Consider the following 139,992-nt stretch of genomic DNA (forward strand, 5'->3'; position numbering starts at 1 on the left):
GTCGCCTTTGGACAAAGGGCATGGGCCCCAGAGGACCTGCAGGCCTCCCTCACGGACGAAGACTAAGGCCCGGTTATCACACCATGCCCACGGGAGCAGGAGAGGGCCTGGCCTTCTCTGCAGGGTCCCCGTCCTGTCCTGCCCCATCCCTCTCTCAGTGTGACTCACCGGGGACACACCCACCCTCGGAGAGGGCTGGGCTTGAAGGCTCTAGAGTCCCAGGACTCAGAGTCCCTACAGTGAATTCCCTTCACAAAGTCAAGTCCTGAGGCAAGCCTATTGATGCCCTGCCAGGGAGGCAGCGTTCTGCATGGCACTCCCCTGCTCCAGGATGTGCAGGGCTCCCCACTGCCCACCACATCAGGTTGCCAAGCCCAGAGGAGCTTGAAGATTTCTAGACCTGAAATTTGGGGGGATGGGAAGGTGGTGGCTACGACGCAGGCCCCGCGCGTGAGCTGCGAGCCCCTCCATCTCCAGCGTCCCTGGCTTTCCCAACAGAGACCCTCCATTTCAGCCCACACCAGCCTGTTCACAGCCGGAGCTGCTCGCTGGGGGCGATGGCTGGAGCGCCACCGGGTCAGGAGGGAGCGCTGGAGTGACACAGATAAGGGGAGAGTCCTGCAACGGGCCCAGCCCCCCCCCACACACACACCTGTTTCTTTCTCCTTCCTCAGTGCGAGCAGTTTGTGGAGAGGCACACACCCCGCCTGCACACCCTCGTGGCTGGGGGCTGGGATGCCCACGCCACCTGCCAGGTACTCTCACCCTCCCGGCTGGTGCCAGGACTCTCCTCAGCTCCCAGAGCCCCCACCCTCTCCGGTCCATGATCGGCAGAGGCCCCGCTCCTCTGGGGCCAGGGCAACGCCAGGAGTGCAGGCCCAGGACGCTATTTTAACGTGGGTCAAGGAAAAGCCACAAAAGAATGGACAAGGAGACATAGGAAAGGAGGGGGCAGCCATAAGGAGTGTGGTCTGATGCACATTAGGGAATGGGGGTGTTCGCTGAGCGGTGTGTGCTCGGCAGGAGCTGCCAAGTGGGCGTTCTGGGGCAAGCATCCTACCTCCTCAGGCTCCAAACCCAGAAGGCCCGTGGCTCAGGCGGTCTACAAGGTCACACCACGAACACCCACCAGATGGCAGGCAAAGTGAAAGCTGCCCCTTCCTGTAGGAGCTTCCCATCCCCCTCAGAGCTGGGAAAGGGGAACAGGGTCCAAGGCCTCTGGCCCTAACTCTGTCCCTACGGCAGGCCCTGGGTGCGTGTAAGACCACGTTCAGTCCTCTCCAGTGTATGCACATTCCTCACTTCTGACGAGAACTCAGAGCCATGCCAGGTGAGTCTGGGCTCCCAGTTGAGGGGAAGAAGAGGTAGATGGGTCGTGTACCCATCTGGACAGGGGGCCCTGTGTTCCCCAAGCAGGAAGAGGTAGTCACTGCTGCTGGATGCCCCATCCTCCCCTTCATAGGCAACAACTCAAGGCTCCTGAGGGCCCCTCACAGCATCATCTCAAGAATGGCCTCTCTCAGTCCCTCTCCTCAGAATCCCGCCACCCCTGGGGCTAGGCCCAGCTCCCACCTCCCTCACCTTGTCCCAGGCCTCAGGGGGAGCTGCAGCTCACCCTCTGCACTCACTGATCTTCAGTATTTGACGTACCAAGGCCAACCTTTCCTGAAGTTCAGGGGAAATCACGCTGTGCTGCACAAAGATGTTGTCCCCTTAGAAGCCAGGAACTCTACCATCATCTGACTCCTCCTTCCTGAGACACATTTCTCTCTTCCTGACTGTCATTGTCTAAGTCAGAGGTAGCACCTTAGGATGGAGGGGTAAGTCAGATGCAGCCCCTATGACCAGGGCCCTCAGGGCAGGGAAATGACCCTGAGAGGGACAGACATAGCAACTATGGGCTAGAAGTGTCCCTGAGAGCAAACTTGGCCCACTTCACCATTCTGCTCGGAGCCAGACCCTAACACCCCATGTGTTAGGTGTGTTCACTCATTTTTTAAAAAAATGTAGTGGGTGCCTATGGCCAGAGTGCGCTTTAGGGGCAAGGTCTACAGCTGTGAAGAAAACGATGAACCCCATGCCCTCCTGGCGCTCAGGCCCCAGGGTCCGACTCTTGCATCTGAGTGGGGCAGCCCAGGCCTGCTTCCGAATCTCTCTAGAATTATAAGCCCCTGTGGGAGGCGGTGAGGAGGAAGTGTCCCCCAACTCAGACCTATCCCACAGGGACCAAATTCATGTTTTCCCCCCACCCTGATGACAGCTGGGGGAACCTGGGGGCTGGGGAGCTGCCCAGGAGACCAGGGCAGCCTCTTTTCCCCAGCTCCTAAGGCTTCCGGCACCAGAAAGAGCCAGGCCTTCCATCCCTGTTGGAACAGGAAAAGCAATGGATTGGCCCAGGGGACCTGGGCTCTGGTCCTGACTCTGCCGTCAACTGCCCCTGGGTTCTCCAGCCAAGATACATTGCCCCCTCTCTGGCTCTCATTCTCCTCAGCAGCAAAGGGGGATCGAAGGAGGTGGTTTCTCCTCCTCAGGCTCCCTGCCCTCTGCCCACACTGGGAAGCCTTCGCTCCCACAGTCGCCTTCCCCATCTCCTTTAAGCTGATGGACCATGAGCCCGCAGCTTGTGACCTCAGTCCTGTTGTCAGTCTTACCTCTCCTGTCTCTAACCACAGCCCAAAGCAGAGCCACTTTTTTCCTCTCCGGGTGTGAGAAGCAGCCAGGGCAGCATCTGCTGGAGGAGATCTGTAAGAGGCGGCTTCCGGCCCGGGGACTTCCGGCCAGACTTCACACACCCCACTGGAGCCAGCCCAGCTCCCACAACACCCCCAGGCTGGGTCCTGGGGAACTCGTCAGCCACACACTCCTTCCCTGGCTCCAAGAGGACAGCCTGCCTCACTTTCATCTCCATGTGCATAAGATACTGGCTTTTACAGTGGTTTTGCCAATACTTTCACAAAACTCAAATTCAGAAGAATAAAAAAAAATGGGAACATCAAGTACCATAAAAGATAGATATATGAAGTCAAACTTTAAAAAAAAAAATCAGGAAATCCCTGACTTGTCAAGAATGGACACGGCAGGGCTCAAGCAAGGTGGGAAGGTGATTGGACAAACTTTCATATTTGAGATGTTCTCCGGCTTAAGAGCTATCACTTTAAGACGTAAAAAGGGGTTTTCTTTTTATCTTTTTGTAAGGCAAGCTTCCTCCAAGTTTTGGTTAAAATTCCAGTGTGATTCCATTTCTGCTATGATTTATCTCCTCAAAGCTCAGTTGGGGCACGTGCTAAAAATCAGCTCCTATGTAATCCAATGCCTGTAACAATACCAATAAAGCCTACTGCTTCATATTAAAAGGAAAAAGACAGTCATTGAAAATGCCCCCAAAGCTGCAGCCTCATGCAGCTGGACTGGGCAGCAACATCACTCTCCTCCTTGAGGGAGAAGTAGGCACCCACGGGGCTACCCCCGCCCCGTAACTGCTTCCCGCCCCGCCCCCTCCCCTCTCCCGAAGAGCCCACTCATGGGGATGAGATGAGGTTGTTAGGGTACCCAAAAAATCAAAATATACAACAACAAAATTAAATAAACCTTTATCTTTAAAGACCTAAGTGCCTGGAAGTGTCCCTTTGTTTATAAAAGAACTTTTGTTACTATATGTCCTATTATGAAAGAAATACATGTTTATTATAGAAAATTCAGAAACTGCAGGTCACAAAGGAGTGGAAATCACCCACAATCCTACCAATCCCAGGAGAGGATTAGAGCAGGATGTATACTTTGGCACTGAGCTACAGACATTTCCAATCCATTTTCCCCACATCTCCACCATTCAAACTCCACGAAAAAGCTTTCTATACAACGTGCTCTTGGGGGTAAGGATGTTGGACACAAATCCTTGGCCTCTGAATTTGAACTTGTAAGTGAATTTTTGTAAATCTATAGCAGACTATTGTCTTGGAAACCATTATTTCGATTGTAAGGCCAAGATCCCCGAGAGAAGAGCGTTTTAAATTTTTTAAAAGCTTGGCTGGGAAGATGACGAGACAGAGCCTGGAGGTGAGGCAAGCATGGGGATGAGCTCGTGAGGATGGAAGAGAAGCTTTCACTCAACAGGAGGGCAGGAGTGGACCAGCTAGTGGGAGGAGAGAATTGCAGGAAGCGGCTACAGCTGAGACTCGGGGAGTCCCTGAGACATGCCCAGCAACCTGCCCCCCCAGAGCAGGGTGGGAAAGGAGAAGCCCCAGGAGGTGTGAGGGCCGAAGAGCAGAGAGGACTTGTTCTTCACTTTCCAGGGCATGAGAACACAAGTCCCTTAGAGAAGGCTGCCTCCAACATGACATTAGAAAGAGTGCAAAACACAGCCTTCAAGAGGGGCCTAGCAGACAGGCCTGAGGACAGCCTCAGAGGGTGCCCCCTGCATGATGCAGAAGAGCAAGCACACCCCTAGGGCCCAAGAGGCCGTCAGAATCAGCTCTGCACAAAATGGGGGGCCCAAAAGAGCCTATGACTGGGGACAAAGCACTGACAGATTTCATGCACCTTGAGAGGAGCGGAAGTCAGATCCGACAGCCCACCCCAGCACAAGGAGAGGGGAACCGAGAGGACCAGGGAGAGCACAGTCCCCAGTACCTCTCCTCATGACAGGGCACTTTGTCAATCATTCCCAGAAAAAATGAAAGTAGGGTCCAGTCGTTAGTAACCCAAGAGGGGCTGAGTATTAAAAGAAGGGGCTGGGTGCCTGGGTGGCTCAGTCAGTTAGGCAGCTGACTCTTGATTTCAGCTCAGGTCATGATCTCAGGGTCGTGAGATTGAGCCCTGCGTGGAGCTCCGTGCTGGGTGTGGGGTCTGCTTGGGATTCCCTCTTTCTCTCTCTCATAAATAAACAAACTGTTTTTTTTTAAATAAATAAAAAAAAAAAGAAGGGGCTCAATCACCTTCGAATGGAAATATTATATTCTGGGGGCTTAAGAGCCCAAATGAGTTCAATTATAAAACAATAAAGACAGTTACTTTCATGTCCTCCTGATTAATGAGTGAGATTTAAAATCCACAACACATCATTATAACATTTTATTACAGATCATTCCAAACTTTTCTCTGCACATACACAAAAATAGATGTAACAGATTTTTTTTCTTTAGATTTGATTTATTTGAGAAAGAGAGGGGCAGAGGGAGAGAGAGAAGCAGGCTCCCTGCTCAGCAGGGAGCCCGACGCAGGAGCCTGATTCCAGGACCCTGGGATCGTGACCTGAGCCAAAGGCAGCTGCTTAACTAACTGAGCCACCCAGGCGCCCCTATATATAACAGATTTACAAAAATGGAAACATCCTATATATGCTTTGTAAATTGAACAACTGCTTTGTTCATTTAAAAATAATCTTTCCAGGCGCCTGGGTGGCTCAGTTGGTTATGCAACTGCCTTCAGCTCAGGTCATGATCCTGGAGTCCCAGGATCGAGTCCCACGTTGGGCTCCCTGCTTAGCGGGGAGTCTACTTCTCCCTCTGACCCTCCCCCATCTTGTGCTCTCTCTCTCTCATTCTCTCTCTCAAATAAATAAATAAAATCTTTAAAAAAATAAAAATAAAAATAAAAATATAATCTTGCCAGGGGCGCGTGGTGGCTCAGTCGGTTGAGTGGCTGGCTCTTGGTTTCAGCTTAGGTGGTGATCTCAGGGTTCGGAGATCAAGCCTGGCCTTTCTGCGCTCAGCAGGGAGTCTGCTTAAGATTTCCTCTCTCTCTCTCCCTCTGCTCCCCACCCCCAGGCAAGCTCTCCCTCTCTCTCTCTGAAATGGATAAATAAATCTTTTTTTTAAATTAAAATAAATAAATGATAAATAATAAAAATAAAAATAATCTTTCCAGGGATTCCTGGCTGGCTGAGTTGGTGGAGCATGCACCTCTTGATCTCAGGGTTATGAGTTTGAGCCCCAGGTTGGGTGTAGAGATTATTTAAAAATAAAATCTTAAAAAATAAAAAATAAAAATAATCTTTCCAGGTCAATAAATATAGACGTCTGTCATTACTGGTAACTGCTGCATGGTATTTTTTTCTGGATACAAACTCTTCCCTTTATCAATAGTATCAACTATCGTTATTAACAATATTGTGAAAAATAAAAATCCTGGCACTTACATCTTTGTTTACCAGTCTATTTCCTTAAAGTCAATTCCAAGACATGAAATTTGGGGACAAAAACTATGCACATCTTTACTTTTACTATAGGCTGCATTACCACACTCTCCCCCTGTACCAGCCGTACCAGCTTCTATCCCAATAACAAACACGTGCCTCTTCTCTACTCTCACCAACTCTCGGTATTAGCAATCTTTCAAATCTTTGCTAATCTAAAATATAAAAACGACCTCTCTGGTTGTTCTATTTTGCATTTCTTCAGTTACTAAGTAAACATTTTTTCACATATTTATTGGCCATTTATATTTTACCTTTTGTGAAATGCCTATTGGAGTTTTTGCCCAATTTTCCATAGGAATATTCTTTTTAAGATTTTATTTATTTGTTTGAGAGAGAGAGCTTGCACAAGAGCAGGGGGGCAGGGGCAGAGGGAGAGGGGGAAGCAGATTCCCTGCTGAGCAGGGAGCCCCACCACGACCACGCAGGTTCCATCTCAGGGCCCTGGGATCATGACCTGAGCCGAAGGCAGAGGCTTAACTGACTGAGCCACCCACCCAGGCGCCCCGGGAGTATTCTTCTTCTTACCAGTAAAAATATATTAGGTATATTCATTTCCTTACTGTCCTGTATGTTGTAAAATTTACCCTGTCATGTCTTTTACCTTTAGGTTATGTTTTCCATATCTGTCTTTTCCTTTGTGATTTCTGGCTAAGAAAACATGAATTCCACTTCTTTTTCATGTGTGGGTCAGACCGTCCAGAGCCTGAGGGCTCCAAAAGCAGAAGCATCTGCTGAGATCATAACCATAGAAACATGTGACCCCAGTTCAGACAGCAGGGGTGGAAGCAAGCCACATGTCACCCACAAAGGCCCTTCAGCTTTTGTACACAGGACATGACAGTCAGCTCTGAGCAGTGGTTCTAAACCTTCCAGGCAATAGTGTCTATTGTCAACATCTTGGGTGGGTTTAAAGACACAAAATCAGGGCGCATGGATGGATCAGTCAATTAAGCGTCTGCCTTCAGCTCAGGTCATGATCTCAGGGTCCTGGGATGGAGCCCCATGTCAGGCTCCCTGCTCAGCGGGGAGTCTGCTTCTCCCTCTCCCTCTGCCCCTTCCCTCATTCGTGCTCTCTCTCTCTCAAATAAATAAAATCTTAAAAAAATAGACAAAATTTTTGTCAAAAGGATAGAGAACACAGACTTAGCACTATATAATTTCCTCAATGAACATCAGCAACTGACTCTTAAGTGCCAAGCATTTTCCTAGGGCTGGGCACAAAAAAAACCCAGTTCCTGTCTGTCCTTTTGGAACTTAAGAGTCTAGTTGGGAAGACAGACATTAATCATAGAATCACAGGGAAAAAAAAAAAAGGAACACTCAGGTGTGCTATGTGCTCTCACTCAGAGACACACATGTGCTGAGGAGGTGTGAGAGGTCAGAGAGGCGAGGGCAGAGCAAGTTAAAAGGGAGACAGCATCCCCAGCAGAAGAAGCAGATGGCACAAAGGCCTGCATCTTGTGGCCCATCTGAGAAATGGAAGGAAGGACAGGGATCCTGGGATTGATGACCGGGAGAAACTTCCCAAGACGTGAGGCTGAGAGGCTAAGGATTTCCATCTAAGAGCCAACAAAGTGTCCTCAGTGGGAGATCAGGGTGTGAGGGAGAAACAACTTGGTTAGGTGTGTGCTTTAAAGGACTGGTCTGGCCAAAGTGTGAATGAACTGGGGGAAGGGGACACGGGAAGGGGCGGAGACCTGTGAGGAGACCACTGTAAAAAGAAATTAGCAATAGCTTAGACTAGAATGACAGTGGCAGAGGGCCTGTGCAGAAGTCACACGGATGCTGGAGAATAACGTCAGACTATCATAAACGTAATCAGATGGTGACTCCAGCTGAAGCTGTCGTCCCAGATGTAGCATCTTTACAGCACAGCCCATGGTCCTTGGCATGCAGCTTTAGCTCCTTTTTCTCCATACCAATTTATAAAGATCACCAGAAATAGTTAGCTTTTACCTGGCAGGACACCTTCACAGTGTTGTCTCAGGGGAATGTCAATTCTCCCGCTCTACCATAATACCGTGCAGACATCTTGATCGTCTTGACGTCCCACAAAACATCACACTAGTCCACTACACTGATGATGCTATGATGATGCTATCCAATGAGCAGGAAGTGACAAGTACTTTATTTATTTTTAGATTTTATTTATTTGAAAGAGAAAGAGGAGAAGAGAAAGCATGAGCAAGGAGAGGAGCAGAGTGGGAGGGAGAGGGACAAGCAAACTCCTTGCTGAGTGTGGAGCTCTGTGGGGCTCAATCCCAGAACCCCGAGATCACAACCCAAGCCCAAACCAAGAGTCAGACAATCAACCAACTGAGCCACCCAGGTGCCCTGTGACAAGTACTTTAGATGTCTTGGTAAGATAAAAGCAAACAAGAGGGTGTGATTTAACCCTAAAACAATTCAGGGGCCTGCCACCTTAGAAGTCTCTGGGGGTCTACGTGTGGCCTAGAGTATGTCGAAGTATCCCCAGCTGCTGTACCCCCGATCACCTCCCTCCCGCCCCACCTGCTTGGGCAGGTCCCAAGAAAAAGGGCACAAGCGATGGTAGGCTTTCTGACTTTTGGAGACAACATATATCACATTTGAGGGTGCTACTTTAACCCACCTAGAGACAGCTGTAGAGCTACTAGTTTCAAAGGGAGGCCAGGACAAGAAAAGTTTCCACAGAAGTTTAAGCAGCAGGATAGACTGCTCTACTCCTTGCACCTTCTGATCCAGGATGGCCGCTATTTTGATGTGTCCTTGGCAAATAGCAATGCTGTATAGAGCCTCTGGCAAGAACCAACAGGAGAATCACAGTGCAGAATTTCAGGATTTTGGAACAAGTCTATGCCATCTTCCACAGATATCTATTCTCCTTCTGAGAAATAGCTTCTGGCTAGCTTTTGGGCCCTAACAGACTGAGCGTCTAAACACGGGCTAACAGGTGACCAGGCAAACTGAATCTCCGCTCATGAACCTGCTGTTGTCTGACTCAACCAGCCATAATGCTGGCCATGCATAGCTGCAAGCTATCATTAAATGGGTGGTATATTAAACCAACCTCAGGCAGATCCAAAAGGCACAAGTAAGTTACACGAGCAGGTGGCCTACATTCCTTTGACACCAACTCCTGTTGCGTTGCCTCCTGGGGCGTTACTTACGCCCAGTTGACAAAGGAAGACAAAACTCAAGCCTGGTTTAGAGATAGATTCGTACAAAACGCTGGTACAGAATGCAAGTGGACAGCTGTAGCTCTTCATCCCCACTCAGGGTGACACCGAAGGACAGTGGGGAAGGAAAAGCCTCTGCAAACAGTATATTGGGTTGCTTACTATATTTGGAGCGTGAGATGGCCAGAAGTATAGATCTCGACTAACTCATGGGCAGTTGCCGATGGTTTGGCTGGATAGCCAGGGATTCAGAATGACCAGGATTGTAAACCTGGTGAAAAGGAAGTCTGGGGAAGAGGTGTAAGGATAGACCCTGAATATACCATATACATATATATACACATACACACATACATATATTACACTACACTATATATACTATATACTATATATATACTACATATATTACTATAGTAACATAATATATATACTGTGAAAATATTTGTTTTGCATATGAATGCCCCCAAAAGGCATCTGCTGCAGAGGAGGATCTTAATAAGGCGGTTTACAAAGTGACATTACCTGTGGAATATCAGCCAGCAGCCTCTTTTCTCCAGTGCTCGCTCAGTGAGCTCCTGAGCCATGGTGGCAGCAATAGAGGTTATGCGTGGGCTCAACAACCTGGACTTCCCCATCCCCTGACCTGAGTAGTGCTTCTGCTGAATATCTAATTTGCCAACAGCAGGAATTAACAGTGAGTCCCCAGTACGGCACTATTCCTGTGGACATCAGCCAGCTACCTGGTGCAGGCTGATTACATCTTCTATTATGGAGGCAGAGATCTATCCTCAGAGGAATAGAAACACATTCCGGACACGCGTTTGCCGTCCCTGCCCATGTTTCTGGCAATACCACCATGCACGGATCCTCGGAATGCCTTATCAACCATCACGGCATCCCATGCAGCATTGCATCTGACAAAGGAAGTCTTTTCACAGCAAAGGAAGTACAGCAATGGGCTCCTGCCCATAGATCTCACTGGCCTTAACACATACACCATCATCTGGAAGGAGCTAGCCTCATTACAAGATAGAATGGCTTACTGAAAACTCGGCTACAGTACCAGTTGGTGCTCATTTTATAGGATGCAGTATGTTTTGAACCAGAGAACATTATATGGTGCTCTCTCCCCCATTACCAAAATACATGGGTCTAAAAAATAGGTGAACATTGGTGTGACTCCTCTATTACACTTAATAACTTAGCAGAATTTTTACTTCTGTTCCAGCAGCTTGAAGCTTTGCTAGTTTAGAGGTCTTGGTTCCCAAGGATGAAATGCTTCCACCCAGGAAACATGGTTTCACTCAATTAGAAGATGAGACTACCACGTGAACATTTTGGGCTCCTTATGCTACTAAACCAATGCGGGGGGGGGAAGGGGGGGAGTGTAATCCACTAGTCTACTGATCCCGATTATCACGGTGAAACTGGGTTGCTCTTACAAAATGCAGGCAAGATGGACTATATCCAGTAGTAAATGTTAATGGAAAACTAGAGCAACACAAAGGGGGTGGGGAGTCAGATGATTAAGGAGTCAGGTCTTTAGGGACTGAAGATTTGGGTCACCCTACCAGGTACAGAACCCCAACTAGCTGAGGCTCTGGCTAAGGGCAGACTAGACCCAGAAAGGGCAGTGGAAGTAAGAAGCATAGACATCAACTGCAGCCTTTTGCCCTATTACAGAAATATGGACTATAGCTTTCTTTTCTACTTGCTTATTGCCTTCAGGATATACATAATTATACATGATAATTTGCATATGTTAACCATTTTTTTCTCTCTTCTTCCCATTTTCATTTTATATACAACTCCTTGGAAGTTACCTTTACAACTTAGTCTTTAGATAACGGCATATTCAGTGGGACTAGGACTGGATTTGAGGAGTAACCCATACAGCCTTCAGAGGATACAGGACTCTGAGGACATCTCATTTTGGGAAAGGTTGAAAACTTGTTCACTTGTAAGAAGGGTAGCAGTTTTTTGTTAGGCAGAAATAGAGTTGTTTTCTTTGTTGTCGTCACTGTTGTTGTATGGAAGTTCAAATGTGTGTAAGAGTGTACACGGAAGCTGAGTCCTCAAGGGGCGGACTATGCCTCTCAACTCCACAACTTAGTGCCTTGCGACTCCACAAATTCACCCTTGTCGCCTGCTCTGTGAAAATGGATTGGGTCCTGTAGATTGTTCCTCGCCAGCTGCCATGGATGCTCCGAGGTGCTGGAGACACACCGCAGGCAGACAGGGCTCTGCGTCCCGGAGCCGGTGCGCTCACTCAAAGGCCACACGCGCAGCTGGCGCCGGCGTCAGGTTCCCGCAGTGCCCACAGACCCTCGGGGCCGCAGCTGCACCGGGCACTCCTCTCCTCCCCAGGCAGTTGGGAAGCAGAGTGAGACGCCTCCCCATAAGCAGCGTTTCCTGACGCCCTAGACAGACCACTGATGGGCACCGGCGGTCGGACTTTCAGCCTTAGACACTATGGCAACCCTAGGGATGGCAGATGCTCCTTACACCTGCTATTCCTGTGTTCTTTAGAGTTCTGACCCCAATCCCGTTATAGTCAATAATTCTTGAAATTGAGTTTTCCCTGATCAAATTACCATATGGTTTCTCTCTTTTAACTGGACCTAGACTAAGATGACTATAGTTTAGCCTGGACAGTGGAAGAGGATTAAAGTGGGGAAGATTCAAGAGACACTTACAACGTGAAATCGACAGCACTTGGTTACCGATTAGATGAGGGAAGTGGGGGGGAAGGAGAACTCCTGCATAAATTTCCAAATTATATAACTGGATGATGGAACCCTACAGCGCCATAGAAACCAGTGGAAAGGGACCAAGTTTGAGGCGAAAACTCACAAGCTCAGTTTTGAACAACGTTGGCTTTGAACTGACTTTAAGACACCTAAAATATATCAAGAGGCAGTTGGCTCTAAAGTTGAAGAACGGAGAGAAGTCTGGGATTAAGACTGGAGCCATCCCCCTTAGGGGACAGGTGAAGCCATGGACATACTTGAAATGGCCTAGGGAGAAAGCAAACTGAGGAGAGGACCCAGCACTGAGTCCTGAGGAATCTCAACTTTTAACGGCCGGAGAGAGGAAGAGGAGTCAGCAAGGGACATCCAGAAGCTGTCAAAGAGGTAAAGGCAAACAGGGACAGCGCTGACTCCCAGAAGTCAAGGTGGCAGCCACAGATGTGCAGGGCTCCTCCCTCCCTTTAAGAGACCTCGCGGTGGCTGGCTGACTGCCACCAGCGGCTGTACCTTTACATCGCCCCCATTCTCAGCTCCGTCACAGTGCCTGGGCCGATGCCACGCTTTCTCCAGGCTGGTCCTAATCAACAACTGAGCTTGAAGAAAGCCATTTCTGCTTGATTCTTTTGACTGGCAATCTTTGCTCTGGGACCCCCACCGGCCTGGCTGAGACTTTCTCAGAACTGCACTGCAGTCGAATGTCCCTCCTGCCTTCCTTCCCCCCCCTTCCCTCACACAGCCCTGCACCTCAGCCTGAAACCGCCCACCCCCACCCTTCTAGTTAAGCACAGGAATTGATTGCTTTAGTCAGATATTTTGTTACCTAGAGACAAAAATGCATCCCAAATGACACACCACCCACAAGCTGACAAGAGCCTAAGGGAAGGATATAAAACAAGAGGCTGGTTTAAAAACAGGAAAACATTTAATCCATTCCAAAATACACATCAGGAAATGAGTGAACCACAGGAAAAACACCTATGATGGAAGAAGGATATTACTGGCTTCATGCTCTTATTCCTAAAATCCTGAGGCTCTGATGTGTAAAAGACATCATCTTGCCCTTCAGATACTCCCAGATGCCCAGAAAGATATTACACACATCTGTTAAAGAGTTCTGGCCTGCTGAAACTAGAGGGGAGCTAGACAGGAAGGAGAAAGGAGCATCAATCTATAATCAACTGATCTCAGGACAGTTGGGTGACGGTGCAGACCCATCCCAGGCGGGTGGGCCCCTCTGATGCCCTGGTGTGAACCCGAACCCACAAAACGGGTTGGCTCAGGGAATGTGCCAGTCAGCCTATGGTCAGCTACAGCTTTGCTATTATTACATCTTCAGCCAAAGCCTTGGGGAGCAAAACCCTAAACTCCTCCTTCAAGCCCCCTGCTGGTTGGTTTCATCATTATCTCGCCTCTTCCAAATCTGTAAGAAATGAACACAACAGACATGTAGGAGCTGACATTCAATCCACACACATTTATCAAGTACCTGTTCTACCCTAGGCGAGGGACAGCCTGTCGCTCCACATCCTTATTTGTCTGTCCCCTGAAACTAACTCAATCCTTTCAGAAACTTCCCTTTGGCTTGATTTTTATCTTTCTACCCATCCCCCTCTCTCCTTCTTAACTTTCCATGCCAAACTCACTTTCTAAAAAGGAACTCCTAGTTAAGCCTATAACCACAAAGTCACTAAAGTGTTATCTCTAGAACGAGAAGTGTCTCCATTCTTTTTTACGAAGCTATAGCTTCTTGACACCAGGGAACAAGGTCGTGAAAAGAGCAGGATGTGGTGTGGCGCTGCCACTTCTACTGTCTAGGATCGCCGCGCCTTTTGCAGAAGTTCCAACAGCCCTCGGTCAGGATAGAGCGGCCCGAGGCTCGCAAGCTCTGGGCTCCGGAGGAGCCCCTACGAGGAGGGCCCAGGAAGGCATTTACCATTTTTGGTGGAGCACAAGCGGCAGTTACTAATTATGATGACTCTGTACTCTGGATCTGGATGTCCTGCACCTTTTTTTATAGTAAGATACCAACTGCTTAAGAAATAAGGATGTTTTATTTAACCCATTAAGCAGATGTGAAAAGGAGCACTTTAAGAGGTGCAGTCTCCTTGAAAAACAGATCAAATTTGAGTTCAACATACTCGGTGTTTGTCAATAAATGTATGGTATGACAAGACAAAACAGAACAAAGCTTGGTCTCTGTCTTCCTTCTTTGCTAGGTACCAGGGCAGTTATAAAGAGAAACAGAGATACTCCGCTCCACGAGCTCTCGATCCAATAGAGAAGACGTTAAAATAATAAGGTTGGTGCTCTGGCAAAGACATGAAGAAAGCGCTGTGGGGTCATGAAGAGCACTCACTTGGCCTGGGATGCTGGGGAAAGCTTCAGAGCCGACTCCTAGTTGGGGTCCTGATTATTCTAGGCTCTTCCTCCTTGAAACCAGACTACACACCTCCACAAAACTAACCTGGCCACACACATAATCTCCTTGCTCATCCACAAATCTTTCACACTTCCTTGCCCTTCTCTTTTCTAGCAATCACCCCTGGGCTCTCAGGGCCCTATAATCTGGGCCCACCTCACTCCTCTGTGCATTCCAACAGGTACCCAGCCTAACCGAGGCTTTGACTCAATCCCACTTCCTGCCTTCACCCACATCATTCCCCTCACTGGCCCCACACCCTATCTGTTCAGCGCGCACCAAGTCTGTGGCCAACCCACCTGAATGTAAGCCTCCGAGAGCGTGATCATCTGGGGAAGGATGTCAGTCACCTGCAGGTCTTGTAATTCATACCATTTGCCCGTCCCCTGCAAAAAGTATGAAGGGATGGGTTAGTCTGCTCCCTAAAACCAAAAGGTGTAGAAGGAAAGGATCGCAGCAAAAAGTGAGAAGAATCAGAAGAATAGCTGCTAGACCACCACTCAGCAAGAATCATAATTAAGAGGGTGCAGGACTTCTGCATGGCATCAATCAATTTAAAGAGCTTTTGGGGTGCTGATCTTGGCAAACGCGATCCCTGCCGAGGATTCCTTGAAGTACAATGGAGTCTCCCAACACTTTTAAGAAGAATTTAGGTGACAGACTAGACACACTCAGCAGGTGCAGTGTTAACCACTGGGAAAGCCTAAAAGTACACATCCCCACCCTCCATCCCAGAGAACACAGCAACAGCCAAGAGAAGTGTCCTTGGTGGACACTGTTCAAAATAGTAACCAGTTTCCTTTGGCCTATAAAACCAGTGCTGCAAATACAACAAATCTACCTTACTTCATGCTGCCATACACGAGGGGGCAAAGAGGCTTCTGGATTATGGAAGAGGCACTGCTGGAAGCTCACCTGCCTCAACCATCCAAACTTCAAAGAAATGCCAAAGGCAGATACTAAAGACTATAGATATTCAGATAATCCAACAGTTCAGAATACAGGAAACATAACAAAAGCTCAGGATCACATAATCAAGCACCCATTCCTGTTTTGAGGACTGGTTAAGAACATGGTGAAACCAGGGGAATCCGGGTGGCTCAATCAGATGAGCAGCCAGCTCGACTTTGGCTCAGGTCATGATCTCAGAGTCCTGGGATTGGGCCCTGCGTCAGGCTCCACACTCGGAGGGGAGCCTGCTTGAGATTCTGTCTCCCTCTCCCTCTGTCCCTTCCCCCACTCATGTGTTTTCTCTCCCTCTCTCTCTCTCAAATAATAAATAAAATCTAAAAAAAAAAAAAAAAAAGGTATTAACACCTGTCTTAGAGGTGTGTTTTAAGGATACAAATGCAGGGCGCCTGGTGGCTCAGTTGTTAGGCGTCTGCCTTCAGCTCAGATCATGATCCCAGGGTCCTGGGATGCAGCCCTATGTCGGGCTCCCTGCTCAGCAGGAAGCCTGCTTCTCTCTCCCTCTGCCTGCTGCTCCCCCTGCTTGTGTTTCCTCTCTCGCTGTCTCTCTGTCAAGTAAATAAAAATCTTTAAAAAAAAAATAATTCATTTAAAAAAATTTTTAAAAAATAATAAAGATACAAATGAGGGGCGCTTGGGTGGTACAGTTAGTTAAGTATCTGACTCTTGGTTTCCACTCAGGTCGTGAGATCAAGCCCTGTGCTGGATTCCCTGGGCACTCCTCCCCTTCTCTCAAATTAATAAATACTTTTTTTAAAAAAAGATACAAATGAGATGAACATACATTAAGCACTTGGCATATTTTCTAGCGCACAGTAAAATACTTGCTAAACAGAGTTAGTTATTACACCCACAGTCCCAGAAGACTAATCAAATTAAAACAACCTGTGCTAATAATCTGTGTGATACCAAATATATCTTAAGTACATGTTTCATCCATTTTCAGCTTGAGACAAATTCAAAACAGTTTAGCTGAAAGAAACCTTTAGACCAGTGCTTCATAAACTTTAATTACATACCAGAGGGTCCTGTTAAAACGCGGATTCTGATTCAGTAGGTTTGGGTGGGGCCTAGGATTCTGCATTTCTAGCGAGTTCTCATATGATATCAATGCTGCTAGTTCGAGGATTCCACTTCAGGTGGTAAGGCTCTAGTCTAAGACAGTGGTGCTCAACCTTGGCTGCACAATGGAATCTCCCAGATAATTTTAACACCACGCTGCCTGGTTCCCACCTCCACATAATCTAATGCAGTCTCTTAACTGACTGACATTCTGAGCCAGATAATTCTTTGTTATGGGGGCTGCCTGTGCACTACAGGATATTTAACAGCAGCCCTGGCCTCTATTCCAGGTAAAAACCAACAGGCACAAATTACACTGTTCTAATGTAACTGGCCTGGAGTGGCCCAGGCAACAGGATTTAAAAATCTCCCCAGGTGAGTGCAACGTGCAGCCAAAATTGAGAACCACTGCCCAAAACTAACCACTGACAGCTCTATTACTTGCAGAACACCAAAGTCAAGGTCAAGATAAGGCAAACTGAAGAGAGCTGCCCACTGAAATGCCAAAGGAACAACCCCCATTTATGCCACTCACGTGATGGAGCACATGGATCCGGTAGGAGCCCTCCGAGGGCTTGCCGTCATGGACAATGTTGGCAATGAGGTCGTAGGTGGTATTCTTATGCACTGCTTGTACTTCCTCAGACAAGTACTCTCTCAGATCCACATTTCTAAGGATGATGAAAATAAAGCCACAAGATCAGACAAAGACTACGGACGGGGAAACGGTCCGACATCAACGGACCACAGAGCTACTGAACCCTATTTTAGCAGCCTGGATCTAGGTAGGCTTGCAGAGCCATGGAAGCCCAGGTTGGTGGAAATTCACATAATTTGCCACAAACATGACGCAAACTAGAAAGACTGGCTCTAGGGGGAAAGCACACTGTAAAAGCATGTCTAGCCATAAAAGATGCAGGGCCTCGTGTCATTCAGATTAGAACTGGAATGAGGGCTTCTGTCGCTTCAGAGGTATGTGAGACTCTGAGCAGGTTACACCGCCGAAGGCTCTTCTAGGAAATGAAAAGGAGCGTCACCATCTCGAAGGAGATGGTGAGGATTAAGGGAGACAACAGCAGTAACACGTCACCCTTTGCCCTCTGTGGGAATCCCACAGCTGCAGTGTTCAGTCGATGCCTCGTCCCTAGCCTCTGGCTATGGAAGGCCTGACCGCATGATTCTGTGAGTGGCCACTGTAAACAGTCATTTTCACAATTTCAATATGGCAAAGCAGGCAGACCAGTAGCTTCAGCACAGAAGGGGAATTTACTCAAAATAAAGTAGAAATGTGGCTAGAACCAGGCCCTGGAGAAGAAGCAAGATCCAAGGGAGCTGCATGACCTCTTTTCTGCTCTGACATCGGCTTTGTCCTTCTCCCTCCTTTTGCAGCCCCTCTTTCTGTTCTTTAGGTGACCCACCCTGGCTACTCCACAGCTTCCCAATTTCTCAGTTCTGGTTGCCAAAAGAAACTACTGACTACGTTCCTTCAATTGGGACTGCAAAATATCTGTTTTATTTTGAATACCTGAACATTCACTTTCAAATATAGAGACACATTCTTGAATGTGGAATAACATCTCCTTTTGTGTTTTACGTGTTGGATTCTAACCATCAGTTGAAGCATAAATGTATATACCAGTTATTGCAAAGTCAAATGCTATGATAAATGTCAACTATGAAGATGGGACAAAGACAATTGTGAAGAACTTTCCTATAGTTAAACAGGGAAACAGAGTGACTGTTAGCAAGAATAAGAGAGACTGTATCATATTTCTAATATCTCTAGAACTGACATGCCATCTGATGTACTACCACTCAAAACATGAACTCCAATAACATCATCCGTGACGGATTCACAGGAAATGCTAACAGTGGTCATGTCCGTGGTCACTTCCAAATGTGTATCTCCCTATGAATTATAGACTGTGAATATATTACCTGTCCAAAAATATAAAAACTTTCTATGTAAACCATGTAGTAATAAACATGCAACTTTGTTCTAATTATATTATGTAGCTTTCATGTTAGTGATAGCTATTTACTTCTACAGACCAACAGTGTACCATATAGATTGCAACACTTATCGTTAAAGATAATTTAGATAGGAGTTAAAAGAAATCCACGTGAGCTCCAGAGAGCTGGAAGGCCTGCTGGCTGCTAAGAGCTGTCTTCTCAAGCTAGCTCTCCTCAGCTTTAACAACAGCTGTCCAAACTTGTTCGTCTGAACAAGTCCTAGAGAATCTTCAGGAGTATTAGTACTCAAGTTTTCAAGACTGAACCAAAACCATTTAGTGATAAAAGGGAATGAATACATGTTAAATCATTTTGTTTTAGAAAACAGCCAGAGGAGCCCACTATACTCCTCTCCCAATCAGAACAGTCCAATTCAGAGCACACCTAATTAGCTGGAAGTGCAGCTCTAATCCTGTGCTCCAAAAACCTACCTCCAAATGAGCAGAAGGCACCTAATCACTGCAAGTCTGATCAATCTCCAGTAAAAAGACGTGTTATGAATAAAACACAGGAGAAAAATTAGGTATAAAAAGGGTCCTTTTCAAAAAGTGGAGACTTTAGGGGCACCTGGGTGGCTCAGTCGGTTGAGTATCCAACTCCTGGTTTTGGCTCAGGTCATGATCTCATGGGTCATGAGATCGAGTCCCACATCAGACTCCTTGCTCAGCGTGGAGTCTGCTTGGGATTCTTTCCCTCTTCCTCTCCCTCCCCCTCTGCCCCTCCCCCCGCTCGCACATGTAATCACTCTCTCTCCTTTCTCGACCACACACTCTCTAAAATAAATAAATCTTAAAAAAAAAAAAAAAATGGAGGCTTTAGCTAATCTAGAACCATAATGCATAAAGCATTTAAAGTACAGGTTTCCAGAACTGGTCTCTAAAAGGCTGACTAGCTAAGAATTTATCTTTTTCTCAACTTCTCCAAAGCAAGCTTTCCAAAGGACAAACTACTGAAGTCAGTTACCAAAAACCTAAATGCAACTGGTAGCCAAATAAACACATTCCAGGTGCAATATAAAAGAAGCCAATGGAGTAAGGCCATTTCTGTGGTGACTGAGCCGGAACTATTACCGATACATAGTCCTCCTTCCTCCGGAACTGCCCTTGAGTCAAGAGCACTCCCTCCTCCCACGAACACACTGATGACTGTGGCAATTCACAAAAGTCCAGTTCAGAAAGAAAACCCCACTACATGGACTTTCAAAGAAAGTTTCTCTGTGGTCTCACTCAAGGTAGCAGAACACTGGCTTCCATGTCCCCCAATTTCACTCTGTCACACAGACAAGATGCTAGTGAAGAACAGGAAGAAGAGTGTGGGAAAAGCAAGTAAGAGATTCTCCTGTAATGCTAACCACACAAAGGTGTTCTCTCCTCACCCCTTCAACTGTTCTCAGATTCTTGGTGATCATGGAACCAGGAAAAATAAAATGTTATTCTTGGAAGGACCCAGAGGGTTCACCTAGCCCAAGCCTCTCATTTTATCCATGTCAGAGTAACTCCAGAAGATATGCCAATGACCTGCCCAAAGTCCCACAGCTAGGATGGCACAGCACTCAGGCCTCTTTACTTTCTGATACTACCCTCTTAAACACTACCAGAATTAAGAACTGGAACCACTTTCAAAGGAGAAAATTGGCAGTCTTGGTGTGGTTTGGGCAAGTGAGAAATGGAGAGGGATGGAGAGACAAAGAAAGGAAGGGATGAGCATTTACACATTACAGCTCCCAAACTACTCTGAGGGTTTGGGGGGAAATACACAAAAAACAAAAAACAACCCTGAGCTAAACATCAAGTTAATTCGGTCATATACCCACCCAAATCCTTCTCGACAAGAAGCTGCCTTAGGGCTCCACTCTGACCTAAACACCAGCAAAGAGACCCTCACTCCTCCTGCCAGTCCTGCCACCAGGTTTCTCAGTGTTCTCAGAGGTATCTTCTTCAGAGTATGAAAAACCATGTCTCCTGAGAACCGAAAACCAACTGTCTACCCCCAAAAGGATCTTGCAGGAACTGAGTTAGAAAGTAGTAAAATGAAAGCATCTGGTACAACTCCTCTCAATGTGCATTAAAATACTCATAGACGGGGCACCCGGGTGGCTCAGTCGTTAAGCGTCTGCCTTCGGCTCGGGTCATGGTCCCAGGGTCCTGGGATAGAGCCCCGCATCGGGCTCCCTGCTCTGTGGGAAGCCTGCTTCTCCCTCTCCCACTCCCCCTGCTTGTGTTCCCTCTCTTGCTGTGTCTCTCTCTGTCAAATAAATAAAATCTTTAAAATAAAATAAAATAAAATACTCATAGACGTTCATAAAAAAGATAACTGCAGGGCGCCTGGGTGGCTCAGTTGGTTAAGCGACTGCCTTCGGCTCAGGTCATGATCCTGGAGTCCCTGGATCGAGTCCCGCATCGGGCTCCCTGCTTGGCAGGGAGTCTGCTTCTCCCTCTGACCCTCCCCCCTCTCATGTGCTTTCTCTCTCATTCTCTCTTTCTCAAATAAAGAAATAAAATCTTAAAAAAAAAAAAAAAAGATAACTGCATGGTAAACTAAAAACAAGACCATACATCAAAATTTATCTTTCTCACCAATAAGGAAGGACCCCAAGATGGCAAGACAAATGTGGAACCATCCCCACTGTCTGTGCCTAACTACAGTATGCAAGAAGATGCAATGACCAGCAAACAGAAGGACAGACTCTAACTGCTTGGGATCATCTTCAAAGCCAGGCAGAATCCTACCGGTCCTGCCCTACTTTCATCAACAGTTTTTCCCTGCATGAAAGACTACACTGCCCAGCAAGCAACAGGAGAGAAGGTGAAAGGACTGCCTCGAGGTAAACATCTATCTTTGAAGTCCCTGAAATATTTGTATCCTTCCAACAACAACCCTTAACTTACATAGTGTAAGTAGGCTCTTGTCCCAGCAATCTCTAACACAGTCCAAAATGAATAACGGTACAAAAATATGAAAAGAGATTCAAGCTCATTCCCCCTAAGAGGAAGTGAAGCAGCGTAATACTCACGTAATAGGGAAGTTGACAATAGTTGGATTCTTCTCCACAAAGAAATTGTTTTTAGTGAATCTCTTAATACAAAAGATGAGATATGGAGGGAGCTTGGTGAGCTGGAAGCGTTTTAGAAAGTTCTCCTTGTAGGTCTTATATTCCTAGACAGAGTGAGAAGGAAATTAACAAATTAGTGCTGGAGTATTGGGGCAGGGGAGTGAGTTTTGTTTTGGTTTAGATTTTTAAATATAATTCTGCCTTGCGCTTAAAAATTCAGAAGACAGGGGTGCCTGGGTGGCTCAGTTGGTTAAGCATCTGCTTTCAGCTCAGGTCATGATCCCAGGGTCCTGGGACCAAGCCCCGCATCGGGCTCCCTGCTCAGCAGGGAGTCTGCTTCTCCCTCTGCCTCTGCCACTCAACCCTGCTCGTGCACTCTCTCTCTCTCTGTGTCTCAAACAAATAAATAAATAAATCTTAAAAAAAAAAAAGATTCAGAAGACGCCTGATCCCAGAAGCCACATAAAGGCTTAGGGACAGCAACATGGCTATGGCTGCCTAAAATACAGCTACGGGCCGTGTTTACACCAGCACATGAGCATACTGCTGAACTCCACCCACAGCAATGTGGGATCTGTTTCTACAAGGAAAACAAAAATGTCAGATGAAAAAGAGGTTTGTTAAAAACTGCAGAATTAAAACCATGAAAGTCTTGGGGTGCTTGGGTGGCTTAGTCGGTTAAGCATCTGCCTTCAGCTCAGGTCATGATCCCAGGGTCCTGGGACAGAGTCCCACATCGGGCTCCCTGCTCGGCGGGGAGTCTGCTTCTCCCTCCCCCTCTGCCCCTCTCCCTGACTCATGCTCTCTCTCACTCTCTCTCTCTCAAATACATAAATAAAATATTTTTAAAAAATAAAATTAAAAAATAAAATATAAAATATAAAACCACGAAAGTCTCACTGAATTCAAAATAAGGAAGAACATCCTGACCATGAGAGGCAGATATGCACAGAACAAGTACTTCTGAAGCAGTGAGGGACCCCTCATTATTGAGCGTATCCCAGCAGATGTAAGAGCTAAAACTACAAAAGTCTTAGAAGAAAACATAAGGGTAAATTTTCACGACCTGGGATTTGACAGCAGATTCTTACATATGAAAACAAAAGCACACACTTCACAAGAACACCTAAACAGCATTTCATCAAAACTTAAAACTTATGTGCTTCAAACGATACTATCAAGAGGGTGAAGATGCAATCTACAAGGAGAAGAAAATGTCTGCAAATTCAGACAGCTGATAAAGGACTGGAATCTAGATTATATAAAGCATTCCTACAACTCAATAATAAAAAGATAACCCAGTTAAAATATATACAAAATATCTGAATAGACAGTTCCCCAAAGATGATACACAAAGGTCCAATGAGCACATGAAAAGATACTTAACAGCATTAGTCTTCAGGGAAATACAACTCAAAACCGTAATGAGCTACCACGTCACACCTATTAGGATGCCTCTCACCCAGAAGACGAACAGTAACGAGTGTTGGTGAAGATGCAAACAAACTGGAACATGCATTCACTGCTGATGGGGATGCAACACGTTGCAGCCACCTCGGAAAACAGCCTGGCAGCTCCTCAAATGGCTGAACAGAAGAGTTACCATACAGCCCAGCAATTCTGCTTCTTAATTACCACCCAAGAGAAATGAAAACTGTTCACGGAACAACTTGTAGACTAATATTTATGGCAGCATTACTCACAGTAGCCAAAAGGTAGAAACAATCCCAAATGTCCATCAACTGATGGCCAGATAAATAAAATATGGTGTATTCACACAACGGGGTGTTATCTGGCCACAAAAAGGAAATGAAGTAGCGACACATGCTACAACATGGACGAACCTTGAAAACATTACACTAAGTGAAAGAAGCAAATCACAGAAGACCACATATTACAGGATTCCACTTATATGAAATGCCCAGAATAGCAAATCCAGAGAGACAGAAAGTAGATTAGAAGTTATGGCTAAGGGAGATGAGAAGGTTGAGAGGTAACAAAAGGGTGATAAAAACATGAATGATGAAAATGTTCTAAAACTAACTGGTGGTAGCACGTATCTGTGGATATAGTAAAAACCATTCAATTATAAACTTTAAATGGGTTCACTGTATGGTATATGAATTATACTCAATAAAGCTGTTATTTTTTTTTTTTTAATTTTGTCAGAGAGAGAGAGAGAGAGGAGAGCATAAGCAGGGGGAGTGGTAGGCAGAGGGAGAAGCAGACTCCTGCTGAGCAAGGAGCCCGACGCGGGACTCAATCCCAGGACTCCGGGATTGTGACCTGAGCCGAAGGCAGGTGCCTGACTGAGCCACCCAGGCATCCCCTGTTATGTTTTTTTTAAATCAAATTGCCCTGTCACATGATGAGTAACCTGAGAGCACTGGAGAAATAAGCTTTCCATCTCTACTACACACAGCATAGGCACACCTTTCTGGTAAATATTTGATCATCTATAGGTATAAGCACTACTGGAAAAAATATCTTTTTGTTGGTATCAAGTAACTTCTGTGTGGTTGAAATAACATACTGTGTTAAAAGCAAAAAAAAAAATTTTAAGGTTTTAATTTTTTTTATTAATTTTTTTAAATTTATTCATTTGAGAGAGTAAGCGAGAGCATGAGCAGGGGGAGGGGAGGGTAGTCAGTAAGGAGAAGCAGACTCCCCACTGAGCAGGGAGCCCGATTCAGGGCTGCGGGGCTCTATTCCAGGACCCTGAAATCATGACCTGAGCAAAAGGCAGACGCTCCTAACGGTTTTTATTTTTAAGTAAGCTCTACACCCACCATGGGGCTCGCACTCACAAAGCCAAGATCAAGAGTTGCATGCTCCCCTGAGCCAGCCAGGCGCCCTCCCCCTCCACCCCGCCCCCGCCCCCCCAAAATTTTTTTAATCAGGTAAATGCTAAGAGATTTCACTGTCCACATCTGAATCTATGAACTAGTGGTCACAAGAAGCATTCATTTTAATTATCTCAGACTAGGGAAGGATTTAACACATAAATGATATCACAGCCTAACATAAAAGTTTCCTCAGGAGTTCCAGAAAACGTGGAGGAAGAATTTCACCATGGACAGCAGTACCACATTCATACAGCAAGGAACAATTTGGCTGTAACTATGTATCACATTGTAATATCACTGTTAATCACTTTTATTGGTTTCAAAATTTTGTCTGCATAACTTATAAATGTGTTATAATTTCATACTTGCTTAAAAGCTGTAAGTATAATTAGCTTATACCAAAGTTTACATTTATACTAACTTAAGTATTATTATAGTAAAAATAAATGTAAATCAATACTGAGGGCTCAAGAGAATCTCAATATTACTTAAGTTTCAACAGTGATAATAGGGACCAAGAGTGGCATGGCTGAAAATGCCAGATGAAAAATCGGAGTTTAAATTCCCAGCTCTGTCACTTAAAACCATAAAATAAAGAAACTGAGCTACACAAACCCTAAGGTCTCTCTTTCACCTCCCTAAAATGAAATGAGTCTAAACAGCAGATTAGACATCTTAGGTTATCACTGTTACCAATCTCTGTGCATGTGTGTGTGTGTGTGAGAGAGAGAGAGAGAGAGACAGGCAGCTGCCAATGTCCATGGATACCCAGGGCTTGTTGTGCTTCCTAAGCATGCTAACAGTCAACGGACTTGGGCACTGGACGGAAATAGTGATGGAGGTCAGGGGAGGCGGGTTTTAGAGTGCTGGGATGGCTGCCTACCTCACAACTCAGCCTTTTCAAGGAAAGGCCCCTAGTCACGGGGTTTCTGAACAGAAAGGACACCTGATTCAAGCAGGCCTTTCCACTCCCCCTGGGGAACCCAGAGCAGCATGGCAGAGGCTGGGCCTTGGCGATAAGGTAGTAGCAGCCTGTACAAGGGACAATCAACAGACCGCCACTTCTGACAGCCCCTCACTCTCGTCTGTCCTTCCCAAGTCCTGCTCAGTTCAAGTCTCCCTAAGATCCTAAGGAGATGCCAATAAAGTTCCTCTTTTAGTGAACTTTTTGTTGGTATTTAATATCTGAAAACAAAAGAATCTTAACTAATGAAGAGAACGGGCAGAAAGGATTTGGAATGAAACATTAAGTTAAAAAAAATTCTCCTAGTAAATTCTCCCAGAACCAAAAGGATTAAATTTATCTAGCATGAAGAAGAGAATTAAACCAAGAAACTTTAATTCAGTAGATAAAAAGACACTTTTAACTTCATAAGAAGTAATATTACAGGGGCACCTTGGTAGTCAGTCGGTTAAGTGGCCAGCTTTTGATTTCGGCTCAGGTCATGATCTCAGGGTCCTAGGATTGAGCCCTACATCAGGCTCTGTGCTTAGGAGGTAGTCTGCTTTTCCCTCTCCCTCTGCCCCCCGCCCAGCTCGTGCTCTCTCTAATAAATAAAACCTTAAAAAAAAAAAAAATGAGTCAAGTACAGTTCTCAGCAGGACTTGGTGTCTCTAAGAATCACTGCTCCCTCTGCTCCTCCCCCCACCCACCTTGCAGGCCTGCATATACATGGTCTCTCTCTCAAATCAATCAATCATCTTAAAAAAAAAAGTAATGTGACAATGAGAACAAATGATTTCTTTCCATTTATTTATTTATATCTTAGCTCTGTTTTTTTCCACTTTAATGCTGACACTACATTTTTTATTTTTTAAAGATTTTATTTATTTATTTGACAGAGAGAGACATAGCAAGAGAGGAAACACAAGCAGGGGGAGTGAGAGAGGGAGAAGCAGGCTTCCCGCCGAACAGGGAGCCCGACGCGGGGCTCCATCCCAGGATCCTGGGATCATGACCTGAGCCGAAGGCAGATGCTTAACGACTGAGCCACCCAGGCGCCCCAACATTACATTTTTTAAAAGATGGGAGTTTTCAACACCAAAAGAACAAAGAATCCAATCAAGAAATGGGCAGAAGACATGAACAGACATTTTTCCAAAGAAGACATCCAAATGGCCAACAGACACATGAAAAAGTGCTCAATATCGCTCGGCATCAAGGAAATCCAAATCAAAACCTCAATGAGATACCACTCACACCAGTCAGAATGGCTAAAATTAACAAGTTAGGAAATGACAGATGTTGGCGGGGATGCGGAGAAAGCGGAACCCTCCTACACTGTTGGTGGAAATGCAAGCTGGTGCAGCCACTCTGGAAAACAGTATGGAGATTCCTCAAAAAGTTGAAAATAGAGCTACCATATGATCCAGCAATTGCACTACTGGGTATTTACCCCAAAGATACAAAAGTAGGGATCCGAAAGGGTACGTGCACCCCGATGTTTATAGCAGCAATGTCCACAATAGCCAAACTGTGGAAAGAGCCAAGATGTCCATCAACAGATGAATGGATAAAGAAAATGTGGTATATATATACAATGGAATATTATGCAGCCATCAAAAGGAATGAGATCTTGCCATGTGCAACGACGTGGATGGAACTGGAGGGTATTATGCTGAGCGAAATAAGTCAAACAGAGAAAGACATGTATCATATGACCTCACTGATATGAGGAATTCTTAATCTCAGGAAACAAACTGAGGGTTGCTGGAGTGGGGGGTGGGGTGGGAGGGATGGGGTGACTGGGTGATGGACACTGGGGAGGGTATGTGCTCTGGTAAGCGCTGTGAATTGTGCAAGACTGTTGAATCTCAGATCTGTACCTCTGAAACAAATAATGCAATATATGTTAAGAAAGAAAAAAAAAAAAGAAGAATGTAGCAGGAGGGGAAGAATGAGGGGGGGAAATCGGAGGGGTAGACGAACCATGAGAGACGATGGACTCTGAAAAACAAACTGAGGGTTCTAGAGGGGAGGGGGGTGGGAGGATGGGTTAGCCTGGTGATGGGTATTGAGGAGGACACCTTCTGCATGGAGCACTGGGTGTTATGCACAAACAATGAATCATGGAACACTATATCTAAAACTAATGATGTAGTGTATGGGGATTAACATAACAATAAAAAATTTAAAAAAAACAAAAAAATATATGTTAAAAAAAATAAATAAAAGATGGGAGTTTTTACTACTTTTCTGAGTTTCTACTGTCCTAAATACCCCCTCCTTTCTCCAACCTACCCAGAGGCAGATGGTTAGGGTTAAAAGAACATATGAAAAGTAGAAGAGAGGGCACAGCAAATCAAGTTAAGAGCTGGGGTGACCAGCTAGAAACAGCAATGGAGTCTGGGAGGCTCAATACAGATAATATGCTTTATGGTAAATGCATTCCACCTATGTGGCGACTTCGACATATAAAAAGAAACTGAAAAAGTCAAGAGAGAAAGAAGCATCAGCAGGGCAGCTGTGCAAATGGGATACCTTCTCTGTAATGCCGTTGAACTTGGCCAGGATATTGAAGAGCGGCACCTGAGGGATAATGAGCTGCTCTTTCTCGTCCTTGTAGAGGGGAGCAGTAGGGAGATCCAGAGTCAGGTACATGAAGGTGGACTCCACCATTGTCTCCTGGTACTCGTCATTATGCAGCAGCTGTTCTTTTTCTTCTGCTGGCTAGAGACAAGGGAGAAGAGAAAGGAGGGAAGGAGTGTGAGCAGTACAGAGACCACCACACACATGGAAAGAAACAATGTTTTTGTTACATTTACTTCATTTTGTTTTGAAGTGAATGAAGAGGGTGCCCAAGAGACTGGGCATTTCATGGGCAGCAGCATCACCTACCTCATTAGGTAATGCAAAAACTGATGGGCTTCCATCTTCAAAGAGATTTTATTTAAATACCAGAATATTTAAAACGCTTTCAGATGATCTAGAAAGCTCACCTGAGCTTTCTGAAAAATCACGCCAGCACCACCCAGTGGCCGGGCCACTTAACCAGCGGACTATACCCTCCCATAACTCCCACACTTCGGCACACTGGCATGACAGGAACCTGAGGAACTATCCCTTGGCCAGTGTTTTACAGAACCTCATCCTGGGGCAAGAGGACTTGACAGATCTCTAAGCCTCTCTTTGTCAACCCTAAATCCCCTCAGACAAGATAAATCAGGCCAAGAGTCAGGTTCAACCCACTCACCAGATCAGGATGAGGAAGCTTTTTAGTGAAGATCCTCATGGACCCCTGGAAAACATCAGTCACAATAGCTGTACAAATAGAAATCAAAATGCAAATTCTGTCAGGTTGGAAAGCGTTTCCAAATATAGTCCTAACTTCTAAATTTCTGAAATAAACCAGCATCTTCCAGCATGAGACCCAAAGCTCTCACTAAACACAGAAGTACCTGTATAACACATACCACCACCTTCATCATTATTTGTGTAAATAATTATTTTATGGCTGTCTTCTCCACAAGATGCCCTTTGATCCTCCAGCACAGGGCCTGGCCCATAAGAGAAAAATTAAGTGTGTCTGAAATGAATGAATGATTTATAAAACCTAGGGACTTACGAATCACAAAGAATTCACAAGCAAAACAAGACACGACCAAAGAATTTCCCATAACCATATGCTGTGTGCAAAGGAAGAGTCCACCTTGTGCTAGACATAAAAGAAAATCCAGACTAAGGGACGGAGCAGAAGAGACCCAAAGCAAAGAGGGAAAGCACAACAGGGTTCTAGAATCCGGACAGGACACGAGTAACAGAACTCAGAGGCACAGTTGAAGGCATCTGGTGGAAGAGGCAGGGCCACCTCGTAGAAAGAGCACCAGCCCACAATTCCACATCAATAAACATCAACACCAAAAAAAAATAAAAAATAAAAATAAACATCAATACCAGCAGAACCGAGGAAAAGGACAAGATAAAAAACTGCATTCAGTCTCCAAAATTATTAATCTAGCTTGGCAGTCTCTAAGCTGAGAGTTATTTCTGGCATTCATGGAAACTAACTACTGATATGCCACCATGGATGTTAAGGGACACAGGACTTGAAGTCTGAGAATCTGTATGGAGGCCAGCCTCATTTCTCCAAGTATAGGCCCAGAAGGAGGAACCAGCTTTCACTCTGCTTTACCAGTCAACTTAGAACCCAGGCAAACACTCAGTGAGCCCTCCTCACATCAACTCTTGCACTACCAGACTAGCAGCTGACAACATGCTGCCCAGCCCCTCAGTGTGGAACTGGGTCAGGGTTTCTAGAGTATAATTATATCCATTTCCATGTATTAAGCATGCCATTGGATTAACCATATCCTAATCTTTTTAAATGGAGAGGAGCCTATTCAGGAATAAAATTTAGCTCACGTGTACATAAACACTACCCTAAGACACCAAAAATCAACAGTTAAGAAAAGGATAGGAAGTTGCAAAGTGCCCGTAAAAGGAAGCAAACAAAAAAGAGCTCTCTTTTACAAAAGAACATGACTTACTCTTCTTTTTCTTCTTTGTGCCCCCCAGCGCTGAGTGTAGAGCATTCAGAAACCAGGACAGAAAGTCAACTCCATCCCCTGGAAAAGAAGGAAGGGGGGGCATGTCGAAGGTGGAAATTAGTACAACCCAAACCATGCCCTGGTTGGCAGGATGCCACATTCCTGGTTTTCCTCCTTCCCTTCAGGCCACACCATCCCGTCCCGTGGGCATCCTCCTCTATTTGGCCATTAAATGCTGGCACTCCTCAAGGTCAAGCTCTTAGTCTTCTGATCTCTACTCTCTCTCTGGGCTCTCTGACCCAACCAGGACCTTCAATTATCATCTCTACTTCAAACCTGTCTCTCACCACCCACCAAAAGCCAGTATTGAATTTCTCCTCTAAATCACTCCTCAGCCAGAATCATGTTTTTAAAACTAAGTTTGATGTCACATCTTGGCTTAAAAGCCTTCACTCGCTCCCCACTGGTGTCAGGATATAACCCAAGCTCCTTCCAGTGGCACCTAAACAAGATGATCCAGTCCCTCCCTCCCACCTCGGCTCTCACGCTGTCCGCTGGACTCCAAGCGCCCAGCTACTGGCAGCCTTCCATCTGTTCCGGGCACGTCCACACTGCTGGCAGCATCCTCTCTACCTGGAGTGCCCAGCCCCGACCTAGCTCCGCTGTGCCTGGAAATCAGCTAGCCCCTCCTCCGCTCCGACCCAGCCGGCCGCCCATGTGCTCAGCTGGGGCTCCTTGCTCCACGCCCCCTCCAAGAGCACACTTCACTTCCTCTAGCACAGCACTTACACCCTGGAGTCACTTTTTTACACAACTATCTTCCCCACCAGAATGGGAGCTCCTGGAAGAAAACAAACTGTGCTGCTTATCCCCGTAGCTCTAAAACCTATGACAGCAGCAGGAAGAGGTGGTGAATAAACGGACAGGAGGCAAGAGGACGCTGTATGAGATCCAGGCGCTAAGAGCTCCAGAATGTCCACTTTACTCACACGGCAATAATTAGCTGGACTTGGAGGGATGTAAAGAGTCAAAATAGGTCATCGGAATATCTAGTCTGCAACATGACAAAATGAGAAGCAAAGGTGGCAAGTGCTTCAAGCTTGGTGCCTTTCCCAGCCTCCTAGTTTTCCCTGAGCCATACAGTTTAGTTTACCAAATAAGACCGACTTTCTATCCAGCTCAAGTCTCAGGACTCTGAGCAGGGCAGGCTGATGAAAGAGGAGTGAGGAACCCAATCACGCTATCAACTAGACACCCAGTTACTACAAAGTTTGCTGCAAGCACAAGTAAATCTGCTCATCAAACTAGTTTTGTTGCCCCACCATCAGAAAAGATGAAAGACTTGTTCCTTACCTTGCTTGGTGATCTGAAAGGTCTTCTTGCTGCAAAGGACAACAGCCTGAAGCATCTCATGGGGAGAGACATGTGCCTTGAAATTTCGAGGGTTCCAGAGCTTTCTCATCAGCTCTCCAAAACGCTGGACCAACAAGAACATGATATCCCCTGGAGGACGCTTGATGTTCTTATAATTGTCTTCTTCCAAGAAGTAGTTCCGGAGAGGAGGAACATTAGACAAAGCCTGGAAGTTGAACACTCCAATTAATCCAGGGCCCCTGTGCACAGCCCTGGGGACAAGCTCTTCTACTAGAACTGGGCCTGTGATGGCCTTCAAGAGTCAGAAGGAAATGCTCAGGTTTCAAGTTCATGTTATACAAACATCCTCTGTACTAAGTCACATAAAGTCCAGTTCTGCAGACACTTTACTGACGTAGACATGATGAAGTTTTGTTAAGACTTTACTTTTTTTTTTAAATCTCACCTTTTTTTTTTTTTTAAAGATTTTATTATTTATTTGTCAGAAGTGGGGGGGAGCACACAAGCAGGGGGAGTGGCAGGCCTAGGGAGAAGCAGGCTCACCATTGAGCAAGGAGCCCGATACAGGACTCGATCCCAGGACCCTGGCATCATGCCCTGAGCCGAAGGCAGACACTCAACCGACTGAGTCACCCAGACATCTAATGATTTTACTTTTTTTTTTTTAAGCAATCTCTACCCCCAACATGGGGCTTGAACTCACAATCCCAAGATCAGGGTCACATGCTCCACCAACTAAGCCAGCCAGGCACCCCACGGAAGTTTAAAAAAAAAGTATTCAAGTCCCTAGCCACTGACCAACTTTTTTTTAGATTTTATTCACCACTGAACAACTTTTTTTTTTTTAAGGTTTTATTTATTTATTTGACAGAGAGAGACAGCGAGAGAGGGAATACAAGCAGGGAGAGTGGGAGAGGGAGAAGCAGGCTCCCCGCTGAGCAGGGAGCCTGACACGGGGCTCAATCCCAGGACCCAGGGATCATGACCTGAGCTGAAGGCAGATGCTTAACAACTAAGCCACCCAGGGGCCCCTGAACAACTTTTTTTTTAAATAATTTCCTTTATTTACTCTAATCAGGCCTGTGACTATGTTTAAAATCATCTTAAAATTTGGTGTTTTTCCCAAAGTGGTATTTACTAAGAGAACGGTAATATAAAATAAAATGAAAGAAAAATGAATTATATATAAAAATGACACAAAATGAACATATATGTAAAAATGATTAATTCTGTTAGGATCAAGGGGCACCTGGGTGGCTCAGTCAGTTAAGGGTCTGCCTTCAGCTCAGGTCATGATTCCAGGGTCCTGGGATCGAGCCCCACATGGGGCTCCGTGCTCAGCGGGGAGTCTGCTTCTACTTCTCCCTCTGCTCCTCCCCCCCTGCTCGGTGCTTGCTCTATCTCGCGCTCTCTCTCTCAAATAAATCAATCTTAGAAAAAAAAATCTGTCAGAATTGAAATGGTCAAAAGTTTAGGAAAACAAAAATACATTTTAGCTCATTAAGCAAAAAGATAAAGCCTAGCCATGTTGGTTCAGGAAGAAATACACGCTCATTAGTGTGAGCTACAAAACTGGGAGGAAGACCACAGAACAGACCCAAAATAAATAGTTTGCCCGCAGGCCCCTCCTGATGGGTTTGTGAATCCTTACCAACAATGCTTACTATGAGCACAACCTTCTATGGCGAGGTAATCCATTTAGAAAGGAGGACCAAGGTTTCTACTAAACACCATAAACCCAGGCATCTTCGAGGAAGACAACTCAGGACACAGGGAGCACCGTAACAACAGATGTGATTAGGAAAGCCCCTACAAGTTTAGCTCAGATAAACAAGGACTTCATGCATAGAGAATAATTATTTTAAAAAACTAGTTACTCTCTAAAGGAAAGGAGTACGGATAAAGTTCTTCCTAGTTCTCAGTCATCCAAGCTGTGGAGGGAGGTTGCTCTCCGGCTTCAGCAACCATTACAAAAAGTATCAGAGAGAAATTATTCAGCCTCCAGAGGGAGTAGCTTCATCCATTCAATCCCATTCTAGTGGCAATAATATCACAGAGGGTTTGTTCATCTACTTATTTTATAAATAAAAACTTCCTATAGGAACTAACTAGAAGGAAATATTTGCAACACATACAACAGAAAAAGGCTAATATATATCTCTTAGAGCCCAGTGAAATAAACCACCAATAGAAAAATGAGCACATATGGCCCAACACTGCATGAAAAAATCTAATCAACTTTAGAAATTAATAAAAAAAAGGTATGTTATACGTATCAAAATGGGGGAAAAAATAACAGTGTAACAGTGACAATGCAAAATGAAGAACCCTCTCTTGTGTTGTTGATGGGTTTGTGAGTTGCTATAAACACCCTACAGCCTAGAATCTAGGCCCTAGATACATTAATACAAGAGGTGATGATTAAGCTTTAATTCATCCACGAAATGGACTAACATGTAATCATTAAAGATGCTGCAAAAGCATAGGTACTGGCCTATTTCAGAGGTATTACAGATTTGGTTTCAAACCACCCACAATAAAGCTAATACTGCAATAAAGACCACCAAATGAATTTTTTTGGGTTTCCCAATGCATCATAAAGTTTATATTTACACTATACCATAATCTATTAAGTATGCAATAGCTTATATCTGAAACAACAATGTACATACCTTAATTTAAAAATACTTTATTGCTGGGCGCCTGGGTGGCTCAGTTGGTTAAGCAACTGCCTTCGGCTCAGGTCATGATCCTGGAGTCCCGGGATCGAGTCCCGCATCGGGCTCCCTGCTCAGCAGGGAGTCTGCTTCTCCCTCTCCCGCTCCCCCCTCTTGTGCTCTCTCTCTCTCTCAAATAAATAAATAAAATCTTTAAAAAAAAAAAAAAAAAAATACTTTATTGCTAAAAAATGCTAACCATCCGGCCACCTGGATGGCTCAGTGGGTTAAGCGCTCTCTCTCCTCCTCTCTAATAAAAAAAAATGCTAACCATCATCTGAGCTTTCAATGAGTCACTCTCTTTTTACTGGTGGAGGGTCTTGCCTCCATGCTGATGGCTACTGACTGATCAGGTTGCTGAAGGCTGCGATGACTGCGGCAGCTTATTCAAAGACAACAATGAAGTTTGCCTTCTCAATTGACTCTTCCTCTCATGAACAATTTCTCTGCAGCACATGATGCTGTTTGACAGCGTTTTACCCACAGCACAACTTTCAAAACTGGAGTCAATCCTCTACAACCTTGCTACTGCTTTATCAATTAAGTTTATGTAATATACCAAATCCTTTGTTGTCACTTCTACAATCCTCACAGCATCTTTTTTTTTTTAAGATTTTATTTATTTGACGGGGGGGGGGGGGCACAAGCCAGGGGAGCGGCAGGCAGAGGGAGAAGCAGGCTCCCCACTGAGCAAGGAGCCCAATGCGGGACTCGATCCCAGGATCCTGGGATCATGACCTGAGCCGAGGGCAGACGCTTAACCGACTGAGCCACCCAGGCATCCTGGATCCTCACAGCATCTTCACCAGTAGATTCCATCAAGAAACCACTTTCTTGGCCATCCATAAGAAGCAACTCCTCATTCACTAACATTTTATACGACTGCAGCAATTCAAATATAATAATAAATTGTGAGAATTATCAAAATGTGACAATCATGAAGTGATAAGTGGTGCTGAAAGACTTCTTCGACACAGGGTTGCCACAAACCTTCAATTTGTAAAAAGCGCAATGTCTGGGAGGTACAATAAAGCAGAGCGCAATAATGAAGTATGCCTGTGTTGATTTCATAATATACCTTTAAGATTTTATTTATTTTAGAGAGAGAAAAAGCGCGAGAGCACGTGAGCAGGGGGAGGAGTAGAGGGAGAGACAGAATCCCAAGCAGACTCCGCACTGAGCAGAGAGCCCGAAGCAGGGCTCAATCTCACAACCTTAAGATCATGACATGAGCCAAAATCAAGAGTTGTACATTCAACCAACCAAGCCACCCAGGCGCCCCTTTCATAGTATGCTTTTAAGCCAGCCCAGGACAGAGTACTAGAGAAAGGAAAGAATGAAGCCTTCACTTTATACTTTCTACATCTTCCACCCACCCTGTAAGTGTTTATGTCTATAAATTTTTTTAATTAATTTTCTTATCAATCAAGCAAGATTATTAATTTTCTTAATTGTGTTTACCAACATTTTCTTATTTTTCTACAATGTGTATATGTTACTCATATACTTTTTTAAAAAAACAAAATTTAATTGCAAATAGGACAACTCTGGCTTTCTGCATTCCCCACTTTGGGGCTTAAGCACAAGAGCAGGATCAAGACATCAGACAACCAGCACAAGGAACATCCACACTATCAAAAAAAGAAAAAAACATCGTCCCGCATCGGGCTCCCTGCTTGGCAGGGAGTCTGCTTCGCCCTCTGACCCTATCCCCTCTCATGTGTTCTTTCTCTCTTATTCTCTCTCTCAAATAAATAAAATCTTTAAAAAAAAAAAAAAAAAAAAAAACCATCATCTCATGCATGTGTTTCTTTTTTGGTACTACCAGGCCACACACACATTCTATCCTTTATTCCCTGAAAACCCCAGAGGCCCTGAGCCCAAAGGCTAGAAAAGGCCTCACCATTTGGCAGCAGCCCTTTAAGCAGACACAGGAATGTTGTTTGGTGCAGAATAGTCAAGTACAGGGGTGCCTGGGTGGCTCAGTCGGTTAAGCATCTGTCTTTGGCTCAGGTCAGGATCTCAGGGTCCTGGAATCAAGCCCCATGTCAGGCTCCCTGCTCAGCAGGGAGTCTGATTCTCCCTCTCCCTCTGCCCCACTCGTGCTCTCTCTCTCTAATAAATAAATAAAACCTTTAAAAAAAAAAAAAAAGAGTCAAGTACAGTTCTCCGCAAGACTTGGTGTCTCCAAGAACCACTGACTATACCAGAACAGAGTCATTTCTTGACTCACCTTCATAGTGTTCCCAGGTTACCTCCTCCCCCAGTTTCCATCCTGATCCTACCTGAAGGACAGCATTGGCATAGTCGTTGGCCTTTATGTTATTCAGGCCCACGATGCCTGGCAGGTAAGTGGTACCATCATATGCCCGGGACAATTTGGCTTGCTTGTCCAAGTTTGCAATCTGCTGCTTTGTGAAAGTGGGCTTCAACACATACTGCAAAGCAAAAGAAAATTCGAAGTTGTTGTAGGGCTGTCTACAGAGTTCATAAGATATATTTGAAATAGCAATTTCTCCCCAAAAACAAAAAACACTTTGGTCATGAATGTCTCACCACACACCTAAAGGGCTCCCAACAATAGGTATAAAGGCTGAGGTAACATAGAATAGGCCCTCACCACATTACTAATACAGAAGGGGATCTCTGTGTTTAACCCAAAATCACTGAATCTAGGTCTTTCCTCAGACCTCAGGTCTGGCCAACTCCATGACAAAGGACTGTCAGAAACTGGAGGACACTCAGGTCTCTGCAGGCAGCAGGAGTCTGAGTCTCAGGGGGGAACTAACAGAGCCAGCACGGACCAGCGCAGGCGCAGGAATGTCTCCCCGCCTCTGCAAACCTGAGATCTCATGAACTCCCTGTGGCTGGAGGGGCAGGAACCCAGTCCTAGAGCTACGGGGGTCATCACATAAAGGGCTGAACAGAGGTCTCTACTAACTCACTTTGAAACCTTGCATTTATTTCAGTTTCTCTCTCTCCAAATACTGTAACTACTTTAACCTCAACTATTAATAGGTCTATAAAACGTATAAAAGTAACAAACAATGTTTCAAACACTCTGAACACCAAGCTTTCCTTAAAAATGAACAGAGCATTCAGCATGAATATATAGACACTTGCTAAAAAGGAAAGTAGTAACAGTTCCAACATTAATCACACCCAAGAGTTTTAATGCTCTCCACTTAAGTACAATGACTCTTGGCACAGATCACGCACCAGAGACCGCAGATGGGATGCACTGGCCATTCTGGCCGCGTCATATCAAACTAGCCAGGAGCTGGTATGCAGCTTGGTATCCACTGTCCTACACCAGGCCCAATTCGTATCCCTACTCCAAAGTGTGAAAGGGAATATATTTCACAAAAATGCTTTCACCCCAATTAGAAGGTAGCCATATTCCTTTAATCCTCTCACATTAAAAGCAGAAATAACAGCTAGGCTGCAGACCACAGACCACAATAATGAATCCTGACCTTCTTACTCACATCTCCCTGGTTCCTCCAAAAGGAAAAGAAGCCTCTACAAGCCTAAAGGACTGAAATTCTTCCCTAACCTCGTGTGAGGCAGATCCCCAGGAGCCCTGGGATGGCTCCCAAGAGAACTAGTTCCAAACCAGCCTTTCTTGGACATACTGTGATGTCCTCCAGCGAGGAATCGATGATCTCATAGTTGTCTGGAAGGCAGTAGAACTTGAGGGTGTGGAGGTTGAGGAAGACATGGTGGCTAAACTGGACGCTGTGAATGTAGGCATGAGACTTCAAACCCCGGCCTGGAGGGAAGGATGAAAGGCTGTAAGTGTAGGGCAGATGCCAGAGAGGAACAAATCAAATTGGATTTTCCTTTCATAATTTTGTCCTGGAACATGTTAATATCAGCAAAAACAAAGTACTATGCCATCCGTGCAATGAATCTCTTACATGAACTCTTCTCATCAAAAAATTAGCAAGGAAGAATAGCGCATTAAGTGCTTTATTCCCTGGCTGGCATAAGACATTGTTAGGGAAACTAATTTCATACACATAAATGTGAAATTTGTGTGTGCGTGCAGCTGTGTATAACTTAGTTCCATATTACCTAAAATTAAGACTATCTGTGCATGTATCGTATATAACAAATGCACAGACATGCACAGATATGTACATATACACATATGAACATCCTATGACAGTCCACCACCATTCAGTCCTGAATTTCCAAATACCCACGTTCAGGACAATCCTGCACCTACGTACCTTTGTTCACGTTGCCATTCCTTTTAAGAATCTCTCTCCCTTAACCCATTCAAACCCCCTATGTCCTGCCAGTTCAAGTCCTACCTTGACCTCCTCTGCGAATTAAACATAAACACTCCAGCTAACACTGATCTTTGCCTATTTCAATACCCATAGTCCTTATTCATACTCAGTGCCAAACAGTCCAGCAGTAATCCTTATGATCTTATAGAGTTTGCTGATCGTTTTATCTGTTAACCTTGACTATTTATGAGCTCTTTATAAGTGCAAGGAACGTAGTTTACATTTCTTTTGAATCCTCCAGTATACTGTGTACATAGCATTTGCTTGGTCTGAATGAATTGAAATAATAAATTTCCAGAAAAAAACAGAGTGAAAAAGCCCTCAGAGCAAAAGGATTTTCAAAAAAAACACATGACTACAGAAAACATCAGAGATTCAAAAACTCACAGCCTTTGAGTTCTTCTACACAGCCTCAACTAGTTCCTTCTCCCTTTCATATGTATATAGGTTCCGACTGGAGACTCTCCTACTGATTTCCTAAGAGTATCCCAATTTCCTGAGAACAAAGATAGGGATTCTCAGATATGACTCCTGACAGCAGCTTACTTTCTTTAAAAGAAAAAAAAAACCTCTCTGGAGCAGACCAGTAGCTGGCACTGAAAACTTAGCAAGTTTGTAACACACAACATTACTTACCCTGGAAGTACTTGCCACACACGAGACAGGCATATGCATTGATATGTGAGAGGGAGATGGAACACAGTTTCTCAAAGTCAAAGTCCAGGACACTCCTAAAAGAACCACACAAAAGAAAAAATAATTAATAGGGAGAGGTGCCTAGGAAAGCACCCAAGTGCAGCAGCATTGGCTCCACATTCCACAACGTCACATAGCATCCTTCAGAGATGGTTCAACGACCATACATAAACTGTGCGGAACATTAACTATTCCTCCCTAAACATTTAATATAGCACCCCAACCCACCAAGCCCCAAAGCAGTGCCAAGGTATCTCTACTAGACACACAAAGCAATGACCCTCTCTTTTTAAAATTTACAACCAGTAGAGAACCTTCCACTGCAGTTGCTTTCTCTGGAGGAAATGCTGAATGCAGGACTAATGTAACAGGGCCCCAATGGCATTCCAAATTAAAAGACTGGGGATGGGGGCACCTGGTCGGCTCAGTCGGTTAAGTGCCCAACTCTTGATTTTGGCTCAGGTCATGATCTCAGGGTTGTGAGATCTAACCCCAAGTCAGGCTCTGTGCTGGGTATGGAGCCTGCTCAAGATTCTCTCTCTCCCTCTGCCCACCCGCTCTCTAGGAAAAAAAAAAAAAAAAAGACAGGTAGTGGAAGGACATCAAAAGAGTGAACAAACCCTTTCATAAGAGAAAAATCTATTTTTGTCCATAAAGATAAATGGGAAACCTGAATATTAGGAGAATACCTACAAATAGATCTACTTATTCAACTGCAAAGTAATGTTATATGAGTAGTGAACAGGTTAAGGGACAAAAAAACTTTACTTCCATTGAATCCACAAGTGACAAAGAGATTTCTCCTCAAATATTAACTCTAATTAATTGGTAATGATCCCAGTAAAGCTGCAATGTCCATTAAAGGAGGCAATAGCTACAAGTGGATATTTACATTTAAATTTAAAATAATTAAAATTTGAAACTGGGTTCCTCAAGCCATGTTTCAAGTCCTCTCTAGCCATAAATGGCTTGTACCTGTCACAATGGATAGCCCTTGTAAAGAGTAATTCCATTACTGAGAGAAGTTCTGTATCTAATCTATATATTAGACAGCACTATCTTAGAGCATAAGTTGAAAAGCATCCTAAGATGCCAACTGGGATCAGAGAAAAGAAACAAGGACAAGGTAACTACTTCTGCTTTAGGACATATTTTTATCTGTTTTTCCTTTCTCTGATGAATTCCGGCCACCTAAAGTAGTACCTAGCACATAGAGAGTGCTCAAAAGATATTTAAATTTGCTACTGTCATTTTAAGAATACCATGTACCCTGTTATTCCATCAAACAAATTCAAGATAAACTAAAAGTTCTTTATGCATGTTCCCACCCTAAAAAAAACACTCCGACACTTTATATTAAAAGGCAAAGACTAATAAATATGGCAAGAAGCACAATTTTCTGGGAAGAAAGCTTTAAAAGGGATAAAGTTTGTGAACGTGTTGTTCTATGTACAGCTCAAAGAATTTTCTGCATAGATTCCATTGTTTTTTGCTGCCCTCGGCATCCCTGTTCTACTAACCTGTTAATGGTATCCAGGTATGGGCAATGGCGGCTCCTCCGGTCCTCGGAATCCACGCGGCCATTCTTTGCTAAAAGGAAAATCATCACAGACTGTGAAAATGGGAAACCTGTACTCAGGGTCAACTACTAGTACAAACAAAAAAATGAGAAAAACCCAACAGGATGAGCTCCTACACAGGTGGCCCAGCAATACACCAAAAAGCCCACTAATGGAAAAAGCACCAAACTGGGAGAATATATTTGAAACACATATAACCAACAAATGATTCATTTGCAGATTACATAGAGAAATCTGGTGAAGCGATAAGAAAAAGACAACCCAACAGAAAATGAGGAATATAACCCTCATCAACAATCAAGAAAATGCCAATTTCCTTTACGATATACCACTTCACACCTACCAGAGAGGAAAAAATAAAACCAGAAAATTCCAGGTGTTGGCAAATACAGAGAGCAATGGAAATGCTCATGTACTGCTGGTGGGAGTGTAAACTGTTACAACTTCCTGGAAAATAGTACAGCAAGATCAAAGCTGAAAATATGCAGACCTTTGACCCAGCAATCTCTACTTATAAACGAGAGAGAAACTTTTGCACATGTACACTGGGAGTACTTTACTAAAAACATTTATAGCAGCGATATTTAAAAGGGCCCAAACTGGAAACGAACCAAATATCCACCACAAATAAAATGGATAAACATATTCTGGTATATCATCAATAGAACACTATATAGCCATAAACATCTATTTGGATGAACCTCAAAAATATGCCTAGCAAAAAAAAAAAAAAGGAAAATCAGAAGACCACATAGAGTATGATTCCATTTATATCAAACACAAAGTAAGACAGTACTACTTAGAGATACATATAGGAGGTAAAACTAAAAATAAAAATAGACATGATGAGAAAAATTTCAGAGTAATGAATTCTTAAGCAAGGAAGGCAGGCAGATACAACTGGGAAGGGGCCTATGGGAGCTTCTAAGGTACTGGTTAGGTGCCACTTCTAACTATGAATAGCATTAGGAGACAATTCTCCATGGGTCTCTCGTGTTTCTGCCCACACTGTGACCAGAGGCACTGTCCGCCTCCAGACTACCTTGTCAAGGATATTTGTATAGTAAACGCACTGGGGGGGGGGGGCGGTCTGTGGTCTCCCTACAGTGCAAAGGGGAGTCGAGTTCACAGACCATTATAAAAGATTCACCTTCTGTAAGCCCAGAGTTCCTCTCCTGGAAGGCCACCCACTATAAATATAAGTTCTTTTCAAACTGCACTGTGGGAAATGACACGACAGGAACTTGTCCCGTCTTCATTTACCTCCAGAAAACTGTGGCAGGCTAACTAGGTAATTTGCAAATAAAATCTCAAACCCTTCACAGTTCTTGACAAGTGGTAAATTTAAGGATGTATATTTTCACTCTTCTTTAAACTATACCTGTACATTATATTCAGTCCATCTTAGTACCTGTGATCTATTTCATCATAAAAGTGAAAGGGAAAAAACAAACAAAAAAAGACAAGCCAGAAGAGCAAGTGGGATCCTAGTGTGTCTCAGAGAAAACAATCTCCTTATCACAGTTATGCAAGATACCTAAGAAACAACTTCTCTTCCAAAGGGGAAACTTGAAGCTGACAAGGTACTTAAGAAAAATCAAAGAATACCCTGAAATTATTAATTATTCAAAGAATATTTATCAAATATTTTCTATGGGCAAGGTGCTATTCTGGACTCTGTGTAATACAAAAATATGTCAAACAGAGGACTCTAAGCAAGAAGTTTAAGATTTAATATTAAAGTATAATCATACACAGATAACCAGGGCCAGAAAGCAAAATTATAAAGCCTTAGAGAACTAGTACTGTCCTCACTACAATGCAGTCAACTCTGTTCGCGGACACTAGGAGTGTGAATCCCCTAACCCCACGCCCACGTCCATCCCCAGGGAAAGCTGGAAAGAGAAAAAGGAGAACGTTGAGAATGGAGCCCGCGCCTGGCACGGCCCGGCCCAGCCCAGCCCCGCGCACCTCGCACCTCCCGCTCAGGCTCAGAGTCCTCGTCGGCCTCGCGCTCCCGCTTCACCCGCACAGCCGGGACCACGGGCGTCGGGGCCTCCCGCGCGCTCACCGGCTCGACCTCCCGCTTCACACGCACGGGGCTGCCTCGGGAGCTCGGCGCCTCGGCTTCCCGCTCCCGATCTCGCTCCCGCTTGACGCGACCCGAGCTGCCCCGCGACTCGGACTCGCGCTTCCCGCGGGTAGAACCACGAGATTCACGCTTGGACCGACCAGACATCGCCACTACCGGCCGAGTCGTTCTGCGCAGGCTCCAGGCACGCTGGAGCGCGCGGCAGGTAGCCAATCAGGAGCCGAGCTATTATGGACCCCCTCCGCTCTCTACGAGTCGCCGTCGAGGACACGTCATGCCGCGAGAAACTTTTGGGAAGAACTGCGCCTCCAGTGGCCTCTTAGCCTCTGCGTGCGCCCCTGAGAAAAGCCTGCGGGCCTACTGCCACCTTACCCATAATTTTCTGGATTAAAAAAGGTTGTCATTGGGCTCCGGATTTCTTCGAGTTACTTTGTGCCCGGGAACCAGAATCGGGAGGTCGTCTCCACAGTCGCTGCGCACCAGAGAACTAGGCGACATCCCCAAACCATCCCCTTCATGCAGCAACCTGGCTACTCTAATTCCGCGTTTAGAGGCTTGTTCTCGGCCTCACAGGAAAACACAAACGTCAGGCAGAGAGACAACCTTGACCCTAATAGAGTTCAAACTTCAGGGCCTGTGACCCTCACGATCTTGTACAGTTCTACCGAGATGAAATTGACATGCAATCAAATGCATGTTTATTTAAAGTGTGCAATTTGCTAAATACTGATGGATGGGTGTATACACTCTGAAACCATCACCACGATCTAGATAAGGAACCTACCCACCAGCCTCAAGATTGTCCTTCTCCAAACATCTGCTTTCTGTCACTACAGAGCAGTTTTATATAAATGGAAGCCCACGGCGTGTCCTCTTTTTTGCCTGGTCCCTTTGGCTAGGAGAATTTATTTTGAGATTCATCCACGTGGTTGCGCGTATCAACGACTTGCTCCTTTTGATTGCCCGGCAGTATTCCATCGTGTGGATGTACCAGTATGTCGCTGTACTAATCACAAATTTCTAATTTTGTCATTTTTTAAAGAGGACTCCAAAACTACACACTCAGATCCTGAAAAGCGCTGGGTCCTTCCGCGAGGGCAGTTAAGATACGGGTCGGGTGGGCTCGCGCGCTGGGCGGGCTGGAAGGGGCGCCCCCGCCGCCGGCAGCCTCCGCGGGGCTGTGCGGCCAGGATGCCGCTGTGTGCCTTGCCCGAGCATTCGCCTCCTCACAACCTCTTTTGAGGTAGATGCGCTCAATGTCCTCGTTTACAAATGAGGACACTGAGGCTCCGCGGGGTTCAATAGTCAGCCGAGGTCACGCAACCGGTGATGGGAGTTTCACAGCATTTTATCACCACAAAAAGGAAAGGAAGACTCCACACCGATCGCTGAGTGGTATGATGAGTGCTTTGTGTTTTTCTGAATTTTCTGATGTATCAGCAGTAAGCCTAAGTCCTGTTTCCTATTGCTAATGTCACAAAGAAAAGCCCCGACGGGGAGTAGAAGCCGCGCATGCCCCATCCCAGCACCCGCGCCGGGAACTCCGCGCGCCGCGACGCTCGGCCCGACAGACTCTTTCCGGGCGGGACGTCAGGGCGCGGGGCCGGAAGTCAGGCGAGGGGCGGTGCGGAACTCGCCGGACGGGAGGGTGGCCGTTAGGGCCGTTGAGTTGGTGGCGGCTCCCAGCACAAGGCTCCAGATGGAAGCGGCACCAGATCCCGGGCCGGGGCTCTGCTGCAAGCCTGGCGGGCGGCTGGACATGAGCCACGGCTTTGTGCACCACATCCGACGGAACCAGCTCGCCCGGTACCGCCCCGCCCCGCCGCCGCCCCCAGCCTAGCTTGGCCCGGCGGTCCCTGACTCCCGCTCGGCTCCCCGCAGGGACGACTATGACAAGAAGGTGAAGCAGGCGGCCAAGGAGAAGGCGAGGAGGCGGCACACGCCCGCGCCGACGCGGCCCCGCAAGCCTGACCTGCAGGTGTACCTGCCGCGACGCCGAGGTGAGGCCGCCCACCCCGCCTGCCTCCTCCAGCCCGCGCGCTCTTTCGGCCCCCAGCCCTCTGTCTCTACACATTCTTTTCTCTACGTGGAAAAAAAAACCACTTCTTAACCCCCAGGGCTCAGTTCATGTCGTCCCTCCCCGGAACCCCTACCTCGACGCTCCCCATTCGCTCACTGATTCTCCCTAAGAACAGAGAAGGCTCGTGGCCCCCAGTTAAGCATCACTATTAACAGGAAATACCTGGGAGCTAGCAAGTAGTTGTTTGTCTGCTGGTTTGCCCACCATGCTATGCTTTAGGGTTCTCACTATCTGACAGAGCTTGGCACAGCTATAGTTGACTAGGACGTAGGTGTGGAATGAAACTCAAACTCACTACTAAAAATGGCCTTTTCTCCAGCTTCCCAGGGACCTAGAGATCACAATAGCTAACACGGCACTAAATTTGTTTAGCGTTACTTAAAAGTGTTTTACAGATCTTGGGTACGTTAACTCATTTAATTTTCACTGGATCCCATAAGATGGAAACTACTGTCATTTCTGTTTCACAGGAAACAGGCACAGAGAGATTAACTTGCCCAAGGTCCCATAGCTAATAAATGGCAGAGCCTGCATTTGAACCCAGGTAGGACTCTGGCCACCTCTCGACTACCTTCCAAACTTATTCACTAGGTGAAGGTGCATTGTGTATCTGCTACGTGATACGATTGTGCTGGCCCCAGAGCAGGGATACAAAGGTAAATGAAACTATTGATTGGCCATGCACTTAACACATAACACACATGCACAGAGTCCGTAAGAAGATCAGGGCTTTCTTTACGGTATGTTTTCATGTGTCATCCATATGGGCAGGGGCTCCAGCAGCCTTCCCCTCTTCCCTCTCACTGTGATTCATCCTTCCAGATGGCTCTACCCACCCAAGCAACCCAGACTGTGAGGAGTCCGGTGAAAGCAGCAGTAGTGGCAGCTCCGAGCCAGAACCTTCTGGCCATCAGCTCTTCTGTTTAGAGTATGAGGCAGACAGCGGAGAGGTCACCTCAGTTATCGTGTATCAGGTATGCCTCGTGGAAACAGCTGCAGCCTGAAGGTCCTTGGCCGTGCTAGAAATCACTGCCAGAGCCTGAGCCACTGTTTTCCTCAGGGCCAGTGGGAAGTGTCAGCTCCACATAGGAGTATAGACTGCTGGGCGAGGCTTTTGAGCACAACTCACGCCTGTCACACAGTGATTCTCAGCAGGCACTTGGGAGGGCATGCGGCCCCCAGCTGAAAATCACTATTACAGGGGACACCTGGGAAATGACAGGCACTGGCAAGAAGCCATGAGTCAAATGGAGTTCTGTGAGAGTGGTGTCTAGGGACAGGGCAGGTGGCCTTTCCAGAAGAGGCCGGGCCCTGAGCTTCCTGACTCTTCCTCCACGTAGGACGATGATCCAGCAAGGGTGAGTGAGGAAGTGTCAGCACACACGCCTCTGGATCCACCCATGCGAGAGGCCCTCAAGTTGCGCATCCAGGAGGAGATTGCAAAGCGCCAGAGGCGACACTGACCAGGCTGAAGGCATTCTCACCAGGCTGGATTCACTGCCCAGGGAGCTCACTCCTAGTTTGGGGGTGCCAGGACCAGTCTGAGCTGATCTTGAGAGTGACACACACACACACACACACACACCCAAGCTCAACATCCATAGGAACAGAGTGTTGCAGGGACAAGCCTGCTTTGCAGGCCATTCTTTCTTGCATGTTGGCCCATTTGACCAGCTTAGTATTCTGGAATTTGAGAATTTTGTTTGGCTAACTTGGTGTTCTAGAAGCATAGATTCCAGGGAGAGCTGAGCTTTATGAAACCTTTTGCCAACATGCTGCTTTCTTACTAAGGTCATAGGCCGTGGGACACCTAACCACTGCTGCTCCACCCAGCTCAGTGAACCCTATTTGTTGTTTTACAGTTCATTTGTTCCTTGCTTCTGCTCACTTCCATCCATGTTTTCCTAGACCTTTTTTTCAGCCGTTTCTTCGTTCTTTCCATTCGCTCATCTTTGTCTCAGAATCCATCAGTTCCACCGCACCTCCCAATGTGACTGTGCACCTCCCAACTGCTCAGGACTTTGGAGGTGGGGAGTCCTGGGGGTTCTACCTTTCTGACAAGCTCTCCCGGTAATTCTCATACCAATAAAGTGGGAGATCTTCATTTTTGAGACTGACTTGCAAGCATGTCCCTCCCATTCCATGGCTTTTGCAAGTTTCTCTCATACCGCACTGCTTTGCACTGTCTAGATAAAGAGACGTAGGAAGATGATGCCAGAACTCAACTGCAAGGATTTCTTGCAGCAAAACCTGCCTTGGTTAGGGCTATAGGATTCCAGTTTTCAACCTCATCCCTAGCTGTGAACAGACCATCCCCTGCTCAGGCTAAAGGGGAATTATCAAAACAAGCTTGAAACTGACTCTCCAAGTGTGATCTAACAGTCTTGAATGTGTGTACAAAGGGAAATTCAACATGAGCAATAATTGCCTATTTGGAGCCCTAGTTGTAAAAAAAAAAAAAAAAAAAAAAAAGGCCTGTACAATGGACGGCAAAATGAGTCTCTCTCATCTGCCCTGCCCCTGCCCCATTCTTTCTCCTTTCCTATCTCCCAAGAGTATATAAACTGAGATCCTTAGAATGAAAGATCCTAGGAATATCACTGTTTTCACTTCAGTGAACATTTTCCCTAATGCAGGGTTAGGCTAAGGTCTGAGAAGTCCACAAGACATCCTATGCACTGCAGTTCCAAGCCACTCAGATTTCCAGCAATTGACCTAACCTCAGTGACTTGAAGTATGGGATTTAAGTGAGCCCATGAACACTAAGACTTCTTGAAACCAAAGTCCCCCTGCCTCAGGGGTTTTCTCTACATCAGGGTCTCAAGATCAGTCTGGCTGTTCCATCTCAGCGGCTTTTCTCTTAAAGGACACCTGAGGGCACTGTTGGTTTGTGCCCTACACCCCTGAAAATCTACCACCTCAGAAATGGGGCAAGGCAGCTACTTAAACTACATCAGTAGAACCCAGTGAGCCACAGCTTGCAGTGCCCAGAGGAATTCTGGCAAAGTGAGTGAGGTAGATAAGTTAGATGGGCCTGGTTGTGAAGGGAGCCAGGGACCAGAGTGTTCCTGGCCCACAGAGCTGGCCCAAGGTTAAATGCCTTAAACTTGCCAGTCCTGGGCTTGTTTCTACTCTCAGAGGAGAAAGTCTGCCCTCCACTTACTCAGCCAGGCTAGAAGTGCCTTTTGACTTCCAATGTTAACTCTCCACCAGAGTCTCCGAGTCAAGGAGGCTGTGCCATACTCTCTCCCCAATCTTCCTGCAGCTCAGAGGACTGGGGATTTTAGTCTTCCAGCTCTTCAACTGATCTTCTGACTTGGACATAGGATTTCACTGGAACTCTTAGGCTTCCTGGTCTGGAAATACTTTTTGGGTCTGTCTTCTCACAACTGGATGGCCTTTTTCGTGGATTTATTACAGAATTTAGAAACAAGACCAGAAGAGGAGGTTGGGGGCATGGCACCTGAAATTTTAGCCTCCATTCCTGTTTGTGAGAAGGGAAGTGTGTACCTAATGTCCTTTTATGTCTGTCGTGTACTCCTCACACTCTCAGGTCAGAGACTGATGGGAACTCCTTGTTTGTGAACTTTTTTTCTTGAGACATTTTGCTTATCAAGTGCATATAAAATATTTTCCACCCAAGAAAGCAGCCTAATCCTTAGCTAATTTAAGCAGTAGGACTACAGGAAGCACTAAGCCTGGTACTTAAACGGGAGGTTGTCCTTTTGGGGAGGCCTGTTGGTGGTGATGCTGCCACTGCTCCGGATGTGCCTGAAATGCCTCTCTGCTTCTCAGCGAGCTGACAGCCTTTTAGCTCAGGCTCGTTGCTTATTGCCACCCCTCCTCTGGGGTCCAGGATGGTACTGCTACTATCCAGTTTATTCACCAGACTTGCCTCCAGACATCTTGCAGCTGTTTTCAGAAATCAGTGCTTTCCCATCGAGGAGCATGTTACAGAGCATTTCCCACAGGCTCTAGAGATGGCACAGAGGACTGCCCCATGCTGTTTGGTACAGGGGCAACAGTGTCGGACTGACTGGAGCTCTCCGGCAGGCTGCTTCAGAAAGAACACTCATTTGACTAGATGCATTCTTGGCTGTCTTAAAAAAAAAAAAAAAAGAAAGTCTGGTAGTCTCATAGACCTATCTCATGCCCATGAATGTTCTTCACTTACTGAGGGTAGGCCTTGGATTTTAAGGCTTTCTGTTTCCTGGGCCACCATGGGTGATACTATAAATAGAAGGAATCTGGGGTTTTTAGGGGCTTTGGGCTGTGTAAGAGTAAACACTAAAGTTTGAGTTTTAGCCAGTTGACAAGCCTAGAAATCTTTGAAGAATGTAATGCAAGAAGGAAAAGGAAGAATGTAAAGCTTTCTGTACTGAGAGTAGGAGTCTATGGCACTTGGCCAGCCAGTGGGACCAACATGGGCAATAACAAATGCTTCTCCCTGTGGATGAGCCTCTGAAAGGGGCATTTCACCTCCATGGTCCACTCTGAGGGGCACTGCCAACTAGAGATTAGCTCATGGGGCTGGAAGAAACCCTTTGAAGTGGTGAGTATCCCACCTGCTGTGCGTTTGCCAGGATGCATGGATAGTAGGGTAGTGGATCCCCATCTGGTTCACAAGCATAAATGAGACCTTTGCATATCAAAAGAGGAATGAGGACAGATTACTTTCCTACCTTTGAGCCTTTGGGGATAATCAGCACGGAATGTTAACAATTATTTGAAACATTTTCAGCTCCCTCGTTGAATTCCTATCCTATCCCTGAGGACTCAGATGGTCAAGAAGCCATAGGCACCCACCCCAAATTTCGCCAGTAGTTAGAGTGACACTAGAAGTAAAAACCTGAGTATATGGCTCCTTTGCCTTCTCAGAGGCTCCAGGCTGAGAGGTTGGTTGCACTGGTTGTGTTAAATGTATAACAAGCCATATATTCTTCTGTTTTCTCATTTCCAATGTTTCTGCTGTGTGAATGAATGAAGTGTGCAAATTATTTGAAAATCTTGGAAGGAGGTACTTTTCGAAAACAGTATTCTTTTTAAGCAATAAACTATTTTTACAGCACTGTTTTTGCCAAGAGTTTTGAAATCACTTGTGTACATAGGGAAGTGAAGATTAAATGCCTGCCCTCAAGTCATTCAGCAACACAGGATCAGCACTTGAAATCTCATCTCTTGCTTTGCCTTGACTATTTTAAGAACCGTCCTGGTTGGAGCATAACAACTAGACTCACGTAGCATTAGAGCTAGCAGGGACTATTAAAGACGTCTGCTCACACTTCTTATCTGGTAAGTAACTCCACCCTGCCAACTACCCATGAAGAGCCCTTCTGTCATAGGGAGTTCTGTCTTGGGGTAATTCTACTTTAGGGACTGCTGAGGTTATCCTATTAAGGCAAAATTTGCCTCTCTGTCACAGTTCTGTAGTGCCCGTCTTACCCCCACTTTATGTTAGAATAGCCAGTTTAGGTCCTAAGTACCTTCTCAGGTCTGCCCCATGATAACAGTTGGATAGGAACTCAAACCCAGCTCAGCAGGATATAGTAAGTGTTGACTAAGACTTGCAAAGCTTCCAGTGAGGTAGGAAATGCTGAGGGTTCACAGCACCATTGGGCAGATGAGAAAAAGGTGGCTGCTCCAGATGGGAACACACCTGGGCAGAAAGATGGTGCTTCTCTGTGATTTAGAAAGCAACACCTCTGTGTCCTGGGGCACAGAGCATGGCAGGCAAAACCCCACTGATCCATTCAGCCAGGTATTGTACAGTGATCATTCTGCACAGCCATACTTTTTTTTTTTTTTTTAAGATTTTATTTATTTGACAGTACAAGCAGGGGAAAGGGCAGGGAGAGGGCGAAGCAAGCTCCCAGTTGAGCAAGGAGCCCTATGCGGGGATCAATCCCAGGACCCTGGGATCATGACCTGAGCCGAAGGCAGACGCTTCACGGACTGAGCCACCACCCAGGCGCCCCTGCTCAGCCAAACTTCTTGGCCCTGCTTAAACTATTTGTCCTGATTCAGAAAAGCGCTCTCTAATAGATTTCCGGTTTCCATTTTTACCTTCCATTTGGTCCAAAAAAGGTTGCTCCTTCAAGCCCTTGAGCAGTTTATCTGCTCCATTTTTTCCTCATGATACGGGGCCCCGTTTCTGCACATTACCTTTGATGCACCAATGCTGCCAGACCTAAGGTTCCCCTGCTCCTGGCAGCCTGGGCCCATGTTCCGTTCCGGTAGCCAGCTGACAGCCCTGGTGCTCTCTCACGGGGTGCCAGCCTCTGACGGGCTTTTTTTTTTTTTTTTTTTTTTTTTTAAGATTTTTATTTATTTATTTGAGAGAGAATGAGAGAGAGAGAGAGAGAGTATGAGAGGGGGAAGGGTCAGGGGGAGAAGCAGACTCCCCGCTGAGCAGGGAGCCCGATGCGGGACTCGATCCCAGAACTCCAGGATCATGACCTGAGCCGAAGGCAGTTGCCCAACCAACTGAGCCACCCAGGCGCCCCTGACGGGCTTCTTAAGAGTGCCACATACACTTCGGGTATGTAAAAAGTGTTCCCACCCTTTTTATCATGAAAAGAATGTCCAAGAAGGCACCATTGGCCTGTACATTTTGGTGAAGCCGATGGTAATTTATTCCCACACTATCCTGTTTCCTCTTCCCAAATTGCTCTGGGTCTCCAGTCTGCCTTTTCTTTACCATTACCTGGCCATGTGTGACCATGGATATCCATTGGTCTCCGTGGCCTTGTTTCAAGTAAGTGTTCATCAGCCAGGAAACAGGTTTTGGACACTGACTTCTGGACAGTATTCTGTGTACCTGGAGCCTTGAAAATAAAAAGTATCTCATGAAAGTAGCCCTCCTCCAGAGTTTGCTGAGCCGAAGGAAGCATAAACCCAATCGCGGGCGCTTGAACTTAACAGCCAAGGCTTTGTGCTCCCTTCTTCGCGGACCCGCCTCGCCTAAGACAGAGGCAGGCAAGGGGCGCCGCGCTGAGGGAGGTTCCCCCAAGTCTTACTGTCGGCCGGTCCGGGCTGCAAAAATGTGCCCAGCGGCGGAGGGAGGCTTCCTCCAGCCTTGTGCGCGATGCCAATCACAGCGGCGCGGCTCCGGAGCTTCCCGCTCCCCCGAAGCTTCCACCGCAGAAACAAGGTACGCGGGACGACGGGCTTCTCGGAGTCGGAGCCTCAGCCCGAGTCCCACGCCACAGCCCTCGGCTCTCAGGGCCCCAAAGTCGGGGCACCGCCCACGCTTCCACCGCCACTCGGGCGCGGGGGCTCGGGAGTTGTAGTCTCCGGCCGAGCGCGGGCGCGGGGACCGGGGCGGCGCGGACTCCACGTCCCGGCGGGCGGCGCGGCGCGGCTGGGGCGCCAGGGGCGGGGCCGCTCGGCCCTTTAAACCTTCCAGGGCTGCTCCGAGGGCCGCAGCCAGAGACGGCGCCACGCGGGGCCGAGCAGGGCGCGGCGGCGGCGGCGGCGGGGCGCTCCGGGGAGGTGCGTACTGGGCCCCTTCGTGTCCCCGGCCCTCGGGGCGGGGGGGATCCGCTGGGGAGGCTCGCGTTCCCGGCTCCCGGGGGGGCTCCGTACGCCCACGCGGGCGGGGGCCGGGCTGGGCTTCCTGCGCGAACCCGCCTCTCTCCCGGGGCGCCGGCGGTCAGGTGTTGCCTGCGCGCGGCCGCCGCTCCGCCGGGCCCCGCACCCGCCCGCAGGCTCTCCTTGGCGCGGCCCCTTGGACGGTCCTGACTGCAGCCCCTCCCCCAACCCGGTCCCTCCGGCGTGGGAGCGGGACTCCCCCCCCCCCCCAGATGTTTCGGCCCCGCCTGAGCGTCTGGGGCGCACCGGTGGCATTCGGGTGGAACGCGGAGGCCCACGGTGGAGGCCAGAAGGTGTCCACGTTCTGGCGTGGGCTCAGCCCCAAATGTGGGTGCTGTGAATCAGGTGTTGACCACCTTCTCCCCCCACCGGCTGCGGCCAGTCACTGGACCCTGGACTTTGACCTGTCTCTCTCCACCAGGCCTGGGCCGCTGATGGTTTTGGCGAAGTATCTTAAGGTAGCTGGGCCGGCCCCCTCTTTCCCACCTACCTCTTGTCCTTCCCCCTACACCACCACCACCCTGGCTCCCCTCCCTCATGACCGCCTGGATCCTCCTTCCTGTCAGCTTGTCAGCATTCTCCATCACGGGCCTATGGACTGTGTGAGTAAAGAGGGGGAGGGGGAGGGCGACTAAGGGACAAAATGGGCTGAGGCTGAGGAGGACTAGGGCCCAGCCAGGACCCAACAGGAGCTCGATGGCACACACAGAGTCCCTTGTCCTGCTGGGGGCTCCAGGGTGGTACCCAGGATCACTCTAGCTGTCTCCCAAGCCTGGCCTGGTGCCTGGGCACACAGCCCCTTCGGACAAGCTGGCACCACTGCTGTCCAGTAGGGTGACCCTGACAGACCTTCCATCCAGGGCCACTTCCAGAGGTCCTCGAGTGTGGGGCCATGCTGTGGGTTCTCGTGTGGTATCAAGCTTCAGGGCCACCTCATCTTGAGTCCCCAGCATGAACAAAGGCTGAATGGGGCCAGAATCAAGAGAAAAGAGTCCATGGGGGCAAGCTGGGCTGGGAGGGCCATGGGTGTGGGGTGACCGTTCTGCTCCCACAGGTATGCCATGGCCGTGATGAACCGCCACGCATGCCCTGTGGAGAACTGGTATGGCGCACTCTGCAGACAGCCTCCCTCTAAAGCTCCCTTCATCTCTGTTCCCTCTTGGGTCGGGGCAGCTGCGAGCCAGACGGAGACCCTGGGCCTCACAGCTCTTATCTGACATTGGCAACGCCTGCCCCTCCCCAGGCATGGCTCCATGCCCATCTACCTGTTTCCCACCATCCCTTCACCCCTTTGGCTTCTGTCTCAGGCGGGTTCTGGGAAGTGGGCTCTTCTGTCCCTGCCAAGGGAAGTCTGGAAGGGTGGTCTCTGAGGGCCTGAGGCTCCAGGCCCAGAAGCTGGGAGAACCCCCTTTTCCCCAGGCTACTCTCTGTCCTGCCTACCAGGTCCTACAACGAATCCTGCTCTCCTGACCCCGCTGAACAAGGGGGCCCGAAGACCTGCTGCACCCTGGACGATGTCCCCCTCATCAGGTAAAGTCTGGAAACTGGGCAGGTCAGGGAGACCCAAGCCCCGCAGGCAAAGACCTGTCCCCCAGTCTCAGGAATAATGAGTGTATTAAGATCACTTAAGAACGATTCTCCGTGCCAGTCACTATGTGCCAGGCACCGTGCTGAGTGCTCGATGTGCATAGCGCCATTTAATCCTGCCATCACCAGGCAGCTCCTGTTTTCACCGTCTTGTAGGCAAGAAAACAGACTGAGGTGTGTCATCGGTCCAGGTCACACAGCTAGTAAGTGGAGGCACCTGGACTGAAGCTCAAGCCCTCTGCCCAGCCCCGGTTCTGGCTCAAGGGAAGCCAGACTGGCTGCAGGCCTTGACAATCTCAGGGAGTCCAAGGAGTCTCAGGCTCTGCCAAGCAATCCTGGGCACTCCCTTACCCATCATACACATGAGCTCTGCTCTGGGGGAGGGCCCAGCCTGGGGCCCGTTGTTTGTGTACACAACTGGCCCTTCTCATAAATCAGTGGCTTGCCTGCTAAGAAACAGGCACAGATAAAGCAAGAGACAGATGGGCCAGAATGGGGGTGCTAGTACTCCTGCCCCTCTCTCACTCTGTCCTTGCCCCCCACCCCCAGCAAGTGTGGCACATATCCCCCAGAGAGCTGCCTCTTCAGCCTCATTGGCAACATGGGTGCTTTCATGGGTGAGTTGTGCCCTCAGCCCCCTTAGCCAGCCCAGTCCAACCCACTCCCCACCCCCCCCTCCCAGAAAGGCCCAGGAAACCCTTGTTCAGTGTAGCCCACCCCATCAAGGGCTAAAGCAAGAGGGGCCACTTCTCTCCTGTTCCTTTAACAAGAGCCAAAGGCTCCCACACAGCCACCCTGCTGGCCAGAGCCTGAGGAAACCCAGTTTACTTGCCCTTCTATTCCCTTCCAGCCCTCAGGAGTGTCTGGCGGGGGTGGGGGTGGGGGAGTCGGTGGGAGGAGGGCCCCAGTGCCGGCCCCACCTGTGCTCTCTCCCCCCAGTGGTCCTGATCTGCCTGCTGCTCTACGGGCAGCTCCTGGAGCAGAGCCGTCACTCCTGGGTCAACACCACAACGCTCATCACGGGCTGCACCAACGCTGCGGGCCTCGTGGTGGTCGGCAACTTCCAGGTGGGCCCGCCTGCCTGCCTCTGGAACTTTTACTAACGGGGCCTGGCTTCTGCCGGTGCCCTCAGTCCCCTGAAGGCTGACCCCATTTGCAGAGACAGCCCTTCAAGGCTGAGGGTGGGGAGAGAGGGGCTGGGAGGGAAGGAGGCGGGGGGAAGAGGGGTGGGGGGGGCTGCCTCACAGATCAGCCCCTGTCTCCGGGCCCAGGTGGATCATGCGAAGTCTCTGCACTACATCGGAACTGGTGTGGCCTTCCCCGCCGGGCTGCTCTTCATCTGCCTGCACTGTGCCCTCTCCTACCATGGGGCCACTGCCCCCCAGGACCTGGCTATGGCCTACCTGCGGATTGTACTGGCAGCCATCGCCTTTGTCACCCTAGTCCTCAGTATCCTTCCAGGACAGGGCAGCCAGGAACTCCTCCTCTAGCCCAGCCTTTCCCCACCCAAGACCCGGGGGGTGGGGGTGAGGGGCGGGGGGTGGGCGAGAGCCTGGCACATATATATCCAGAAAATACTGCCCAGTGCGGTTTCTTTCCTCCCCTCCCAGGTGGGGAGACCTGGCTCTTTGCCCCAGCTTAGCTATCTACGTGGGGAGACAGGGCTGTCACCAGCTGCCGCGTGTCCCACTGAACACTTCCTTAGCCCCATGCCAGGTGGTGTTTTCTTTATGCATGAGAGCTCTCAGCTGCAGCACGGGGCAGCCCTGTGCGAGTGGGTGTTCGTGATCGACATCCTCATCTTCTACGGCACCTTCAGCTACGAGTTCGGGGCAGTCTCCTCAGAGACGCTGGTGGCCGCGCTGCAGCCTGCCCCCGGCCGGGCCTGCAAGTCCTCCGGGAGCTGTAGCACCTCCACGCACCTCAACTGTGCTCCCGAAAGCATCGCCATGATCTGAGATCTGGGGAGGGGGCTGGCCCAGCCTCAGCAGCTCCCCACCTCTTAACTTCGCATTTATTTTGTACCAAAAACGATTTTGAGAAAGTATTCTGCTGGGATACAGGCTTCCTTGCTGCTGGAGGAATGGCCGTCCCACCCCCACCTGTGCCATAGCGGAGCGGGCCTGCCAGCGGCCTGGGCCACACACAAGCTTCTCCCCGACTCTGCAGTGTTGTTTTTATGTTTAAAGGTTACATATCCTCACTCACCCAGCCGGCCCTTCAGGTGCCTTCTACTCCCCAGTGCCAAGGCCACACCACTGGGGTTTCCTGCTGCAGGAATTGGGGGCTGGGAACAGCAAGAGGGACAGAAGTCTGTGGGAAGGCCCACTTTTGGGCCCACTGAGGTGCACTGGGATTCTTCACTCTGCCCCTTACTTTCTTTTGGGCAAGTAATACAGCAGAACCACATGGGTATTTTAGTACTTTTTTTTTTTAATCTATTAAAAGAATTCTAATTTGCATGTTTGTAGTATGTTCTAAAGAATCAAGGGAGGGCCTAAGCCAGGACGGCTTTCCCTAGGCAAAAGATGGGAGGAAACCCCTGCCCTCAGGGAGAGTCTGAGTGCCCAAAGCTCTTCGAGAGCAGGGCTGCCAAGAATAAAGGATGCCTGGTGCCATCCAAATACTCCTCAAGGGCTTGAAACCCTTTCTAGGCCTTTAAACTGTCTGAAGAATTGACATGATCCTTCCCCCACTCAGAGTGTGGTTTGAAGTTGGCTTCCTTAGTAAGGGATATTGGGGGGTGGGGGGGGTCATCCATAGAACAACTTTAAAATGCTAGAAGCAATTTTCACAATGAAGCTAAAGAAAGCCTGTGGGATTCCAGGGTTGACTAAAAATTGCAGGGGAGAGAGATGTAGGCTAATTTTTCTTTACCATCTGTAAGTAGCCATTGGATGCCAGACCCTGACCCATTTTGCTTTCCAACGATGAGCACATAGGCCCAAGCACTGGCTGGTCTAGTGGCCAGGTTCTTGACCTGGGTTCCACTGCTCTTGGGTCAGTAGGCTTGGCAGGAAGGGACACACAGCCTGGTGCTTTCTGTGGCTCAGGCCTCTTCCCCAGTAGCAGTAGGGACCTTATGGAGGGTGCAGAGGCCCTGCCCAGGCCTGTGAGCAATGCAGTGCAGGGTGGGTAAAGAAATCTTTAATGAGGATTCAGGTGCAAGAGGAAGATGCCGTGGCAGACAGGTGCTCCGCCCCAGGCACCTCATGTGTACATGGCTCCATGGAGGTTCTCAAGTCGGTGCTTTTGCTGCTGCTTGCGAGCCTGAAGGAAAGAGGGCACACTGGGCATGGGCCATACCTGAAGGCCTGTGGGTGGAGCGATGGGACAGCTATCATGGGGCTGCCTATCACTGTGTTCAGGCCCCTAGCATATACATTGCCGAGGCTCTTGTCCCTTGCCAAAGTCACCAGGAAGACGACCAGAGCCAGGGACCCTGAGGCCGACCCAGGGCTACTAAGGTAGGGAATGAGAACACTGAGGACAGGGACTGGAGGTCCCCATTACCACCCGACCTCTCCACTTACCACCAGTCCCTACCTTATCTCGTCTGTGCTCCTCATAAGTGTCATCATCAGTGGGCAGCTCATGGCGGCACAGGGGACAGGAATTTGTCTGAGAAAAGGAGGGCAGTGTTCCAGCCCAGGTCTGGTCTTCATCAGCTAATATCCATCCCCTGCTCCCAGTTCCCACCCCTACCCCTCTCCCTTCTCTGATCCCCTAAAAGTCCATAAACAGAAAGAGGCTTGAAAACTGGGCCCAGGGCAGGGTGAGGGCTGAGAGAAAGGAAGCAGTACCTTACTTAGCCAGGGTAGAATGCAGTTGGAATGGAAGAGGTGATGGCAAGGCATCTCAATGGCAGTCTCCTCCTCCTCAAATTCCAAAAGACACACGGGGCACTTGAGCTCTTTGGGAGGGAGTGCTGATCAGGAGAGCTGCTACGGGCCCTACCTCCCGGCTCCCACTCCTGAAGGACATTCTTGCCCCAACCTGACCTGGAAAACTGAAGGGCTAGACCAGTCTAGCTTGGGAGGGGGTGGGTCTGGCACGCCGGCGCCAGACAGCAGTAAGAATTAGTGTTCTTACCAGCCTGAGAGCCCCTGATGACTGTCCTGGGAAGGTTCTCAACCACAGTCTTGGCAGCAGGGGGAGGCAGGTGGTGATCCCAATCTACTACCAACCCCAAGTCTTCAAAGTCCATCCTATTGAAAAGTGACCTGGGAAGAACGACGCATGTTCAGAACCAAAGAAAACCATCCTTTCTCTTTGCCCCCACAATCCACTAGGCATTAACAGATAAATACCCTGAACAGCTAGTACTAACAGCTACCCCACAAAAGTGCTCAGTAGATCAAAAGCACAGTGGGAAATGGTTTGGAGTTGCTATAAGACAACCCCAAGCATGCAAGCTGTTTAGTCCCATTTTACACATGAGGCAACAGGCTCAGAAAAGTTACTCAGGCCAAGTGGAAATGACCCGGTAAAGCCAGATTCCAAGTGGCAGTGTGGACTTCCGTGCTTGTTCCTAACGAATGTACCTACTCACACCCACAAGGCCCCTCCCCTGACCCCATGACCCGTCTTCTCCCGTAGCTGCTAGAACCGGCTACCGTCCCGCTCCCGACTCCCCCCTATTCGCCAGCTCCAGTCTTTCCCACAATCCCCTTGCCCGGCCCAACCACGGATGATCCAAATTATCGACCTTCCCCGAATCTCGTCTCCGGACTAACTCTCCAGATTATTCATCCGTCCTCCCCAGAATCTCTGCCCCATATAATCCGCCTTCTCCAGCCAGCCCCAGCCCAGAAACCTGATACCTGGGCCCCCACCTCCCAGCACCGCGCACCCACCTTGCGAGCTCCAACAGCATGTTGGTTCGGGCCTCCTGCTCGGAATCCAACGGTTCGCAATCGTGCTCATCGAAATAGGACGCCATGGCAGCCGGGCTGTCTGACACAGCCTTCGCACCCACTGGACTGCGGCCCCGCGGAGCTGGCCAATAAGCTGCGGGCCTGAGAGAGGAAGACCAATCAGAGCATCCAAAAGGCGGGCACAGAGGCTCGTTAGGGGCACTGAAAGCGGAAGTATTCATTCTGCGGCCTCTCGTGGCTCGAATAGATCAGGTGACCAAAGGCTAAAGCCAATGGCAGGGGCTAGGGCCGGTCAGAAAACATCTGTTTTGGACTCCGAACCTAGGGTAGGCGGTCTGAGAGTGACGTGTGCTTCGCGTCCGCAGCGCCCTGGAAAGCCAGATGTCGGGGCTGTAGGGGTCGTGTCAGTCCGTTCTGCGGCTCAGAGGGCCTAGGACGTGCAGATGCTAGAGGCCCTCCAGAGAGCGAGGCGCTGGCGCAGGGGCTCAGGGTACTGCCAACCTGGAATCACGGCGTTTCCCGCTGCTCTGCCCGGTCCCCGCCGGGTACTTCTGCACCTGCTGCTCTCTAAGTGGTTCAGGAGTTGGCTCTTGATTCCCCTCTGACCCGCAAAACAAAAATTTCCTACTTATCTCTTCTGTGTTAGGCACAATAAAGGGTGGGGCAAAACTCTCCCACCGAGGGAGGGAAGAGCCCTGCTGGGGAATCTGGGGCCTTACCCTCACATGGGACTATGTGTGTGACCTTCAGCCCCTTGCGCAGCCTCTCCCCGAGCTTCTGTGAAATCAGTGGCCTGAATTCAATACGCGGTTTGCCTCCCTGGCTACCCATGACTATCCTGGAGAGAGAACGAGGGGTTGCAGCTTTAGGGGGAAATAACCCTGCGTCAGATACTTACCCTCAAAGAGTCTGATTTAACTGATTTAGGCCCCATAAGGAAGTTGTGTAGGCCAGTGGCTAATGGATGGTGCCCAGGCATCCCGTAGACTTGGATTTAAATCTTAGCTCTGGTACTCACTGATCTAGGCCTAGGGGTAGTATTTTTAGAAGTTCTGCAGGTGATTCTAATGTGAGGCAGGGTTGAGAACTGCACTAAATGATTTGGATGATAGCTATCATTTATTTGGCATCTAGAACCATTACATTGACGGATGTTTTACACACAACATAAGTAATCCTCACAATTGTTCTGGGAGTTAAGTATGTCCCTTTTTACATATATAAAACCCAAGCCTCAGAAGTGGCTTGCCCAAATTCACATGGCCTTTAAGTGGTGTTGCTGACCAACTACAGGGCCAAGTGTTTTCCCCCATCTTTCCAAAAAGAAGATGGTAATGAGCCCCGTGGAAGTAACAAGTTCTGTGAGAGGTAAAGCTCCACACAGCTCTCAGCTTTGTTCTTGTTTCTCTGTCAGAAGCCCTCACTTTACCTAACAAGGAAGTGCTTCTGTTGTTACACACTTGACTCTGAATTCCCCTTCCACCCACACTTGACTTTGAGGTGCAGTCAAATAGCCCAGGCAGAGACTGCCCAGATCCCGCAGTCTTTCTTTCTTCCATGGCCTTTACCCAGTCATCTTTCCTGTGACCCTGAGGCCCTGCCAGCTTAGCCCTGTGTGGCCCTGGAGCTTTGAAAAGGCCAAGTTCTTGCCTACAGGGCAAACTCTAGGCTATCCTTTGTGATGGTGCGTTACAGCGCGGGAGAAGCCCTTCCCATGTTCACTGCTATCGGCCTCATCTGTAATCAGGTGTAAAGCTTGAGGAAGAATGTAGGAGAGAAATTGAGGACGGAGTGTTCAGAGAGGGAAAAGTCTATTAAAAAATGAGAGGCTTAGCGGGGGGGGGGGGGGGGGGGGAGGGGGCGGGCCTGGGTGGCTCAGTTGGTTAGTCAACTGCCTTCGGCTCAGGTCATGATCCCAGGATCCTGGGATCGAGTCTCGATGCGGAACTCGATCCCGGGACTCCGGGACCATGACCTGAGCCGAAGGCAGTTGCCCAACCAACTGAGCCACCCAGGCGCCCCTAAAATCTTTTTTTTTTTTTTAAGTGAGAGCCTTGTGAGATAAAAAACCTTTGAGGTGCTTTCCTCTTCTGGAGTCCTATTCTGAGCATCCTCAAGACATCAGAAAAAGAATAGAGTTCATTCTGAAGGAAACAGGCTCAGAGGGCCCTGGTTGTGAAGGGTCTGGTTTGGGAGCCGCTCTGTCTTTGCACCTGCACTCCAGAAGGATCTGTCTGGATAGGGTTGGATCAAGTACAGAAGGAAAAGGTAGGGGCCACCTCCCAGGGGTGAAGTCCTTCTACCGACTTTTTAAGCAACCCCAAGAGTGGAGGCAGAGCAGGATGAACCAACATGGAGAGCTTCACACTCACACACACACACACACACACACACACACACACCGGCTTTTAACCAAGCAGCAGCTTTTAACCAAACAGCAGCTTTTACTGAGCTCCAAGTGGGGCCGGCCTGGCAGTGGCCAGTGCAGCAGGCTGCCCGCAAGGGCCAGTCTGTGGCGTGGTAGGCGATGCAAAGGTGCACATATCAGGGTTGCTCTTCAGTGCTCAGTTGGGTGGCTCAGATGGGAGCAAACGCCAGGGTTCTCTGGAGACCAGGACCAGCCAGTGCGGCCACTCGGCCTCTCCTCCAGGCCCGGCTGGGTCAGTCCCCAGGCCCTGAGGCAACACCTGCGTCCTGGGCCTGTGGGGCACTGCTGCCCCCACTGCCCTGTGGGAGAAAGATGACCAGCAGCACAATCAGGAGGACGAGCAGGCCACCGCCCACCACCAGCCCCAAGTAGATCCGGCAACGCATGTTCTCCCAGCGCTTCTTCTGGGCCAGGGTCTTGGTTGTCTTGCTGAAGGCTGAGCTCTGTGAACATCCCCAGACACAGGGTGGGAGTTAGTGGTTTCCCCGGAAGCCCAGGGCCAGGTTCTCCCAACCCCCCACCGCCCCCCCACCCCAGCAAGGCCTAATCTGTATCTTGCCAGCCTCTCTGCTCCCCTTCTCCACATCGCCCACCCTGGGACCCTCCCAACCGGACTCCTGGTCTCAGACACTGTGTAGCCCTGGACTCGCACCCCTACAGGCTCACGCCCAGTTAACAATACCAGCCCTCAACCTTCAGGAAGGTCCTCGGCTTCAAACCAAGGACTTTTGACTTCATGAGGCCTATCTGGAGCTTATCTAGGCTACAAACCCATAGGCCCCACACTGGCCCTCAGGCAAGCCTCAGGCCCCACCAAGGGCCTGGAGACCCTGAGCACAGCCTGAGAACTCTCTCTGAGGACTCCCCCTCGCCTCTCCCACCCCCATCCCTGCTTCCCCAGGCTTCACACCATGTCCAGCAGTTGGTCTGAACGCTGCTCCAGTTCCGCCAGTTTCCCATCGCGCTCCAGGACCTTGTCGAAGTTGTTGAGCATGATTTCTGTCACTTCATCCGCCTGCCGCTGGCACCGTTCCAACTCTGTCCCTGCCTGGGCACCAAGCCCAAGGTCAGAACCGCATGAGGCCCCCAGCCGGCCCTCATCTGATCCTGAGACACAGCGGCCTCCTTGCCCCCTCTGTGTGTGTGGGGGGGGGGGGGGCGTGTATGGGTAGGGCAAATAGCATCTTTCAGGTAAGGGTATGATATGTATAGAGTGAAGGACTGGTCTCCTGAGTGTGTGTGGCTTGCCTCTGATCTCACAGATTCCTCTCTGTGCCCATCAAGGCAGGTCCTAGGTCAGCCTTGGCTACAGCATCTCAGCTTCCTCTAAGATGCCCCTGGATGGAAACTTCCTGGGATCTCACCCCACCCCTGCCCCACAAAGCAGATACTTTCCTCACCTGCTCTAGGACGACCTCTACCCTGGGCTTTGGACCACCACGCATCATAACCTCTGCCTAACCCCACAGACACACACACAGAAACCAACTGAAAAGATCAGACCTCCTTCTGACTGGTCAGGCCAGTTCTGCCTCCTGACATGACCCTACTCCCACATCAGTGCTCAAAATTGATTCCCTGTCTGCCTGGAAACCACAGCCTCCTTGGCCTCTGGCCTCAGCCTTCCAGCTACCCAGGATCTTCCCTGGGGTCCAACTCACAGAGATGAGACCAACTCTTAGACCTCTCAGCTTTAGCAGCAACCACACCTGACAAAAGAACCCAGCTCATTTCAGAGGACTAAGAAGGGAGGCGCAGGGTCCAAGAGTGGGAGGGGTGGGGAGTGCTGAGAGAACAGGGGAGAAGAGAGCGTGTGTCACAAGCAAGAAAGGGACTGGGTTTTGGACACAGGCAACTGAGAGAGACCCAAGGCAGGAGGCCCCAGTAAGAGCTGGAAGTCCAGGAGCAAGTCCAGGGACGAGCAGCTGAATCCCAGCAGATTCACAAACCACAGCAGCTCCCTCCTCCCAGCCTAGTCCGCTGCAGCCCATCCCTGTTCTCATCTCCTCCCCACAGAGCACTGGCCAAGCTCCCTTTCCTGCCAGACCACAGTGCCCATTGTCTGCAACAGACATTTTGGCACTTGACTGAATTCCACTTAAAACCAGAGAAAGGGGAAAGATCTGGTGGTCACAGAGGGCCACTCCTACTCAGGCAAGAATTCACATTCAGGATCCTTGCAGCTGCCTTGCACACAGCCTGCAAGCATTCCCAGTATATGAGTCCTATCTCCCCAACTGGACCACAAGCCCCAGAGGAAGGGACTACCTTTGTCTGCTCCCATCCCGGTGGCCCAGGGGGGCCAGCACAGTGCTGACCATTACAAGGACTCAGTGAGTGGGTCAATCGCATTATAGCTCATCCAAAAGCAACTCTTATTTTCAAGGGATGTTATCCCAGTGTGTTTATCCAGCCCAGCAGGAGTTTTGAGGGGCAGGCATCTGAAACCCAAGTAGGTCAATATTTACCCATGAACTAGAAAAGCAACCTGCTTGGAGAGGGGGCAGGCAAATCATGCCAGAGGGGTGCACTCCCAGGCTGGGGAGCAGTGACTGGGGAACAAGGAGCAATAATGCCGAGAGCAGGGAGGCTGCGCTCATCTGTACATTGTCCTCAGTCAGCCATCATCAGCACTATTCTCACTACCGTGGTAGTCAACAAACCCCCACGGCCCATGTTCACACAGTCCCAGGCATCCCCACCTTCATAATGGGCCAGGGCCAAAACCTGAGAATGGGCAAAGCTTCCAAATGACAATCATGGCTAGAAGTTGGTGGGATGCTGAATATTATTTTTTCCGCTATGAAAACCACAGCTGTTGTTCTCTGATGCTCCAACACGGGATGGCACTGGGTCACATTCTCCAGGAGACCTGGCTGTGCTTCCTGCTGCGAAGCCAGGCCTGTCCAGGCCGAGGTGGGACCGGGCCAAAATGAACACATTCGCTCCAGGGAACACAGAGGCCTCAGGCTTAACCCCCTGGCCCTCCTTGGCTTCCCTGAACCAGAGGAGAAAGGATACTACATGCACAGGTCTCTGCTGGCACAGGGAGAAATGAAGAACTACAGGATGGGGATGGGGGTAAGGGACCAGGGGACAGGGCCACGCTCCGTCCAGCTGTAGTGAACTCAGCATAGTGCCTGGCACACAGTGGACACGGGGAAAAAACATTTCTGAATGAGTTGTGCCTGTTCCTAAGAAGCTCACTATAGGCTGGGGGAAAGGGACATATGTGACATGGGTAGGGAAGAGTGGAGGGTTGTGCGGTGAGGTGCCAACACTGAGGGTCGAGCCCCCCTCAGAGAGCGGATTCCCCGGGGGGAGGAGCCCTTGCAGGATGGGGCGGAGCTGGGGCATTCCGCAGGGACAGACCAGGCCGAGGGTAAGGGCGGAGGGGCAGGGTGGGGCCAGGAACACACAGAATGGAAGTCCAGAAGAAGACACTCACTTGGACGGAAGACTGGAACAAGACCTAGTGTAGACTTCTGAGCCACGGGGGACAGCGGAGGGGGGCTTCAGAGTAATTTCTCTAGGGACGCCTGGGTGCCTCAGTCGGTGAAGCATCTGCCTTCAGCTCAGGTCATGATCGCATGGTCCTGGGATGGAGCCCAGCATCGGGCTCCCTGCTCAGTGGGGAACCTGCTTCTCCCTCTGCCTGCCACTCCCCCTGTTTGTGCTCTGTGTGTGTGTGTGTGTGTGTGTGTGTGTGTGTGTGTCAAATAAATAAAATAAATTAAATAAACTCTTTAAAAAAAAGAAGAAGAAGAATTTCTCTATTCGTGGTAGACTAGTATGGCTGGCAGCAGAGAACCCCGGGCTGGAGGGTGCCACCAGCAAGGGTGTGAGGAGTTGCCAAGGCTCATGGGGAGCAGAAAGCATAGAGACGAGGGCGCCTGGGTGGCTCAGTTGGTTAAGCGACTGCCTTCGGCTCAGGTCATGATCCTGGAGTCCCTGGATCGAGTCGCGCATCGGGCTCCCTGCTCAGCGGGGAGCCTGCTTCTCCCTCTGACCCTCCCCCCTCTCATGTGCTTGCTCTCTCTCATTCTCTCTCTCAAATAAATAAATAAAAAATCTTTAAAAAAAAAAAAAAAGAAAAAGAAAGCATAGAGACGAAGGGGGTCTGAGAGGGGTGCATCGCAGCCCTGCCTGGGGTCTGCAGGGCTGAGGGGGTGCGGTGGAGTGCGGAGCAGCCGCGTGGTTGGCAGACAGGGGGTGGCAGTTACATGGGAAATGTTCTCCACAGACCATTACCCTCTGTACAGAATATCCCACCTACAACCCTCAAATAGTTCCGGTGTTTCGAGGCCACATACCCTTGGTTCCTCTGAAAACAAAGCTCTCCCAACCTCCCTGTCCTAACTCTCCTGTCTCCCTTCTCTCCTGGCGGGTGCCAAACAAACCCTGTTGCAGCTGTCACCACTGTCCTAGTCACAGGACAGGGGGCAGCGAAGGGGTGTACCAGCTCCTTCCTAGGTCAGCATTCACCTGAGCTCAGAGCTAAGGGCCGGGGCTCTGCACTGCAGCCCTGGGTTCCCTCAAATCTTGCCTTTGCCCCTCACCTACTACAAGACCTTTCCGACCCTCCACTTCCCCATCTGTAAAGTGGCGACAAGAATGATACCTACCATGTTAGCTAACGCATGTGACCTGTTACAAAGTGCTTAGCACAACCTGACACATACTAAATGCTCAATAAATAATAGCTATTATTGTGGATGGAGCCAAAGTTTCCCTCGCTGATTTTTTTTTTTAAGCAGTCAGATCTCAAGAACTGTTCAATACCTGTGATCAATAAAACCTCTTAAATAATTTTACAAAATACCCAGACAAGCAAGCTCTTCCTTATTGCAAACGTGTGCACTTGTCTCTAACCTAAATACAGAACATCACCGGGGCCGTCAATAACCTGCATGGAGTTTATGTCCACCAGGCACTGCAGGCTGTTGAGAAGGTTCTAGGTCTTGACGGTGAACACAGCCACCATCCAATGGGCACATGCTCTGAGCTAAGCACGGTGCTGCCTGCTGTCTGTTCACCTGATCTTATTTAATCTTCGCAACAATCCATTGAAGGCATGCTATTATCCCAGTTTTATAAAAAACTGAGGCTCAGAGGGGTTGAATCACCTGTCCAAGGTCATACAGCCAGTAAGTAGACGATCCGGGAGTGGAACCAGTGTAGACTCCAAGAATCACATTCTTAACCACAGTGCTAAAGTGAATGCAGGTAAAGGGGGGTCAAGTCCTTTAGCTGGCTGGCCAAAGACTCCCCAGACTTTTTAATGCGGCCAAGTCAACTTGTGTGCTATATGAGGGAAGCCCGTGGCTCAAAACCCACATTCACTGGACAGTGCAGGAGAGAGGACCATCTATAGGATGAATGGATTCAAGCCCTTACGCATTCAGGTTTCATCTTTCCCATCACTGTTTACTCCTGCTCTCTCCCCTATACCTGTCACCACAGAGGGCACAGAGGAAACGCCCAAGAAATGCTTGTTGACTGAATGAATCAGAGGAGAGGACGAGGAAGAAAGACCAGGCAGGGAAACGGGTGAGAAGGAGAAAGGGAAAGAGGTGGTGCCAGAGAAAGGGGCAGGTGTGAAAGAAACAGAGGGATGGGGCCAGGAGCCGGGAGGGGAGAAAAATCAAGGTACCCCCACCCCCCAGGCTCTGATCCACTGTTGGCCTCAGATGAAGCCCCATAAATTATCCTGGCCTCAGCCTTCACTTCAGGAGTTTCCTCTTCTCCCCAAGTGCTCAAGGCTGACTGGAAGCCCACCCCTAGCCCTGCCTGATCCCTTGCCCTGCATGCTGGGAAGTGGGCTCGGAGCTTTGTCCCATTCTTGGAGCCTCCCTCAGTTTCCTGGCGTGCCCTCAGAGCTCAGTGCAACCTTCCTGCCCCGCTTCCTCTTCCTGCCTCCGGTTCCCTAGAGATGAGGCCATCCAGCCATCACGACCCCCAGCCAGGCCACATCCATCACACCTCTGCCAGTTTCTCCAGGGCAGAAGCTTCAAGCAGCAAGCCTGCTTCCTGCCCAGCCTATCTTCCCAGGAGTCCGGGGGACGGAGGAAAGCCACTGGCAGCGCCTGTTGCCGGCACCTTTGCCTTAGAGATGGCAAGTGGGGACACAGGCCAGAGTCTGCAGCTGGAGTGGGGGATGACTCACCTCAAGAATGTGTCCCTCGGTAGAGGTTAGGAGAGAGCCAGGACTGTGCCATAGTCTGATAACTTCAGGGGAACTTTTACGGTAAACATCTCTATCTCTCCGCAGGGAGAGGAGTGTGCCCTCCAGTACCCTGCCACGGCGCTGGCCAGGCCTCTACCACCCCATCTGCTCGGGTTTCCAACTCCCGGGCCACACTTGGCTTCTCACGGCTCCGGGCAGGGCTGAAGAGGTCATCACATTACCTACCACTCCTGAGGAGCAGGTTCTGGGTGCCAGGCAGGGCTCTGCCACTGTATCTCCCTTAACCTCACAAGGACCCAGTGGATCAGGTATTGCTGACCCCACTTCACAGATGCGGAAAAGAAGGCTCGGGAAGGTTAAGTGACTGGCCCGGGGTCACAGAGCCAGTAAGTGGCCACCACGAGGATCTCAGCCCGGAGTCTGACTCCGAAGGCCGGGCTCCTAACCACTTGGCTCAGGGAAGGGGGAAGCCGGAGTCATGCACACTGCGCGCAGGCGGCCAAACTTTCCCTTCCCAGCCTGCGCACCCCGGGGGACGCTCTGGCCCCCATCCGGCTCCTGACCGCGGCCACCTCACGGTGGGGGGGGGGGCGGGGGGGGTGGGGGGACCGGCGCGGGTCCCGGACGACACCCCCGCCCTCGGACTTCAGCCTCCGGCCGCGCACCCCCACATCGCCCTCTGCCCCCCGTCCGGCCGGCTCCGCCCCGCCCGGGCCCTCACCATAGCTGCTGCCGCCGCCTCGCCAGCTCGGGCTCTTCTGTCGCCCAGCGGCCGCGGTGCCAGATACCCGGGAGGAAGCGGAGGGGCGGGGCCGCGGCCGGCGGGGGCGGGGGGCGCGCCTGCCCGGAGCCCGGACCCGGACCGACGCAAAGCGAAAGCTGCCGGCACCCGGCCCGGCTTCGCACGGCTCCCCCAGCCTCCGGAACTGGGGGCCTCACGCCTGAGCAGCCTGGTGCTCGCGCTGCACGCTGGCCACACGTCGGGGGCCCAATCTGTGACCCGGGCACAGTGGAGTGGGCTCCGGAGCGGAGGTATCGCTCGTTCCACGAGCCTCTGTATCCGTGCCAACGCTGGGCACTGTGCTAGAGACGCCTCGAACAGCCAGCCGGGCCGGGTCTTTGCCACCTGGGTGAGTGCATTCACCGGTAACCCAAACCCAAACCCGACTCCCCGAAGAAAAGTGTAGAACGAAAGAAACTATTCGCAATCAACATTGTGAATGCACTACCTGACGCTGAATTGTATATTTCGAAAATGGTACCACTGTCTGTTACAGTTGTATGTACACTTATACAATGTATGTTGTGTGAACAGACCCCCAGGGAGAAGGTGCTAGTTCTGGCTTTTCTGTATTTCCTCTTCACCACAAGGGCAGCTGCAGCCCTGCCCTCATATGACCCTGCTCCTCAGTGGGAGGGAGGATGGGCGAAGCCACCCCTCCAGAGCCTTCCTGAGCTGAATCTACCCATTCTCCCCCTCTCCTCTGCAGCGAGTCTGAGACACCTGTTCTCTACCCCACCCCATGCCACCCCCACCATCTCAACTGTGGCCCCTCTTGGGGAAGGGGGTTGAGGGCTTCCCTCCTTCGGTTGAACGGTGACAGTACAGCCCACATTCCCACCCTGGGCAATCTAGATCCCAAGGAAGAGGTTTCCCCCCAGTTCTGTGGACTTTGAGTCCAGGAATGACCTGAGGAGAGAAGATGACCACAGTCTGATATAGGAGGACATAGGAGGACAAAGTCTGCCCTGAAGGCTTTTCTGTGCTTTTTTTTCCTCCCTGGTTTTCAGAGTATGATTCCAGAACCTGACTTGCCAGGAGTCGTCCCAAATCCTGTCTCCCAACCCTATCCCTTCTATACAGGTTGTTTTCAATACTGGAAAGCCCATGGGAGAAACAGGGACAGAGAGGGCAAGAATCCCTTCCCCAAACCAAGACAGGAAAGAGTGACAATGAGGTGGAACCTGGTGGGGAGGAGAGAAGCCCAAAGACAAAGAGGCCCATTGTACATGGAGGGGAAGGAGGGCCATAGGCCCTGTCCTGTGACACTGACTGGGCCCAGCCACGAGCCATGAGGAGAGATGCTCGCCCCCTCAGCTGAGACCCGGAGGCCCTGCTAAGTCCCAAAAGGGAAGGGGCAGACAAAAGACAAATAGAACTTTGCAGAACCAGGGGCGCCTGGCTGGCTCAGTCGGAAGAACATGTGACTCTTAATTTCAGGGTCATGTGTTCAAGCCCCATGTTGGGTGTAGAGATTACTTAAATTTAAAAATTAAAATAAATAAATAAATAAAAAGAACTTTGCAGAACCAAAAAGGAAAAGTGGCCCAGTTCCTCCAACCCCTCACTCTTGACTGCAACAGGGCCACAGAAGAGAGATGGAAAGAGGCCCTTGCCTGTCTCATCTAACACTTCCAGCAGAAAAGTAATAAAAGGACATGGCAAGACCCCAGGGGGCACACTTAGGAGTGTTGCATACCACCCTAAAATGGTTTTGATTTTTCCACATGCCGAGAGCCTCAGAAAATTCTGGTTCTTAAGACCTGTGATGAAGAATGGAAAATAGAGAAGGATGGGGACACTCCATCTTTCTTCTCCAAACTTACACTCTCTACCCCTCCAACCATGGGGCCTCAAATAGGAGAATCTCAGCCAGAGGGTGTCCCCAGGGAGAAAAGAAATAGAAGAGCCAAAGGCAAAATGGAAGGGGAGAAATTACCTCACATGTGTAGGGATACTGAAAGGTCTTTATTGCCCACCGGCCCATCAGTTTCTTCTGGGGTCTCTCCAACCAACTCTGAGGGCCCATGAAACATAGCCATAGTCCAGCTCTCTCCTTCCAGGGGGGCCAAGGTGCCTGGGGCAGACAGTGTGGCAGAGGGGCCTCAGAGTGAAGGGCGGGAGGACGCAGCAGCACTCCCTGCAGGCAATGATGGGAGAGAGGGCCCTTTGTGGCACCCACGATGGAGGGTTGCCCTGAAGAGGAGGGCGGGGGCGAGGGGCTCCCTAGGTTGGGATGGCATGGGTGGCAAAGAGCACAATGAAGAGGATGATGATAAAAACAGTCACGCAGATGAGGACAATCATCTTCACGTTCTTCCACCAGAACTTCCGGGCCACCTTCTGCGATGTGGTCTTGAAGTGCTCCGACTGTTGGGGACAAGGCAGAGTGAACCAGTGCCTCCTCCCACCGAACAAGAGGACAAACAGAGGCCCACATGCTATCCATCCAAATATTTAAGTGAGCAGTTGAGGGAACAGACTGTTACACAAAAAAACTGTGCTGACCTTCTACCTTGACAGATACACCTTCATGACACTCTGATGGGCCAGGCTCAAATTTAGAATTCTTGGGCTTCCCTTGGCCCCCTGCCTCCCCTCTTCTCTTCTTACCCCTGAACCGTCACGCACATCGAGGGGCCTTTTACATATGCTCACACCCAAGGGTGCGACACTGTGCACAATCCGCCCTTGGGAGGGCACACACTGGGGCAGAGCAGCGCAAGCTCCAGGTGGCCGCATCTCCCTGGGTCTACGACTCCTTGCCCCATGGGGACCGCTGAAGCTGGAGGACAGGCCAGCACAGCAGGGAGGCTAGAGGTGAGAGAAACTGCTACTCTTCCTCCTCAGCTAGAGTTGCAGAAATTACATTTCCCTGGGCCGTGCTCCCCAGCCTAGGCTGTGGAAAGAAACACTAAGTCCGGGGGAGACTATACCCAAGATGACGCCCAGGACTCAGAAAGCCACAGTGTCTCTTCCTGTGGACATGGAACCTTAGCCTCCAACCTTTGTTGGACTATTCTGTTAGAGTTACTCCCTCCCTGAGCAGCTGGCTTCAGCCCCTGGCTGGAGAGAGAGAGAGAGAGGAATGAGGTCTAGCAAGATGTGTGGGAGATATTATTCTAGCCTTCAGCTAGCAGAGGACCCCTGGATCAAAGAATTTCACTGCTCTTCCCAGCTTCTTTTTAAAGCAGACTCAGCAAAACTCTAACAGTTTTCCGCCCCCCTGCCTAGTAACTCCTAGAGAAGGCCAAAGGCCCTAGGAGGATTTTCCAGAGCCAATATTTTTGTCCTGGGGAGGTCAGGTCCAAATGATTGTCAAGGGCAGCCTTCAAAGGGAAAAATTAGTTTCATGGGAGAGAAGCCTAAGAATGCGAGGGCTGACTGGGCCATCTTAGCTGTCTCAGAAAACGCCTCCAAGAGTCAGCCCCACCTATCTCCCTCCTTCCCCCGCCAGTCCTTGGAGCCATTCCCTGGACCCCAGTACCAATCAGTGGAGTAGAGCAGAATCGAACTGGGGACTTGCTCGTCAATTCCCAAAACAAGTGAAAAGGCAGACTTCCCTCCTATGCATTTTGCCCCCAACACCACCAACCCCCCAAACCCCAACAATCCTCCCTCCCTCTCTTCCTCTACCCCCCCCCAACCGTGGGCTCCCCATCTCACTGTGGCTTCCAGATCCTCTGTCTTGTTGCGGAGATGGTCCAAGTTTTCTCCTCGGGCCAGGATCCGCTCCACATTCTGGGTCATAATATTCTTGACTCCCTCCACCTCACTCTGCAGGTTCCGCACATGGTCATGTGCCCCACCTCCACTGGCCTCCTCCTGGGCAGCAACACAGGGGTTAATTAGGCCAAGTGGGGGAGGAACTGAGACTCAGCCTCAGAGGCCAGGGGAGGGGAAGGCCTGAGATGGACTTTAGCTTTTTTTAATGCCTCAACTGTTTACAAAGAGAATGTTTTCATGTATTACTCATGTAATCAAAAACAAATGCATTTTGAAGCCCCAGAAGGTGAGTGCTGATGCTAGACAGACTAGGTCAAGTTTCCTGTCAGGTTCTCCCGAGCCCCTGACGAGGAAAAGAAACACAGCCCTAAATCCCACTCCACGGTTGCCTTGCTCCTCCACCGGGGTCGGAGGACTGCTAAGCTGGCATCTCAGGATGGAAAAGCCCACCACTATTTACCAAAGGGTCCTCATTAAAAATATCTGTGCTGGCACAAGCCCCTCTCACTGCAAGACAGCAAGCAGCTGGAGAGTAACAGCAACCAGGCTCCAAGGCCCCTCCCCAGGACCCCCCCCCCCCCCCAGGGAGGGCCATTGCGCCATGAACTTCTGCTTTTGCCACCACACAGCACCATGTGCAAGCACCAGGCCAGCCCTGCCTGCTTAAGCAGATATTAAATAAAAACAGCAGCCTGGGTGTTGGGGGAAATGGAGGGCAAGTCCCCCCCTGGCTCATGATAAGGTTTTTGAACAGGGAGGGAAAAACCACTCTTAGGCTCCTCCCTCCCCGACCCACCCGACCTCCGAAACAGGCCGGGGAGCGTGGGTCCAAACTAGACGGACTAACAGAGAACCAACTTCTGGTTCTTTTAGAAACCCTTAGCTTTCTTCCTCATGTTTAGAGAGAGGGGGCCGCCGGTTCCTGAGACTAGGCAGGGAGACAGATTCTTGGAGTTTCTATATAGAGATAAAGTGAAAGGCGGCCGCGGGACTGGAATGTGCCCCCGAGAACTTCGGAGGTGCTGCCCAGGGGTGTCATAACACCCGGTGGCCGGCGGGCTGGAGGAGGAGACGCAGGGCCTCTCAGCAACTCCCCGCCTGGAATTCGGATCCCCCCGCCCAACACACACACATACCCTCACCGAAACCCTGCTCCGGGGCAGCACGGAGGTCAGGGGAGGGAGGGAGTAGGCCAGGAGCAGGAATACCCGTCCAGGCAGCTCGGAGCTTTACGCAGCCAAGTTGTCAAAGAAGAGCGGCCACAGGCAGCCCTGGCCCCGCGCTCTGACTTTGCCACCAGCTCCCCCGATCCCCGCCCCCCCTCCCCCCCAGCCCACTCTGGCTCGTCTTTGAATCAGCCCCTTTCTGGTCGCAGCTCGCTCACCATGTCTCCCAGCGGCTCGGGCCTGTCGGCGACGGGGCTCGCCTAGTCTGTTTCCTCCCGGGCCGCCCTCGCTTCACTTCCTGCTTGCTCCAACTTTCAGCCTGCCCCCGCCCGCCTCACATCCCGAGCCGCTCCAGCCTCACCTCCAGCAGGTTCCCCCAGGTAGGCGGGCACCCTCCGTCGCCCTCCCAGTCTCCTCCCAAACCAGGGCTCGGGCTTAAAGCCACAGGGCTCCCGGGCACCAAAGATCTTCTAACTCGTCAGGAACAAGAAAAGAAAGATCTAGCAGCCCTCCTAAGTTTCCTGAGGCTGGACCTCCTGATACAGAGAGGGAGGCTGTCTCCTTTTTCTTTTCTTTTTCTTTCTTTCTTTTTTTCTTTCTTCTTTCTTTCTTTCTTTTTTTCTTTCTTTCTTTTTTCTTTCTTTCTTTCTTTTTCTTTCTTTCTTTCTTTCTTTCTTTTTTTCTTTCTTTCTTTTTTTCTTTCTTTCTTTCATGTCCTGAATATCTGATCTCAAATCTTAGAGACTGAAGTCAACTCTAAGTACCCCACCAGGGGTAGTTCACATGGAAACAGAACACAGATATGAAAATTTCTTGCTGGCAACCCCTGTTCCCATGTTCGTGGGTGGGCAGAAAGTATTAAAACCCCCAAAGGCTGGACTGCTGTGATCCGGGGCTCTGGTGTCAGAAAGCTCTGGGTTACTAGCTCTGTGACCCTGAATGAACCTCTTCACCTCTCTGGGGCTTGCAGGTGCTAATGCTGACCTCAGAGGATGGTGGGGAGGTGTAAAAGGTTAGCACATGCAGTGTGCCTGGCACAGTGTCCGGGAGGAAGGCCTGTCCACTGTTGGAACCAGGAAATGCTGGCCTACCAGTCCCTTCTTTCCTTCCAGAGTTCAATAGTCCCTTCAGGAGCCGCCATGAGGGATTGGTGAGCCCGGTGAGAAATGGTCAGAGACCTGCCCTATGGACAGAGAAGGGCCCCAGGGCAAAGGATTTTTCCACCACCTGGCTCCAGGCCACAGAAAATCTAGTCTTCCCAGATGGTATTTATTAAGACAGAACAATAACAGGGCCATGCAAAATGGAAGAAACATTCCTGTCCCATCCCAGAAGTATCAGTTTCAGTTCTAAGAGGGAAACGTCAGCTTCTCTAACACATACTTATTTAAAGGAATTAACAAATTTTGGACCTCTGTTTTGAGATGCTTTATTCTACTTTATAATGAAATCTTATCTCCAATTGGATAAGATTATTATATTTTGCAAGCCTGAAATTTGGTGGACAGTACCAGCCTGCCTTCCCAGAGAATGTGGCTGCCCCACTTCTCACCATCCTTAGAGGTGGGTCAGAATCCTTGATCTGTCCTTGTGCTGTCCAGTACAGTAGCCACTGACCACATGTGGCTGGTGAGCACTTGAACTGTGGCTGGTCTGAATTGAGAAGTGGTGGAAGAGTACACGCCGTATTTCTTTTTTTTTTTTTCTTAAGATTTATTTATTTGAGAGAGAGAGCACGCGCACACATGAGGAGGGGAGGGGCAGAGGGAGAGGGAGAATCTCAAGCAGACTCCCCTCTGAGTGTGGCGCCCTACACCAGGGCTCAATCTCATGACCCTGAGATCATGATCTGAGCCGAAATCAAGAGTGGGATGCTCAAATGACTGAGCCACCCAGGCGCCCCAAGTATTTCAAGGACTTACTATGCAAAAAAGAATGTAAATATCTCTTCGGTAATTTTACATACTGATGACATGCTGAAATAATGTTGTAGGTATATTGAGTTAAATTTTAAAAGTTAAATTTCACCTGTTTCTTTTCTTTTAATTTGGCCAGTAGGAAATTTAAAATTACAAATGTGCTTCAAATTATATTTCTATTAGACACACTGTTCTATACCTTAATATTCGTGTGGCCTTGGACAGACTGATGTGACATCTCTAAACCTCAGTTACCTCACTGTCTGTGCCTGGTACCGAGACAGCCCTCAGTACATGGTGGCTATGATGATTACTCTTATTAAGAATTCCAGATGCTAAGTGTGGTGGTGGGTAGAGAAACATGAAAGGTGCCCAGAAACAAAGGGCCAGAGTAGGATGGCTGAGGAGAACAGAAAGACATGGAGGAGGATTTCCAGGGTGGAAATCAGGGTTACAGTTGTTGAGGAGTTACTGGGGTCTAGTATGCCACTGCCAGCCTGGGACATACATTGGTGTCCCTGAGGGAGCTGACCCTTCGCCTAAACCCAGCACCCATTAGGGAGATTCTCCAGCGCCCACAGTTGGAACTGCAACCTGTTCATCCTCCTCCTCACCGTGCAGGATCCCTGCAGGCTTGACCTCACTTGTATACACGTCACAATGCTTCCCTTTGTCAAGAGACCACCTTGCTAGCACCCTCACAGGAAGAGCCATTCAGTAAGGCACCAAACAATGCACAATGAGTAGAAATGGTAATATGGTGGGGAGTGGGGTGGGTAGGGGGGCTGGCTGGCTCAATCAGAAGAACATGCTGACTCTTGATCTTGGGGGCGTGAGTTCAAGCCACATTGGGCCTACAGCTTACTTTTAAAAAAAAAAGAAAGAAAGTACAAAGAAATGGTACTATGGGCAAGGTGCAAGATCAAGGAAGCCTCTATGGAGAAATGGAGTATCAGTCACTTTGCAAAGAAAAATGCTAGGTGGTAGGTAGGCATTGTAGCCGAAGAAGGAATCATGGTGTGATGAAGAATGTTCTCAGTCCCTGTGTGACCAGAAGGTTTAGCTATCAGCTCTACTACTCCCTGGCTGTGTAGTCTTGGGCAAGCCACTTCCCTCTAGGAGCTCCAGTTTCCTCATCTGCAAAATGGGAAGAAGAATGAAAGCTGCTTTGCGGGGTTATTATTGGGATTAAATAATCTGGATATATATTTCTGTATTTCTGCTAAAGCACTTTGCAAATGAAAAAGGAGATTAATAGAGAAAATAGAATGAGAAAATAGTGAAAGAGGAATATTAACAGCCTGCAAAGCAACCAGGGAAACTTTGGGGGTGCACTGACATCTATCCCAACCTTATTTATGGCCCAAGTGGCAGTTTACTCCTGTACCTCTCTGGGGAAGGGCTGGAAAACAAGGAAAAGGCACATTCAGGAGGTGCAACTGGAATTGCTCCCTAAAGGATCATAAAGCTCTCACCACTGCCAAGGCCTCTTTTGTCTCCAAACCCTTTGTAGACTATTACACTGCTGGGCACCCCATCTGTGACAGTCACCCCCATCACTCCCAATGTCTCTTTCCCTTTCTGACTGTGCTTTTAGAGCCAGAAGTTTCCACCCGTGGCCATTGTCCCTTCGGACACTGCACTCTCCTGGAGCAATAGTCCTCTATGAGGCAAGGCTGATTTTGCCCTCCAAGGGACATGTGACAACATATGGAGGCATTTTTGGTTGTCACAACTGGGGGGGGGGGATGTGCTCCTGGCATGCAGTGGGTGGAGGCCAAGGATGGTATTTCCTACATGCAAAAGACAACCCTCCCATAAGAATTATACAGACCAAAATGTCAATAGTGCCGAAGTTGAAACCCTAGTCTCCCTAGGGAAGTACAATGCTTTATGGTTTCAGCAGCCATTTATGGATGAGCCCCAAATCTGTATCTCAGCCCTGACCTTGTTCTCAATTGCCTCTCCAGTGCCCTCTCCACAGACACTTCCAACAGCTAAACGAAACCCTTTATCTTTTCCCCACATGCCTCCTGCTGCGTAGTACTCCCATGGTACCAGTTCCCCAAGCTAGGAATCCCTAAGCACGTTTTATCTTTTATAGAATCTGTAATATGCTTTGCCATTAGGGGTATACACATTGACACCTCTGAGACCCTGACTTCTGTGAAGGCAGGAACTATGTCTTTATTGTGGTACTCTTGTCAAAAATAACATACACCATGCGCACAGTAGTCATTCACTAAAGGTTTGGGGTATTGAACCGAGAGATCTGAAAGAGGGCTTCTTTCTCTGCTGTGCAGATAAAAAGATAACTCTTATTAGAAAAGACCCATGCATGGGGCGCCTGGGTGGCTCAGTCGGTTAAGTGTCTGCCTTTGGCTTAGGTCACGATCTCAAGGTCCTGGGATATTGGGCCCCATATCGGGCTCCCCGCTCAGTGGGGAGTCTGCTTCTCATTCTCCCTCTGCCCCACACCCTCACTCATGCTCTCTCCCTCTCTCAAATAAATAAATAAAATCTTAAAAATAAAATAAAAAGAGAAGACCCATGAAGAAATCTCTTTCCTAAATTTTGGACAATTTTATGGATAAATGAATACTAAATGGCATGAGTCTTTGTGTATTGGTCCTGAAAGGATAAACTGGCAATCAACCCCCTCAACAAAAACAAGTTACAGTCATTGGGTGGAGAGGTACTGAGTTAGCACAGCTCATTTACTAGCCGTACAGAATGCTCTCCAGTCACCCAAGACTATACTAAGAACTTTGATTTCCCTCTCTCCTCTCAAAATGATACTCATCCTTCAAAGCCCAGCTCCAAGTTTTCAGAAGTCTTTCCTGAATTCTCCAGTCGTGGTTCATTTCCTCTTCAGTGCTCCCACAGCACTTTGAACCTCATTTAATACTTAGGATTTTGTACATTATATTATCATTCTATTGTTTCCATATTCTTTTATTATGTTTCCGTATCCTTTAATTCCTATGTGTCAGAGGCCACAGCTTAATAATTTGTTTCTTTCTCTATAACCTGTCCAGTTCTTGGCACATAACAGACTATAAAAGCTGAATTTAATGGAACCATCTAATTTTGAGTGGTCTTAGAAGAGCTAGCCCAAACTTCCCGACCCACATTGAATTCATTTGGACTGGGGTTTGACAGCAGATTAAGAGATTCATCCCCTAAATAGATCTATGGCTTCCAAAGTGACTTGGCCTACCTTGCCTGTTAGGATAACCTAGAAGTGGACCAGACCCTCAGTAGCAGGAACACTGTTAGCCCCCTGATTCTACCTGCTAAACACATCTGTCCCTAGTAATCCCTACTCCTACATCTACTCTAGACATTCTTTTCCCTTAGGATAGTGGTTCTCAACACATGGTCCACGAACCCCTCGGGTCTTCAAGAACAAAACCACTTCTATAATAATACCAATACATTATTTTTCCTTTTAACTATGTTGCCATTTGCACTCAAGATACAAAAGCAACTGTGGGTAATAAAACTGTTGGCAACTTAGCAGGAATGAGACAATGGCACCAAATTGTAGTAGTAGTCCTTCTATTCCTCCTGGCTGCACACTTGCATTTTCAAAAAATGCCATTTTCAACATCCCTAATGAAGCAGTACAAATTACTAATTTTATTAATTCTTTTTTTTTAAAGATTTTATTTATTTGACAGAGAGAGAGACAGCCAGAGAGGGAACACAAGCAGGGGGAGCAGGAGAGGGAGAAGCAGGCTTCCTGCAGAGCGGGGAGCCTGATGTGGGGCTCGATCTCAGGACCCTGGGATCATGACCTGAGCCAAAGGCAGACGCTTACCGACTGAGCCACCCAGGCGCCCCACTAATTTTATTAATTCTTGACACTGGAGTACACACCCTTAACTATTTTGTGGGAAGAAATGGGAAATACACACACTACACTTTGTGTATGATGGCTGTCTCACAGCTGTTCTGAGAAAAAGCACTTGTGTAGTTAAACTGTGAGCTGAAGTAATGTTTTAAAATTAACAGAATTTATTTTTTTGGAGTGGTACAGACAGTTCCCACACACCTCTTAGTACTCTCCCATTTTTCTCCCATTATTAACAGCTTGCACTATTATGGTATATTTGCTTTACAACTGATGAGCTAAGATGGGATACGTTATTATTAACAAAGTCCATAGTTTACATTAGGGCTCACATCCATGGGTTTTGACAAACATATAATCACATGTATGCACCATGACACCATTATAGTATCATACAGAATAGTTTCATCTAATAGTTTCATCCACCTATTCATCCCTCCCTCCTTCCCCCCAGTTCCTGGCACCCACTGATCTTTTGCCTTAAAACCAGTTTTGCTTTTTCCAGGATATCAGTTTGGATCATACAATATGTAACCTTTCTAGATTGGTTTCTTTCACTTAGGGATAGGAATTTAAGATTCCCCCACATCCTTTTGTGGCTTGATAGCTCATTCATTTTATCACTGAATATTCCACTGTATGGATGTGCCAGTTTGTTTATCCATTCACCTACTGAAGGACATCTTGGCTGCCTCCAAGTTCGGGCAATTATGAATAATGCTGCTATACATTTGTGTGGGCATAATTTTTCAACTATTTGGGTAAATACCAAGGAGCACAATTGCTGGATCATATGGTAAAAGCATGTTTAGTTTTGTAAGAAACTGTCAAACTGTTTTCCAAAGTGGGTATACCATTTTGCATCCCTACCAGCAATGAAGTAGAGTTCCTGTTGCTCCAGTCTTCACCAGCATTTGTTGTTGTTGGTGCTTTGGATTTCAACCACTCTAACAGTTATCTCATTGTTGTTTTAATTTGCAATTCCCTAATAAATGTTGAGTATCTTTGTTTTTTTCTTTCTTTTTTAAAAATGAAACATCATTTTACTTGTGGATATTGGCCAAACTATGGTTATTTAAACTGGCACATTTGGCAGGTGTTTTTTTTTTCAAAAATCAAAGAAGTGTGGCTGTTCCTCGAAGGGACACAATAGACAGTTATTTGTTGCCAATGAATAAATTTGAACTTTCAAATGAAAATTAGAATTTTGGAAAATTTGTATCCACCAGTGTGAGCTGGGCAGCTCCCCAACATTTAAGAGACTCTGCATTTAGAAGAGCAGCATAACTCAGTGAACCAATGTTTTCCAAAGCCTATATGTATGATTTTGTAAAAGGTCCATTCAAAGTGCAAGATATACCAACGATTTTAATGTGACAGAGCATAAAGTTCATTGGTATGGTTTCAGATTCTACATCTGACTAACCTTTAAAAAACTACCACTTTTAAGTTTAGGGGTGGTATCAAAGAAGGATACCCACAATTATCTAAAAACGTTATTAAAATGTTTTTCCTTTTTCCAACTGAGTATCTGTGAGGCCAGATTTCCTTCACATACTTCAATCAACACCAGATCACATGCAGAAGTAGATATGAGAATCCAGCTGTTTCCAATTAATCCAGACATTAGATTTGCATATAAAACAATACAGTACTACTTGTGCAATTTTTTGTGGAAAATAAACTTTTTTCCATAAAAGTTATTTATGTAAACATGTTTTATTTGTAAACATGGTTTATTACTGTTTTTTTAAAGTGAATCAATATATAAACATTTCTCAGTATAAATTTCCAACATGGTAAATGTGGAAAAATATAACCCACATAAATAAAAGTTCTTTAGGGTTCTCAATAATGTGTAGCAGTGTGAAAGTGTCCTGACACCAAGAAAATATGAGAACTGCTTTTCTAGGATGCCTTCCTGTGATCCTGCTGGCCAATCCCAGGGCAGAAAATTAGATCTTGTAGGGCTGTTCAAGACTCACCTCTAGGAATCCTCCCTGATCGAGCACACTCTACGCACTGCCCCTATTCTACATCCCCCTACAGTTGTGTCGTTCGGGTTTCCCCCGCTGATTTGAAACCTCTGGTTCTTGGCAGGTACTGGAAGAGAGAATAAAGGAACTCGCACCCTCTCCCTACGCCGGGACAGCCCTTCCAGGTGCGTCCTCAACTCTTGGGGTCAACCTCTTGGGGAAAGAGTCTGACATTTGCACCCACATTGCTCCCCTCAGGGAGAACCGCAGGGCCACTACAACCTGGAGAGACCTAATGGGGGCGGGGGGATGGCAGGGAAGTTGTCAGGACTCTGAGATTTCTTAGTGCTGAAAGCACCAGGGGCTTTGGGACGCTTCTTGGCGACACTGGTCTGGCGGCTGAAAACAAGCTCGTCTGGGGGTGTCCTCGCTCCTCCTCCGTCACCGGTTAAGGTGAGACCAGCCCGCGCTCCCTCTCCCCCCGCCCCAAGGCTCCTCGCTCCGCCCTTTGCCCCTAGGCAGGGAGCAGGCGCCGCCGGCGGGAGCCCTTCACGACAGACCTAGCGCTTTACGGCCGGCCGCGCGCGTGCTGATGTGTCGGGGAGGCGGGGCTTAGGGAAGTGATTCCTCCCGACGCTCCGGGCTTGGGCGCCGCTGCTTGGGCGCCGCTGCTTTGGCCGTCTTACTTCCGCGGTGCCATGGCGGTGTCTGCCCGGTCCGCGCGGGTCCCGCCGGACTCACGTAGGCTCAGAGTCCTCCCATGCGGCGGAGAGAGAGAGGGACTCTGTCTCAAAGGGGTGGGGGCGGTAGGACTCTCCTGTGGGACTCCGGGAAAGGGGTCTCTGGAAGGGGCTTGTAGAGAGAGATTGCAGTCCGGGGCTTTGGGGTGATGATGACCCTCGGGGCGCTTTGCGGTTGGGGGCTGCAGTCAGAGAGGTTCTGGGACATTGGGAGATCCAGAAGGATCTGGCACTGCGAGGGTGTTTCTAGTAGTCAGAAATCAGGGGGAGAACCCTGGTAGCTTCGAAGAAACCCTGGGGCTGTAGGGGCCGTGATTTCTGTGATTTGGGGAGGAGCCGATTTTAAAGCATGTCCGTCCCCACACCTGCGCATACACTTTCTGTTTGTTGTTTGCAGATAAAGTACAGAAAGACAAGGCTGGACAGTCTTCAGGGCCCAGGCAGGGCAGCGGAATGGGGACACTCTTGGGGTTTGAGTGGACAGATGTTTCCAGCTGGGGAAGGCTGGTGACCCTGCTGAATCGACCAACGGATCCTGCCAGCCTGGCTGTCTTCCGTTTTCTCTTTGGTAAATCGGGTTTCTGGAGGGGCCAGTGTGGTGATGGGTGGAAGAATAACCATCGTCCCTTGTGCATTTCTTGGTTACTTACTTAGTGACTTGCCTCCCTTTCCTTCAGAGCTGAAGATAGATACTGATTTCCTGGAAGAGAGATTTGTGGTGTATAGGATCAAATCCACCTTTGTCTCCTCTGATTAGGGTTTGGAGGCCAGAAATACTTTGATCTGAGGCCATAGGAAATACAGAGGCGGATGCCCAGAGACCCATCTTGCTTGTGGCATGAAGTTGCCCAGTAACTATACTCAGGACCAGACCTCAGAGAAATAGCAGGCGTGATAGGGCAGACATTTTGGCTGTGACTCCCTAATCCAGAGTTTCCTAACTCGTAGGCCACAGCATGTATGCTTGGAATGGGTTACAGATGTGCTAAGGTATTAATTCCCTTAGCCCAGTCTCAAGGGTGACAGTTTTGCTCTCCAGGAGATATTTGGCAATGTCTGTAGACATTTTTATTTGTCACAACTTGATGGAAGGGAAATAGGTGGCTACTGGTATCTACTTAGGAGCCAGGGATACTGCTAAGTGACCTATGATGCACAGGATAGCCCCTCCCAGCAAATAATTAACCAGCCCCAAATGTGAGTAGTCCTGAGGTTGAGAAACCCTGCTTTAACTGGAACTGGCTTCCTGACCTGAGTAGCCCCTTCTGTTTGCTCTAGTGTGGTAAGCCAAATACTGTTTTCTGGGTGTGCTAAGAAGTGATAAAAGTTGAGACGCACCACCCTAGAACACTTTTTATGGCTTCATAGGACAGACCTTAAATTATCAAAACCCGAACAGCTTTTATAGCATTTTGTACACTTCTCTCATTTAATCCTCTTTGTAACCCTATAAAATTTCTTTTTAAAGATTTTATTTATTTATTTGAGAGAGAGAGAGCGCACAAGCAGAGGAAGGGGCCAAGGGAGAGGAAGAAGCAGGTTCCCTGCTGAGCAGAGAGCCTGATGCGGGGCTCCATCCCAGGATCCTGGGATCATGACCTGAGCCAAAGGCAGATGCTTAACCGGCTAAGCCACACAGGCGCCCCCCGTAACCCTGTAAATTATATATTATGAGTCCCTTTCTCAAATAGGGAATGAGGAGTTGGCTCCGGGAGGTGCAGTGGTTATCTGAGATCGCACAGCTGGCATAATGCCTAGCACAGAGCAGGTTCTCAGTAATTATTGTTGAATGAATGAATAAATGGCAGAGCCAGTGTTAGGTAAGAAGTCTGACCCTGGAGCTGGGTGCATCCAACTGTATTCCAGTGTATTTCACTGCTTCCTTTGCTGAGGCCTAATGGCCCCTCCTCGACTGCCTTCCCAGGGCTGATGATGGTGTTGGACATTCCCCAAGAACGGGGGCTCAGCTCCCTGGACCGAAGATACCTGGATGGGCTAGATGTGTGCCGCTTCCCCTTGCTGGACGCCCTGCAGCCACTACCACTTGACTGGATGTATCTTGTCTATACCGTCATGTTTCTGGGTGAGGGAAAGTATGGGAGAGATGGGAGTATTGACTGGCCTGCCTAAACCATAGAAATACAAAGCATGCTGGTGAATGACCAAAGTCTTGGGTTCATTATTTCACTTCTGCTGTGACTCTTTAATTTCATCCCGCTGACCTGTGTGTCATCTGAGCTGTGACCCCCATAAGTCTTTTTAAAATACTAAAATAACATTTGATTTTCATTTGGTTTTACGATTATAAAATGTCCAATGACTTTTCTTAATCCCACCCACAGCCTGTCCCGGGGGAGCTGGGCCTGTGGTGACCCTTTGACCTCTTAATCCTCTCCCCCACAAATCCCAGGGGCCCTGGGCATGATGCTGGGCCTGTGCTACCGGATGAGCTGTGTGTTATTCCTGCTGCCATACTGGTATGTGTTTCTCCTGGACAAGACGTCATGGAACAACCACTCCTATCTGTATGGTTTGTTGGCCTTTCAGCTAACATTCATGGATGCAAACCACTACTGGTATGATTCTAGGGGAAAGGGGAAGGGGTTGGCTGGGTCAGGATGGTTACCAGTGGTAGGGGCCCGGTGAGGTTCTAGAATTTGCCCCAGCAAGCATATTTCCTTTTTTTTTTTTTTTAAGATTTTTTTTTTTAAAGATTTTATTTATTTATTTGACAGAGACAGAGACAGCGCGAGCAGGAACGCAAGCAGGGGGAGTGGGAGAGGGAGAAGCAGGCTTCCCGCTGAGTAGGGAGCCCGATGTGGGACTCGATCCCAGGACTCTGGGATCATGACCTGAGCCAAAGGCAGCCGCTTAACGACTGAGCCACCCAGGCGCCCCCCAGCAAGCATATTTTCAACCACGCTTTGCAAAGTGTGGTTATAAGGGCACACTTTGGTCCGGATGAATTTGGGAGGGGGAAGGGTCAGTGAGGTTGGGGCACTTGGGATGACAAAAAGCAGAATGGCTCCATTCCCACCCCTTCACTCTTTCCATATCTCCCCAGGTGCCTTGATCTATCCACTTCCTGTAATCCACTTAGAGAGAAGAAGAGAAGACTAAAGCCAGACATAGATGTTTTCAGATACTTCAAGGGTGGTCATGTGGAAGAGGGAGCAGACTTTCTCTGTGTGAGCCCAGAGGGGCAGAGTTAGAGCCAAGAGTAGAAGCTGCTGTAAGGCAGAGTCATGTCAGAAGGAGAGGGCCCACCAGGGCTGCTCAGCAGTGCTGTCCTGGGAGGAGGTAACCCTCCCCCACCTCTGGCTTAGGTGACCATCTCTCAGGGGAGGTGGTGAAGGGATTTGGAGACAGGGTGGCAGGGCAGATAACCTCTAGGGATTCTTCCCATTAAGTGAAAAGGAAATAGGAGATGTCAGTAAGATGGGTATAGAGAAAAAAATCTCAAACATTGAATTTGTTAGTGATTTATCAGTCATTAATTATACCTACAGATACCCTTTGTAAACCTTTAAACTCATTCAGTTGCCCAGCTCTGATCATACAAAATCAAGAGACAGTTCTGACAGAATACTCCTGAAAAGTTTCATTTTTATAATTTTTACACAATTTGAAAAAATATTTATCCCTTACTCAGGACTTTCCACATGGCCAGGCACTAAACACTTTAAATTTTTCCTCATTACAATGCCATGAGGCTCTTAACCACAAGTGTAAGCTGCCCCCTTCCCAACCTCTCAGCTCATTCATTGTCTTCTTGAAACCTGCTTTGCTTCCACCTCCCCAGAATACATATAGTCTTAGTATCTTGGGTTTATAGGTTCTCTCCCAAGGTAAGCTCCAGCACTAGATCCTGGCATCTAGGTCTCTGAGATGTCAGTTTGTTTTGGATATTGAATTTTTTTTTTCTTAAATGTACTATATAGTTACATACACCTTGAGCTTTTCAAACATTCCCTCAAATGCATTCTTTTTTCAAATTCAGTCATATTCTGAAGCATTGTAATCCTTTTCCTGATGTGTTCCATTAAGACCTACTAATTTACTAACTAATGGTAAACACTGAACTGTGTGTTGTTCTAACCCACTAGTAACATTTCTGTTATGACTGAAAATAAGCACTGTTAAATTCGCTCATATAATTCTGAAGAGCCTCAGAAGATCCCAGAGGACCAGAGAGGATGTGGGGATGTCCTGGGATAGATAGATTATTACACTGAGAAAGGTGGAAATGTGCTGGACTGAGCAGCTCTCCTTAATCCTCACTTCCTCGGTGTAGGTCTGTTGACGGCCTGCTGAATGCCCGTAAGCGGAATGCCCACGTGCCCCTTTGGAACTATGCTGTGCTGCGTGGCCAGGTACAGGATTTTTGGAAAGGGGGGGGTGTTCTACAGCCATCATCAGCACGACCATCCTGCTGCCAGGTGGCTCTGTACTCTGCCTCCCTGGATCTTCCCTTTTTTCCCTTTTGCTGGAAAGCGAGGCTGACTCTTTCGTTGCCAAACCCCTAGTCTCTGGGTTCTCTCACCTCGTCATGGAAAGGATAGAGCTTTGGCCCTGCTAGATGAGCATCCTTTTTTTTTTTTTTTTTTTTTAAGATTTTATTTATTTGCTTGACAGAGAGATAGCAAGAGCAGGAACACAAGCAGGGGGAGAGAGAGAGGGAGAAGCAGGCTTCCCGCCAAGCAGGGAGCCCGATGCGGGACTGGATCCCAGGACCCTGGAATCATGACCTGAGCCGAAGGCAGACACTTAATGACTGAGCCACCCAGGCGCCCCTAGATGAGCATCCTTAAGAGAGATCTGTGCTTCATGACTTCCCTTGGGACCGAATACTGTGCCTGGCATTGGCAGAATGGCCCTAAATACTTGTTGGACGAGTGAAGACCTCAGATGAGTGAATTGAATGAATCAAAATCTTTAGGCCCTGAACTCAGATCAGGACTTAGGTCATTTGTGATAGTCTGTAGAAAACCATGTTCTTTTGTGTTTGAACATTCACTTTGTGTTTTGCGCTTGCAGATCTTCATCGTGTACTTCATTGCGGGTGTGAAGAAGCTGGATGCGGACTGGGTTGAGGGCTATTCCATGGAATATCTGTCCCGGCACTGGCTCTTCGGTCCCTTCAAGTGAGTGGCAGGCAGAGCAGAGTTCTCTTGCTGTGGCCCCGGTACACAGCGGGGAACTCGCCTGCCTCGGGTCTGCAGGGACGGCTGCTGGTCCTGCTTTGCCTCAGTTGGCCACATGCTTTCCTCTGTCCGCTCATCTTTCTCTTTAGCAGAAGGCGGAGTCAGTCTTACCAGAGTATCTAGGAGATGTGTGGTAGGGCCAAGAATGAAGGGAAAAAACTAAAAAACAAAAGGAAAGAATCAGAATAAGGTGATTTGGTGAATGAGTCCGAGCTCCCAGCCGCTGCTGTGGGTGGGGCCCGTGTCATTGGGTGGCCACCCCAGCCTCTCGCCAGGACTTCTGGGCCAGCAGACTTAGAAGATGGACAGTCGGCGTCCCTGTCCTGCCAAAGCTTTGTCGCCACCTCTTTAGAAAATCCTGATTTCTCCCTTCCTCCCGTGTTTTTTCCTCGCATTTTACTTTGTTCTTTTTCCTCTTCCCTGTTATTTCCCAGTTCCAAACGTTTGATTTTATTATGTTAGGCATTCGCCTTTTAAAGTTTCTTCTCGTTTATAATCTCCGTGAAGAATCTACCACCCCCGCCCCTCCCCGCCACCACCAAATACACTCACTTCTCCATCAGATTTGCCCTAGGAAATCTGCCCTTGGTTAGCACATAGGGTATATTGAAAAGAAATTGAACACCTAAAGTGTGTGGGAAAGGAAAGGGGGTTGGAAACTCTACCATAGGGTGTCTTCATGTAGAGTTCTTGTACGCACCTGCTAGGGTGACCTTTGGCAGGGACAGGGTGAGCAGGGGCGCGTTGGCCGTGAATGTGCTGTGCATGCTGGGTTCCGCAGTGGGCCGGCACCTGACCTCTGTCTCTGGTGTCTGCAGACTGGTGTTGTCCGAGGAGATGACCAGTCTGCTAGTGGTGCACTGGTGCGGACTGCTGCTTGACCTCTCAGCTGGTTTCCTGCTCTTTTTTGATGCCTCGAGGTCCATTGGCCTCCTCTTCGTGTCCTACTTCCACTGCATGAATTCCCAGCTCTTCAGCATTGGTCAGTACCGGTGGTCTGGTAGGAGGTGGGAAGCCACAGGTGTGTGGGGAGTGGGAGATGGCGATGGCAACTGGAGCTGCGTTGAGCCTGGTGCAGTCACTGAAATGGTAGTCAACGGGAGGAGAGGACTGGGGCCTCTGGGCTCAGCCAGTATGTTGCGGAGTAAGGAGTCTCGGGGAAGTAAGATGCCTCTAGTTACGAGCTGCTCTCATCACAGGTGGAATACCTGGGAGAGGCTTCCTAAAGGAGAGGGCTTGAGGGATTACCCAGGTTCCCCCCCAGCCAAACTCCTGAAACACTTATTTCCTCCCTCCTTCTCTAGGAATGTTCCCCTACGTCATGCTGGCCAGCAGCCCTCTCTTCTGCTCCCCTGAGTGGCCCCGGAAGCTAGTATCTCGCTTCCCCGAAAGGCTGCAGGAACTACTGCCCCTCAAGGCTGCCCCTCAGCCCAGCGAGTCCTGCGTGTATAAGAGGAGCCGGGCCAAGGGTGGCCAGAAGCCTGGGCTGCGCCACCAGCTCGGTGCCGCCTTCACCCTGCTCTACCTCCTGGAGCAGCTCTTCCTGCCCTATTCCCATTTCCTCACCCAGGTGTGTGTGGCCTGGGGGTTAGCTTGGGAGGTGGCAGAGGGCACAGCATTAGGGAAGGTGTGGGGCTGGTTTTGCAGCCCTGTGTTGGCGGGGCATGGGGATAATACGAGAACAGCGGGCTGATTGCCTCTGCCCTGCCTTCTCAGGGCTATAACAACTGGACAAATGGGCTGTACGGCTATTCCTGGGACATGATGGTGCACTCGCGCTCCCACCAGCACGTGAAGATCACCTACCGGGACGGCCGCACTGGCGAGCTGGGCTACCTGAACCCTGGGGTGAGCCACCTGATGTTGACGGCTTACACTTCTTCAGAGCTTCCTGGAGCCTCGGGGTCTGGTTTGATCCTAAACATAATTATAAAACACATTTGGGTCCACTCTGCCCTTTCTCAGGAGCCAGGTTGACCCTTCTTTTGTCGAAGTTGAAATAGGACCGTGCCATTCACTTTCTTTGAATTGAAACTAGGTTTAGGAAATAAGTATTAAAAAGCCCAGCAATGAAAAATTCTTCCCCAAAGACAAGTTCAGGTTTTTTTTTTCCTGGTCAAAGCAGGAACCAGGCAGGGATCTCTTAGTGCCATTGGCGGTGCATGATCTTTTTTTTTTTTTTTTTTTTTAAAGATTTTATTTATTTATTTGACAGAGACACAGCGAGAGAGGGAACACAAGCAGGGGGAGTGGGAGAGGGAGAAGCAGGCTTCCCGCAGAGCAGGGAGCCCGATGCGGGGCTCGATCCCAGGACCCTGGGATCATGACCTGAGCCAAAGGCAGATGTTTAACAACTGAGCCACCCAGGCGCCCCAATGCGGTGCATGATCTTTCTGGGAGGTTGATAACGATGAGGTGGGACTAATATGGGGCTTTGGGGCAGGTATTCACACAGAGCCGGCGATGGAAGGATCACGCAGACATGCTGAAGCAATATGCCACTTGCCTGAGCCACCTGCTTCCCAAGTACAATGTCACTGAGCCCCAGATCTACTTTGATATTTGGGTCTCCATCAATGACCGCTTCCAACAGAGGTGGGCAAGGGGAACAGAGAAGGGGAAAAATGAAGTCCCACTCCTTTTGCCGAGATGAATAGCCCATGCTCCCCAGTGTTGTCTTGCTTGAAAGGCTGTCCTCTGGTGCATGTCCCTGTTCACCTGGTTGTGGGCATAGCTGATTGCTTCCAGCAGGGGGCACCATCAACCAGAAGAAAAGGTAACTGACTTTTTTTTTTTTTCTTTAAGAAGCTGTTAACTCAATTCTCAGGTGGCCACTAACCCCCATTCTTCCCCTGTGCTCCAGAATCTCTTTCCTTTCTCTCTCTGCCCCAGAATGGCAATAACATGCTGACATAAGCCATTTCTTCTATCTGGAAACCCTGTTCCCTCTATGTGGGAACAGTGATGAAAGAAACAGAACCAGAAATGCTGATGGGTAGGTGGCTGTGGTCTCCTTAGAACATGGTTTTCTTTCCTAAGGATTTTTGACCCTCGTGTGGACATCGTGCAAGCCGCCTGGTCCCCCTTCCAACGTACACCTTGGCTGCAGCCACTGTTGATGGACCTATCTCCCTGGAGGACCAAGTTACAAGAAATCAAGAGCAGCCTGGACAACCACACTGAGGTGGTCTTCATTGCAGATTTCCCTGGTATGGAGGAAAGCAAAGAAAGCTTTGCTGTCTTTCCTTGTGGCTTCCTTGGCTGGGGACACTGCATGTGATAGAGGGGGGAGGGGCATTCCTGGTGGGAGGAGTGTTCTTGAAACCTGAGGGGTGGTAGTGGTAAAGGTGTGATGTCTCTGTTCTGGCTGGGAGTGATTTCATCTTCCATAGGATGGGATGGGGAACTCTGTTGCCCCTGGCAGGGCTGCACCTGGAGAATTTTGTGAGTGAAGACCTGGGCAATACTAGCATTCAGCTGCTACAGGGGGAGGTGATTGTCGAGCTGATGGCAGAACAGAAGAATCAGACTCTTCAGGAGGGAGAAAAAATGCAGGTATTTTGCTGGAATTAACAATGGCAGAGAAGTTTAGATGAGTGGAGTTAATTTATTACAGACTTAAAAAGTGGCAGCTCAAAAAGCAAGGCCCCCCCCCCCCCCCCCCCCCCGGGGCTGTGAATAGCCTCATCCAGGATTCTAGAAGTCAGTTCCTTTGGACTCCAAAACACAATGAGAAGAAAGTGCCTTGGGGAGGCGGGGGGAGGGTGGATTGGGATACAGTGGGTAGTGTAGGAGGCGCATAGGCTGCCGAGGGAAAGGTTAGGGAGTGAAATCCATCCATTTCCTCCCCCTTGTCAGTTGCCCGCTGGTGAGTACCATAAGGTGTATACGATATCACCCAGTCCTTCCTGCTACATGTACATCTACATCAATACTACAGAGCTTGCATTGGAGCAAGACCTGGCTTATCTACAAGAATTAAAGGAGAAGGTGGAGAATGGAACGGGTGAGTATATGAAGAGTTGGGCTGAGAAGGCACCTGGTTATGAGAAATCAGGGCTGTGAATGAGGATCTAGCCATTAAAGAATGAACTGGAAGGTTCTGGCTGGTGAGAGTTCTAAAAGAATAATCTCAGTGATTCCTCTTTTTGCCATCTTCTGGGCAGAAACGGGGCCTCTACCTCCAGAGCTGCAACCTCTGCTGGAAGGGGAAGTACAAGGGGGCCCTGAGCCAACACCGCTGGTTCAGACCTTTCTTAGACGCCAGCGAAGGCTCCAAGAGCTTGAGCGCCGGAGAAATACCCCTTTCCACGAGCGCCTCTTCCGCTTCTTGCTGCGGAAGCTCTATATCTTTCGCCGCAGGTAAGTTTTCCACAACAGTACTAGTCATTGCCATCAGATGCTTGCGAGTTGGGTAACTTTTCTCTGGTGAAGGTAATGATGGGGGGGGGGGATGGTACTCTCCCAGGAAAGGATAGTCTAGTGCTAAGTATCTTTTTCCCTCTCCATTCTCCTTTCCCTGACTTAATGGAAGAGTAAATGATCTGTGTCTGATGGCCTGCTGTCTTGTTCCACCTCAGCTTATCACCAGCCTCTTGTGGGTTATTCCTACCCCACTCTGGAATCCTCTACCAGACCATATAAAGAGTGGGGTGCCCTTCCAGCTGGGATGGGTGGGTCACCAGGGGGATATTTTCGCTTCTGCCTGGATGAGAGAAGGTAGGACCAGGTAGCCCTAAGGCCTTTGGCAGGAATTCCTATGTAGAAACAGGAGTTTAGACTGGGTGACCTTTTCCCTCTTTTTCAGCTTCCTGATGACTTGTATCTCACTTCGAAATCTGGCATTAGGCCGCCCTTCCCTGGAGCAGCTGGCCCAAGAGGTGACTTACGCAAACTTGCGACCCTTTGAGCCAATTGGAGAGTCGAGTCATTCAAACACAGATTCTTCAAATTCTGACCCTCCTGAGCCAAATTCTGACCCTGTCCACTCAGAGTTCTGATGGGGGCAGATGGTGGGTACACATGTGGGAGCAACCAGTCATAGGACCATTAACCTATGCAGTGGAAATGGGAAGAAAATGATATTTTATACATTTTTTTCCTTGTCTATAGTTCTTTTAAATTCAGAGAGGATACCTTAGAGAAGCCAAGCAAGGATAAGCTTTATCAAATCAAGGTTGAGGAGCTAGGAGGGGTTTAAAAGCAATATGAAAATGCCCTTCTAGGCTAAAGGGGTAAGAGGTTTCAAGTGACTGGCTCCTTGGGGAAAGAGATTTAACGTACCATGATGACAGCAACACCTCACTGTTCTCAAGTACTTGTCATATGCCGGGCACTGTGTGAAGTGTTGTGCCTGTATTACTGCATTTAGTCCTTACTGACCATGAGCCCAGTCTGACAGCTGGAGAAAGTGAGGCTGAGACAACATAACTTGCTCAAAGGCAATACCTAGTAAGAGATGTATGGATGGTTTGAATCTCGTCTGTTTGACTTAAGGTCCCGTACCCTGCCTTTTGTCATTTGCAGAATCACTGACATTGATTATGAAATAATGTAGCTTCAAATTTTTCTTCTTAGTTACAGGTAAGATTAGGATGGTGATCAAGTTCTAAATTCACAGAGTAATTTTCTCTTCCCTACAGTTGTAGTTTCTTCATGGTTCCTATTATGTATACAGCCAGTAAGTGTTTCACTAGCAGCTATGAGAATAGTTAGAATAGGACAAGGTTAAACTAATAAGGAAATTTAGATGATCGGTAGTAGTTCTCTCAAGTTCAGTGTATTTAGCATCATTCTAGCCTATGATGAGCAGAAAGTGATGTAAAGTAGGGATTAACCAAACTTTGTGATGGATTAGGGTATGTTTGCAGTTATTTTGTAGGTTTGGATATACAGGGTGATTGAGGAAGCACCTCAATTCCTTGAAAACTCAAAAGCCTAGCATTGGGCTAGGAAGTAAGTGTATAGAGAAAAAAGAAAAAAAAAAAAAAAGGCTCCTGCTCTGGGTGCTTGTTCATGGTCTCACAGCAAAGACTAGCAGTAATTTGGCAGTCCCAGTAACTTTGATGAAGGATGGCATCTCTATTTTCAGGCTTCACTTCCCAACCCCCTCCCCCCCCCCCCCCCCCCCAGTCAGTGGTTCTTTCCTAGGCAGCTGCCTTTTCACTGTACACACTTGGGATGATTATGTCCCCCTCATGGTTTCTAGTGCTGCTGCTTAGCTTTCTTTCCTGTGCCCTGGACCTATAGATCTAACTAGCTCCACCTGGATATCCCGCAAAGCTTTCACTCTGTCCTAAGCAGAACTTAATTCATCCCCAACTCAGACCTGCTTCTCTATTAGTGAGTGGCAACTGCGTTTTTTCTGGCCAAGCCATCAGAATATCTTGTCTCGAGTCTTCCTTTTTTTTCTCACATTTCTCAAATTCCAAGTTGTATCAATTCTACCTCTTCTTCAGTCTATTCATCTCTACTACCTCTGTGTTCTTTCACCCTTTATATTGGAATCTAGGTAGAGATAGACCGGAGCAGGTGCAGTAGGGCCTGAATCAGGGCATCCCACTGAAGCCTGATTCCTACGAGGCATTGTGTGGGTTAGCTAGCTGTAGCTGTGCCACGGGGTATCTTGATCACTTGTCAAGAATAGTGTGGGGGGGAACACTGGTTCTCAATAGTTTTGCAGATCTCAGTGACACAATATACCTTGGCACAATGTCCTTTGCTAGTAAGTTCAGCTATCTTCTGTTCCCCTGCACTACCCCCCCACCCCAGCTCATTACTTGACTGGTAAGAAAAGTAGTTCTTCATTTGAGGAAGGGACTCTTACAGTAGTTTTAATATAGGCAAGGATGCTATCCCAAAACTGTTAGCATACCACCTCTTTTTCCCAGTGAAAATGTTGGGGTGGGATGGAGTGGAAAGGTGGTCGTCTTAATACTGTTTACGAGAAAAGCTGTTCAATGGAATAAATGAGTTCAGATTTCAGGAGGAATCGGGCCCCGTGTAGCTGTTATAGGAATGGGCTATCAACATCCTTTTAGCTGGGCTTTAGTATTCCATTTCATTCTACTCCCAGCATTTGGATCTTTTGTCGCTGGCCAGGTCATCCCTTCAAAACTTTTCCGTAACATGGCATGCTTTGATATTCAACCATTTGTAGTCACCATCACCCCATTTGACACCTTTGCTTCTCTTCTCCCTGGGCTGGTTACTATTTCTTCACCTTATTTTTAGAATCTTTTCTCCCCATGTTAGGCAGAAGACAGGGCCTTTTTACAAAAGATTCTTCTCCAAGCTCCTTGAGGTCCAGTATCTTCCTAGTAAATACCGAACCTAACAATTTCTCTGGTGCTGTCCCACCAGCCTACAGGCACCCAGCTCTTCCCCATTCCCCTTATTTGACCAGCATGGTTGTTTTTACAGCAATGCACTATTCTCTAGATAAGGCTTTTTTGAAACTTTTAAAGATCTTCGGATTTAACTTTGCCTCCCCTCCCAACAGTTACACATTTTTAAGCCTCCAAATAGGTATAATCAAGCATTCCTTGGGCCTCACACCACCACTTGATTTTCATACATGGTTGTGTAAACATGTGCCAAATGGCTATCTGTACTTTAGCTCCTAGGCTTAAAAAGGGATGGTTCTTGAGTAGACCTCTACAAACTCAGAATAAAGGTTTTAGAAACTTACAGCATCTTCACTGTAATTTCATGAGCTATCTTATAAAATAGATTAGAACCTGGCCCCCTCACCACTGTTCAAAAATTTTGCCAATTGTATCACGTACTGAACATGTATGTAACTTGCAGCCTTAACACCTGTTTATAATAAAGGTATTAATACTTAAGGCATATCTAAGTAAAAACTTTTTCACTGGAAAGCTAGATAATGGGTTTACGTTTCAAGACAGAACATTACCATTCCCTCCATGTTTTGTTCTTAATCTTGGACAATTTTAAAACATTAACTGGCAGTTGAGTGGCTGCTGCAGTAAGGACACATGGATCTTGGCCATTACATCAGCCAAAAAGGCAGTGCTGGACAAACAGATCAAATCTTGGGATGTTCTTCTTAGTGCTAGGGATAGGATTTACAAACCTATTAAAATGCTTGCAAGTCATGGTTTGAAGGGGTTTGAGGTGATTTCCCTGAACCATGGGAAGGATTACCTCAAATTATTAAGGGATGAAGAATATGTTCTCAGATTATATTCATACCAAAACACTTTTAAAGAATAATGGAGACAGTTAAGGTAGAACCTAGCATTTTATTTAGATCTTCATTAAACTGTTGGAATTGAGAACCAGACATACGTAATAAACCTCCAAAAATAGATCCTGAAAGGCACTTTCTGCTTAGGGCAAGCAGTCATGGAATAAGCATGTAAACAAGCTGGCTTCTCTGTACCACACCAGCCAAGTCAGCTTTCTCCATGGCCAGCCGCACCAGCTCTGCCCTCCCTTCTGTTAACACCAGCCAGACCCCCTGTAGGTCTAACCCAAGGTTTTTCTGTAGGACACCTTGGCCTACCTGGGAATGCTGGAAACATGTTGTTAAAGGAATCATGGTGTTGAGGAGAAAAAAAAAAAAAATCTTTTAAAAGCTGCCATCTGAGGTGATGGCTTCTCTGTACTTACGCCATACCCCAGAATACAATAAATAAGCAATTAGAAAATGTTCAAGTATGAAGGGATTTCCTCCTCCCCGCCAAAAGCACTGCTCTCTGAAGGAAGCTGGTTTCTCTGTAGCTACACCAGCTGTTCAGAAAGCTCATTGGACCTGGTTTTGAAAATAAAACAAAGTTAAAACCCTGGGAGGAATTATTGTGCAGTGTGGAGTACTCAGTCTTTCTTATAAAGAAAAAAAAAAGTTATCTGGTACCAAAGTGTGCAACCTACAGACCCTCAGGTACTGCCCTGTGACTTCTCTGTATGACATCACAAGGGTGCCAAGTGCCTGTTTTTCTAGAGCTAGGAGTTGGTGGTTTGGCTAGTGCTGAAACCATGCATAGGATTGGTTTACTAAATAAAAACCTTATTACGTACGTCCTCCAAAAGACAGCTGAAAAGTGGAGAGATTTTGATTTGGTGCTATTTAAGAGATGGCAATTAAGAGCATAAGCACCAGGGAGATGGTTTAATGGTAACTGCCTTTTTTTTTTTTTTTGTCAGGCTAGAGCTCCAACTGGAACTTGCGTTACATGCAAGAATGATTGGATAGGGAACACTCCCTGACAAAGAGCTACATAATTAGAAATGGATTAAGTTATGGGGAAGATAAGGGAAGGCTTCACATTCATAATAGAGCTCAAGACATTACAAATTCATGCTGACAGGGCTATGGCATTGCCAGACAGAGGCTATAATGGAACTACAAGTACTTTACGTGCACATTACAGGACATTTTCAGCATTTGGTGGGAAAGTCAATGCAATTAGGATTTTAGAAGGTTGGGTGATAGGGCACAAAGGTTCAATTTCAAAAAGCATTATTTACTACAGTGTTGTTGGTTTGTTTCTAGGCAGTTACATGGATCACCTATGCTCACTAAATTCATTATAATGGTGAACAAAACACCTAGGGACAGAATAGCAAGCCCAACTTACAGTCCCCCACACAAGCTAAAATTCATGTCATTGAACTAGGAGTGACTGCAACTGATCAGGAGCTGAAAGAGGACAGGAAAATTTAGGAAGAAGGGCCCTTTCCCTCAGAGCTTGAAGGCTTCTCTGTAGCCTACGCCAACAAGTCTGGGGAAAAAAGGCTAACACTTTCAATATTTAAGCTTTTTGGGCACTTCCCATGGGAAGCTGTCCCTACCAAAGTGGCCATAGGCTGCAGTCCTCTGATAAATTGGCTTCTTCAGATCCAGATCCCTGGAATATACAAGTCCGTAACTTAATATGTAGCATTCAATTAAAATAAAGCAAAACAATCAGCAAGACTCATTTTCAAGAGTTCTGGCAAATGAGTTCAGTTCTCTGGGGTTTGCTAGGAAAAAAGTTTGTGGCAGAAGTGTTTGTTACTTCCCTGGTGTCCAAACTCCTCGCACAGTCCTTATTAGTAACTACAGTTCTTGTTTTTCCATCCTTGGCTCAACAAATATGAAAACTTGTCATTATTCTGAGAAATTCCAAGTGTCAAAAGCTCATCTGAGATCATGGCATACTTACCAAGGTCCCATGCCCACACCCTGTTTATTTTCTTTATAGCAGCCTTGAATATCCCACTTATCTGTACTAATTTCTTTTAAGTAAAATAAACATCCTTAGATAATGAGCACAAATCCCCGTATCAAATGTGGAAGACTTTCTAGGGTGGTTAGTCTAAGCCATGGAGCACTGTAATTTTAGACTGTTCTTAACATAAGCCTTTACTAAAGGCAATTTAAAGATAACATCAACAGTTCTAGGAATTAAAACATTTCCCCACTTAAGGAGTCTTCAAGACCTTCACCTTCTCTGATTTGAATATATCTCAAATATATGTATATACACACACCCACAGCATTTTTGACTAGCAATAGGCTTTACCATCTTTACCTGACAATGACCCCAGGGCGGAGGTCAAAATTCTTCTTCACAATCTCTAATAGCTCTCTCTCACTCTTCTGAGAGGTGCCATAATGGAAAATGGAGATAGACAATGGATGAGAAACTCCAATAGCATAAGAGACCTAAAAGGATTCAAATGTCATAAGAGTCAGTGATTAAAAGACCCACACGCTTACGTAACACACTGGTATTTAAAAAAGACAAATACTACGCTAAATGCCCTCCCACTTGCATGCCTTCTAAGCACTCCAGAGTTACACAAAAGAGTATATACCTGAACAAGAACCCTTCTGCACAGACCTCCTTTAACAAGGGATTTTGCCACCCAACGAGCAGCATAAGCAGCTGAACGGTCCACCTTGGTATAATCTTTTCCTGAAAAGGCACCTCCTCCATGAGCTCCCCAACCGCCGTAAGTGTCCACAATGATTTTCCGGCCAGTCAAACCAGCATCACCCTGAAATTACAGGATTTTAGTCACTTTATGCCTAGTGCTTTCCAATAAATGGTTCTAGGTCACGTTTGTTAAACGCCTATTCTGTACCACTCAGCAGATATCCTCAGAAGATTCACATGCAGACTTATAAAAATGGGGGGGGGGGGGGGAGTTATAGTAGCCAAATTTGCAAGTAACCATTACAGAAAATTCAAAAAAGTCAAATTGTATCATAAGGCCTTACCTGAGGCCCACCAATAACAAATCTGCCACTTGGCTGTAGATGATAGATTGTATCCTCATCAAGGTATTTTGCAGGTACAACTGCTTTGATGACTTTCTCCTTTAGGGCATCCCTCATCTCATCAAGACAAACCTCTTCATCATGCTGAACAGATATAACAATTGTGTGGACTCTGATGGGAAGCACAGCACCTCGATCCTGCATGTACTGCACAGTCACCTTGAAGGCAAAGCAGATGATCAGAACATCAGTTTACTAGACAGAAGAGAGCCAAGATAAAGCTAAATTACAATACGGAAGGATAGTCTCTTTTCAGTTAGCTTTAAACAACTTTACTGATGTTCTGTGCAGTATGTGTAATCTAGCTTTATAATCACTTACTTGAGTTTTAGAATCTGGGCGTAACCAAGGCAAAGTGCCATTGCGGCGTAATTCAGCCAGTTTTGCATTGAGCTTGTGCGCTAAGACAATAGTTAAAGGCATACATTCCTCAGTTTCATCAGTGGCATAACCAAACATCAAACCCTAAGAAAGGAAAAAGTCAATGCGATCAATCTAAGCTTCGGAATTTAATGTTAGAAGAGATGCAGATAGAGTCTACACCAAGGTACCTGGTCCCCTGCACCAATGTCTTCCTCGTTCCGGTCAAGATGAACACCTTGAGCAATATCTGGTGACTGTTGCTCCAAGGCTACCAGCACATTACAAGTCTTGTAGTCAAACCCTACAAACAAAACAATGCCTTAAGAAAAAAAAGGGCCAAAGCAATACCAGTGCTTTCTATTTACAGTAAGTATCTGGGATTTTAAATACTGCTAAAGAAACCAAATACAGGTATCCCTGCCCCCCCCTTTCAAAAGTTAGTGTTTCACCACTTCACTTTTAGGAAAGACCTACACCAGTACTTTTCATTAACTGAAAAAAATCTGCAGAGGATTTACGCTTTTACAAAAAAAACTATGTACTAATGTAGGTCTACTGTAAAAATGAAGCCATGCTTTGCATCATCTTGGCTTACAAGTTTCATGGGAACGTCCCATTTTTGGATAGCGGGGGAAACTTGTACACCTAAAACTTAGAACTTTTAGAGAATTAAACAGGGCTAGAACAAAACAGATAGTAAATGTACAACTGGAGTTAATGGTTTAGCAGGAACACTCTGAGGACAGAGCTAGAGAGAGTTGAAAATGTGGAAAAATGAGCTTAGAAAAGCCAACTCATTAAAACACACCTTTGGAAGAATCATCATATCCAATGTGTTTAATGGTTTCACGAACCACTTTCTGGTAGTCAACAGCAGCTCTGGATGTAATTTCCCCAGCAAGAAGGATCATTCCAGTTTTAGCAACAGTTTCTAATAAAAGATAAATTCACACTCAAATGTCACTCTTACAAAGTAATTTTCGCGATGTTACCTTTTCTTCAGTTGATAAGCAAGCAGTGTTTAGAACCTACCACAAGCCACTTTGGCATCAGGGTCCTGCTGAAGGTGGGCATCAAGCACAGCATCGCTGATCTGGTCACAAATCTTATCTGTAGAAAAAAAGATTCCTGGCTCAATCTCTTTATCTTACTGTCAATGGATGTATGTCATTCCTCCTTGTAAGTACTGCTGCACAGATCTTTGGGAGAGCTTTCTTTTAAAAATTGTGGTAAAACCTACAGAACATAAAATTTACCAATTTAACCATTTTCAAGCATAGAATTCAGTGGCATTTCAACTATGGAGATCTTAACTGCTTGCTGTCTAATTAAAGTACTGCTTTACCAGAAACCATGTGCCTGAAGAATAAATGCTGGATATAATGCCACGTATTACTTGAAAACTTGACACCAGTCTTAATATAGCTGCACCACAAGCTCACCAATTCAGATTAGCCAGCAGAACGCCCAGCACTTTTAATACATTTAAATTCATTGAGTCATGCAATTTACACCTTAGAAGGATTTCATCCCATCTCTAAAGTATTTCAGACATTTTGAAAAATTAAGTTCCCAGGCAAAACAATTTCCACTGTTAAACAGAACAGCCACATAACTGGAATTAAGTTAAAGCAGAAAGTTTATCTTCAAACCCAAAAGGAAAGCTGGGAAGCATTTCACTATACAGTATTATTTTTCAAGGACAATTATACTTACATTTTATCCCCCAAATTTAAAGTCTTCATTATAAATCTAACCAACCAGAAAGGTGAACCGTCCCCCCCTTATCAATTTCTCCCTGATCCTAAGGAACACTAATCAGAGCAACAAAAAATGTCAGAGTTAAACAATAAAAGGACACTTTACGAACAGAAGGAATAAAAAATTTTGTCAGGTGTAGTCCAGGCTGGAACATGTCCAAATGTATTCTGAATCCTTGTTACTTCCCCACTGTATTGCGATCTATTAAAAAGTGGGAGAACAGAAATACCACTTTCCTGAATTTTCTACAATCATCCGGAACAATTAAAGCAAGATGTGTATTGCGATCAAGTCAGAGGCTCAAGATTTAATTTACAAACTGCTATAAGCGCCTGTGACTTACGTGATTAAATTAATAAAACGTGGATCAAATACATGTGAAGTTCTCAACACTTGAGAGAAGGTGGGTAACCCCCACCACAACACATGACCTTCCCTCATCAGGATCTTGGCGTCTGTCCTCTCCTACACCACTAGGTTGCTTGTGGGATTTCATCAGAGGCACAGGAGACTAGAGAGAAACGGATCCTTAAAACCATTAGACTAGATAACTATGTCACCGTGGTCATCCCAAGAAAAGGCAGAACCAGTACAGCAAAATAGTGATCTCCACTAGGTGAGGTTTCAGGCTGAGATTGGAAAGTTCCTTGAAACAGCTTCACTCGTTCACGTGTAAATTGATCTCCATAATGGCGGACTAGTGGACAAAGCCCAGAGAAGGAAATGTTCGGTAAAACCTTTCCTAACGGCAAAGCACCAAAGACTTTAAAGGGAAATCCAACGCAATGGCAGCTTACACTTAATTCATGTTTCCTATCCTTTTCAAACGTGGTCCAAATAAGGAAGGCCTCCCCCAACCTGCGCTATATTTAGTTGGAGGCTGTCACCTTGACGGCAAGGCCATATATTGCCGAAAGGCACGTCCGTCTTCTTCTGGGGGCCGTAATGGCCCAAGGCAAGGAATTAACGGCAACGGCAGACGTCCCGAGGCCCGGGCCCCCCACTCCGCACACCCGGGCGCGCCGGGAGCCCGACGGCTCCCCCTCGCCCAGATGCCACATGCGGCAAACACGTGGTTGCGGCTGCAATGCGGGGCGCGCGCTCCCGAGGACCGGCCGCGAGCACTCAGAGCCGGTCGCCCACTCGAGGGCTTTCAGACGGCGGGGCGGAGATGAGGAAATAGTGCCCTCCCCGAGTGGAGCACAGCTGCCCCGGCCCCCGCCCTTCTCGTTTTCTGGAATCTTCCGCATGCCGAGGCGCGCGGCCGGATGGGAGGAGAGGAGAGGAAGGGGGAGGGGAACGGCGGCCACGCGCTCGGCACCGGCGGCGCCACGAGGGAGGCGCGCGGCCGCCGCTGTTCCCACCACCCGCCGGGCGAGGGCACCCAGCGTGGGCACCGCGGCCGGCGGCTCCCGGCCGGCCCTGCCCATGCCCCGCCCCTCACTTCGCTCCAGGGCCCGTCACCTCACCTGGGTGGCCTTCCCCCACAGACTCTGAGGTGAAGAGGAACGTGCCCTCCTCGATGAACGCCTCGTGAAAGCCGTTGAGCTGCCCGTTCATGTTGGTGTTCGTAGCGGTGAGTGTAAGTGGCGTTGAGGAAAAAGGGAGCGGCGAGGCGACGACTGCGAAATGCACAAGCAGAAGACTGCGTCCTACTCAGCTCGGGCGGGCGGCGCAGAGCGAACGAGGCGGCGGGCGATGCGGCCCAGTATTTATACACAGCGCCAGCGCGCGCCCGGCCCGGGCCCCGCCCCTCAGCGCCGCGCGCCAATGCGCCACTAGCGCGGGGGTAGGCCGAAGGGGCGGTGCGCCGAGGGGGAGCCCGGGCTGAACCACTCCGCGTGGCAGGGGGAGCGAGCGGAGGTAACGCGCCCCTCCTGCGAATATTTAGTTATCTCAAGCACTTCTAACAGGGCTAAGTGGAAATGCGAGTGCTTGGGGCCCTTGTACCCTTCCGTATTCGAAGTGGATGGAAAAGCGACGAGGACTTTGTGGGCCTGTTCCCCTTGCTGTGACATGGCACTTCCCTCCCGACCGTTGACCGAGCTGTCTGTCCGCGAGGTCGCGTCCCCCAGCGGCGACGGCGAGAATCGGCGGAGGTTTTGTCCTCAGGCTCTGCCCGAGGGTCTTTCCGACCGGCCCCGCCTTTAGATGCCCTGGGGACAGGGAGCCAGTGGCCCTCAGCCATGTGAAAGTGGCCATCTTGGCTGGTCAGCGCATGATTCTTTGCCCTGCCTTATTCATCCCCACCCCGCGCGGGGCTGGCGGCTGGAAATCCTGAGGGTTGCTAGTAATTTCTTGGTTGATGCCTCGGTGGTGAAAATGGCCGAAAAGCAGAATAACGAGAGTTCTGTCATCAACTGCTGTCTTACTTCCACCCCAGCGCTAAAGTTTCTGAGAGAGGCCCTTTCCCTTTGTTGCCCCTGCAGTGAGGGCCGCACTCCAGCCCCTTCGGCTCCGGCCTTTTCTCCGTCCAAGAAAGGAGGCCCCTCACAAGGCTGACCTGGCACTTGCTGACTTTCCAATGTCTTGGAGGGGAAAATAATCACTGTTTAGAGTGTCCTTTCAATCCTCTGTTCAGGAGACTGTTGAATATTTTTCTTGGGGGAAAAGCCCTATTTTAGCCTTTGTATGTGATTAAGCACATCTCTTGGTAAGATGAAATGGTCCATTTCATGAAGCGTTCACTTTAAAGATCCACCTGCGTTTGTCCCAGTTTTGCCCATGAAGGGAGAGAAGAAAAAAGAACAAAACAAAACGAGCCAACAAGGAGTAGGGAGAGGGGAACGGATTTCATGGAGTCCGCGTTTGGAAAGAGCCCACAAGTGGGAAGGAGGGCAGGTGTCACTTCCTCTTCTCCGGGGGCTGAGAGGGCTGAGACTCTGTGCAAGTCCGACAGGGGCTGCGGTCCTGGTGGTCCCGAGTGCATTAACATCGGGTTTAATGATGTTATTAGAGAATGGCCTGCTCTTAGGATAGGATGCATGTTACCCTGGGGAGATGAATGAGACCCCTTGGAGCAGCCTCCAGCTGCTTTCACGCTCAGAGAATTAGCTAAATTCTGAAGAACAATCCTGTCAGCGCGGGAGGAAAGGTGGGAGTTTGCCACTGGGAAACAATGGAAGCCCTTGGGCTGTGCTAGGGGCTTTGACTTTCTGACCACATCCATGGTGGCTCAAAGCAGGCAGCGAGGTTAAATCACAGAAGAGACAATATGTATGTTTTTATTTTTAAAACTAACCACAGAAAAACAACTGTATAAGACTATTTCATTATTTTTCTTTAGTGTATTTCATCTTTTTTTTTTTTTTTTAAAGCACAATGCCAATTTATTAACTCACAATGAGTAATAAAATTGCCAACTGGAACAAATTGCATGTGTAGGCTGGTCAGTGCATTATCTCCCAGCAGAAAAATCTATATGGGGAGCCAGAATATAATTAGAAGGTTATTTGGTTAATATGGAGTCAGAACAAGGGGATTAGTTAAATTTAATGATTAGCTCATTAAACCCTGATACCCCTATGCTACCAACTCCACAGTGGGGCTGTTCCTGCCAAGGAGATTAGAATCAGCTGTTCATACTTGCTTACCTACTTCTCTTTCTTGCTCATAGCATGTGTAATATAGTGGTTAAGAATAAGGGGTTTTGGAGCCAAGCCTCTGCCACTTATTAACAGTGTTGAGCAAACAACCTCTACATTTCAGTGTCCTCAGTCTGTAAAATTGGCATACTAATAGTACTATCATAGGATTGCTTCAAGGATTAAATGAAATCATGCAAGTAGTCTTTAGCTTTAGAGCATAATAGGTATTTTTTTAAAAAACATTAGCTGTAAAAAATAACCCTTCCATGGCTTCTAATGGCTGTGAGGATAGAGACTAAAATCCCTCCATATCCTGAGTATGATTTGGCTGCTCATCTTGTGCCACTTTCTCCTTCTGTTTTTCACTTTGGATATCTTTTAATTAGTAACAGTTACATCATTAATTGATTAGTTTCAAAACAACACAGACACATTTTCATTGATTTTATGTTTTTCCCATTGTTCCTTACTCCCACAAATATTTATGAGCACTTCTGGCAAGCAGCCCCGGGGACTGGTGCTATGACAGTCCTGGTCTCTGCCCACCCCCCTCCCCGCCAGCTCTAAATGGGAGGAGATGCCTAGCTAAGTCCTCCTCATGCTTCCACGCCAGCTCAGCTGCCACTTCCTGGATGAAGCCTTCATCTACACTGATTTCTCACAGGGTCCTGTGTTTCCTACTAGGTGCTATTTGAAATTATAGCACTTATCGCTGTAATTTGTAAGTTCCATGACAATGAGAAGGTGGTCTGTTTTGCTCAAGCTTTGTTACTGGGTGTCTGACACACAGAAGCTGATTAGGAATGTTTGAGGAGAGGGAGAGAGAAGAGCAGGAGAAAAGGAAGGAAACAAAGAAGGAATAAATATAAGGATGGCAGAAGGAAATAGGGAAATGAGAAATCCTGGGATCGGTGGCGCCTGGGTGGCTCAGTCGTTAAGCGTCTGCCTTCGGCTCAGGTCATGATCCCAGAGTCCTGGGATCGAGCCCCGCATCGGGCTCCCTGCTCTGTGGGAAGCCTGCTTCTCCCTCTCCCACTCCCCCTGCTTGTGTTCTCTCTCTGTGTATCTCTCTCTGTCAAATAAATAAACAAAATCTTTAAAAAAAAAAAAGAAATCCTGGGATCAATGAAAAGAGCTACAGTTTGGTTTTAGTTGCAAGCATCATAATAAAATTGAGGACCCTTTACTGTCAGGGAAGTTCATGGCCATCCTGGTCTGAGAAGAGATTTTTGAATCCATACGTTAGTGTCTTTAAGGGTAAAATAAACCAGGAGAAGTTATTGGTATACTTCACGTATAATATTAATGAGATTTATGGTATGTGAAATGTTGTAAAGCACAAGAAAAAATCTAATCACTGCCTAAAGGCTCCAGATTTCTCAACACAAAGAATATTAATGTGTTAGTAGTCTATGAACGTGGCAAGGTTGGGACTGGATAAACTAGTGTTTGTGACTCACATAGCAAATATAACAACTCCAGGTCTTATCAGTTCGCCAGTGAAGAAGAGAGTTCCGGTAACTAAGAGAAAACATTTACCATGCAAGAAGTTGTTGACTGGGCAGGAGAAAAGAGGAAGATGACAGTAGGTATATCAAAGAGCAATAGAGAAGGTGTGGAGATGTTGAGAAGAAAGCTGCTAGGCTGTGAATCTTAAGAGTACCTTAAATGTGATGTGATGTGATATGATGTGATGACAGGCCAAAAAGAAAGAAATCTAGACCAGATGTCTCCAAAATTGTTCCAGTCCTTTAGGGCCAAAGCTCAGACATCTCAGATGGCCTCAGACACAAGCTAGCTCTAGTGGGATCTGAAACTAATATGATGTGAACCCCCTCATTTTTAGGCTTCTCGAAATTTGCTTTTGTTTCTCTTTTTTCTCTCCTGATTCTTAATCAAATCTTTTGACAATTCCAGTAAAAGTCGTGATGGATGGAAGAATGGATAGGGTATCATGAAGACACGAAAAGAGACAATAATGATGGCAGTATAATTTATTGTGTCAGTCACTGTTCTCATGTCTATGCCCCCCACCAGTTCTAACAGGGCAGTTACTAGCTCTCTCCCTGTTTTACAAATGAAGACGCTATGATGTAAGTCATCCAGCTCATACATCAATTCAGTGGTGGAGCTGGGACTTGAGCCTAGGTCTGAGCTCTAAATTCATGCTCCTTGTTACAAGTCAAGTAATAAATACTTCACACTCCCTGAGATCACTAATGATATTTAGTTTGTATCCAGGGCACTTGGCTGCCTCTGTCGGTGGAGAATGTGACTCTTGATCTCAGGGTTGTGAATTTGAGCCCCATGTTGGGTATAGAGATTACTTTAAACTAATAAAATTTTTACCAAAAAAATTTAGTTTATATCCTTTCATACCTTTTCCTATTAACACACAAACACATACACTCACTTTACATGAAACATGGATTTTTTTCTTAAAAATTTTCATGGCCATTTCTCCAGGACACTGGGAGTAAATCATTCTATTTTTTCTTTTTCTTAGTGTAGTAAAATAAACATAATATTTATAATTTTAACCATTTTTAAGTGTACAGTCTGTGACATTAAGTTCTGCAAAATCATTCTCTTAACAGTAATATATACTATAGTTTGACTCTGCCATCCAATTCATTCAGCTGTTGCCTTACTGGTTGACATTCAAGTTGTTTCTCATTTTTGCCCCATACACAATGCTGATGAACCGAACATATTTGTACATACGCTTTTGTGAGCCAATGTTTTTATTTTTGTGGAAAAGATGTCCCAAAATGGGGTTGCTGAAACAAAGGAAATGTGCACTTTTACACGTTATTATTAGTTACAGCCAATTACTTTCCAAATGGCTGTCAAAACTCACATTCCTACCAGTAGGGTATGAGAAGATCATTTCCCAGCTCTCCCACCAATGCTGAGTGTTATCACTCTTTTTAATTTTTGTCAGTATGACAAATGAAAAATGCGGAGAATATTTTTATACCCTTGGGAGACTTTTGCAAGAAAGATAGACTATCCAAAAGCCACAAAGGAAAAGGTCGAAAGACTTAACTACATTAAAAATGAAAAATTACTGTATCAGTAAAATCAAAGACAATAGGAGAAAACATTTGCAATACATGTGACAAAGGGTTAGTACCAATTGATAAGAAAATGACAACAGCCCAGTGAAACCTAGGAAAAAGAATGTAATTCATCAAGGAGGAAATGCAAATTGTCAATAAATGTGAAAAGATGCTCAACCTCACTGATAGGTAAATGAATTAATTGATTTGTATGGTGAGTTTGGGAAAAACAAGGCACATGGAGGAGGGAAGGGCAGAAGGAGGAATCTAAATAATAGGATGCTCAGTCTTCAGCTGCGCTATTAGTTTGGCCTCTGGTGAAGATTTCATGATTCTGATGATGCTTTCCAGAATTTCTAATGGTGCCATTCATGGGAGTGTATAGGGTCCAAGCACTAGGATTCAAATCTCTCTCCCACCCAAATATGGATGGGGTTCTCAGGATTGAGCCAAGTCTACCTGCCACCAAAGGCTACAGCTCATCAATCAGGGACTCTTGTAAGGATTTAGTCTCACCATTTCTGTTGCTGTTTAGGCCAGCCACTTGGCTGTTGTCTACAGTGATGTCCACTTGACTCATCAGTATCTTTATTGGGTCAGATTGAGATTGTTTTCACTATTGTGTAGATGTACCACTGGCCATCCTCAGCTTTTCTCTGAAAGCCAGTGCCATTTCCCACAGACAAAGTATCACTTGGGGACTTACCTCTTTAGACCCTACCCCAACACTTCAGGAAGGCACATACCCATCTCTTGAGACTGGTCCTAGTTTAGACTTGCCCTGAATTCAGGGCCAGATCTGCCCCTGGATGAATGCCAGCTTTGTCCTATTTGTAACCTACTTGCTTTTGCTTCCAGCTTTGTTTGCTTGGTACCTGGGCATCCTTGACCTGCCTTTTCATCTCTTTTTCCCCCACTTTTTTTTTTTTTTTGGCATAGTATTTTTGGCTTGACCTCCCAGTAACTGATGGCCTCAGGGTCCGTCCATTGTAAACTGCCTCCACAGACACCAAAGGAAGAACCTGCCCCATGCCCCTGGATAACTAAGGATGTTGGGGTAGAAGTAGGAAGGAACTTCTGTATCCTTTGTCACCCACCTCTGCTCTGTAGGAGGACACAGCTGCCCCCAGGACAGAGAATGCTGGTGTGGTGGGGTAACTGGGAGCACTTGGCCCTGTCCTCAGTGGTGTTGCCTTCACAATTCACAGAGACCTTACACGTTTGCTGAGGTTTTTGCCATACTTTGATAACTTTTCAGTCCTCTAGGCTACCCAGTTCTCTAGGAAGGCTGAATAGTTGATGTTCTTACAATCCCATTTAACCGAAAAAGGCAATTCACAAAGGAGAAATGTAAAGAGACTTTGGTTAAACTGTATTCTGTGATTAAAGGCCTGGCAGAGGAAGAGAGTACAAACCAGGCCATGGTCAGGATCTACAAGGTTGAGATCTTCTCAGATGCTGGGGAGCAGAGTTCTGGTCTTGGCCCCCAAACGTGGTCTGGAGTGATGTTACCCTTTACCTACACTCTCAGAGGGTTCGTGGTACCTGTCACAAGGAAGAGGGTCTGGCAGAGTGATCATCCAGTGTGTCTTCTGGAATGATGCTTTCCTCTGTAAAGGTTCTCAGTACCTTCCTTCCAGGCTTCCAGCTGGAAGACATCAACCCAACTGTCATGGATTAGGTTATATGCAGATTAGAACTAGCAGGATCTGTTTCTGGAGTCCTTTGGCAACTGCAACAGCTGGGATTCAGAGTCTTGGGCAACCTTTCTCAAATAGATAATTCAAAGGAACAGTGTTGTGGTTTCAGCCCTGGCTATACATTAGGATCAACTGGAGCACTTTAAATAAGTGATGACTAGACTCGTAGATTATTAAATCAGAATCTCTGGGCTTGGGACAGGGCACAGGTAGGTTTTTAAAGCAAAAGGTGATTCTAATGAACAACCAGGGTTGAAAATTATTGGGCTAGCCAATTGTTGGTTGAATCAATGGTAATAACCTTACATCTTCAAGAGGCCTGCAAGATCCATATTATATATACGATGAAAGTGTTATTCTTCAGGACCACGGACACCTTTGTGGGAAGCAGTGCATTCTCAAACTTTAATAGGCATACATATCACTTGTTAAAATACACCTTTTAGCAAGATTCTGCATTTCTAACAGGCTCCCAGGTGGTGCTGATCCTGCTGGACTATGAAGCACAATGAGTAGCAAGAACCTAGACTGGCAGTCTGCAAACTGGGATAGGGTACCCCTGGGATTACATGAAACTTTCCAAGGTCTATCTAGACATTGATAGTTTTAAGTGATCAATTTCCAGATCCCCAACTTCCATATCAACTATTTTCTAAAACTGATCTGCCAGAGAATTAAGGGTTTTTTGTTTTTGTTTTTTTTATTTTAGAGAGAGAGCGAGCAGGGAGTGGTAGAGGGGTAGAAAGAGGGAGAAAGAATCTGAAGCAGACTCCGAGCTGAGCTCGGAACCCAAACTCACGACTGAGAGGTCATGACTAAGAGATCATGACTGGAGTGGAAACCAAGAGTCTGATGTTTAACCAATTGAGCCACCCAGGCACCCCTGATCTGCCAGAGAATAGGCCCGAGATGAAAGAGTGGGTTCCCATCTCCCATGTCCCCTTTCACAATGGCCCTTCTCTTAAGTGCATTAAGGAAAGGAAGACCTCTCACCCAGCCAAGTCCCACGCTGGGGTACTAAACAAGGAAACACACTGAAGTATTGGTGGAGGTATTGAGAAAATTAATGATTCTGATAACTAACATATCTTTTTGCAAATTAAATCTTACTTAACCTTTTGTTTTCTACACAAATGGATGACTTAATGACATTATTAGCTAATAGGTCATTATGCATAATTTTGGATGATAGACCATTATATGGTTTTGTTTGGTTTTTTTGGCATTTAGAAGAATGAAAAACATTTAGTAAAATTGCTCTAACAAAACTATTTATATGAACAAGTTTCCTTAGTGTTTATACCCGTAAAAATGAAAAATAGGATTAGAATCAATAACAAACCCCCTCTCTCTCTTTCTAGCAATATGTAATATTCTTCCATGGACTTTAAACTAATTGAGGGAGAAAAAACCCATCCACTTCATCACACACACACACACACACACACACACATGCATGCATGCATGCATACACACATGCTTACATATTTTTCCTTTTTTGATTGATAATTATAAAAGATTATAATACATTTATGATTTTGATGAATTGTATAATTATTATATTGATAAGTCAAGCCACAGGAAATCTGGCTAATTCTCAGAGACTTATAATAAACATTTTCTAATATATTTCAACTTATATGTGTATTTTGGAACAGAGTAGGTGATAGGGTGATCAATAAAAGACTTTCAAGATAAAATATAAAATATATTACATAGGTAAAAAATTCTGTTGGGGAAGTAGATTGGAGTTCACAGAGAAAAAGGAACAATACAAATTTTTGCCCTATTAAAGAGATATTTGTTCATGTATTTTAATTTTTATTTATGATTACCTTTTGTTCATGTATTTTTTAAATGAATGTTGGTGGGTATTAACTCTATGGTATTTAGATTCCATTGGACATATTTAAGAGTAATGGTTTCTTATGTTTTAAATGCCAATATTTACAATGTGCTGAAAGTTACAACTTTTCAAATGTACTTATGATGAAAAACTTTAGATATCTACTTCAAAAGATGCTGGTAGTAGGGATGCCTGGGCGGCTCAGTCAGTTGGGCATCTGACTCTTGGTTTTGGCTTAGGTCATGATCTCAGTCTCCTGGGATCAAGCCAAGCCCAGCATTGGGCTCCACACTCAGCAGAGTCTGTTTGTCCTCTCTCCCCCTCTCCCCCTCCCCCCCCTCAAGTGAACAAACAAACAAACAAACAAATAAAATCTAGGAAAAAATATGCTGGTAGTGTATACTTTTAAAACATTATTTTGGAGTTAAAAAGCCACAAAAATTGGAAGAATATCTACCTAGACCCGTTTGAGAGGAGAGAATACTCCAAGAATGGAACCTCGAATTGTTTAGAGCTTATTCAGAAGAGACTGTAAAAGAAACAACTCAGGATGGTCCAGGCAGAAACTTTTTGTGAGCCAGATTCCAGTAGCATGCAGAAATATTAGTAAAAGTGTGATCAGTCTCTGGTCCAAAATAGTACACAGATGCTATTAATCAGATATTTTGCAGGTTTTCTCCAACCTTTGCAATATTGACATTTTGTGCTGGATAAATCTTTGTTATGGAGAGCTATTCCGTGCATTATAGGATATGTAGCAGCATCCCTGGCCTCTACCCATTAGATGCCAGTAGCACCTACGTGCCACCAAGTTGTGACAACCGAAAATATGCTCCCCAGTTAAGAACCACTGAGCTATTGGAAACATTAAAGGATTATTGTTAATGCTGGAGTTCATAAATCAGGGTCCAACTTATTTGTACCCTATCTGGAAGTCAGCCTTGCCTTCATTCCCTTTGGGGATTGGAATGAAACTGTAAGTCCCTAAGAGTCATACTTGATGAAGCCCACAGCCCCACTGACGATAAAGCCCTGTCTGTGGACTACTGCAGACTTGAGTCTCTGGCTCTGACAGGGAATAGTCTCACTTGGCAGGGCTTCTGGACACTGGATATGAGAGCGACATGGGCAAAGAGGGGTGGTGAAGCAGATTGAGGCTGGCCACTGCCCTCACTGCCCAGAGGCAAACTATAGGCAGTTGGAGGTGGACTCCCAACCTGGGAACAAAGAACACCAACACCACATACCGAGCCCTGGAGTAGAAGCGGGGTACCACAGAGACGCACACACGGTGCCTCCCTTTTACTCCTCTCAGGGCGAAACATACCAGTGAACGCCACTATCTGCTCTCCTGGCAGGTGGTCTTGGACTTGAACAATAAGTGACCTGGCCCTTGCTGGATAAGTACCTATTTGAGAAAATTGCTCAAGACCTACAAATTCACTACTCGTGGTCCTGAGCACAGGGAAATGCCAGCTCCCTGTGGCTCAGTGGTATCTATCTATTCCAGAGATACTGCCGTACATTCGTTTGGATTGAGAATTTTGCTTGGAGATTGGACTCCATTCATGAACTCTGGCTGGGCCCTGAGAACCGTCTTTCACAAACTACCCTATGGATAGCCCTTGTAGGTGTGGTCTGATATGTACAGAATCTGCCCTCTCCTGGGACTCTTGCCCAGGCCCAGGCCCACAGCTACCACCAGTGACACAGCCAAACTCTGACCCTCCCCCCTTGGCCTCCTGCCATGCTTCCATCCTGAAGTTCCCTCATTAAAGAAAGTTTGGAGGAATTGGATTGAGAGTCCAGAAATACACCCAAGGTGTCAAGACCATTCAGTGGGGGGAAGAATAGTCTTTTCCACAAATGGTGCTGGAACAACTGGATGGCCACACGCAAAAGAATGAAACTAGGTCCTTATCTCACACCATATACAAAAATTAAAATAGATCAAAGATCTAAATGTAAGAGCTAAAACTACACAACTCCTAGAAGAAAATGTAGGAGTATCTCTTCCTGATCTTGGACCAGAAAATGGATATGACACCAAAAGTATAAGCAACCAAAGTAAAAATAAATAAATTGGACTTCCTCAAAATTAAAGACTATTCTTTATTAAAGGAAACTATCAACAAAATGAAAGACGACCCACAGAATGGAGAAAATATTTACAAATCATATATCTGGTAAGGGTCTAGTATCTAGAATATATAAAAAACTCATACAACTCAACAATAAGGAGACAAGAAATATAACTTTAAAATGGGCAAAGGATTTGAATAGACATTTCTCCGAAGAAGATATACAAATGTCCAATAAGCACATGAAAAGATTCTCATATCATTAATCATTAGAGAAATGCAAACCAAACTCACAATGAGATACCACTTCACACCCATTAGCATGGCTATAATAAAAAAGATAATAACAAATGTTGGCAAGGATGTGGAGAAATTTGAACACTGATACATTGCTGGTGGAAATGGAAAATGGAAAACAGTTTAGTAGTTTCTCACAAAGTTAAACAGTTACCATATGACCCACAATTCCACTTCTAGGCATATGTTCAAGAGAGTTGAAACATATTCACACAAAAACTTGTACACAAATTTTCATAGCAATTTTTTCACGATAGTCAAAAGGTGGAAACAAACTGAACACCCATCAACAGATGAATAGATAAACAATATGTGGCATGACCATACGATGGAATATTATTTGGCCATTAAAAGGAATGAAGTACAGGGGCACCTGAGTGGCTCAGTCATTAAGCATCTGCCTTTGGCTCAGGTCATGATCCCAGCGTCCTGGGATCAAGCCCTGCATCGGGCTCCCTGCTCCAAGGGAAGCCTGCTTCTCCCTCTCCCACTCCCCCTGCTTGTGTTCCCTCTCTCGCTGTGTCTCTCTCTGTCAAATAAATAAATAAAATTCTTTAAAAAATAAAAAAATTTTTAAAAAGTAGAAAAAAAAAGGAATGAAGTATAGATACATACTACAACATGGATGAACATTGAAAGCATTATGCTAAGTGAAAGAACCCAGTCACAAATGGTTGTGATATCCATTTATATGAGATGTCCGGAGTAGACAAATCTACAGAGACAGAAATTAGATTAGTGGTGGCCAGGGACCGAGAGGAAAAGGGAATGGCGGGGGATTGCTAATGAGTATGGGTTTCTTTTGGGGGCAATGGTTGCACAAGAAGTAGGGAGTGGTCAGCTGGTTGAGTCAAGCATCAGTGGACAGAAAGCTCCAGGAAAAGCCCTTATGTGAACTTTCAGAGGCCACTTAATCCTCTGATTGCTTGAGGCTCATACTTGGGCAAAGGTAAAATTCATGGAATTCTATCAATCTATTAACTTCCCTGGGAGACTAGACAATGGTTCATATACCCAGACTCATAAACTAACTACCAAACAGGCAAAGGATATGAACAGTCTACAAGAAACACAAATAGCTAGTAGATACGTGAAAACTATTCAACCTCTCTCATAGCTTAAAAAAAAAAATGCATCACAAAACAATTAGATTCCATTTGTCATCGATCAACTCAGCAAACGAATAAAAGTTTGGTAAGGTCCAGTGTTCACAAGATTATGGGGCAATAGGCACCCTCATATACCATTCTTGGGAGTGTAAACAGATTCAACTCTTCTGGAGGGCAATTTAGCAATGTCTGTCAACATTTTGAATGCTTGTTCTCATTGACTCAGCAATTCTACCCCTAGGAATTTGCCCCAGGGATAGACTGGCAAAATTATGCCAAAATCATGTGCAAAATCATGTTCACTGCATCATTGTTTATAATAACAAAAAACTGTAGAGCACTTAGACATCCATCAACAGGGGACCAGTTAAATACAGACATGTAATGGAAAAGTATGCAATCATTAAAACATGAGGTAGAACATGGAAAGATCTTCTAAAGGTGTTCTGTTTGTTTTTTTTTCTAAACAAAACAATGTGCACAGCAATATGATCTCATTTGTGTTAAGTTTTAAAATATATACGGGTAGCTGCAGACTTTTTTTTCAGGAAGGATACATAAGAAGCGTTGGTAACTTTTGGAGAGTGGTGCTGGGGGGTTGGAGGGAGGAAAAAATAACTTTGGCTTTTTATTTGATGCTTTTCTATAATATTTGACTTGTTTATACCATGTGAATGTAAGACTTTTCTTAAAATAAGTATTTTAAAAGCAGACAAGGAACATGGAGGGATAAGGAAGAGTAAAAGAGAGGGATCTCTTAGGTGGGAGACTATGGTTTGTCCTGACACAGGACCAGCTTGTTTTAGCTGCATTAATAAAAGCATTGTGACCAGATCACTGGGGTTTTGGGAAGACCACCAGGGCAGCAGCCTGGAGGATGGAGGGGAGATGTGAGACTAGAGTCAGGGCGACTGGTCAGAGGGCTTTGCAACAGGGCAGGGCTCAAATTGAGGAGGTGATGGTGCGGGTGGAGAATGCCTCAGCTAGGAGAGTTATTAAAAAGGACAAATGACAGCCACGGTGCCTGATTGGGGGAGGAGGCCCAGCCATCTGCCTCGGGCAGCTGATTGGGTGGCGAAGGGAGGAAGGAGAGGGTTAGAGACCAGAAGAGGATGGGGAAGAAAATAATGAGCTCAATTCTGAACACATTGAGTGGAGGAACACATTGAATCTGATTATGTTGAGCAGACATAGAAGTATGGAGCTCAGCAAATTCTGAGTTGGAGATAGAACACATCAGATCAGGTGGGAGTGGGAAAGGAGTATAAGGAAGTTGTGTGACCAAAAAAAAAAAAAGAGGCCCCGTTCAAGGTGGCACTCTACAGATACCCATTTTTGAGTGTTGAGTGGAGGAAGAGGAGCCAGGGTGAGGCTGAGGAGTGAGAGATCAGAGCTGTGAGAGGAACAGGAGGGACTGGACTCACAGACGACCGTTCTCTGCCCCTGGCTGGATACTGGCTGATTTTCTTAAGCTACTCCCTCACCAGTGAAAATTGCCCTTCTTTTGCCACATCTGCCCAGTAAAATCCCAACCCTGGATTGTCTGGGTTTGCTCCTGAAAAGGGCCCCCTACCCAGTGAGAATGGCCCCACTCCAGGTTCATGGTTTATACCTCTGCTGGGCTCTCTCTTTGCCACCCATCAATTTATTTTTACTTACCCTTGGTTGGCTCTGGCCCTCATCCCCGTTATTCTAAATCAGCATCATGTTCACTTCTCACTTCTTACTTCCACTCTCATCTTTGTGACCTCTCTTGCCTTCTTACTTCAAGGAACAAGCAAGGCCCTCAGGATGAGTGCCTTGAACATCCCCGCCTTCTCTCTGTAAATATATATAAAACAACATTTACCTTCTCTCCCAAGTATTCAGCCTCCAAGGATGAGGTTCAGTTCCTGTTTAGTGTTAGGGTCCCCCTCAAGGAAGGCTCACTGACCCTCTTCCATCCCTGAGCCTTAGCTCTTGCCCCTTCTTCTGTCTGTATCACTGTATTACACATTATATCTTCCTCTTCATGGCATCGCCCCCGCTGCACTAAAGTTATCTCACTGTCTCCTCCAATTACCTTGATCCTATGCATATTTCCCCCCTTAACTTCTTATTGATAATACAACATCCAAGCAGAAAAACACACCTGTTGTAAATGTGTCGCTCACAAAATTTTCACCAACTAAACAAAGTCATGCAGTCAGCACCCAGATGAAGAAACTAAGCATTACAGCCCCCCTGGCGCCCTCCTTGTGCTCTCTTATACTCTCCATTCCCCTCCCCAAGCAACCACTATCCAGTCTTTCAAAAGCATAGATTAGTTTTGGCCGTTTTTGTAAATTAAAAAAAAAATAAGGCCCCAAATAATGTGTACTCTTATGTGTCTGGCTTTTAATCAACATCATATTTGTGAGTCACCCACATTGTTGTGTGCAGTCATAGTTCATTTCCATTGCCCTATAATAGTCCATGGTGTGAATGGACCACGATTCACTGGTCCATCCAGGTATGATGGATTGTAAATAGCAGGCACTATGTTTTATTCGTCTTCATATCTCCAACCTTTCCCATCTGCCTGCATAATGGTTTGTGCATCAACAGGTGAGAGAATTCAAGGAGTACTTTTCCACTGTATTCTTGGATGATCAGATGATACCTGAAATTTTAGATTCAATCTTGGGTACCGTGATTAAAATGTTTCAAAAGGGCCACTGATAACTCAAATTGTCTATAGAAGCATCGATGGTGATGTGTCTGGAAGCTGTGCAGTCCTGGAAAACACTAAAGATGTTCTTTATAGAATGAAAACACAGGGGATAGAACAGATCGGCCACGTTGCTTTAGAAGAGAGCACTGGGACAATGGCTAACTATCTGGGGGAGGCAGCTTTCTGCTCGACAATGCTCATCATACTGGCTCAGATTTAGAAGCACTTAACCATACACCAGGCTCTGACGTGCGCTTAGGGCTTGGTGTCCATTAATTCAGTACAAGAATGACTTTTTTTTTTTTAAAGATTTATTTATTTATTTATTTGAGAGAGAGAATGAGAGAGAGAGCACATGAGAGGGGGGAGGGTCAGAGGGAGAAGCAGACTCCCTGCTGAGCAGGTAGCCCCATATGGGACTCGATCCCGGGACTCCAGGATCATGACCTGAGCCGAAGGCAGTCGCTTAACCAACTGAGCCACCCAGGCGCCCAAGAATGACTTTTTAATGATTGAGACTTGAACATGAGCTTCCTGGTGAAACTGTGATCAGTCACTTCCTGGCTGCAGACACTGGTGACTACGAGCCCTGGGAAGTGACATTTATAGGCTCATGGTTTGTCTGAAAAGCCTGCCTCTGACTTGGCTCCCTGTCCCTCTCCCCTCCTGATAGAACTGCCTTCTGGCCTGTGAGCAGCCTCCCGCAGCGCCTCCCTGGGTCTCATCACAGCAAGCACAGTATAAAGTGTTTCTGTCCGGGGCTTCCTTCCGCCCCCCGCCTATCTGTCCTGGCTGGGACCCTCTCCTCCCTACCCCAGGATGCCCATCCAGCACCGCTCTCTCCTTCCAGTGACTAAAAAAAAAGCATTCACCCGCAAGGATGTTGGATGAGGACTCTGATTGGGTTTGTGGTCACCGCAGGCTTGACTCTCCAGGGAGCCAAGGGTCCTTTGGGTTATCTAGAGTTTGTTTGTTTGAGAGAAAAAGGGAAACTTAGCAAGTGCCTGGGGGGAAAAAAAAAGCTGGAGAAATCCTTCCCTAGATGTATCTATCCAGTGTAGGCCTCAGAAAGAAGAAGAGCCCAGACAAATAAATCTGGGCTGCTGAATGCAAAAGGCATTTGTTAGAAGCAGCAAAATGCTGTCATCCTCACAGGCTACGCTGTGCTGCTGGCCCAGGGACAAGATGCTTTATCTTGCTACTGGCGCCTGAAGCCAAGGCCTGGCGGCTGCAGAACCACCAAGAAAACAGTGGCCTGAGTTAGACAAGCAGGCGTTGTGAAGTCTTGGCGGACTGTGTCCCCGTCCCTGACCGCCCTCTCTCTCACTTTCTCTGCTCCATTCCCTGCCGCAGACCCTGCTCTCACTTCACTCTTGTTTCTTCTGAGAGCTTTAATATTTTTTTCTTCTGGAAGGGGCCAGAGAGGGTCCGAGATGCAGGAAGCTGGACAACAGATGGGCAGACCCCAGAAGCCTGGCTCTCTCCACCCTCCCACAGCCACAGTTAATGTCCTCTCTTTCTTCTCTTCTGCTGGACGAAGCCCAACACACACTAACAGTGTTCACACGATAAATATCAGCAGTCCTGACCTTTGTCTGTGGGTCCTGGAGTCGCCCCGACTCCCAGGCTCTGACTTGCCTGTGCTTAAAGTGGATTAGCACCTACCGTAGGCTGCGGGGCCCTGCACTAGGGCTTGATGGGAATCAAAATAGAGATTACCTTATTTGACTTAAAAAAATTTTTTTCCATTTGAAAGATAGAATCCCCCAGAGAAATACACTGGGGCTTACACATATACAACTTTAAATTGGATTTTAAAAATAGTTTTCCAGCTGTTTGCTAGGTCGTGCCTTAGGTTCTTGTCCTTGATTGATGTTGGGTCCATCTGGGAAACAAGGCCAAGAGGGGACCGAGGGACTGCCAAAGCCACAGGATCCTGGATGCCCGGGGATTTTCCCAGGAGCCCCGGCAGCTGTTGCCATGGGCCTTTAGAAACCCTCGGAGCCCTGGCACCGGGGTCTGCGTCTCGCCCAGAGCTCGAACCTCCTCCCCCAGACCTCACCTCAACCCTGCACTGCTTCTTCTCAGCCAAGTCTGGAAAGAGAAAGAGAGAGAGAGAGAGAAAGAAAAGAAAGAAAAGAAAAGAGAAGAAAAGAAAAGAAAAGAAAAGAAAAGGAAAGAAAAGAAAAGAAAAAAGGAGGACTGGTCTCAGCTGGATGGCTCGTTCACATTTTTTGTGGTTAAATATTTATTTTAGCTCCTTGTAACACCTTCAGGTGATACATACATGGGCCCTCTGCCCAGAACCCCCATTTCTCACCACTCAACGTGCTGTTTGTGACATTTGTCCTTGCTGTGCCATGCAGCTGGATGACCTCTACTTTATGTGACGACTCTGCGACTTTCTTCTCCATTCTCCTCTCAACAGATGTTTGGGTTGTTTGGCGTTTTTTGCTCTTGCGGGCGGTGCCCCGGGAACGTTCCTGCCGGCGACTCTAGGGGCCACGGGCGAGAGTTTCTCATTGCTCTCCTCTCTACTGGCCAGACTGCTCTCCATCTCTCCAGTCTCAGCCAGAATGCCACTTTCTTAGGGAAGCACGAGGGGCAGCAGAGTGCAGTGCTTAAGAACACCAGTGTGCCCGGGTTGGAATCCTGGCTCAGCACTCCCTAGCTGTGTGACCTTGGGCCAGTTACTCAACCTCCCTGTGCGTCAGTTTCCTCGGCTGTAAAATGGGGATAATGGTAGCACCTACCTCATTAGGGTTGTTGTGAGGATTCAGTGAGTTACTATATGGTGTACAGAATATGTAAGGCTCTTAGAACATGGCCTGACATGCAGTAAGCATCTCCTATTACTCTCTAAAGTACATTGGTAGTCAGTGGCTCGGTGGTCAGCGGCTTCCCTGTGCTTCCCGGCCACCTATACTTCTGTGCATCACCTGTCCTCATTTATCTGTAATGCTTAATTATCGGTCTTCTTCACCAGGGCAGAAACCAACGTCTGTCTTGCTCTCCACTGTCCCGTCCTCACAACGTCAACCATGCCTCACTCAGGAGATACTCAAGAAATGGTTTTGAGGGCGATCATGAATGAAATATAAAAAAAGAAGAAATGTCAAAGGCAAATGCGACCCAGAAAGGGAGAGAAACTCGGGGCCCTTGGGTCATGCTGTGCCATCTATATTTGCTCCGTATATATATTTGGCCTTTTCGTTTTATTTGTGTGATGGTTAAACAAAGACAGAGTTGATGAGTTTCGAGTTCCAGGATTATGAGGATCAGGCTTTGTAATCACATCTTTGGCAGGAGGCTTCCGCCCCATCTAGTTTTCAAAATCTAACTAAATATTAAATGCATACAAAAGAATAAATCACATGAGCAAAATATAAAAAACAAATATCCAACTACCTATGGCCCGGCTTAGACAGAGGCTACAAGCCAGGCCACCGAAGCCCCACTGCGTACCTCTCCCCTGCCCCCTCCCCCTCCCAGCCCCCTCCTAAATTCATGTTGATTATTCCTATACTCTTCTTCATAATTTTACCCTAAAAATACCCTTCCCTGAACAACATGCTGGTTTTGCATGCTTTTGCACTTTATATGAAATAAATAATACAGTGTGTATTCTTTGATCTGCTTTTCTCGCCACTCAACGTGCTGTTTGTGACATTTGTCCTTGCTGTGGCATGCAGCTGGATGACCTTCTACTTTATGTGACGACTCTGCCACTTTCTTCTCCATTCTCCTCTCGACAGATGTTTGGGTTGTTTGGCGTTTTTTGCTCTTGCGGGCGGTGCCCCTGGGAACGTTCCTGCCGGCGCAACTCTAAGGGCCACGGGTGAGAGTTTCTCTGGGGTTGTGTCTGGGTCCTAAGGTTTATACATTTTCACCTTGTCTAGAAAACACTGACTTGTCTTCCCAAGGGGTTCCCAGCTTCCCACCTGGTCCCAAGCCTCATCCCTGCAACGTTCCTCTTCGGCTTCTATCAGACCTATTGGAAAGGGGCTTTGAGGCAGAGCCAGAGAGAAACCTGTCTGTTCCGCACTGCCCTGGCTCCCACTTTGGGCACAAGAGGCGACAATGTGGCCTGGGAGATTTAGACCATCTCCCCTTGTGGCCTGAGTGGGTTCTTTCCAGTTCACACGCACCACTCGGGGCCCCAGACAGGAGAGAACTCTGTTGACCCAAAGCCAAAAGCCCGGTGAAAACCAAACAGATAACTGGAAACAGCATTCTGACCCATTTCTTTTCTTTTCAAGATAGTAAAATTTTATTATTTCTTCAACTCAGTGAAAGTGATATTAAAAAACATTAATTTCCTTGTTGGAAATACCTTGCCTTTGCACTCACTGTTTTTAAATCCCAAAGAGCCTTGATTGTAGTAGGCTTTCAACAAATACTTTTATTTTGGGGGCATTTAGTAGGATTATTCAGGGATCTATATGCCAAAGCCAAAAACGGAAATCCTTTCTTCTGTTTTCTCCACTCTCTTCTATGGTTTTATGTTGCCCATATAAAAATAATTTAAAAGAAAGATGGACCAGTGGAACCCGATGAATCCCTAAGGCCTGTTGTGACTTTCTCCTGGAAACCCTTACATATTTGGTCACCCTCAGCTCAACAGGGTGTCCTGGCCCAGCTTCTCAGTCTACGAAGGAGCCCAAAGCTTGTTGGTCACTCATACACCCTTTTGAGAAGACCCATTGATGCTTCAAGAAAATGCTACTCTGGCAACTGTAAGTGGGGCAGTCTGTAAGCAAAGTCTGTTGCTAAAAGCAATAAGTTATAGACATAAGCCAGGGCTGTGCATAAACCTAGTTACGCTGGGCCTGGCTGAGGCCCCAGTCACTTTGACGCACGGCTGCATTCTCTTCGCCCATCACGTGCAATCTCCAACGCTGGCCCAATTCATTTTTTATAATATTTCTCCTGCCCATTCCATCATCGTGTTTGGGCCTTTTTTACTTCATGCCTGAGCCACAGGGACTTGAAATCATCTCCCTGCTTGAGTTCCTCCTCATTCTAACCCATCACTGCTGGGTTGGTTAATCTTTAAACGGTAAAAATCAAATAGCAGCAACCACAAAAACCCAGACGCAGAACTGTTTTCCCCACCACACCCCTCGTTTTGGCCCCCAGACTCGATGGCTTCCACAGAATAAAATCCAGAACCAAGGCACAGCGCGCCGAGCTCTCCCCCAGCTCCTCTGACTCCCGTGGCCATCTCTGCAGAAGCCAGCACCAGCTCCCCCTGCGCCTCCCATCGTCAGCACAGTCTCGGGGCTCAGGACCCCTGAAGCCAGCCACGGAGTGGGGCTTCCAAGCCCCTGCCCTGGGACATGGGCCTGGCTTCTCGGAGTTATCACCCCCCACACCACAATACACACACCTCTTCTCTGGCACGCTCCCAACGCCCGCTCCTTCAGACACCACCAGCCTGCGTTGGCCTCCCCAGCAGCATTGCTTGGCATCCCTACCCCCCCCCCGCCCCCGCCCAGATGCCCCCAGCAGAGGCCTCAGGGCCCCACCTCCTCCATACCTTCCCTGCCTCCCTTAGCCTCTGACCCTTGCCCTCCTGCAGATTGCTGTCCTGACTCAGGATATATAGCTTATCCCAGACAGACTGTCCACTGGGATTGTAGTCCCCCAAGGGACAGGAATCTTGACGTTCATGTAGGGCAGTGCGTCCCATACATTCTGTGCCAATATACGTTGCATTTTATGACATGATGGTGACTATGATAATGCGAGGGAGAAAATTAAAACTAAAAAAACAAATAAAAGGAGAATTCCCTCTTTATTTTATAGTAGGTCCACCCACCCCCGCCCCACCTCAAAATCTGCTAAAACCCCCCCCAAAAAAATGCTAGGCCTGACTCCGTTATCCTGTCATATGTAAAATAAGGAAGTAAAATTCTAGAGAATAGAGAATTGAAAAAGCAAACTAATATACTTCTTTTAATGACTCAAATAGCCTAGGAAAGATAAATAAACAACTTGGACCTGAGACAAAAGGTCGTTGGCCGCTGAGGGAGGCAATCCAGGTGTTTCTGAGAGCTAACCCGGCCTGACAGGAAGGCTTCAGCTGCCCAGCCAAGTCTGATAATAAAGGAAAGCCGATTACCAAAACTAAAAGGTGCTAAATTGATCCTCAGGGGTCATCTCTGAAATACCAATGGGTTAATATTGTGAAAGCCCCTATTTTTTTTTTTTAATGCACATGCACCATCACTTGAACATGACAAGTGGGGAATTTGTGGTAAGTCTGCAAAGCCGTAAGCAGAGACCCCATCTGATTTAGGACCTGCCAGGCCATGACAGTCACCTCACAGTAGTGTAAACTTCTTGTTTTGAAGGGTAAATAAACTTCCTGTAAAGGGAAAAGAGGAGCACCTGACTGACTTAGTCCGCAGAGCAAGTGACTCTGGCTCTCTGGGGTTTGAGCCCCCCATTGGGCCTGGACCCTACTTAGGAAAAAAATAAAAGAGAAAACAAATATTCTGGGAAGGCCTTGTCTTTGACAGGAAGCAGAACCACTTGTCCTAATTCATGGGTTATAGTGCAAATATTTAGGTTTCTTTTAAAAGAGTGAACAAAAAATCTGTCTTTTTTCTGTGGTCTCTCCATCACTTTATCTGGCTCATCTCTAACAAAACCCTTTCTAAAAATCCACCCTCACCTCAGAACTCTGCTCAAAAATGTGCAGTGGTTTTCTGTTTCCTAATGCCTAGAATATAAATGTTATCAAGCCTGGCTCTGCAGCCCTAGAAATCCAGGCCCTTCTAACCTTCCTAAAGTCGCTTCCCCTCCCTAAGCCCGCTTCCTCCCTGCTGGGTGCATGGTGCCCACGCCCCACCCCTACCCCCGGGTTCCCCTGGAGGCCCAGCTCTTCCTCAAAACCTGACATAGATACTCCAGTGTACCGTGAGCTTGGAGCATCCTGTGAACTGCACACTTTGGCGATTATAACCCCCTGTGGGTTGCACTTAGCTCTCTGGCTAAAGGATAAAGTCCTCGAGGGCAAGGACTGGTCTTATTTGCAGCCAGCCTTGGGTGGCTAAAATCTCTTCACTGCTGGGCTGATCAGGACATCTGGCCCTCTTTCTGCCTTGTCCCCCGCTGTCTTCCCCAAGATCTACGCCATCCCCCTCTGAGTCTCAAATCAGAGCAGCATTCAGTTGTCCCCACTTATCTTAATCAGATGAGAATAATGGGAGGGATGACGTATTTGAAGAAGCCTGGGGGGGAGCAATTGCAAACAGCCCAGTTTCATTTACGAAGGACTTAGACTGTTATCTCCTTTGTAAGTAAGGGAGGCAGCTCTCACCCCCGGTTTACAGATCTGATAAAAACCTGATAAAAACGTTACAGGGTTAAATGCTTTGCGTAAAGGATATGTCAGAACTGGAGCTTAGGGCCCATCTTTTAAGTCTGACAATATCCTTTTTCCTGCACCAGCTTGCCTCACGGTAGCCAATGGCGATAACAAAGCTAGTTTTATTTATCCAAAATGAAAAATATGTTAATATTTATGCTTAGATGGTGTTCTAGTAAAATGCTAATCATTACTACCCTGATGGGTGCAAAATATTAAAAATGGTTTTGTAGTATTGGTCGTCCTGAATTTGAGATAGATTTTAGGATTAAAGTATTATTAGCCACCTAACGTGTTTGGATGTATCACAGTGAAATCCGGTTAGCCTTTGGGTCCTCGACAAAAACCCATGCATATTTTACAAAAACTATTCAAAGTGCCTGCTTATTGGTAGCCGTATCATGCCATAGAAAAGAGAGCAGGTTATTTTTAGGCATTCCTGGAATTGTGGAACTTAGAAGGCGTATTTATTTTGAAGACATGTTCGTTTCATGCTTTGTATTCATTTTAAACCCTAGGAATACTCTGTGGAGCAAGTGTATAAGAACTGGCATTTTTATCTCCATTTTAAAGACGAGGAAACCAGGGCACCCGGGTGGCTCAGTCATTAAGCGTCTGCCTTCGGCTCAGGTCATGATCCCAGGGTCCTGGGATCGAGCCCCGTGTGGGGTTCCCCACTCAGCGGGGAGTCTGCTTCTCCCTCTGTCCTCCCCACCCACGCGCGCATACACGTGCTCTCTCTCTCTCAAATAAATAAAATCTTAAAAAAAAAAAAAAGAGACAAGGAAACCAAGGCCGAGGTGCCTAAGTGGCTGTGGCCAGGGTCACCCAGCTCATTAGCAGCGGCAGCAGTCAGGGTCCTGGCAGGAAACCGAGGACACACTCTAGCTGGGTAATTTCAGCAGAATTCAGGACCCTTTACAAAACTGGGGGCAGGGCGTAGGGAAGCCACAGGGGACAGCCCAGTGTTTGGGGGAGCCACCCGGCCCTGAGAAGGAGAGAGGAGGACACTGTTCGCAGAAGCTGGAGGGAGACCTGCGGTGGGAGGAGTCGGCCGCAGCCTGCAGAGACCTCGGGAGAAGTCCGGGGGACTAACACCCAACCTGTCTCTCCTGCCGGGACACCCTCATCGGTGGCAGTAAAGCCAGAGGGCAAGGGAGCCTGTCGAAGTCTGCAGAGGCCAGCCTCCTGGGGCATAAGACAGGGCAGAGAAGAGCAGGGAGTGCCTCTGGGGTGGGTGAGGCAAACAAAAGATAACCAGCACAGAGGTGAACCGTGGTTAACCCTTAGACTTCCTGTCTCCTGTTCCTTCCTACGCACTTTCCATAACACGGTGGCTTCGACACACTGGTCCTAGCCGAGAATTCCAGAGAAGATCCCTCCAGAGACCACCCTTAGGCCCACAATATCCCTCAGCATTAAACTTCAAGCTAGTTCTCTAAAACTTTATATAACGTGAGTATTAGCCTCTACGTGAGGACCGACTGCCAATCCAATGGGAGCTGCAAATGCGATTGAGTCAGGCAGCTGGTGCGCAGATCGGGGCAAGCTGGTGGGGGCTGGCAGGTTGAGAGAGCTCACTCTGAAGTCACCACTGGTCCTTGGCCATCACCTCTTGCCAGTGACACCCCAGGGCCGGTAATGCAGCTACAGTGGGCATTAGCCACAAGGCTGGCGAAGTTTCAACCAGAAAAGATCCTGCAATCTTTTGCATCTGGCAATTAAAATATCTTGAAAGAAAGACTTCATTTCACAGCACTGTCTATAATGATATAAGTTGCACTTGGCTACTGTGGCTTTATTTTTATGTAATGCCCCTGGCACGAAACTTCAGGTTTTATGAAAAGGAATCATCTTGGGGCGTTGAGAGTGTTCTACTCACTTGGGTGAGTTCTTTATTCACCTTTCTCCTTGGGTGGATGGGAGGGAAAGTCATAAAAGAGTCTGACCACGGCCTCTTCCAGTCCCAGGAGCTGTGAGAACAGTGTGATGAGAAGTGCAAACCAGTGTTCTCCTAGAACACCAAGAGGTCGTGGAGAAAGAATTTTCAGTTCCTGTCCTAGCAGAATTGTTTCCAGAGAAATGAAGTTGTGGTCACATGCAACTCTTAGGCTCTGAGAGATCACATTCCCCTGTGCAAGGTAACAGCTAGCGTCTACAGTAACTTTGCTCAGAGTGTAATACTGCCAAATCACTCCCCCAACCCCTCACCAAAATAAGGCCCTGTGCACTGTGCATTCCGCAACCCCCGCAGCTGCCCACCTCCCCAGGGAAGGTTTTTCCCAGCTCCGCTATTAAGCAGTTTCCCTGGTACCGTTGGAATTGACCGAAGAGGCACAGACGTACACCAATGGATTCTCATAGCAATGGCTCTGGAGTCTCCTTGCTGTTTCTGCCTTGGGCCTTTTGTACTTGCTAATCCCTCTGTTTGGATTACTCTTGCCCCAGATTTCAGCATAGGGTGAGCATATACCCAGAAGTGGAATTGCTGGATCAAAGGATAACGCTCTGTTTAATTTTCTGAGCAACCACCATGCTGTTTTCCACAGCGGCTGCACAATGTTACATTCTCACCAGCCCACCTAACCTACTTGTACTTATAGATCTTGCGTAGTGTCTGTCCCCATTCTTACTTGAATGTAAGCTCCACGAGGGGAGAGATTTGCTTCCCAAGTGCCCAGAACCTTGCTTGGCATGTGGTAGCTGGCCATCAGCATTTGTTAAATAGATGCGACAGATTCAGTGCCTCTGACTTCATTTGCAAGCCCAACCTCTTCAAGCCAGGTTGATGCCCAGGGAGCCTCCCTCAGCCCACCTCATCAGAGGGCTCCTTCCTTTCAACTCTCTCTCCTTTCCACTTTGCATTCTGGTCATCTGGGAACTTGCACCATCTCTCCCGCTAAATCCGGAGCAGATCTCCTTAAGGTTAGGGAGCATGGTTTGTTTATTGTTGGCCTTTTGCTGTCTTTCTGGCCTAGAGGATATATGCTCAACACACACTTATCAGAGGAAAGTTCTAAATGCCCAAGCTGAGCAGCAACACTGTAGGGGCTGGGCTTGAGCACTCCAGAACTCTCTAAAAACAGCCCCCCAAGTAAACCATTGGCTATGTGGCCTCGGCACATGTCTAATTCTCCGAGCCTGGTAGTCTGGTGTCTGAGGAGGGGGTTGGATCAATGATCTCTCAGGTTCCTCTTAGATATTTAGGTGTGCTGTAGGGCCACCCCTTTGGCAGGAAGAATACAGTCTGCCTCTCTGAGAGCCCATGGTCTGAGATGGATAAAATAAACATGTAAAAAAGATTGAAGACTCGGAGCAAGCTGGTGCCCAGAGCAGTCCTTGCCTGGATGGACAGGTGTACGGGGCCGCTCCCAGTGCCATTCCCCCGCTGCTGGAGCTTTAGGGCACAAAACGTCAGGAAACTCAAGAGGAATGCATGACCTTTTCATTCTTGTTGAGAGAAGAAAAAAAAAAAATCTTTACAGCTCACGTGATTTCATTTGGTTATTTTAAACTGTTTATTTTTCTGTCCCATCCCCAGGGAATGAACGTTTGCAGGCAAAAATTGTACTTGCCTTTCCTCAGCTATTCGTGTATAAATATGACTTGAGCAAAGTCTCCAAAGGATGACCAATCCTGCCCACCCCACTCCCCTTCCCACTTATTTCCTAAGAAAGACTTAATGAGTTTGTACCCAAGAGTGAAATGTTTCAGTGACACTTAAAGCCCTCTATCCATTTTTTAAATCTTTTCAAATGCATAAACAATGCGCTAACAACATTCACAGACTATTTGAACAAATCGCTCATGACCTAACAACCCTAACACACAATTGTTTTGTTTATTTTTACCAATTGCCTTTCGGGTTTACCCATTGGATACATAGTTTAAATTGTAGGATTTGAACCATAATACAACCTTGGATTCTACATTTCCTCTTAACATCTGTAAACAAATACACATTTCCCCAAATGTATCCTTTTAAGATATCTGTAAATCTGGGTCAAATCTACCGTGGACTGAGTACCCAGTGAGTGGGTGCCGGGCTGTATCGGGCTACAGAAAGATAAAAGTTGTCTCTGCCCTCAAGGACTTTACATCCTCTTGGAGAGATAGTATACACATACATCGAACACCCTCGGATAGTCAATAATTACATGGGAAGATGTGTGGGGCCAATGGCGATGCACTCATGGTGAGCAGGCATGCTAGGCTGTGGAGAGTTCATCAGGGAGAAGTCGGCCTCCCCTTGAAGATGAGAGAGTTGATTTATCCATGATGAGCAGCAGAGGCAGAGGGAAGGGAGAGAAGAGACGGTTCAGACAGGGAAAACTGGATGAGGACACGAATGTTCTGAACACGGGGCCATACGATCCATTTGGGGGCCGCTGAGGCACTTAGCCCAACAGGTGTAGAAGGCGGCCGAACATAGGCAGGTGGTCGTGAGAGAGGGATCTGGAGTTTCCCAAAAGCTGGACAGAAGTACAAAGCTGATGTGACTGGGATGAGGAGGGGGCATGGTGAGACCAGCACAGTAGTCCCACTGGCCCAGCGGGGGCAGGGTGCAGTGTGTTGTCACCATTGTTCTGTTTTGGAGATGAAGGGAATCTACTGTCTAGATAGAGCTGGTAGGTCAGGGGAGGGTTCAGATACTGGAGAGCAGGAGCTGGAAGGGAAGCCCAGGGCCCCGGCCTTGGGAAGGGATGGCAGAGCAGGACCCACAGGTTAACACCCAGAGCAAGCCAGGGCCTTGCCCCTCTGCTTCTTTGCTCCGGTCTTGCCTAGAACAGTGCCTGGCACAGTGGGAGTCCTCGTAAGGACTGGACCAAGTCTACTTTTGCAAAATTTCTGTACAGAGTTCAGCAAATCTCTATTCCTCTTCCAGGCCTCAGTGTCAGCTTGCTCAGATAGGGTTTTTTTTTCAAGTGTGTCTCCTGGTCATCTAGGGCCAGGTCAGGCCAGGACGCCATGTGAGTCTCAACAGCTAACAATCGTGAGCTGCACTGAAGCCTGGAAGGATTGCCACCTGAGATCCCAGTTAGTCAGGCTAGCAGCTGTTTCCTGTCGCCCTGCCCTCGATGCCCTCGTTCTGGGCCTCCCTGCGGTGGTTAAGAGCATGTCGCCTGGACTCGTCAGTTACTACCACGGGAAGGCGGCTTGCACAGAAGAAGGGCCCCTTGCCACGTCATTAGACAGATGAGTGCAGCCAGGCCCGGGACAGAGGGGGCCTGACCTGAACCACAGGCTGCCTGACAGTAGCCGGCGATCTAGCCCCATTCCTGTGGGAATCAGGGTCCGGCACTGTTTCAGTGCTGGAGGTACAGACTAAACTGCTCAGGCAGAGAGACCAGTCATCGAGATAAGCAAGGTGGATGGTAAGAGGTGCCAAGGAAAAAGCAGGGGGGCAGGGACTGGAGTGTGATGGGGGTTTGCAGTGGTGGAGAGGGTGGTCAAGGAAGGTCTCGGGGAGAAAGTAGCATTAGAACAATGGCCTGAACAGAAAGCAGGAGGGAGCATGGGACTATCTGGGTGAAGAGTGGTGCAAAGGCCCTGTGGCAGGAGTGAGCCTGGCATGTTCTAGGAACAGTGAAGAATAATATGAGAGGAGAGGAAGAGGAAGTGAGGCCTGAGAGAGATGGCGGGAGGGGCTGGGGGCTGGGTAGAGGCTCTGTGTGGTCTCAGAGTGCACTGTGGGGTGGGAGGCCTTTGGCTTTTATTCTTCCCACTCACTGCTCATTGTTGAATTCATGATCCTGCCTTTTCCTGTTGATTCTCAAGGGTGCTGAGACTTCTGTGGGCAGAGGAGAGAATAGGGCAGCCAACAGGATTCTTGAAAGCACACAGCAGTGGTGTGGGCAGCTGCCTGGGCCACCTGTCCGGGCCCACCCCCATGCCCCTGCTCCAGAAGTCTTTCAGGCTGCCAGGACACCATGGCCTCCCATTTCAGGATCAGGAGAGAGAGCACAGATGCAAAGTCAGGTCAAATTAATCAAGTATGTAGGGTCTACAAAATGTCGCAGGGGAGCAAGTTCATAGCTGAAGCAAGTGCAAAGCGCTGAGTCAGAGTCCAGCAGTGCCGCGCGTGGCTGTGTGAAGGTAGAAGCAGGTACATTTATGCAGCAGTGCCCGGCAAAACACTAATGCCCTAACAGTGATCCACTTCATTCTAATTCCTCGTGTCCTATGCTCCCTGTCAGCCCTCTGTGCCCGCATGAATGAGGCCTCTGCTCCAACTGGTTTCCCAGGCATCACTGTGGATGCCAGGTCCTGGGTGGGCAGCTGAAGCAGGTGGGTGATTAGCACTGTTGTTTTATAGCAAGCTCTTGCCTGCCAGGGCTCCCACGCCCGAGAAGGAACTGTCATAAGTCCCGGGACAGAGCCAGGTGGGCAGATCCATTTCCCCGGGGAATCTCAGCCTCTCCTGGTGACCAGGCCCTTCTGCTCTGTGGGTGGCCTGAAAGGGTGTGGGCAGAGCCGGAATGGAGGGCCAGACCATTGTCAGAGTTTGGTCAAGCTCGTCTTGAACTCTGGCTCTGGCCATGATCTTCATCTGTGTGCCTTCTCTCTCTCCCCCAGGACAATCTGGCTCCAGAGTCAAGATCAAGTCAATTTCACAATCAGTATTAATTCCTAGCTTCCAGGCACTTTATCTACTGGAGGGAATACTAAGATTGACAAGGCATGAAGCTTCCCTGCAGGGATATTGAATCTATTGTAGGTGTGGGGTGCAGGCATGCATGCATGTGCACATTAACTCACATGTGCTTATGGGAGGCAGCCTGGGATATCAGTAGGAAGAGTCCTGAGTTAGAGTGAGATGGTTTAGTCCCAAGTCCCTATGGGCCTTTGTGTCTGCCACTTGTCTTCTTGAGGTTTTGGCTTCCATTGCTATTCAACAGGGATGAAGAAGCCCGCCCTGTCTGCATTAGAGAGCTTGTCCAGAGGGTCAGATGGGGCAACATCCATAAGTGGTGACGTACCCCCCCCACACACAGGTCACACCACAGATGCAAACACAGAAATGCAGAGTTATCCGTATAAGCCAATGAGAACAGGCTAAAATCAGAAAAGGGGCACAAATGGCAGCAGGAGAAGAAACGTCTGAAAAGGATGCAGAATGCCATTCCAAATGCGTCTTCATGTGTGGTTGTACCCATTAATGTAGGCCTGTGCATAGCCCAGACCCCTAAAGTTCCTGCCCTCCAGAGTCCCCCCCGATCTCCAGCACGGCCAGAATGCCCCTCCCAACTCTCAGCAGGCTGCCTCCTCCCCAGTGGGGGGCCATCATTACCATCAGCTACAGACATTATTAAGTATGTGCTAAGGATGAGGCATTGGGGCCACAAGGAGACTAACATTTATGAAGTACCCACGACCATTTACATGAAAACATTTTAGTCATTATCTCACTTTACTGTTGACCATAACTCTGCAAGATAAGCATTGTTATCTTCATTTTACAGAATAATAGTAATAGTAAATAATACTTGTTAGATGCTTCAAAGGTGTTTAACCTATATTAATGCATTTAATCCTCCTGATAGCCTTGTGAGGTAAATACTACTGTTATTTATCCCTACTATTTGGAGGCGGGAACTGAGGCCACCTGAGGTTAACACCTTTCCCGAGGTCACACAACTGGTACGTGGTTGTGGCCCAACTGCCTGAATTCGTTCAGATTAATTCCTTGCCTTTCCTAACCTCTGTGCTGTATCACAGAGGACTACATTTCCCAGGCTCCCTTGCCCTCTGGCTTCCAGGTTGATTCAGTCCAAAGGGAAGCAGCAATGGAAGCTTGGAGAGAGGGAGGAGGAGAGAAAACAGAGTATTTCTCCCCATTTCTCTCTCTTTGCTTCCTGGGGTGTCTCTGGCAACAGCTGTGTCTCCTACCTACATCTGCTCTACAGTCTCTCACTCCGTGGTCCCAGTTTCTATCAGGGAGTCTCCATGTCCTTCTAGATGCCACCACATGGCTCCGTCTCTGTGCTCTAGCAATATTACCCCACCTCCTGTTGTACCCCCAGTCGAGTAGATGCCTGTTCTTGCACCAGGCTTCTTCGTCCTTCCATCTCGGGTCACCAATTCCCCGCATTAAAATCTCCTGTTCTTGAAGGACCAAGAAGACTTTCCATTTTCCTGGGTGGACCACACTGATATCTAGACAAATGATTCTAGAGCCCATAGTCTTAATGTTTTCAGATGAGAAAACAGACTCAGACTTACTCTAGGTTGTAAAACTAATGAAGTATTAAAAAAAAAAAAAAAAGCCAAGGAAAAAAAATGGGAAAATAAAGAAAAATAAGAAGATATCTTTTTGGATATCAAAACATACCTTGAAGCTATAGTAATAAAAACAACGCAGTGCAGACACAGAGTCATTGGAACAAATCAATAGAACAGATATAATCCAGAAACAGCTATGAGAATAAAAGAATATTTTACTTGTTAATGGGGGCATTTAAATAAATGGGGAAATGCTTGACTAGAGGGATTAATTGACCCATAAATTTGGGGAAAGACCCTAGAATAAATTCAAATAGATTGAAGAGCAAAACCATATGAAAGTACTAGAAATAAATAGTGGTGAACTTTTTTTTTTAATATTGGGATTATGAAAGCTCCTTCCAAGCAAGACCAAGAAGATACAAAAACCATAAAAGGATAAAACTGATGGGTTTACAATAAATATAATAATTAAAAATTTAAGGGCGCCTGGGTGGCTCAGTCATTAAGCGTCTGCCTTCCGCTCAGGTCATGATCCCAGGGTCCTTAGATCGAGTCCCACATCGGGCTCCCTGCTCAACGGGAAGCCTGCTTCTCCTTCTCCCACTCCCCCTGCTTGTGTTCCCTCTCTCGCTGTGTCTCTCTCTGTCAAATAAAAAAATAAAATCTTTAAACAAATTTAAAAAAATAATTAAAAATTTAAATTTTGGTATAGAAAGGAACTTAAAAGTTCTAAATACATTCTTGCCTAACTGGCTTTGTTTGGGATCTCCACAGTGCTCTGAAAACAGGGAGGGAGGTTGGGACTTGATTTCTTGGGTGCTCTTCTTGTTCCTCGAATGGGAGAAATTGTACATTTCTAGCCCTTCCCCCAGTTCAAGGCACAAGGAACCACCTCACAAAGTTGGGGAGATCCTGCCTGTTCCCTTATGGGTGTTTTTGTTGACTCTTTAAAGTTGCAAAAATGAGATAAGTTCAAGCCAAAAGTGTTTGGAAAGTGGAGATGAAGAGGGCAGGAATTTTTTTTTTTTTTAAGATTTATTTATTTATTGGAGAGAGAGAGAGCGCGCGCGCACACGGGGGGAGGGACGGAGGGAGAGGGGGAGAGAGAGAGAGTATCAAGCAGACTCCCTGCTGAGCGTGGAGCCAGCTACAGGTTCCATTTCAGGACCATGACCTGAGCCAAAAATCGAGAGTTGACACTGAGCCCACTGCGCCACCCAGGGAGCCCAGGCATACCCCCCCCTTTTTTTTTTTTTAATGATTTTATTTATTTATTTGACAGAGAGAAAGAGATCACAAGCAGGAGGAGTAGCAGGCAGAGGGAGAAGCAGGCTCCTCCCCGAGCAGGACCCTGGGATCATGACCTGAGCTGAAGGCAGATGCTTAACCGACTGAGCCACCCAGGCGCCCCCAGGCATACCCTTTATGAAGAAAGTTATCCACTTGGCCTACGTTATTTGCTCATAAGTGCTTGGGAGAGGGCGAGTGTGATAGAGCAGGCAGGGTGGGCATCTAAAGCAACACAGGACAGAAGGAGACATCGCCTAGGGCAGGACAGCCCGATAGAGCACTTTGTTCTTCATTCATTAATGACTGTGAGGCTCTTTCTCTTACAGAAAACTTTAACACAAAATAGCTTTAATTATTTTCCTCCTATGGTATAAACTGGGTCTTTAAACTTTTCAAATTATTTTGTTTCTAGCATATCTTTTTCCACATGAATTTTTTTCTGAATTAGAGTTTTTCTTTATGTTATTTAAATACATAGAGTAAAAAGTAAAATAAGTTTAAATATTAAGGGGGTTCTGGTTCAATCACTGATTGGATATTTTGCTCCAACTCAGAACACTAGACTTTTTTTTTTTTAAGATTTCATTTTTAAGTGATCTCTATACCGAACATGTGGCTTGAACTTACAACCCCAAGATCAAGAGTCACATGCTCTATGGATTGAGCCAGCCAGGTACCCCCCAGAACACTAGACTTTTTGTCCAAATATGCTTGGTCCTGAGGTTTGTTACCCTTGTGGACTTATTTAATGAAACTGTTCAAATAAATGAGACTTGTTTTTGTTGGGAAAAAATTGAAAAAAGAATATGGTAGACCTATTCAAAGAGTATCTACGATATTTTATCAAAAAGAAAGAAAGAGAGGGGCACCTGGGTGGCTCAGTCGGTTAAGCGTCTGCCTTCGGCTCAGGTCATGATCCTGAAGTCGCTGGATTGAGTCCCGCATCGGGCTCCCTGCTCAGCAGGGAGTCTGCTTCTCCCTCTGACCCTCCCCCCTCTCATGTTCTCTCTCTCTCTCTCTCTCATTCTCTCTCTATCAAATAAATAAATAAAATCTTTTAAAAAAGAGAGAGAGAAAGGAAAAGGAAAAGAAGAAAGCAAGTTCTAGGACACAGGTATGATAGGGTCTCTTCTTTATAACAATAGAAAAATTAAAAGAAGCTTACACATGTATATGTGTACGAAAAGGTCTGGAAGAACACCTGACAAGGATCCACTATGGTTACCCCCCGGGGAGTAGGAAGGAAGCAAGCAAGAGGAAGAGGCTCTTTTTGCCTTATGTAAGTCCCTATTCTTTTTTCTCCAAGAAGTACATGCTACTATGTAATTTTTTATTCCAATGAAAAAATGTAAACCAAGCTAGTGAGGCAGAGTCAGGGCTTAAATCCAAGCTGCCCCCTGCCCCCAGGCTCATCTGGTGGAGAAGATAGCACACACACCTGCAGAGAAGAACCACGGCCCAAGGTCGCTGGGCAAGGACAGTTCAGGAGTGTGAGGGTGGGAATGACCACTGAGCCATGGGGCGGGTGGAAAAGAAGGACAAGGACCTTCCAGGCAAGGGGACTTTTGAGGGGAGAGAACAAAGCCCTGAAGGGTATTAGAAACAAACCCAGGGCTGGAAGGCTCAAGCAGGTGAGTGCTAGTGGGTGAGTGGAGACATGAGGAGGAAGCAGCCGCAAGGGCGAGGGACTGAAACTTGATGCTGAGTAATTGGGCAGCTGGGGCTTTGAGGAGAATGATCTAGTAGGCAGTTCCCAAAGTGTGGTTCCGGGACACCCATGGGTCTTCAAGACCCTTCCAGGGGATCTGTGCATTTAAAACTATTTTCATGGCAATGCTAAGATATCATTTGCCTTCTCTACTCTCATGCTGAGTGTGCAGTGGCGTTTTCCAGAGGCTACATGATGCGTGCTGGCATCACCACTCTGATGTTAACATGTGTTGGGTTTCATTTTATTTTTTTAAAGATTTTATTTATTTGACAGAGAGAGGGAACACAAGCCGGGGGAGTGGGAGAGGGAGAAGCAGGCTTCCCGCAGAGCAGGGAGCCCGATGCGGGGCTCCATCCCAGGACCCTGGGATCATGACCCGAGCCGAAGGCAGACACTTAATGACTGAGCCACCCAGGCGCCCCTATTTTATTTTATTTTATTTTGGGGTGTTTCTTTTTAATGAATTAATAAGTATTTTTACAATTTCCCACTTTAATATTGAATACAGTAAATACTGATAGATACAATCCATATAAACAAAACTCTTTGGGATCCTCAATAATTTTAGCTTGTGCCAATATACAACTCTGTATGTGTGTGCGTGTGCCCGTGTGTATGTCAGTGAATAAATGTGCCTTTTTTCTGGGATGGGAATCCAAAGTGCTCATTTGATTCTCTAAGTGATGATACACCAAAATCAAAAGCGGGAAATGATTGGCTTGGGGCGCCTGGGTGGCTCAGTCGTTGAGTGTCTGCCTTCGGCTCGGGTCATGATCCCAGGGTCCTAGGATCGAGCCCCACATCGGGCTCTCTGCTCGGGGGAAGACTGCTTCTCCCTCTCCCACTCCCCCTGCTTGCGTTCCCTCTCTCGCTGTGTCTCTCTCTCTCTGTCAAATAAATAAATAAAATCTTAAAAAAAAAAAAAAAAAAAGGCGGGAAATGATTGGCTTGAAAGGGCAGAAAAACTAAACACCATGACTGAGCATGAGTCCACAGGAGGCGAGTTTGGGGGGCAATGCCGTGGTTTTAGACGAGTACCATAATCCCTTTTTTTGTCTCCAATTTGGGAATAATAATATTGATCTATCGACTTCAGCAGGAAGGTGTATGTGAAAACACTTTGCACATCAGAGATGACTCAGAGACCATCAAAATCTATGCCAATGTTAGTTTCTAAAATCGATGGAATCCAAGTTTCTGAGACCTTTGCACCCTGACCTCTACTCTTGCTGCAGCGAAGAGAGAACGTGTGAAGTCTTAGGCTGGTGTTTGCAGTTTCCCTTCCAGCCACACTCTGGATGATGGAACCCAGAGAAAAGACAAGATCTGGGCCGGTCTCTCGATTGGGGTAATACCTGCACGTTCACACATCACTTATTCTTGCCTTGTCTGGCTGAGGGCCTGCTTGGCCGCTTGGCTAGACTCCTGCCTAGAAGTGGGATGAAATGAGAATAGGCCGGGACTTGTTATTTACTCCCAATGGAGCCATTCCCAGAGACTTAACTTCCCTCTCTCGCCATAGGTAGCTTGCACAATTGCTTCAATATCCTTCCTGTGGGAAATGGTAATCTTATTTTCCTATGCTTCTTTCACAGGCCTTGGAGTATTGAATATTTAACAGGGAGTGTGTGCCCAGGCCAGGCCGGGTGTGAGGCAGGGGCTGGAATCAGGACTCAGGCCTCCTTGGGTAACAATTTCAGGCAAGCAAGGTAAGAATGATGAATGCCAAGTGGCCCATGACAATGGGAGCCCTCCTCCAAGAAAGGTGGCAGTTAAGGATAAAGAGCTATAAAACCATAATGATCTCTATTTTATTTTATTATTTTTTTAAGATTTTATTTATTTTTTCGACAGAGAGAGAGACACAGTGAGAGAGGGAACACAAGCAGGGGGAGTGGGAGAGGGAGAAGCAGGCTTCCCACGGAGCAGGGAGCCCGATGCGGGGCTCGATCCCAGGACCCTGGGATCATGACCTGAGCCGAAGGCAGACGCTTAACGACTGAGCCACCCAGGTGCCCCATGATCTCTATTTTAATAAAAACACCTTCTTTATTGATAACAAGCTTAGGAAGATTTAGCTGAGCAAATACCCAACAATGCTTTCTCCAAGTTCTAAGCCAGCTTTTTATTCTCAAATGTCAGGTGTGAATTTCTCAATGTCATATCTTCATGAAACATAGCAAGTTTAAACATAACCATTCCACTGCAGCCCACCTCTGAATTCTGCTTTATGTTCTGAAAATGTCTACGACCTTTCAAAAGGTGTTAATGAATCTTTCAATAGCTTTCTATTTAATAGCTAGAAACTTGACCAAGCTATGTGATCCTTATAAAACCTTAGACTATGTGGGAGCCAGTAAGAAGATGAAGTCCAACAGATGTGAGTCTGGATTAGCTGGTGACCTAATAGTTGGTAAGCTATTTAACAATTCTAAGCCTTGGTGTCCTCACTTATAAAAGAGGACTCAAAAAATACATTTTGAATGTTGGACGCATGCCAGGCATTCTTCAAGGCACCAGGCATACAAGGGCAAACTCGACAGACATGCCCCCTGCTCTCATTGAACTTATCACAGGACCTGGATACTAAACAGAGATTACATAATTAAGTCGTTAATTCCAATTGCAACAGCGGCATCCACCTCTGCTGATGTTGTGAGGATAAAGGAGGCAAGCAAATTCAAAACTGGTGTCCTAATACTATTTATTAGTTTTGCTAACAGTCCTAATTGGTATAGATACATGTTGTGCATTCGTTCCTCCCTTATTTTTTGCATATACTTAAGTGGTTGGAAGCAACAGCAGGGCATGCGTCATAGATGTGTGTCCTTTACGGCAGATGAGAAGGCAAGCATTCCTCCTAGGTTGGGGACGTGGGCTTAACCTAAGGAGAGAAGCTGAAATTGTTGCTAATTGCTGGCAAGAACAGTTTAGCGTTAACATTAACTGGACTGGCAGTGCTTACCCTGTGAGCCCGGAGCCTCAGGGGGGTGGAAGGTGTGGGCACAGAGTTTGGCAAAGGGTCTCTGAATCCTTTTTTTTTTTGCAAAGCAAAGTTTATTGAGAGTACGAAGCTTCCGAAGAGGGAGGGGACACGAGAGGGTTGCCTAAAGTGTCTCTGACTCCTGATGTGCATGAGGATTTCCCTCTCTCACAGAGTGAAAGCATATTTTACCCACATATGGACATCATTATAATCGATGTAGATGCTGATGTGATTAATGCAGTTTATTCCTTTAAATAAATTGTTGAAGTCTTACCAGCATTTTTAAATTACATGCTTTCTCAATCAAATCTTATCCTGTCTCTTCCTGGCTTAAACCCTTTAACAGCTCTCCATTGCTCAGGATAAGGTCCAAATTCCCTCCCAGGCACTGCCTGATTCCACTGACCTCTCTTGGCATGTGCACCACCCCTACCCCTGTCTTTCCACCAAGTTCTAACATGAAGGCTCTCTCGGGCCATGGCTTTGAGCACTCACAGCTCAACTCAAGATTTGTTGTGGCATGAACAGATCTGGAGCTCCTGAGTGGGAAAAAATATCCACCCTTCCTGCAGGCATCATGCCATGTGAGGTGGGCATGGGTCCACTGGGTATCTGCTCAAGCAGGTCTCACCTTGGGCCAGCGACTGCTCACCTATACCACCTGTCCCCCCCACCCTCTCTCTACCCTTCTCTTTCTGGGAGTCATGGAGGCCCAGGCAGAGGTGAAGTTCCCCTAGCTACTTCCTTTGTCACTGTTGCGGCAACCCTGCCTTACTGTCCCTCCAGACAAGTGCACGAGCCATTTTCTGAATTAAAGCCATTTTCCTCTCAAGGGTTTCAGAAAGAAACAATCTTGGATGTCACAAAACTTCTTGATGTCAGTTTTCCAGGGACTCTCTTTCTTCAATGTTACATGGAAACCCAAGCTCTATAATGGCCCATATCTTTACATAGCTAGGCATGAAAATTATTCAAATTCCTGGGGAAAGAGTCATTGATAAAGATGGGGAGAGGCATTTTTTACTCCTCTCCCCACCCTAAAACCCTCCGAAGAATGAAAAAGAGAAACAACTCCATCTTGTAAAAGATGAGATGAGAAAAAATGGAACAATCACTCCATCTTTTATTATGAAAGTTCATGCTAACAAAAGAATGTACTTAACGTATATGAACAATTCAACTAATCACAGTAAAATGAACACATGTACCTACCAACCTGCTTTTAAAAAACCTGATTTAAGTAGCGCCTTAGAAAGTCCTGTGTGGACTCGCCCCATCACACCCCTTCCTCTCCCTCCGAGCAGTAACTACTATCCTGAATTGTGACTTAATCATTCCCTTCTTTTTCTTCAGAGATTTGTTCCTCATGTTTATTTTCCTACACAATATATTTTAAGTTGAGGGAGTTTTTGCATTTATGGAAATCACAGCGTATATATTCTTCCGTGACTTACTTTTCTTCTCACTCAACTGTATGTTTTTAAGACCCATCTATGGTGCTGTGTGCAGCTATATGGTTCACTCTTTTTTGTTTTTTAAGTTCATTTATTTTATTTAAGTAATCTCTACACCCAACATGGGGCTTGAACTCATGACCCCGAGATCAAGAGTCACACGCTCTACCGACTGAACCAGCCAGGCGCCCCTCGTTCACTCATTTTTATTGATGAATTGCATTCCCTTGTATGAATATGTGACCCTGTATTTACCTACCCTCCTGGTCGCTGTCATTTGTTTCCAGCTTTTTGTTATTATAGACAGTGTTGAACATTCTTGTACCTGTCTCC

The 139,992-nt window shown here is 47.3% G+C and overlaps 9 protein-coding genes across 14 annotated transcripts in view; 4 read left to right on the forward strand and 5 right to left on the reverse strand.

Annotated features, from left to right (window-relative positions):
• The window catches only part of SFTPB (surfactant protein B), a 5,835-nt gene extending 4,527 nt beyond the window's left edge, over positions 1–1,308 (forward strand). The window contains exons 9-10 of the mRNA XM_078057427.1: positions 675–755; positions 1,246–1,308. Coding sequence (XP_077913553.1) covers positions 675–755; positions 1,246–1,308 — 144 coding nt within the window. The remainder of the gene's footprint in view (positions 1–674; positions 756–1,245) is intronic.
• An 11,699-nt stretch (positions 1,309–13,007) lies between these two features.
• Positions 13,008–42,903, reverse strand: USP39 (ubiquitin specific peptidase 39). Its single transcript, XM_036117373.2, has 13 exons — positions 42,589–42,903; positions 40,558–40,627; positions 38,978–39,072; positions 37,679–37,815; positions 36,329–36,481; positions 31,306–31,531; positions 29,953–30,030; positions 28,659–28,726; positions 27,947–28,135; positions 21,581–21,723; positions 17,090–17,225; positions 14,823–14,909; positions 13,008–13,524 (listed from the first exon to the last, which is right to left on the reverse strand). The coding sequence occupies exons 1-13, from the start codon at positions 42,854–42,856 to the stop codon at positions 13,477–13,479; spliced, it is 1,698 nt and encodes a 565-aa protein (XP_035973266.1). The 5' UTR covers positions 42,857–42,903; the 3' UTR covers positions 13,008–13,476.
• Positions 42,904–44,302: 1,399 nt separating this feature from the next.
• C10H2orf68 (chromosome 10 C2orf68 homolog) lies at positions 44,303–49,857 on the forward strand. The gene is made up of 4 exons (XM_036117384.2): positions 44,303–44,515; positions 44,591–44,709; positions 45,612–45,763; positions 46,130–49,857. The coding sequence occupies exons 1-4, from the start codon at positions 44,409–44,411 to the stop codon at positions 46,250–46,252; spliced, it is 501 nt and encodes a 166-aa protein (XP_035973277.1). The 5' UTR covers positions 44,303–44,408; the 3' UTR covers positions 46,253–49,857.
• Positions 49,858–49,989: 132 nt separating this feature from the next.
• TMEM150A (transmembrane protein 150A) lies at positions 49,990–56,428 on the forward strand. 6 transcript variants are annotated; one of them, XM_036117375.2, is made up of 8 exons: positions 49,990–52,280; positions 52,801–52,981; positions 53,434–53,481; positions 53,823–53,909; positions 54,516–54,583; positions 54,906–55,033; positions 55,238–55,415; positions 55,683–56,428. In XM_036117375.2, exons 2-8 carry the CDS (start codon positions 52,917–52,919, stop codon positions 55,922–55,924), a joined length of 816 nt encoding a protein of 271 aa, XP_035973268.1. In that variant the 5' UTR covers positions 49,990–52,280; positions 52,801–52,916; the 3' UTR covers positions 55,925–56,428. The 6 variants fall into 6 exon arrangements, with proteins under 6 accessions (XP_035973268.1, XP_035973275.1, XP_077912480.1 ...); XM_036117382.2 differs by having other exon boundaries at positions 52,801–52,837; XM_078056353.1 differs by lacking the exon at positions 49,990–52,280 and adding an exon at positions 52,380–52,706.
• A 669-nt stretch (positions 56,429–57,097) lies between these two features.
• RNF181 (ring finger protein 181) lies at positions 57,098–58,978 on the reverse strand. The gene is made up of 5 exons (XM_036117383.2): positions 58,823–58,978; positions 58,059–58,189; positions 57,770–57,879; positions 57,513–57,587; positions 57,098–57,236 (listed from the first exon to the last, which is right to left on the reverse strand). Exons 1-5 carry the CDS (start codon positions 58,906–58,908, stop codon positions 57,177–57,179), a joined length of 462 nt encoding a protein of 153 aa, XP_035973276.1. The 5' UTR covers positions 58,909–58,978; the 3' UTR covers positions 57,098–57,176.
• A 2,289-nt stretch (positions 58,979–61,267) lies between these two features.
• Positions 61,268–68,303, reverse strand: VAMP5 (vesicle associated membrane protein 5). The gene is made up of 3 exons (XM_078056356.1): positions 68,180–68,303; positions 62,182–62,319; positions 61,268–61,714 (listed from the first exon to the last, which is right to left on the reverse strand). The coding sequence occupies exons 1-3, from the start codon at positions 68,180–68,182 to the stop codon at positions 61,505–61,507; spliced, it is 351 nt and encodes a 116-aa protein (XP_077912482.1). The 5' UTR covers positions 68,183–68,303; the 3' UTR covers positions 61,268–61,504.
• A 1,885-nt stretch (positions 68,304–70,188) lies between these two features.
• VAMP8 (vesicle associated membrane protein 8) lies at positions 70,189–73,553 on the reverse strand. The gene is made up of 3 exons (XM_036117385.2): positions 73,350–73,553; positions 71,906–72,064; positions 70,189–70,609 (listed from the first exon to the last, which is right to left on the reverse strand). The coding sequence occupies exons 1-3, from the start codon at positions 73,350–73,352 to the stop codon at positions 70,466–70,468; spliced, it is 306 nt and encodes a 101-aa protein (XP_035973278.1). The 5' UTR covers positions 73,353–73,553; the 3' UTR covers positions 70,189–70,465.
• Positions 73,554–81,469: 7,916 nt separating this feature from the next.
• Positions 81,470–94,677, forward strand: GGCX (gamma-glutamyl carboxylase). Its single transcript, XM_036117371.2, has 15 exons — positions 81,470–81,623; positions 82,020–82,190; positions 83,547–83,705; positions 84,033–84,198; positions 85,917–85,995; positions 86,660–86,766; positions 87,645–87,808; positions 88,131–88,396; positions 88,543–88,674; positions 89,270–89,421; positions 89,866–90,035; positions 90,251–90,381; positions 90,685–90,832; positions 90,993–91,188; positions 91,634–94,677. Exons 1-15 carry the CDS (start codon positions 81,581–81,583, stop codon positions 91,824–91,826), a joined length of 2,277 nt encoding a protein of 758 aa, XP_035973264.1. The 5' UTR covers positions 81,470–81,580; the 3' UTR covers positions 91,827–94,677.
• Positions 94,678–95,073: 396 nt separating this feature from the next.
• MAT2A (methionine adenosyltransferase 2A) lies at positions 95,074–101,944 on the reverse strand. The gene is made up of 9 exons (XM_036117372.2): positions 101,713–101,944; positions 99,515–99,592; positions 99,291–99,413; positions 98,671–98,783; positions 98,441–98,584; positions 98,060–98,278; positions 97,654–97,836; positions 97,368–97,501; positions 95,074–96,701 (listed from the first exon to the last, which is right to left on the reverse strand). Exons 1-9 carry the CDS (start codon positions 101,801–101,803, stop codon positions 96,599–96,601), a joined length of 1,188 nt encoding a protein of 395 aa, XP_035973265.1. The 5' UTR covers positions 101,804–101,944; the 3' UTR covers positions 95,074–96,598.
• Between the last annotated feature and the right edge of the window lie 38,048 nt (positions 101,945–139,992).

The sequence above is a fragment of the Halichoerus grypus genome, chromosome 10, assembly GCF_964656455.1.
Source record: "Halichoerus grypus chromosome 10, mHalGry1.hap1.1, whole genome shotgun sequence".
NCBI classification, from domain to species: domain Eukaryota; kingdom Metazoa; phylum Chordata; class Mammalia; order Carnivora; family Phocidae; genus Halichoerus; species Halichoerus grypus.

What these genes read in the sequence shown, in the direction of transcription:
- MAT2A (XM_036117372.2), bottom strand. Translation starts at nt 101,803, where the DNA reads ATGAACGGGCAGCTCAACGGCTTTCACGAGGCGTTCATCGAGGAGGGC. An exon ending in TTGTTATTGGTGGGCCTCAG is followed by an intron (nt 97,837 to 98,059) that starts GTAAGGCCTTAT and finishes CTGTAATTTCAG; the next exon opens with GGTGATGCTGGTTTGACTGG. An exon ending in CGCCCTGGGGTCATTGTCAG is followed by an intron (nt 96,702 to 97,367) that starts GTAAAGATGGTA and finishes TGTATATTCCAG; the next exon opens with GGATCTGGATCTGAAGAAGC.
- GGCX (XM_036117371.2), top strand. Translation starts at nt 81,581, where the DNA reads ATGGCGGTGTCTGCCCGGTCCGCGCGGGTCCCGCCGGACTCAC. An exon ending in ATTCCCATTTCCTCACCCAG is followed by an intron (nt 88,397 to 88,542) that starts GTGTGTGTGGCC and finishes CTGCCTTCTCAG; the next exon opens with GGCTATAACAACTGGACAAA. An exon ending in CTTCATTGCAGATTTCCCTG is followed by an intron (nt 90,036 to 90,250) that starts GTATGGAGGAAA and finishes TGCCCCTGGCAG; the next exon opens with GGCTGCACCTGGAGAATTTT.
- TMEM150A (XM_036117375.2), top strand. Translation starts at nt 52,917, where the DNA reads ATGACCGCCTGGATCCTCCTTCCTGTCAGCTTGTCAGCATTCTCCATC. An exon ending in GACGATGTCCCCCTCATCAG is followed by an intron (nt 53,910 to 54,515) that starts GTAAAGTCTGGA and finishes CCCCACCCCCAG; the next exon opens with CAAGTGTGGCACATATCCCC. An exon ending in CAACATGGGTGCTTTCATGG is followed by an intron (nt 54,584 to 54,905) that starts GTGAGTTGTGCC and finishes CTCTCCCCCCAG; the next exon opens with TGGTCCTGATCTGCCTGCTG.
- USP39 (XM_036117373.2), bottom strand. Translation starts at nt 42,856, where the DNA reads ATGTCTGGTCGGTCCAAGCGTGAATCTCGTGGTTCTACCCGCGGGAAG. An exon ending in TACCTGGATACCATTAACAG is followed by an intron (nt 39,073 to 40,557) that starts GTTAGTAGAACA and finishes TGGTTCTTTTAG; the next exon opens with GAGTGTCCTGGACTTTGACT. An exon ending in AGCTTCCTCATCCTGATCTG is followed by an intron (nt 28,136 to 28,658) that starts GTGAGTGGGTTG and finishes CCTTGTCTCTAG; the next exon opens with CCAGCAGAAGAAAAAGAACA.
- VAMP5 (XM_078056356.1), bottom strand. An exon ending in CAGACCAACTGCTGGACATG is followed by an intron (nt 61,715 to 62,181) that starts GTGTGAAGCCTG and finishes GGATGTTCACAG; the next exon opens with AGCTCAGCCTTCAGCAAGAC.
- VAMP8 (XM_036117385.2), bottom strand. An exon ending in CAGAGGATCTGGAAGCCACA is followed by an intron (nt 70,610 to 71,905) that starts GTGAGATGGGGA and finishes TGTCCCCAACAG; the next exon opens with TCGGAGCACTTCAAGACCAC.
- RNF181 (XM_036117383.2), bottom strand. Translation starts at nt 58,908, where the DNA reads ATGGCGTCCTATTTCGATGAGCACGATTGCGAACCGTTGGATTCCGAG. An exon ending in TTCTACCCTGGCTAAGTAAG is followed by an intron (nt 57,588 to 57,769) that starts GTACTGCTTCCT and finishes TCCTTTTCTCAG; the next exon opens with ACAAATTCCTGTCCCCTGTG. An exon ending in AGGAGCACAGACGAGATAAG is followed by an intron (nt 57,237 to 57,512) that starts GTAGGGACTGGT and finishes TCTTTCCTTCAG; the next exon opens with GCTCGCAAGCAGCAGCAAAA.
- C10H2orf68 (XM_036117384.2), top strand. Translation starts at nt 44,409, where the DNA reads ATGGAAGCGGCACCAGATCCCGGGCCGGGGCTCTGCTGCAAGCCTGGC. An exon ending in GTACCTGCCGCGACGCCGAG is followed by an intron (nt 44,710 to 45,611) that starts GTGAGGCCGCCC and finishes TCATCCTTCCAG; the next exon opens with ATGGCTCTACCCACCCAAGC. An exon ending in CCTCAGTTATCGTGTATCAG is followed by an intron (nt 45,764 to 46,129) that starts GTATGCCTCGTG and finishes TCCTCCACGTAG; the next exon opens with GACGATGATCCAGCAAGGGT.